This window comes from Vulpes vulpes, chromosome 8 (assembly GCF_048418805.1).
Source record: "Vulpes vulpes isolate BD-2025 chromosome 8, VulVul3, whole genome shotgun sequence".
Lineage (NCBI taxonomy): Eukaryota > Metazoa > Chordata > Mammalia > Carnivora > Canidae > Vulpes > Vulpes vulpes.
Window position 1 is genome coordinate 62176225 of NC_132787.1, and position 141295 is coordinate 62317519.

At 46.3% G+C, this 141295-nt stretch overlaps 6 protein-coding genes across 9 annotated transcripts; 3 read left to right on the plus strand and 3 right to left on the minus strand.

Annotated features, from left to right (window-relative positions):
* The first annotated feature begins 13541 nt into the window (after positions 1 to 13541).
* NOTO (notochord homeobox) lies at positions 13542 to 17968 on the plus strand. The gene is made up of 3 exons (XM_025994726.2): positions 13542 to 14013; positions 15228 to 15442; positions 17684 to 17968. Exons 1-3 carry the CDS (start codon positions 13671 to 13673, stop codon positions 17840 to 17842), a joined length of 717 nt encoding a protein of 238 aa, XP_025850511.2. The 5' UTR covers positions 13542 to 13670; the 3' UTR covers positions 17843 to 17968.
* Positions 17969 to 19741: 1773 nt separating this feature from the next.
* SMYD5 (SMYD family member 5) lies at positions 19742 to 31623 on the plus strand. Its single transcript, XM_025994545.2, has 13 exons — positions 19742 to 19940; positions 23656 to 23764; positions 24517 to 24656; positions 25113 to 25234; positions 25618 to 25687; positions 26302 to 26406; positions 27190 to 27252; positions 27476 to 27546; positions 27862 to 27968; positions 28355 to 28411; positions 29233 to 29327; positions 29982 to 30052; positions 30149 to 31623. Exons 1-13 carry the CDS (start codon positions 19845 to 19847, stop codon positions 30300 to 30302), a joined length of 1260 nt encoding a protein of 419 aa, XP_025850330.1. The 5' UTR covers positions 19742 to 19844; the 3' UTR covers positions 30303 to 31623.
* Positions 31624 to 32083: 460 nt separating this feature from the next.
* PRADC1 (protease associated domain containing 1) lies at positions 32084 to 36314 on the minus strand. The gene is made up of 5 exons (XM_025994546.2): positions 36147 to 36314; positions 33930 to 34030; positions 33313 to 33422; positions 32883 to 33050; positions 32084 to 32643 (listed from the first exon to the last, which is right to left on the minus strand). The coding sequence occupies exons 1-5, from the start codon at positions 36211 to 36213 to the stop codon at positions 32523 to 32525; spliced, it is 567 nt and encodes a 188-aa protein (XP_025850331.1). The 5' UTR covers positions 36214 to 36314; the 3' UTR covers positions 32084 to 32522.
* Positions 36315 to 37256: 942 nt separating this feature from the next.
* Positions 37257 to 55150, plus strand: CCT7 (chaperonin containing TCP1 subunit 7). Of its 2 annotated transcripts, XM_072766938.1 has the most exons (13): positions 37324 to 37453; positions 38649 to 38751; positions 43107 to 43260; positions 43891 to 43997; positions 45887 to 46012; positions 47004 to 47056; positions 47411 to 47582; positions 50603 to 50767; positions 51561 to 51749; positions 52421 to 52518; positions 53094 to 53226; positions 53698 to 53904; positions 54760 to 55150. In XM_072766938.1, exons 3-13 carry the CDS (start codon positions 43233 to 43235, stop codon positions 54979 to 54981), a joined length of 1500 nt encoding a protein of 499 aa, XP_072623039.1. In that variant the 5' UTR covers positions 37324 to 37453; positions 38649 to 38751; positions 43107 to 43232; the 3' UTR covers positions 54982 to 55150. The 2 variants fall into 2 exon arrangements, with proteins under 2 accessions (XP_025850329.2, XP_072623039.1); XM_025994544.2 differs by lacking the exon at positions 38649 to 38751 and having other exon boundaries at positions 37257 to 37453.
* A 1466-nt stretch (positions 55151 to 56616) lies between these two features.
* On the minus strand, positions 56617 to 84484 carry FBXO41 (F-box protein 41). 2 transcript variants are annotated; one of them, XM_072766936.1, is made up of 13 exons: positions 84248 to 84484; positions 69517 to 70544; positions 67533 to 67758; positions 67002 to 67075; positions 66371 to 66729; positions 65310 to 65551; positions 64986 to 65101; positions 64712 to 64864; positions 64448 to 64543; positions 62982 to 63100; positions 62645 to 62803; positions 61062 to 61177; positions 56617 to 60928 (listed from the first exon to the last, which is right to left on the minus strand). In XM_072766936.1, exons 2-13 carry the CDS (start codon positions 70404 to 70406, stop codon positions 60866 to 60868), a joined length of 2613 nt encoding a protein of 870 aa, XP_072623037.1. In that variant the 5' UTR covers positions 70407 to 70544; positions 84248 to 84484; the 3' UTR covers positions 56617 to 60865. The 2 variants fall into 2 exon arrangements, with proteins under 2 accessions (XP_072623037.1, XP_072623038.1); XM_072766937.1 differs by lacking the exon at positions 84248 to 84484 and adding an exon at positions 74467 to 74581.
* A 6760-nt stretch (positions 84485 to 91244) lies between these two features.
* EGR4 (early growth response 4) lies at positions 91245 to 94072 on the minus strand. 2 transcript variants are annotated; one of them, XM_025994539.2, is made up of 2 exons: positions 93515 to 94072; positions 91245 to 93115 (listed from the first exon to the last, which is right to left on the minus strand). In XM_025994539.2, the coding sequence occupies exons 1-2, from the start codon at positions 93957 to 93959 to the stop codon at positions 91791 to 91793; spliced, it is 1770 nt and encodes a 589-aa protein (XP_025850324.2). In that variant the 5' UTR covers positions 93960 to 94072; the 3' UTR covers positions 91245 to 91790. The 2 variants fall into 2 exon arrangements, with proteins under 2 accessions (XP_025850324.2, XP_025850325.2); XM_025994540.2 differs by having other exon boundaries at positions 91245 to 93112; positions 93515 to 94069.
* Positions 94073 to 141295: the final 47223 nt, after the last annotated feature.

A 141295-nucleotide genomic window follows, 5' to 3' on the forward strand; every position in this document is an offset into this window, starting at 1 on the left:
ATTGGTTTATGATTTTTGTCTTGTAAACCATCTTTTTCTGGTTTGAATATCAAACATACACTAGCCTTAAAAATGATTTGGGTTGGGGACACCTGGGTGATTCAGCAGTTGAGTGTCTGCCTTTGGCGCAGGGTGTGATCCTGGGGTCGGTGATTGAGTGCCATATCAGGCTCCTTGCTGGGAGCCTGCTTCTCCCTCTGCCTGTGTCTCTGCCTCTTTCTCTCTGTGTCTCTCATGAATAAATAAATAAATCTTAAAAAAAAATTATTTGGGTAGCTTTCCCTTTTTTCAACTCTGAAACAGGGTAAGATCAGGATTTCTTGTTTTATAAAATTATTGGAACTGGATTCTTTTTTGGGGAAGGGGGAAGTGGTTCATAAAATGTTAATTATCAATGAACAGTTAGTGGTATATTGTTTTCTATTACTCTGTCATCATTCCTTACAATTTTTATTATGTCTTTTCTCTTTTTACTCTTGATAAGTCTTGATAGTGGCTTGTTTATTCTATTATCTTTTCCAAAGAAGCATTTTGGATTTTGTTGATTTTTCTCAACTATACTTTTTCTATTAACTGTATCATTTTTTCTATTTAATTACTTTTTGTTCTTAAAATTTTTTTAATATATTTATTTATTTATGATAGTCACACAGAGAGAGAGAGAGAGAGAGAGGCGCAGAGATACAGGCAGAGGGAGAAGCAGGCTCCATGCACCGGGAGCCCGACGTGGGATTCGATCCCGGGTCTCCAGGATCGCGCCCTGGGCCAAAGGCAGGCGCCAAACCGCTGTGCCACCCAGGGATCCCTAATTACTTTTTGTTCTTATCTGCATTTTCCTTCTATTTTCTTTAACTTTTTCCCCTATCGGTTTTTTCCCCACCTACTTAAATTGAACACAATTCATTTATTGCTAGTCTTTTTTTTTTTTTTTTTTTTTAGATTTTATTTATTTATTCATGAGAGACAGAGAGAGAGAGAGGCAGAGACACGAGAAGCAGACTCCCTGCAAGGAGACTGATATGGGACTTGATCCCACAACCCGGGATCACGCCCTGAGCCAAAGACAGACGCTCAACCGCTGAGCCACCCAGGCGTCCCCACAAAAACATCTTTAAGAGCAAATTCAAGAACCAAGAAGTTAGGAAAGCTATCCTGGCCTGCCATCCCCTCCTGGTTTAGAAACACTCATCTCTTGGGATCCCTGGGTGGCGCAGCAGTTTGGCGCCTGCCTTTGGCCCAGGGCGCGATCCTGGAGATGCAGGATCGAATCCCACGTCGGGCTTCCGGTGCATGGAGCCTGCTTCTCCCTCAGCTATCATAAATAAATAAAAATTAAAAAAAAAAAAAAAAAGAAACACTCATCTCATTTAAACATTGGCTAAGGTTCTGTCTTCCGTGCTGTGTTAATGCTTTTTGATTTGGATTTTCTTCTCCTATTTCTTTGTATCTTGTTTACCATTCTTTTAAAAATGTGTTCATTTCCTTTATTGCCTTCTATAGGAGTGATAAAATTTTCCTTGTATACACTGCCCCCTTTTAAAATCCTTTGCTGGTTTTGGGGTGCCCCAATCGGTTAAGTGTCTGATTCTTGATTTGGGCTTGGGTTATGATCTCAGGGTTGTGAGATGGAGCCCTGCATCAGGCTCCACACCTTGCTTGGGATTCTCTTTCCCTCTCCTTCTACCTACCCCTCCCTGTCTTAAAAAAAAAAAAAAAATCCTTTGCTGGTTTGTATTTCTGTTCTTTCAGTATTTGTCCATAAATTTCTTAAAGGATTTTATTTTATGTAAGAGAGAGGGCTCTTGGCTGGCTCAGGTGGTTAAGCGTCTGCCTTCAGCTCAGGTCATGATCTCAGGGTCCTGGGATCAAGCCCTGTATTGGGCTCCTTGCTCAGTGGGGAGTCTGCTTCTCCCTCTCCTGCTCCCCCTACTTATGCAAATAACTTTCAAATAAATAAATGAAATCTTTATTTTTTTTATTTATTTATGATAGTCACACACACAGAGAGAGAGGCAGAGACATAGGCAGAGGAAGAAGCAGGCTCCATGCACCGGGAGCCTGACGTGGGATTCGATCCCCTGTCTCCAGGATCGCGCCCTGGGCCAAAGGCAGGCACTAAACCGCTGCGCCACCCAGGGATCCCTCTTTATTTTTTAAAAAAGTTTATTTATTTATTCATGAAAGACACAGAAAGAGAGGCAGAGACACAGGCAGACGAAGAAGCAGGCTCCATGCAGGGAGCCCGATGTGGGACTCGATCCCACGACCCCGGGATCACGACCTGAGCCAAAGGCATACGCTCAACCACTGAGCCACCCAGGCGTCCCTAAATGAAATCTTTAAAAGAGAGAGAGAGCATGAACAAGGAGAGGAGCAGAGGGACTGAGAGAAGCAGACTCCCCACTGAGCAGGAAGCCCCATGCAGAGCTCCATCCCAGGACCCTGAGATCATGACCTGAGCCAAAGGCAGAGGCTTAACCAACTGAGCCACCCAGGTGCCCCCATATATTTTTATTATCTTAACTATTATTTTGCCTACTAATAAATAAAATTAGTCATTCACCTTAACAGGCCATTGTTTAATATGCTCAATTTTATTACTGCTGTTGAAATTTTAGTTTTGTAATTAAAAAATTATATTCTTAATAATTGATAGTTGATGAAACTTTATTGACAAATTAATAGACCTTTATGCTTATATTTTTTGTGCCTCCTGAATTTTGTTTTTTCTTGCTAACCTACTCTTTAATATGTCTCTTATAAGGGATGGTCTTTGGGTAGCAAACTCTCTTAGTCTTTGTATGTCTGAAAATGTTTTATTTTTACTTCTCTCTTAAATGATAGTTTAATATACTAAATGATATAAAATTGTCATTTTATGTTTATATTTTATATTATGATATGTAATTATAATTAACCAAATTATTGGATATAAATTTCTAGATGGACAGTTAATTTCTCTCAATACATTGAAGAGATCTATCCATTGTCTTTTTTTTTTCACTTTTTTCTGTTGTGATAAAATATTCATAACAATTACCATCTTAGCCATGTTTAAATGTGAAGTTCAGTGGTAATAAATACATTCACATGGTTGTACAACCGTCATACCACCAATTCTCATGACTCTTCATCTTATAAAACTGAAAACTCCTTACCCATTAAATAATATCTCTCCATACTTCCCACATTGAGCTCCTGGCAACCACCATTATACTTTCTCTCATTATGATTTTAAGTAAGTATTTCATGTAAGTGGAATTATATGGCATTTGTCATTTTGTGACTGGCTTATTTCACTTAGTATTATGTCCTCAAGATTCACCCATATTGTAGTATATTTCAGAATTTCTTTCCTTTTTAAGGCTGAATAATATTCCATTGTGTATGTATACTACATTTTGCTAATCCATTCATCCTTTGATGGACACTTGGATTGCTTCCATGTTTTAGCAATTGTGAATAACGCTGTTGTGAACATGGGCATACAAATAGCTCTTCCAGACACTCCTGTCAATTCTTTTGGGCATAAACCCAGAAGTGGAATTGCTGGGTCATATGGTAATTCTATTTTTTTAATTTTTTGAGGAACTGCCATCAATAAGGCACAGGGTTCCAATGTCTCCACATCCTTGCCAGCACTTATTATTTTCCATTTTTTTGGTAGTAGCCACTCAACTGGGTATGAGGTGATATCTCATTGTAGTTTTGGTTTTTTTTTTTTTTAATAAATTAATTTTTATTGGTGTTCAATTTACCAACATACAGAATAACACCCTCATTGTAGTTTTGATTTGCTTTCCCTAATGTTTAGTGATGTTGGTAATTGGCCATTTGTACATCTATGGTGAAATGTCTATTCAGATTCTTTGCCTATTTTTTAATTTGGTTGTCTTTTTATTATTAAATTATAATAGTTCTTTATATATCCTAGCCATAATTGGCTTATCAGATATATGATTTGCAAATATTTTCTTCCATTCTGTGAGTTGTCTTTTTATTGTATTGATAGTGTCTTTCTTTAAGTTTTTATTTAAATTCCTGTTAGTTAACATGCAGTGTAATATTAGTTTCAGGTGTACAATATAGTGATATGGTCCATACAACATACAATAGGTGTTCGTCCTGACAAGTGGATGTTAATAGAGTCTTCTGATGCACAAAAAAGGTAAATTTTTATGAAGTCTAATTTGTCTGTTTTTCCTTTTGTTACCTGTACCTTTAGTGTTATCCAGGAAATCACTGCCAAATACAATATTGTGAAGCTTTTGAACCATGTTTTCTTGTAAGAGTTTTATTGTGTTAAGTCTTACATTTAATTCTTTGATCGATTTTTATAATTTTTGTATGTGGTGTTAGGTAAGGGTCTAACTTCATTCTTTTGCAGGTGGATATCCAGTATTCCTACTACCATTTGTTGAAAAGAAGACTGTTTTGAGGTGCCTGGGTGGATCAGTCTGTTAAGTGTCTGCCTTTGGCTCAGGTCATGATCCCAGGATCCTGGGATTGACCCCCACATCGGGCTCCCTGCTCAGCATGTAGTCTGTTTGTCCCTCTCTCTGACCCTCCCCCTGCTTGTGCGGGTTCTCTCTCTCTCATAAATAAGTACAATCTTGAAAAGACTGTCTTTTTCCCATTTAATGGTCTTGAAGTCCTTGTCAAAAATCATTTGACCATGTATGTGACAGTTTATTTCTGGGCTCTCTATTCTATTCTATTGGTCTATATGTCTACCTTAGCCAATAGCACTGTTTTCATTACTGTAGCTTTGAAGCACGAAGTGTGAGTTGTTCAGTTTTTTTTTTTTTCTTTTTCAAGATGGTTTTGGCTATGCAGGGTCACTTGAAATTCCATATGAATTTTAGGATGGGTTTTTCTATTTCTGTGAAAAATGCCACTGGGATTTTAATAAGGATTGCAATGAATCTATACATCACTTTGGGTAGCAGTGATATTTTAATAATAATGTCTTCCAATCTGTGAACATAGAATATGTTTCCATTTGTGTCTTCCCTACTTCTTTCAGCAATGTTTTGTAGTTTTCATTGTACAAGTCTTTCACCTCCTTGGTTAACTCCTAAGTATTTTTATTCCTTTTGATGCTTTTTTTTAAAAAATTTATTTTATTTATTTATTTATGATAGTCACAGAGAGAGAGAGGCAGAGACACAGGCGGAGGAAGAAGCAGGCTCCATGCACCGGGAGCCTGATGTGGGATTCGATCCGGGGTCTCCAGGATCGCGCCCTGGGCCAAAGGCAGGCGCCAAACCACTGCGCCACCCAGGGATCCCCTTTTGATGCTTTTGTAAACGGAATTGTTTTTGTAATTTCTTTTTAGATTGTTCATTATTTGTGTATAGAAATGCAAATTAGTGAAAAAAGAGAAATACAAATTATTTTTGTGTGTTGACTTTTTATACTGTTACTTTGCTAAATTCATGATTTATTTTAACAGGTTTTTGTGTGTGTGGAATCGTTAGTTTTCTACATATATGGTCATATCTGCATTTTACTTCTTTCTTTTCAATTTGGATGCCTTTTACTTTTTTTTTTTTTTTTTTTTTTTTTTAGTAATCTCTACACCCAGCGTAGGACTCGAACTCATGACCTTGAGACCAAGAGCCATATGCTCTTCTGACTGAACCAACCAGGTATCCCATGCCTTTTATTTTTTATTTTATTTATTTATTTTTTTTTTAAATTTTTTTATTTATTTATGATAGTCACAGAGAGAGAGAGAGAGAGGCACAGACATAGGCAGAGGGAGAAGCAGGCTCCATGCACCGGGAGCACGACGTGGGATTCGATCCCGGGTCTCCAGGATCGCGCCCTGGGCCAAAGGCAGGCGCTAAACCGCTGCGCCACCCAGGGATCCCCCATGCCTTTTATTTTTAAATTTTTAAAAAGATTTTAAGTATTCATGAAAGATCCAGAGAGAGAGGCAGAGACACAGGCAGAGAGAAGCAGGCTCCCTGCAGGGAGCCTGACACGGGACTCAATCCCTGCACTCGGGATCATGCCTCCAGCCAAAGGCAGACGCTCAACTGCTGAGCCACCCAGTCGTCCCCCCCATACCTTTTATTTCTTTTTCTTGCCTAATTACTCTAGCTTAAACTCCAGTCATAGTTTGAACAGAAGTGAAAGACTTATTCTTGATTTTAGAGTAAACACTTTCAATGTTTCATCATGTTTACTATGGGTTTTTATTCTATAGTTCTTACGATGTTGAGAAGTTTCTTTCTATTCCTAGTTTGTGTTTATTGTGAAAGCATGTTGAATTTTGTCAAATGCTTTTTTCTGTATTAATTGGGATGATAATGTGTTTTTTTCCCCTTCATTCTGTTGATGTGAATTATATTCATCAATTTTCATATGTTGAACCATCCTTACATCTCAGGAATAAATCTCACTTGATTGTGATCTATAATCCTTTTAATTCGTTACTGAATTCTGTTTGCTAGTATTTTGTTGAGGACTTTTGCATCTACATTCATTGGGAATATTAGTCTGTAGTTTTCTTGTAGTGTCTTCATCTGGCTATCTTGTATGAGGTAATGCTGACCTCACAAAAATTAGTTAATTGTTCCCTCCTCTTCAAGTCTCCCCTTCAATTTTTTGGAAAAATTTGAGAAGAATTGGTGTTAGTTCTTCTTTAAATGTTTGGTAGAATTCACCAGTGAAGACACCAGGTCCAGAGCTTTTCTTTTTTGGAAGATTTCTGATCACTGATTCAATCTTCTTACTAGTTTTGGTCTACTCCAATTTTCTATTTCTTTGTGATTTAGTCTTGGTAGTTTTTGTGTTTCTAGGAACTTGTCCATTTCATCTAGGTTATCCAACTTGTTGACATACAATTGTTCATAGTATTTTCTCATAATCCTTTTAATTTCTTTCTTTTTTTTAAAGGTTTTATTTATTTATTCATGAGAGACACAGAGAGAGAGAGAGGCAGAGACACAGGCAGAGGGAGAGGCAGGCTCCTTGTAGGGAGCCCAATGCGGGACTCGATCCCAGGACCCTGGGATCATGAGCTAAGCCCAAGGCAGGTGCTCAACCACTGAGCCACCCAGGTTCCCAAAGTGCAAGAATTTTATTTTTTTTAATTTTTTTTTATTTTTTTTTATTTTTTATTTTTTATTTTTGTAAATTTATTTTATTTTATTTTATTTACTTATGATAGTCACAGAGAGAGGGAGAGAGAGAGAGGCAGAGACACAGGCAGAGGGAGAAGCAGGCTCCATGCACCAGGAGCCCGACGTGGGATTCGATCCCGGGTCTCCAGGATTGCGCCCTGGGCCAAAGGCAGGTGCCAAACCACTGAGCCACCCGGGATCCCCCTCTTTTTTTATTTAAAATCTGTTTTGCCTGATATTAGTATATCCACACCTGGTCTCTTGATTACTATTTGCATGGAATATCTTTTTCCATTGTTTCACTTCTGATCTGTTTATGTCTTTGGATCTCCAGTGATTCTCTTAGTTTTCTTGTTTGTTTATTTTGTTTTTTTTTTAAGATTTTATTTATTTATTCATGAGAGACACAGAAAGAGAGAGGCAGAGACATAGGCAGAGGGAGAAGCAGGCTCCATGCAGGTAGCCCGATGTGGGACTCAATCCTGGAACTCCAGGATCACACCCTGAGCTGAAGGCAGATGCTTAACCGCTGAGCCACCCAGGCATCCCTGGATCATTTGTTTTTATCCATCTATAAACCTCTGCCCTTTTTTCCCCTACATATATTTTTATCTTTAGGTACCAGGCCAAAGTGACAGCAAAAGTGAAGAGGAGTTTGGCAAAAGAGTGTAGTTGCTTCTCTATTCCCCTACCCTTTGGGAGAACAAATATCAGAACCATCTCCTGATGGAGAGGAGAGAAGTTGCCTTCACCTCTACTTTCAGCAAATGGTACTTGTAGCTTCCGACTGCAGGAGTCAAATTCTATAATATTTAACTTTATTTTCTTTACAAATACAACAACAAATGTAAAACTAAATAATGAGGATATGGTATGTTAACCGAACCCAAATAGGAATTTCATCATTTGGTAAGTCTGACTGAAATAAATGTTCAGGACAGATAGTACAAACTAAGAAATGGGTTTGCCAGCAGTTCAGTGAAATGGATAATAATAATAGAACAGAACATTACATTTAAATATTTACACTGAAATCAAAGAACATCAAATTTATAAAGGGTACAGAGAATATGTAGATCTCACATCTACAAAGAAGTAAACTAAGATTCAAAAGATTAAGTGATGGAAATAGCTTAATGCAGAGAAAAGCTTGTGTCAAACTCTAATTTTGTCATTTACCAGCTGCATATCTTGGCTATTATTAACTTCTCAGAGTTTTAATTTCTTCTCCTGTATGAGATAAATGTATTATCTAATTTACAAAGTGGCTAATTAAGATTATGATAAAATACCCAGCTCAATTTCTCAAAGCCTAACAACTGTTCAATAATTATTACAATCTCTTCCAAAGTCACAACCTATTGGCAGAGCTGGTACTGGAACCCAGGTGTCCTGGCTGTTGCTTAATGTGCTGCCGTTTCCAAGGTTGCACTGTTTCAAAGCTTACATTTAAGTCATTTTATTTTTTTTAAGATTTATTTATTCATTTGAGAAAAAGAGAGAGAGCACTCTTGTGGTGGGGAAGGGTAAAGGGAGAGGGAGATAATCTCAAGCAGAATCTTCACCGTGTGTGTAGCCTGATGCTGGGCTTGATCTCACAACCATGAGATCACAAACTGAGCCAAAACCAAGAGTTGGTCGCTTGACCCATTGAGCCATCCAGGGTATACATATGGATGGACATATTCATATGACTTCAACTAAACCAAGGTCAAGTCTTGATCATTGTGAATGAATTGACTGGCCACATTTCATTCATCCCCATCTTTCGAAAGTCACATCCATGGCCTAGACTATGACTGAATCAAGTTTGATATTAAACCATTTATTAAGCCACTTCTACATAATTATTTCTCTTTAAGCCATTTCTGTTCTCTTTGGAGGACATAACTAGATTAATTTCAAAATTAATCTTTGATAATTAGTATTATGTTCATAAATGAAGTACAGCACATTAATAGATTATTATATCAAGGAGAATTTGTGAATCTCAAACAAGAAGTAAGGGAAATTTTAAGAAGAAATGCTCATGTTGGGATGCCTGGGTGGCTCAGTAGTTGAGCATCTGCCTTTGGCTCAGGGCATGATCCTGGGATTCTGGATCAAATCCCACATCGGGCTTCCTGCATGAAGCCTGCTTCTTCCTCTGCCTATGTCTCTGCCTCTCTCTCTCCCTCTGTGTCTCTCATGAATAAATAAATAAAATCTTTTTTTAAAAAAAAATGCTCATGTGGAGCTCTCCTCCCTATGTAGTACCCACCTTCCTGAAAAAAAAAAAATTGCTTTTGTCCAGTAGACCATATACAGTGAAGTATGTCTGACTACCCTTGGTAAGAAACAAAGACATTCTTTCTCATTGGATGGGATATAATCTCTCTCTTTTGATTGAAGAGCTTAATCCATTTACATTTATAGTAATTACCAAGAAGGAAGGATTTACTTCAGTCATTATGTTGTTTTCTACATGCCCTATAGCTCTTTTGTCCCTCATTTCCATCACTACTGTCTTATTTCGTGTTTGGGGTTTTTTCGTTAGTGAAATGTTTAAATTCATTTCTCATTTCCCCTTATGTATATTCTGTAACTATTTTCTTTATGGTTACCATGAGGATTACATTTAACATCCTAAAGTTAAAACACTCTAATTTGAATCTATAGCAGCTTAACTTCAATAATATAACAAAAATTCTGCTCCTTTACAATTTTGTCTCCATCTCTTTTAGTTGTTGATGTCAAAAATTACATCTTTATACATTGTGTGCCCCAAAACATAAATATTTTAAATGCATTAGTTTCTTAAATTATGTAGAAAACAAGATTTGGAGTTACAAACCAAAATCACAAAAATACTAGCTTTTACATAAAATCATTGTTTTTTTTCTTTAAATGTATTTATCTCTTAAATTATATAGAAAACAAAAAGTACAAACCATTGTTCAAACCATTGTTACAATTATTTTTTAATTTTTGTGTTTTTTTAATCAATCAATATTTTCCTTTATAGCTTCAGATTTTGACTCATGCTTTAAAAATCTTTTCCCTAACACCTACACAAAAATAAATTCCAGACCTAAATTTAAAAGCTAAAATAGCAAAGAATATACTATAATATAAGAATATAATATAAAGGAGATACTTCATGACTGGGTCAGGCAAAGGTGTCTTTTAAATGACACAAAAATAGATCATTAAAGTATTAAAATTAGTAATTTTTGTTCATTAAAAAACCCAACAATAAAAGAATGAAAAAAATTAAAAATAAATAATGAAAAGGCAGACCATAGGATGGGAGAAGATATTTGCTTCTCTGTATATTGCAACAAAGAACTTGATTCCAAAATATCTATCTATATGTAAACAGCTTACAAATTAATAAAGAAAAGATGGTTACCCAACACAAAAATAAGCAAACTACTTGAACAGGCACCTCACACAAAAGAGGATATCCAAGTGGTTGACAAGCTAATGAAAAGATGCTGAACATAAACAGTATTCAGGGAAATAAATGCACATTAAAATCACATGTTACTAAGCTCACAAAGCTGGAGGATTTGAACCTAGATAATCTATTAACCTCTCTTGCTCTATTTACTTATGTTTAAACTGGGAATATTAATGTCTGTCTGGGAATTTATAGTCTTAGGAAGAATAAGTGAATTAACAAAAAACAGATAACCATGTACTGAAATAGAGTGAATTGTGTACTAAAAATCCAGAGCTAGAGACACAGTGACTATATTCTTTATCCAAAAATCAGCACAGATAGATTTAAAATGTTTTTTTATTTTTAATTTTATTAGGGAGCCTGGGTGGCTCAGTAGGTTGAAGGTCGGCCTTCAGGTGAGTCACAGTCTCTAGATCCCAGGAGGAAGCCCTGCATCAGGCTTCCTGCTCAGCACAGAGTCTGCTTCTCTCTCTCACTCTCTCTCTCCTCTGCCCTTCCGCACTGCTCATTCTCTCTCTCTCAAATAAATACAATCTTTCTTTGAGAGTGTGTGCCCATGAGCATAAGAGGAGGAAGGGCAGACTCCCACTGAACAGGGAACTGGAACATGGGACTCAATCCAGGGACTCCAGGATCATGACCTGAGTCAAAGGCTCACATTTAACAGACTGAACCACCCAGGCACCCCAGATTAAAAATGTTAAGCCTTCCATTTTACAAGTTTTACCTTGTTCTTTGTCAATGCCCCCTAATTCCAGAGTGCATGCTGCTGCAAGATTAGCCCATTGAGAGTCTCAGAGCATAAAGTGACACAGACCAGATACTTTATCTTGGCCTTATAAATCTGTCCCCACCCTCTCACTAAATCCTTTTAAGAAGCTTAGCCCACCTCATCTACCAATATAAATCTCCTCTCTCCTCCCCATAATAGTTACCATTTAGCGAAAAACATCCTTTTATTTCATTCTTGTAACAATCCCATCAGGTGAGTATTATTTTCTCACCCAAGAGATCATTCCCATTTTACAAGAAATTGGAGGCTTGGAGTGAATAATCCACTTATCTGAAGTCACAGAAATGTTCAGTGACAAAGCTGAGATTTAAAGATAGGTTTTTTCCAACTCTAAAATCTACATTTTCTATCACTGTGCTCCACTAGCCCCCAACAGCATGAGCTGTTATTGTCTTTGTGGGTCTGAAGAGGTGGATGCCTGCGTCCCTATTCACAAGCATGCTGTTGGCACCTTGGCACTGCCATCTGGGCGGGGACTGTCCTGGGGGTGGCACAGGAAAGGAAAATCTCCTTAAACAGAGATATGTTGGGGCACCTGGTGGCTCAGTCAGTTAGGTGTCTGCCTTCAGCTGAAGTCATGGTCTTGGGGTCGTGGGATCCAGCCTGGAGTGGGGCTCCCTGCTCCTCAAGGAGTCTGCTTCTCCCTCTCCCTCTGCTCCTCCTCCTCCTCATGTTCTCTCTCTCTCTCTCTCTCTCTCACACACACACACACACACACACACACTGTCTTTCAAATAAGTGTGTCCCAAATAGCTGATGCCTATTGACAATGACATGGAACTGCCTTCAACCTGATTGAGTAGTTTCAATGTCAGCCATCAATCTGAGGAGGCAGGATGCAACAAGGATCCCTCTGAGTGTCACAAGCAAAGCACAGTGCTCACCATGTACCTGGCCAATTTCAAATGCTTTACATGGATTAACTCCTGTCATCTGCACAACAACTCCACCAGGTGGCTACTATTATCACCCATTTTACCGGTAAGAAAATACAAACCGTAACTTGTAATTTGCCCAAGCTAGTAAGTAGTGATTATTCACCTGTAAAACAGGAATACAAATGTTGGCCTTAAACCAACATAACTCAAGGAGTTTCATACACAACTCCTATGCATTGGTAATAAAGAGTTTTTCTTAAGCTGGAACCGTTACAGCTTTTCTCCTAACACCTTTTGGGATAGAGGAAAGATTTTTTTTTTCCAGTGGGGTTCAGGTAATGTGGGTGTAAAAAGTTCCTGGAATGATCCAAAAAAAATTGGTAACCGTGGCAGGGTCTCCAGGCAGGGCAGGCCAGGGTCTGGGGGTTTTTTTGTTTTTGTTTTTTATAGTTCAAAGATTGATATTTTTGTTTCTTTTTTCTTTTTCTTTTTCTTTTCTTTTTTTTTTTTTTCTTTTTCTTTTTTTTTTGCTTTTGTGAAGAAAAATAAGGTTATGTTTTTCGTTTGAAAGAAAACACGAGGAAGCCCCCCTCCCTGCTCTGCCTCTCCCCTGACCCAGCGGGGTACTGGGACCTCTGGTCTTGGGCAGGAGAGGGCACTGTGTTGAGGCTTCCTCAGAGCCACAGTGGAAAGGTGTTCGGGAATGGAGTTTGGCTTTGTTACGCAAAAAAATAAAATGAGAAAACTTGACACACATGCCCACTATACAAGTGGGGGGCCAAGAAGCAGCACCTCCAAGTTGGAATAATCTCTGGCAGTTCCACGCAGGGTCCTGGTGCGGACCCAGGGTCCTGGTGCCAGGGGGCTCCCCACACCCCGTGTTCTGGGGTGCCGGATGGGAAATTTTGTTTTCACCGTATTTATCAAGATATTTAAAATAAATAAATAAATTTATTTATTTATTTATTTTATTATTATTATTTTTTAAAGTGCTTAGTCGCAGGCGAATCTGGCTGGCGCTTCTGCTTCGAAGACGGCGCAAGGATAAGCCCAGGCCCGAAGGCGCCCGGTGGCCAGGCGGCGGCTCCCGCGCGCCCCAGCGAGCCCAGGCCCTCTCCCACCGCGCCGGGGTGCGCAGACTCAAACGCGGAGGAAGGGAGGCAGCGCCCAACTAGCCTGGGAGGCGTGCGCGGGCTCTGGGGGGTCTGCGCCCCGCAGCGCGCCGAGGCCCCGCCTGGGCGGCTGAAGAAGGGGCCGGCCCCCGCCCCGCCCCGCCCCGCCCCGCCCGCCCCATGTAGATCCTAGCCCTCGGCGGCGGCCTCCCTCCCAGGCCGGGTGCTCCCCTCGCCTCCCGCGCTCCCGCACGGCCGCCCACAGGCCCCGGCCCCTCTCCCAGCGTCCGCCCGGGCGGGGGCCGCGCCATGCCCAGCTCGGCGCCCGCTCCCCCCGGCGCTCGGGACCAGCCCCCGCGCTCAGGCGGCTCCCGCGCGCCCCGGCCGCCCGCGCTCCCGCGCCGCCCCCCAGGCCCAGGCACGCGCCGAGCTCCCGGGCGCCTCGACTCGTCCTTCTCCGTCGAGGCCATCCTGGCCAGGCCCGCCCGCCGCGCGCCCGCCGCCCCGCGGCCCGGCCCCGCGCCCTCCGGGTTTCCCGCGACGTGGCTGCCCGCCTACCTGAGCGCGGGTCTCCTCCAGCCTTGCCCCCAGCCGCCCCGGCCCGGGCTCCGCCTGGCTCCCTGCTGCGGCCTTCGGGGCCTCGGCGTCACAGGTACGGGGTGGCGGGGCGGCGGGCGCGTGGAAGCCGCGACGGTGGGCACACGGCAGGGGAGAAGTCCCTGAGTTTGAGAGCCACGCACGGGCGGGGCGGGGCGGGGCCCCGTGCCCCGTGGCCATGCGGTGCGGCCCGAGGCCCGCGAGAGGGACTGGCGGAGACCAGGTGACCACGCGCGCTGCTGAGGAGGGAGGCGCGGCGGGCGATGCGGTGCCGCGCGGGTGCAGAGCGGGCCTCGGAAGACGCGGCCACGGCCAGCCCTGGGCTGCAGAGCGGCCCTTCGAAGGGGTCGACCGTCTGGCTCCCTCCACGCCCTCGGATAACTTATGCTCGGTAGCGCACGCTCATCCCCAAAGCAGCTCTCTTCCCCGGAACGGACGGCCCCGTTTCATCTGGGCGAAGCGGCTGCTGCGGTGGTGAGGTTCAGCGAGGAGCTGGGAGGAGCGGACAAGTTCCCGGACCCCAGTGCCGCCCCCGCAGCTCACGGCCGGCCGGGGGGGGCTTAGGCTCCGCGCTGAACTGCTCGGAGCCTGCTGGCCTGTGGCGCTCTTAGAGGGGGACCTCAGGCGGTGCGGCGCAGGCACTTCAATCCAAATAAATAAATCCATCCATCCATCCATCCATCCCAAAGAGAATTGAACTGTTTCCCTAACGTTCTCTAGCGTTAACATCCACCTACAGGAGCCTTTGCCATTTTTGGCAATCTGATTCATGCTTTCCCACCTACCCCTGAGCAAAGTTAGTGCAAGCCTTGTCAACCCGTTACCAAGATCCATGTAACAGTTTTACCTGGTGCCTACTCCCCGGGCTCTCTCCATTCTGCGTTTCCCCCTTCAGCTGGGCGTTTTCCACCTCTCCCTCATTCTAGGCTCTCTACCCCATCCAAATTCATGCCACTGCATCTGAGCGAGGTGCGCATGGCTCCAAGCCACTTTTCCTTAACCTCCTCACACTGCGGAGCTCTGAATTGCAGTTTACCATCTTATGTTACAGTGATCTCATTTTCAAGTTCGTTTTTGCATAGTTATTACATTCATACAGCTCAAACTTCAAAATGTTTAAGTTAGAGAATTTCCCTTAACATTCCTGTTCCCCAGTCACCTGGTTAACCCCACCCCACAAGCAGCCAAGGATACCAATCTCTATGCTTCCAGAGGTATTTTATGCATATTGTTTGTGTGTGTCTGTGTGTGTGTACATATGCTCTTTAGGCTTAGAGCTGGCTCACTGCTCAGGCTTCTGGGGTACCCCAGACTGGGCTGCAGCAGAGGAACTTCAGGACACTGAGAGACCCCAAAAGAGGGTTCGGACTATGTTTAACTTGAAGCAGCTGGAAGAGTTGGAGAACGTCTTTACAAAGCAGCACAATCTTGTGGGGAAGAAGAGAGCTCAGCTAGCAGCCCGGCTCAACCTTACAGAGAATCAGGTGAGAGCAGGGGACTGCTGCAGGACCATGGCTGTACATGGAGGCAGACCAGAAGGCCCTGGGTGAGGTTGGGGGGAGACATGGACCCTCTGCCTCTGGGCCAGGCCACTGGGGGAGGCAAGCCATAATCTTTGGCACACTCCCTACATGAATGAGCAAAATAGTCCCATTTGAAACCACATTATGGGAATGACACACAATCTAGATATTAATCTAGAACTTTGTTTCCATGTTAAAAAAAAAGAAGCTGACAGTGAAATTAAGTATGTTCAAGGACAAAATATTAAAAATAGTAACAAACATTCCCTTGATCTCCATATTCTCCTCTAGCCACTACACCATTTTTCTGCTCTTTTCATAGGCAGACTTCCCAAGAACTTGTTATAGTCACTCTGTGTCCTCATTTCCCATCTGCTTAACTCATTCCAATATGAATTCTTTCCCCACTGTTCCATCGGAACTTCTCCTCCGGGTCCCTTAATGACCTCCAGGTTGCCAAACTCAGCAGATGCTGTCCTCCTCTTATTCAGTTGACTGCACCTTCTCTATTGACACACACTTCCCTTGGCTTCTGGATACCACATTCCTGGTTTACCAGCTCTCTGGCCACTTCTCTGTCATCTCTGTAGGGGTACTCTTCTTTTTGTGACCTCAAATTTGTCTCCCCAGCTGATCTCATATATTCCCACAGTTTTTTTTGTTTGTTTTTTGTTTTTTTTTAGATTTTATTTATTTATTCATGAGAGACACAGGCACAGGGAGAAGCAGGATCCTGGTGGGGAGCCCAATGTGAGACTCGATCCCAGGACCCCAGAATCATGCCCTGAGCCGAAGGCAGCCGCTCGACTGCTGAGCCACCCAGGCGTCCTTATCCCCACGGTTTTAAATACCATCTATAAGCCAACAACTCCCAGATTTATATCTCCACCCACTCCTTTTTTCTTTTTCTTTTTTTTTTTTTTTAAGATTTTATTTATCCATTCATGAGAGACATACAGAGAGAGACAGGGACACAGGCAGAAGCAGGCTCCCTCCAAGGAGCCCGATGCGGGATTCGATCCCCAACGGCCCCATGATCATGGCCTGAGCCAAAGGCAGATGCTCAACCACTGAGCATCCCAGGCGTCCCCACTCCTTTTTTTCTCACTTGTACATCTACCTACCTTCTTGAGATCTCCACTTGGATGTCTTCTGGGTAGGCATTTCAAACTTAACAAACCTAAACCTCAATTCTTGACCTTTTCCCTCTCCAGATCTGTTCCTCTCCCTAACTCATGGCTCCACCATCCATCCAATTGCTCAAAATACCAAGTCATCCTAGATTCCTCCTTCTCTCCTACCTCCAGTCCATCAGCAAGCCTTGTCACCTATACCTTCAAAATACAGGATCACTTCAGTTTTCTCCATTGCCCCTAGTTCATCCCAATCCCAGCTTCTTTCTGGATCACTGCAGTAGCCTCTCAGCCATCTTTCTTCATCTCCTTTTATATTCTTCACATAGCTTCCATGGTCCTAGGTGATCTGACCTCTGCTGACTCCTCTCATTTTCCCTTCCTTCACTTCCCCATCTCCGTCTCAGATACTTCAGCCGTGCTCTCCTCCTTTCTGGTCCTCAAGCACACCACACTTTCCTACATGTCGTCCCCTGTTCCAGCCTGCTTTTCTCTGTCCCCATTAAACCAGCCTCTTATCCTTCAACCTCAGCTTAAGTGCTGGTTCCTCAAGGAGGCTCAAACCCCCATTTGTGTTTATGTATTTCTTTGTTTCCATGTTTGTTATTTTCCTTTCTCTGGACTGTGAGTTCCATGAGGTCAGGGACCATAGCTCTATTGCTCCACCATGTATCACCATCACCTAGGATGGTACCTAGTACATAACAGGAGCTCAATAAATATTTGTTGAATGAACAAGTGGTGTCTGAAATTATAGGGAAAGGTGTTTGGGAGGAGATGCTTTGTTAGAAGAAAGAGCAGGGATGCCTGTGGAGCTCAGTGGTTGAGCATCTCCCTTCAGCTCAGGGTGTGATCCCGGGGTCCTGGGATCGAGTCCTGTATCAGACTCCCCGCAGGGAGCCTGCTTCTCCCTCTGCCTAGATCTCTGCCTCTCTAGAATACATACATATATAAAAGAGCGAATGTGGGCCCAAAGAGCAGTTGTCACTGTGTGTCGGGCGGGAGGGGGGTGGGGATCAGGGGAGCTGCTGGTCATATTCCAGCCTGTGACCATTGCCTCTGATTGTAGGTGAGGGTCTGGTTCCAAAACCGCAGGGTCAAGTATCAGAAGCAGCAAAGGCTGAAGCTGCCAGCTGTATCTGCCGTGGCTGCCCCCCAGGATGAGCCCTCCAGCAGCTCTGACAACAGCATACAGAGAGAAGACACTGAGTCAGGAGTGGACAGCTGAGGACTGGGACAGAGCCCAAGGCCATCTGGGCTAGTTCTTGGGGGAACTAACTGGAACTACTGAGGCCTTTTTCTTCATCTGTGTAATGGGTGCATTAACAACTTAGTCCTCCCAGAGCTGACAGGATGTCTGTAAAGCTGTTACAGTGTACCAGACTGGGTGCTAAGTGTTCAGTAACTGTTAAGGTTTCTAGATTTCCTTCACCTGGGGAAATCTGCGTTCCGGTGTGGTGCTTACACCAGAACTGGCCTCTCCAGGTATTTCATCTGTTACTGACCTGGCCTGGTTGAGAAGGGGCCTCCCTGAATCAGTGTCTGGGCCTAGAAGCCTCTTGCCCTCTGAAGGTGGTGGAGTTGGGAGCAAAGAGGGAAAGGTAAACTGTTTTGCCTACTTGCCTTCATGGAGTTTCCCAAAGTTTTCTTACTTTGTCTGAACTATTACCACTTTCAGTAGCTCAGCCCCAGCTGCCTGAGTAGAAGCAGGCATGCTACCCTGGCCACCATCTTTTCCCCTATAGTTATCCACCCTCATTCCTCTCCACCATTACATAAAATAGAGAAATTTGGCTCTACCTTTGCCAAGGCAGGCATTTTGTCACCAACTCTGCTTATTTCCAGGAGACAGTTATAACTTCTCCCCCTTCAAGATCTTAACTCATGATCTGCTTTCCTTCCCAGGAAGCTGCTAAGTTTTTCTATAAGAAACCTGCTGATAGTCTACCCATGTGAGGCCAGTCACCAGCAATTCCAGACCTGATTTTTCTAGCTTTCTTCATTCCTGGACAGGCCTCTGTTAAGGGTATTGACTTAGAACCTAGGATGGTTTCTCCATAGTGAGGTGAGCTGGTGAAAAGAGGCCTGCCCTGCCACCTCGTGGTGAGAGAAGGCATGGTCCCCACTGCTGTTGGCGAGGAAAGGCAGGGAGCAGAGGTCGCCCTGGAAAACCACATGCTTCCAAGGTAGTGGTAGACCAGCCTCTCCTAGACACTAGGTCACAGGCTTCAGAGAGGCCAGGGTCTAGCCCCAAGAACGCTTCTCTCTCCCAGTCTTAAGGGAAATCCTTCCTAATGCTGGACCCAAAGTCAACTCCCTCAATCAAAGGGATCCAGCTGCATCTACCTCTTCTAGCACCTGCCTCTTCAATTGACTTAACTTTTTAAAAATAAAAAATCAAGTTAACCTGTTCAGCAGTTACTGGGCTCTACCCAATCCCCCAGTGTCACCATGAGACCATAACAGAACAGACACACGTCCTTTTTCAAGGAGCACAGAATCAGTTGGAGGACAAAAAGGCATGGTGATCAGGCTTGGCTGTGGGAATAGATGCTTTAAGTCAGTGGTTTCAGCTTCTTGGGGTCCTGAATGAGAAAACAGGCCCCTCTTCGGTTTCCAGGACAATGTGCATATGACACTACTTATGCATACAATTTCAGGGGTCCTCAGACCTGAGGTCTACCATGTACCCTCTTCCACCACCCCTAGGCTGCAAGGTCCCTAAACCCCTTTAGGGGCTGAGAGAAGCACAATTCCAGCTTGATCTGCCGTAGAAGGCCTAAGGAAAAGGGAATTCTTGCACCCGACTGAGTAGGATGGATAGGTGCAGTAAGCTAGTCCTTCCTTTCAAGTAGATCCGAGACGGTAGAAATCGGCCGGCTGCTGTCCCACCCCTCGGCTGGGTCCGAAGAGCGCTGGACTCAGGCCGCTGGGTGGAGAGAGACAACAGGCACAAAAACACGAACTGTACACAGATACATCAAAACTACACACACACAGGTACGTACGGAGACACAGACGCAAAAGCGCACAGATGTAAAACACAAAGGCAGACCCAGCTACATCCAGCCAATCGACCTAAACATAGATTAAAGGGATCCAAATTCGGACTCCCTAGAGCGCAAACCCTCACGCCTTCTGAGACACACACGCCGGGGGCGGGGCCGGAGAGGGCGGGGCCTCCCGGGTCGAGGCGAGGTCAAGGGTCAGAAGGCGGAGGCGCGCCCAAGATGGCGGCCTCCATGGGCGACGTGTTCTCCTTCTGCGTGGGCGTGGCGGGCAAGGCCCGGGTCGCGGTGGAAGTCCGTTTCGTAAGCAGCGCTAAGGTAAGGCCAAGGCAGAGCCGCCGGGAGCCCCCACTCTGTCCGGCCATGGAGACAGCCACGTGGGATCCCAGGCCCGGAGCCTAGAAGCTCCTGTGCTGCTCGGACTCGGCGGCTCGCTCCCTACTCGCGGCCCGGGGGCTCCCTGTCTGTCCCCGCGCGAAGGCTTCCGGGGAGGTCACGCGGTGGATCGGGGGCTCCGAAGTCTCCGTTCGCTCCCCCTTTCCGCGGAACCCGGAGCGCCCGCCGGCGGCCCTACTCCCGCCGCTCCACGCAGGGCCGGGGGTAGGGGACGCGGGGCGCCGGGGCTTACGCGCCAGGCTGGGCCCCGGGGGTGGTGGGCGGGGACATGCTGAGCGGAGGGAACTGAGGTAGAAACAAGCCTGGGCCCTCAGGGATCTTTCTAAGTGAGATTTGGGGGTAGGGTGTGGAGGGAGACTAGGACCTTCCAGGAAAGGCCTTGGGATGCTAAGAAATTTGGACCAGAGCTCGAAGCCCCTGGGAGCATTTGAAGCGTTTAAATAGGAGCGTGATGTAATTTTGTCGTTAGATTATCGTGTTTTAAAAGTTATAGAAAAAAATACCGAAAATGCATGTAAGGAAAGAGAAAGTAAAAATCACTCAATCCTGTACTATGTACAAATATGTGAATATTAAAATTACAATTTTAGATCGCTGTTTGATGCAGCAGTAAATCACATCAATAAACCTATTTCTACGTTGTTGTTTTTTTAATTTTTTTAAATTTTTACGTATTTTTAAGAGCTGTTTCACGGGATGGACGCAGTTATTCAACCAACTACTTATTTGTGGACTTGTATGTTGTATTTTATTTTTTCATCTCTGAGGTCAGAGGTCTTGAAGCTCAATTTCTGTGCACACATCCTTTTGTTCCCTTCAGCAGAGTGTTTTCTCTCCCAGTTAACTTTGCCAAGTGATATGTGGAAAATGGTATCACTTTGATATACATTTCTTTGTTTACTGAGGAAGTTGAATAATTTATCATGAGTAATGGCTGTGTGTATTCCTGGACCCTGCCCAAGAGGTCAGCCTTCTAGTCATCTGCCTCCTGATCTCCCCAACCCAACCCACTATTGCCTTCTTCCCATTCCAAGACACATCTGGAGCATTCCTCTCCTTCCATGATAAAGCAGCTCCCCTATATCCTTGGTGTTCTCAGCTGCTCACATTTCCATATCCACCACAGGCCTCTGGGGTTCTTGACTAGGTCATAGTTTGATGGTGTCTGGGTTCTATCACTCCTAGCACACAAAGATAGTCACCTTTCCCTTCACTGCACCCCGTCTCAGCCCCTCCTCTCTTCCCTTCTTCCTCTCACTTCATCACATCAGCCATTCTGCTTGTCCACTTGACCTTTCCCAGCCCTCTATCAAACCCCACCCCTAGAAGAATAAGCTGGCCACCCTCTCCATGCCCACACCTGATCTGCAGCTGGAGAAAATCACACACCCACCCAGCCATGGTGACAAGATGGATTATGCCAAGCTTTTTACATCAATATTCATCAAGCGAGATTGATTTGTGAGGTTTTTCCTTTGTGCTATCTTCCTCAAATTACCACATCAGAGTTATACTTGTGTTTTGGTAAAATGGAGAAGCTTCCCATTTTTCTCTGTTACTGAATAGTTAAAATAGCATAAGAATTACTTATTCTTTGGCTTGAGAGAGGTGGGTCATAAACCATATGGACTAGGGGCCTCACATGGGAGTTGTTTTTTGCTATTTTCTCTATTGCTTTTCTGGATATTTGCCAGAGCAATCTTTTAAAGATTGACCAACTACTGTGCCAGGGACAGTACCAATCAGAACATGATAGTGTCTGACCAAAGATGATGGATGCCAACCAGAGTGCCGTACTGGTGCAGGTCAACCAGATAATCGGCACTGCTTCTTTGTCTAGGCTTTCTTCCTTTTGAATTCAGTTTTGGTGATTTATATTTTTCTAGAAAATTATCCATTTAGTAAAGCTTTTAAAATTTACTACATAGTCGTAGAATTTTGCACAATATTTTTTCTAAAATGTATTTTTTCAAATTGGAAATATCTTTGCAAATTTATGCCCTTTGCATTCAGGTTTACTTCTCTCCAAGCGTCTTGGTAATATAAATGAGAGCTGCTTTTCTTGAAACACTGTCTTATGTTTGGGGGGATGAGTGGTTTCATAAAGGAACCAGCTCTGATTCTGTTCCCTTTGTTTTGATGACTAAATATTTTCTGCATTCGGTCCTCCAGAAAGAGAGAGAAAGACATTGTTATTTACCCAATGTTGAGATTTGAGATTGTCAGCGATAATGTGGGTCCATGTTGATATCCCTTTGTCCCATTGAAGAAGGCCATCTTTTCATTTTGCTAGATTGGGTCTGGCGCTAAAAGGCACGGAGGTGGGGTTCCAAGAAGACAACCAAGGATACATCAATGGCTTTGGCAAGAGGTTTTGTCCAGCTGTCCTACTCTGCACTTAGAGCTCCCAGAGTATTCAGGGTTGAGATCTGTAGCTCATGGGTTGCTCCAGGCCATCCTGGTTTACACATTCCTGCTTCTCTGACTTTGGGAGGTTCTGCTATCTAGCCATAGTGCCAATGCTAGAAGGAAACTGGGAGCTACCTAAGAGGGCACATGATGGGACGTCTCACTGCTATGTCCCTCCCTCCCTCCCTTCCTTCCTTCCTTCCTTCCTTCCTTCCTTCCTTCCTTCCTTCCTTCCTTCTCTTTTTGTGACAACTCAGTGCTGTCAGGGGCACTTCCCCTCTTCTCTAAGTGTACCTCCAGAGTAAGTGCCCAGCAGGGCCAGTAACTGCCTGGGTTCTGGGGCTATCTCCTGAGCCCCTCTGCATCACCTTCATGTCTTACAGGCTGTATACAGTGCTTTAGACCACAGTGCCTCAGACTTTAACATGCATGTGCATCATCTGAGCATCTTGTTAAAATGCACATTCTGCTTCAGCAGGTCTCGGGTGGGGCCTGAGATTCTGCATTTCTAAGTCTTCCAGATGATGCCCTTGTTGCCCATCCATTACCTCATTTTGAGTAGTAAGAAGCTAAAGCTCATAAGGTGAGCTTGGGTTGAGGTGCATCCTGGAAACTACCATAGGTATTGTTATAATTTTCATATGCGAAACAGATGCAAAGAAGTGAAGCAATTGGCTCCAAGGTTCACAGCAAGTAGTATTAGGGTTGATGCTAGAATTTGTCATTCCTTTCAGTGTAACACTGAGAACTTGTGTCCTGTGAGTACCCCACTGACCAGGGGAATACAGCACATTCTCCCCCAACTAGGCTTCCGTCTACTGTGGCATAGGAGTCCTCTGCAACCCTTAGCAGCAGTATCATTGCCAGGATCCTGGAGGGGGGCACATGGGTGACTCCAAGAAGACCACCCTGTCATTACCACCTCCTGGTACAGGAGCCTCGGTACTCCTCTGGCCTTTCCAAAAATTCTCCTCCTCTGACTGACATGGCGGCTCCCTCTGCATCCCAGTTCCTCTGCTCTGAACAGGCTGACAGAAGTGTGGCTGAAAGTAGGTCAGAGGAGGCAGTTATGAGGGGATGCTGACCATGTTCTACACCCTCCCAAGGCAGAAGACTTTCCTGAGAGGGAGGTGAATGGGGGGTGATGCTGGGCAGCCCTCGGGGAATCCTTGGAGCAGTGTCCTCTTTCTCTCTTTATGGCCATCCTATTCCTTTTTCTCCCCGGTAGGGAAAGGGGCTGTTTGCCACACAACTGATCCGGAAGGGGGAGACCGTCTTTGTAGAACGGCCCCTGGTGGCTGCACAGTTTCTCTGGAATGCACTTTATCGCTACCGAGGTGAGCACATCTTGTCCACTTCTCATGGCTGCTGGGCCTAGCTGTCTTTGTGTCTCTGGGGTCTCTGGGAGTTCAGGCGTTGGGAGAAAAGTTCATCTTCCCTTGGAGAACTGTTCCTGAGAACCATGCTGCTGTCTAGTGTCAGGGCATTTGGGACTGCGAATGAGTGGTAGAGGGGCTCTTCCAGTCTGCTCCCTGGGGGAGGACTGTCACTCAGGTGGAACTCAGTCTGAGTCAGAGTACGGGGGATGTGTGTCATGCCAAAGGGCTCTGTGCCAAAGAGCAGCCCCTCCAAGAGAGGGCCACGGGCCCTGTGGTCAAAACAGGCTGAGTTAGGGGTCAGAAGCAAGTAGAATGCACTTAGTTTTTCCAGCCATATGCTTTTTTCACACTTAGGCTACAGACAAACATGAAAGGAGGTCACTTGGCTGCAGAATGTGAGGAAAGCACATTCTGAGGGGATAGGAGGAGAGCCCCACAGACTCAGTCCCATTGGGAAGGGGGGAGAGCCTGACAGGAGGGGTGGAACTCCAGAGAAGGAAGAAAACCGATCAGCGTTGGAATGCCTGTGAAATCATTCACTCATTCTGTTCTTTAACACGGTTGTTCATTCACTTCCCAAATGTCTGCTGAGCACCTACCATGTGCCAGCCACTATTTTTAGCCCTAGAGATGCTGCTGTGAAAAAGACAAAACATGGCTCCTGTCCTAAAGACACTACTTACATTGTCCTGTGTGGCTCTCTCCCTCAGCTTGTGACCACTGCCTTCGGGCACTGGAGAAGGCAGAGGAGAATGCCCAGAGGCTGACTGGGAAACCAGGCCAGGTTCTGCCTCACCCTGAGCTGTGTGCTGTGCGCAAGGACCTCCACCAGAACTGTCCCCACTGTCAGGTGAGCATCCCTGGGGAGTACACATGGAAGGGAGCTGGGGGAGAGGCCTTAGCTAAAGTCCTCTGTGAGTACCATGAGCAAGTCACGGCCCCTGAGAGCCATAATATAGGGGAAGACATTCAAAAGACTCAGTTACTGCTCCATTTGTGTCCTCCCTACCCCAGTCCCGCTGTCTAGAAAATAGGTCTGATGAGAACTTGCCCTCGTCCCAGGACGTTGGCAGGGGCTCTTCCCTCTACCTGAAAGCTCTCTCCTTCCCATAGTTTAACAAGCCTGGGTGTGCTTCTCACATGCTCCCAGGACACTATATGCTTTCTGCTCATGATGCCACAGAGCTACTGCTTAGGGGCTATTCATAGAAGGAACACAGTTAGTGCAGGTGAGTACCACTGAGGAATGTCTGTGCCTCATACCATGGCCAGATCCTAGGGTATTGACCTCCACCCACTCATCCAGGTGATGTACTGCAGTGCAGAATGTCGACTGGCAGCTGCCGAGCAATATCATCAGGTCCTGTGCCCAGGGCCCTCCCAGGATGACCCCCTGCATCCTCTCAATAAGCTGCAGGAGGCATGGAGGTAGGTAGCATTTCATCTCTTCCGTTTATCTTCCCTCTTTGCCTGCCTGCTTGAGATCAGCAGATGCAGTCATCTGTCTTAAACTGCCATCCCCCTGATTTTTCCTCCATTCTTAGGGTTTAACAGAAGTCACATCACCCAATCCCCTGCCTTCAATGTGAGCCACCAGTCCCGCCACCCTCAGTATTGTATACACTCCCAGGAAGAGCCCCATTGAGCCCCTAGGGATGTAAAGTCCTGCCCACATCCTTGCCAATGACTTCCTCTCTTTGGTTATAAATGGAGCTGGTAGGAAGGATTCTCCATAGCAATCAGACTGGGCTTCCCTGAATGCAGCTACTGGAAAGGGAATTTCTAGGCCAGATCTTTTTCTTTCACCCCAGGAGTGTTCACTACCCCCCTGAGACTGCAAGCATCATGTTGATGGCCCGGATGGTGGCCACAGTGAAGCAGGTGAGTCCACCCATCCCTCCCAGGGAAGCCAGTTCTGACCTCATTTGCCCCTTGGCCACAGTCTTCCCCCACTCATCTCAAAACCCTAACTTGGATGAAGAGCTCCCCCTGGGCTTCCCAGAGGAGAGCTATGCGCTATGTAAAATCAGGAGCAGCTAACCATAAGTCTGGCAGGAGACTCATCTTTCCTGCAGCCTCTAGTCTAAGACAGGGTGACCTATACAGCAGCAGGTCACGTACTCAGCTTATAGGTGCCACTTTTTCAGGATTGTGCCTCACATGTAAAGTGAGAGGAGCCACTCCAACACCTTCTATTAACATTGAAGCTCCACAGCCTCATCCTCCTGCTTTCCTAAGTGTTACACTGGCTAGCCTGGCCCCATTGGGGAGATGGCTGGGTGTGGGCAGGGAGGGGAGGAAGCTCCCAGGCCAAGGAAGGGTCTACCAAGAATCTCATATGTGCTGGTGTTTCCCTGATGGCAGGGGCTTTAGAATCACAGCCTACCCTCCCTCCGGGGCACAGGGGGCAGCGAGGAGGCAGGCGTCCCCAAGTCCATGTGTGCACATGCATGCATGTACGGGCATATGTGAACATGACTATTTGTTCACTGCAGGCTAAGGATAAAGATCGTTGGATCAGGCTCTTCTCCCAGTTCTGTAATAAAACAGCCAATGAGGAGGAGGAAATTGTCCACAAACTCCTGGGGGACAAATTCAAGGTTAGTCTTTGCCTGTGATCCCCCCACCCCCAATAGCCTTGAAGGTTCTGTGGCTGCCTGACGGGAGCTGCACATTTGGTCCATTCTCAGCCACAGGAAGAGGTTAGAGCCTAGGGCCTATATTCCTGCCACTATTTAACTTTGTGACCTAACATGGACCAAGGGTTGAGAAGTAGGATGATGACAGAGGAAGGAAGGATTGGGTGCCCTGACATAATAAAGCAGAATCTCAGGATAGCAGCGGGCAGGTCAGTCACAACGGAGAAAAACGGGCTGGGGGTCCCTAGGGTGAGGGAGCAGTGTGAAACAGAAGGATTTTAGCTGCCCGTGTGCTGAGTACCTACTCCCACCCAAGGAGGATAGCAGACTCCCAGGCATGAGCTGCCTGAAAGCACAGGCAGGGTTGAAAGGACAGCTGGGGTAGGCCTTCCTACATTCATTCTGGGGACAGGAGTAGGGAGTCAGGCTGGCCCGGAGGCCAGGTCAGGGGGCCTGGAAGATGGTGGTAGGGACAGACATTCCAGGCAAGGTTGCCTCAGCCCTCCTGGTACAAGCGCTGGAGAATAGGGAGGAGTTTGGCTTTGCCACCCTGGGTTGGAAACATCCACCAGACTGCCAAGGTTCTTTGGAAATAAGGACTCTGTGGCCTTCCTTTGCCTTCAGAGAAAGCTCATTCTACAGAGCTGGCCCTTTTCCTTCCCTTACCCGGTCTTCTGGGCCCTGCCTAGGTGCTAATGGCAAATCCCCAGGAACACAAGTCTCTCCCTGCTTCCCCCACACCAGGGCCAGCTGGAACTTCTACGGAGGCTCTTCACAGAGGCCCTTTATGAGGAGGCACTCAGCCAGGTGAGTGAGTGCCTGGGGAAGGTGGGACCAGTGGCCTCCTACCCGTTCCAGCTCCCCAGGAGCAACCAGGTCAGCATCTCCCACTTGAAGAGCTAAGCCCGAGCTGACTTGGTATGAAGTTGGGATGGGACTGACTCACAGAAGACTTCCTAAATGGAGAGTTGTATCAGGAAGAAAAGTGAGTGACTGTAGTCTGTGCACTTATTTTTCTTTCTCCCCACAGTGGTTCACACCAGATGGATTCCGGTCTCTCTTTGCTCTTGTTGGGACCAATGGCCAAGGAATTGGGACCAGGTTAGGAGGGAATGTTCCAAAGCTATTGAACTTGTCTCTCAGGGCTGAGGTGGGAGATTGACAGAGGAAGGTAGCCACATCTCCTTTCAAGATTAGGGTGGGATAAGGTATAATTCTGTGGCCCAAGCGCTGGACTGGATGCAGTGGTGGGAGTCAGAAAGGCTCAGGTGGTAAAATTTGCTCTTGGGAGCCTTGGTCTTTTGGGGAAGATGGGCCTCTGCCCCGGAGAAAGAAGTGGGCTTAACTTGCCTGGAGGTGGAGAGTCCTGTGAGCTGGGCCTCCTCTTCTCCAACCATGGATGCCTGGGACCCCCAGCTCCCTGAGCCAGTGGGTCCATGCCTGTGATGCTCTGGAACTGAAGCCTCAGGACCGAGAGCAGCTGGACGCCTTCATTGACCAGCTGTACAAGGACATCGAGGCAGGTTGGTGAGATGGAGCCTTGGTCTCACCCAACCTTGGATGCCCCCCATTCAGATACAGTCTTCCCCTGAGGGAGTTCTAAGCGAACAGTTGGGGAAGCTAATCCCTATGTGCCTATGAGAAACTGGAGATCTATCCACAGGACACAGAGATAAGCCATGACCCCAAGATCCATACAGAGGCTCAGTCCTGAGGGTTGGGGGGTCCTGGACAACTAAGGTGATACCATTTATGGGAAAGCAAGCTCGTGCCTCCAAGAAGCAAGGTCAGGTGAAATGGTAGTGACTAGTGGCAAGACAGTAGACCCAGTGCCTATCCTCATAACCCTTGTTTTCTTTTCCTCCCAGTAAAATGGATAGAATAACATCTGAATATTACTGTCTTACAGCAACTGGCGAGTTTCTTAACTGTGAAGGATCTGGCCTGTATGTGCTTCAGAGCTGCTGTGAGTCCCGGTATTAAGGAGGGGTAGCCTTACGGCCACAGGACATCTCTCCTACTTGGTCCCTTGTAGGCTGGTGGAGAGGACTCTAGGAGCAGGATTGAGTCTGAGCTTCTTTGGGGATTTTCTTATTCATTCATTTATTGGACTGTTCATGCCTTAATATATGTGTATATATCAGACCTTCCAGGGGGCCAGGCCCTGTGCTAAAGTATGACACAGACTCTGATTCTAGGCATATACCACCACTGCCCTGTCAGGTTCGGGAGGGGGCTGTTACAAGACCTTGGGAGAAGGGAGCTCAGGCGAGAAGGGGAGTCTCATAAGCACCTGACAGGGAGGAGCAGAGCCACTTCACACAGTTGTCTTTTGCAGACTCAGCCTCTCCCCCTCTGATTTCCTCACTGTAAGCCCCCCCTCCCAGGCTCTGGGACCATTCCGCCCCTCCCAAACTAGGCTCACAGAGAGCCTTGGCTCAGCTGTTACCAGACAGGACTGAGTTAAGTGGTCAGGCACGGGAGTTCTTTCATAGCCCTGCTCCTCCTCCTGTGGGACACTGGAGACACAAGCGAGACTCCAGCTGCCCAGTGCTGAGGACAGCAGGGGCAGTGATGGCAGGTGGGAGGGGGTAGGAAGTAAGTGCATGTGTGCCTGTGCTCTGTGGTCTTCAGGAAAGAGCCCCAGACAGGGAGTTGGGAAGCTTGGGTGCCAGGATCTGTGCAGCCCCAGCAGGGATCAGAGAACAGGGAAGGATGGGGAACCAGCGCTCTGCACCTTGAGGCTGTTATTTTTATTAGTCAACAGTCCTTATTTGCCTCTTTCAGGTAACCACAGCTGTGTCCCCAATGCAGAGACCACTTTCCCAGAAAACAACTTCCTTTTGCATGTCACCGCCTTGGAGGATATCAAGCCAGGAGAGGTGAAGGGGCTGGGAACTGGGGGTGGGGTTGGGGAGGGGGCAGTTGGCCCTGCAGATTTTCCCCAAAGGATAGCCAGGGTCCCCAGTTCAGGCTGTTTAGTTGAATCCCCACATGCCCCAGGACAGGAGTCTTTCTCCCCATGATTATGCTCTAAGCCCACCCCTCCCCCAGTTCTTCACAAAATAGCCAGAAAACCACAGAGCAGTGATTGAGGGGCAACTGTGTACCCACATTCTTCTTCCTAGCCACCTTTCGATCAACAAATAGACTTCTTCTAAGAAAGCAAGAGATGGCTCTTTGTGGCTTGGGCTGTGGATGAATGTGTGGGTTTGGGGTCCTGACTGGGCACAGTACACAGAGTCTGGATGCATCTTACAGGGGAAGTAGCATCATATCAAGATAACCTCTGACCCCAGCTATGACCTTGGCCATCAACTGCCTGTAACCATAACCTGAGGCTAACCACAGTTCCCTCTCTGTCTCAGACACAAGTTGTTGGAGCCTCTTTGTGGTCTGCTGAGGGCACAGAGAAATGGATGAGGGCCTAGCGCCTGGGAGATGGGGCAGTGGGTAGAGATGGGGCAGTGGGTGGGGAGGCTCCCATCTAAGAGAGAGCACAGACTGCCAGATGCCACATCTTCTCTGCCCTCCAGGAAATCTGTATCAGCTACTTAGACTGCTGTCAGCGGGAGCGCAGCCGCCACAGCCGCCACAAGATCCTCAGGTGCCAGCTGGGATGCGGTGGGTGGCTGGGCTCTGGGAGGCCCCATCCTAGTGGCCGCCTGACTTCACCCTCACCACCATCCCCCATCCCCTGCAGAGAGAACTATCTGTTTGTCTGTTCCTGCCCCAAATGCCTGGCAGAGGCGGATGAACCCAATGTGACCTCGGAGGAAGAGGAAGAGGAGGAAGAGGAGGAGGAGGAAGGAGAGCCAGAAGATGCAGAGCTGGGGGATGAGATGACTGACGTGTGATGTCACCCTGCCTGAAAGGGACCCTACCCCAGACCCTGCAGGAAAAGGGGGCCTTCCTCCCAAGAGAGGAAGCTTGGAAGGAACTCCCCATTCCCCTTGCCTGGTTTCCCCCCGATTCCAGCTCTGTTTCTGCCAGAAGGTAGGACAGAGGCTGGACCCTAGGCCCTAGGCACTCACCTCCCATCAGACCTCATGCCCTAGACACTGCTGCTGAGTGGCTCAGGCTCTATGCTGTCACTGAGCCTCTCAGAACTGCCCCCGCACAATACACACACACTCTCCAGGTGTGAGCAGCTGCAGCCAAGGTCAGGCCCTAACAGTGTTCTTCCCCTTGGCCCCATGGCCATGCTTACCTGTCCATCTGAGGCTTCCCCCTTCCAACCTGCTACAGAGGGGGTAACAACGTGGCAATCTGAGGATGGCCTGACTGCACTGAAGAAGAAAGGAAGGATGAGCTGCTTCTACTTTCTTCCTCACCTCCCACCCTTGTAGCTGCTAAGGCAACTGCCTGCTGCTAGCAGAGCGGGGAGAGGCAGGAAGGTGCAGCTAGGCCTCTAGAGCATCTTCCCTGAGGCTCTGTGCCAGGGACACTGAACCAGGGGGATACTTCTCCCCACCCCCCCCTATTTGGACATCTGGGGCAGTAGAGATTAACCCCATCCCCAGACTCTGAAATCTCTGTACCTTGTGCCTTGCCTACCAGGCCCTGGCACAGTGGCTGGCCACATGGGGTAAGCAAGAGGCCTCTGCCTCCCTCAAGAGGGGCATGTGGGGGATCATCACCCCTTCCTCACACTCTCCCACCGAGGACTCCAGCAGCATGGCTGACACTGGGGCATGACAGGCCTATGCTCCCTAATTTTGGATGCTCAAGAGGCTTCCCTGGGACCAGTTTAACATGGGTCTGTGAGGGGCTCTCTTGGCCTCAATTTCCATTTTTAGGGTCTTCAGAGAGGAACATTGAAGTCTTCCAGAAATCTAGAGGAGCTGGGCTAGATTTTCTGAGATAAGCCCTGACTGTATCACCCTCCCCTTGGTTAGCACCACCCCTCACTCTTGGGTTGGATGCTATGGGAATTATAGACCATCACTTGAGATTTCTTTGCCTGCCTTCCCTGGGGAGCCTGCCACACACCCCCTGCTGAGGGATCTCTGGGAGGGCAGGTGCCCACCCCGTAGGTTGTCCTAGATCATGAGCCAGTTAGTGCCCACCTGTCTGGTATATCGGGTTCTTAACTCCTTCACAGCAGCCAGCACCCCCCACCCCCCCTCTTGCCCCTGCCTGCCCACTGTTCTTAATAAAGTATGAGTGGTGACAGGCCTCTGCAGGAATGCTTCATGGAGAATGACTCAACAAGCTGTCTGGACACCCAGCAGTCACATAGGTGGTGCATAGGCACATGACTTTAGACCAGGTGATGGCAGGAGATGGGAGCTGCAGCTTAGTTTGGGCTCCTCTCTGCACTCTGCACCCACACTCTGCTGTGCAAATGTTTCTAAATGCCAAGAGCACAGGTCCTTTGAGTTCTAGTGTGGATCCCCAGGACCAGGCTACTGGAAGAGTCTTCTCAGGGGACTGAACTATGGCTTCCTGAGTTCTTGAGCAGGAAGCAGGCTGTTGGGATCCAAGATTAGCACCTAAGCACTGGTCCTAAAGGACCGTGGACAAGTCATTTACCCTCTGTGGGCATCAGTTTCTTCCCCCTCAAAATAGAAGCATGGGACCAGAGGAATATGAAAGCCCCTCCCACCCGTGTGCTCTTATTCTAGGACACGCTTGCAACCCTGATGAGAGGCTTTATTGCTAAAAAGACAGTGAGGGTTTATTCCTCAAACACCAGCTCCTTGAACCACTCCAGCAATTGCTGTGAAGTACACTGAGGAGACCTTGGGAGGGGGAGGCTGGAGCCAAGTGGGATGGGACAAGTCACAAGTGGCTCTCTGGCCACCTGCCTTTAGCCGCTTTTGTTCCAGATTCTAGCCAAGAAGCTCTGGGGCCTGACTCTTGCCTCATCCCAAGGCATGAGATGTTTGGGGGTTCCCTGAGGAAGGGAAGGCTAGCGGCATGGCTTCTCTTAGCATAGCCAAGGCCCAAGCCTTTTTCCTCTGCCCGGCTCCCCCTGTCCCCAAGTACTATCCCCAAAACCGAAAGAGCAGAATTCCTGGATTTTCCTTTCCCAGCTCAGAGTTGTCTAAGGCTGGTATGTGGGAACAACTCTTCTACCAGAAGGTCCAGGGCGGTTGCAGCAGCTCAAAGGTGGGGATGCTGGTGACATTAACTGGGATGGAAATGATGGCCCATGGCAGCCCATGCTGTTCCAGGGAGCGGCGGATCATGTAGCTGGGAGGGCATGAAGAGAGGTGGTGATGGTCACTTTCTCAGCACCCCATCATGCCCCACTGCCCCCATCACTCTGGGAGTTCTAGAGCCCAAGGACTTGGCCCTCCAACTTGTTTGGCCCAAGGACTCTTGGCCCTCCAACTGAGGCTGGCGGGAAAGGGACTGGTGATTGCCCCTGACCTCCCCAAATCGTGGCACCCAGCCTGGTGCTGATATAGCCAGAGACAAAGAGCCCTCACCCATCTCGGCCGAGCAGGAAGAGAGCAGGGATGTCAGCTGTGCGCTGGGTACTGTCCTGGATCATCTCCACGTAGAAGCTGTCATTGTCAACCGCATTGTCAGAGATGATCACTGCCCGCCCACCGTGCTCCTGCACCACTCGGGTCTTGGAGAGGAAGGAGCAGCCCCTGGAAGAGGTGGTGATAAGACCAAAGGAAAGGCAGGGTCCTAGCTAGCCCTCAGACTGTCACACTGGAAGGATGAAAGAAGGACCAGGGGGAATTTTTTTATAAAGCCTCATAAGTAAATGGTCAAAAATCATGGAGAACCTTAAGACATTTCTTAAAGACCATTAAAAACGTGAGTTATCTCAGAGCGCCACCACCAACACTGATCTCAGAATCCACCCTACACCTGCCCTCCTTTTATGCCTGTGCCTCTGCTCCTTACCCTCTCTCCACCAGAGCAATCTGGTCCTGGATGAAGAAACCGTTGCTGAGCTCCCCACAGGCCTCTGAAGGTTCTGCAGGGACAAGGTGAATCTGCTCATACCTTGTGTGCTGAAAGACATTTAGATAGGTCAGAGTGAGGAGACTTGCCAGTTTTAAGACCAGGCTGGTCTACTAGTTCCTCACAAAGTGTGAATAGTAGTTTCTGTATGCTGGGCACTGATTTTTACTAAATTCTCACCAAGGGTTATCTTAGTTGTCCTACTCCATCCTGCCTTTCCATGAACAACATAGGGGAGTTGGTATGGACCCACAAAGGGGAAGTAACTTGCCTTAAGTCACAGAGTGCAGACAGAGCTAGCAGAACCCTTGGTTCCTCATTATTTCGTGTCCCCGAAGACAACTTGTCCCTGTCTGGTGTCCAGGTCCTATTACACCCAGGAGGGCAGCTAACTGGAAGCCCTTTCTTCCTACACAGCAGTCCTGGGAGGACAGAGCTGGATTCTGCACCCTTCTCTGTCCCAGCACTCAAGTATTGGTTGAAGGGATGAGAGAATCACCTTACTTAGTGGGCTGGAGGTGGAGACAAGATCAGAGACAGGGTCTCCCTGAACTTACAAAGATACCACCAAAGTCCTTGGCAGGTGTGGCTGTGAAGATGTATCGAATGTCTCCAGGACTCAGCACTTGGAAGTACAAATAATCATGGATGCGTAAGCCTGGAAGATAAAGAGTACAGGTGAGATGCCTCCGGAGAACAAGCTGCTTCAAGTTCAGATCATGGACACCTTGTCTTCAACAGGGCTGGCTCTAGTCTGGGCTCAGGGACCCAACTTCAGCCAAGTGAGTCCTCCAGGTGGGTGAGACAGATGCTCTCTGCCCTGGGAAGGATAGAGCTGATGCAGAGAGAGTTAGTAACCCCAGAGAGATCAGCAGCTGCCACCACTGCTGCTATGCAGGGGAGCCAGGAAGAAGGAGAGCCCTTGTGTTCTCTCTCTCAGGATGAATCTATCTTTGCTCTGAAGTGGACCTGAGAGTTTCAGGGTGGAGCCATGGTAGCCTTAAAAGTGGACTCTGGTTCCATTGCCATCCCGCTAGTCTAGCCACTATCATTTCTTGTCCTCACAGGTCTAGCTTCTTAACCAGTCTATCTGCCTCCGTTTTTTCTCTCTACTGTCCATTCCCCCAAACAACAGTCAGGGGGCTTCTTAAAATATCTTTTAAAAGAATTATTTATTTATTTGAGAGAGAGGCAGAGACATAGGCAGAGGGAGAAACAGGCTCCCTGCAGGGAGCCCGATGTGGGGCTCCATCCCCAGACTGCGGGATCACACCCTGAGCTGAAGGGAGATGCTCAACTGCTGAGCCACCCAGGTGTCCTGCTTCTTAAAATATCTTAAAGCAAATATGATCAGGTCACTACTCCTATGGCTCCAGTACCCCTCAACAATTACCCTTTGCACTAAAAATAAAATCTAAGCTTTTAAGTGTGGTCCTGTTCCATCTGGCTCTTGGCTCCTACTACAACCTCACCGACTCCTTCCTGGCCTCCTTTCAGTTTCTTCACTTCTCTGAGTCTTCTTGCAACTGTTCCCTCTACGTGGGCGGCTTCCTCCCCTTACCCCACCCCAGTTCTTCCTCTTCACCTGGCTCACTCCTACTCATTGGTTAGGTCATAGCTTAAATGTCTCTAGAGAAACCTGCCCTATCACTGCTCTCCCCCATGCCCCTTCAAAATGAGCTTTTTCTCCATTGACATTTTCAACATAATTTGTAATTATATAGTATTTATAATTTTTTGTTTAATGTCTGTCTCCTCCACTAAGGCAAGAGCTATAGTTTTGTAACTTAGCTCAATGCTGTATCCACATTATGTAACAGCGGCTAGGATATGTGGGTGCTCAATAAAGGTTGTTGAAGGAGTGAACAACTATTTTCAGCTCCATTGCAATGAGGAAGAGAATTTTCAGAACAACCAGATTTTTCTGGCGTTTGAGACCTTCTCTTCAGCACCAAAGTGTAATCTTTTACCTAGACTCGAATCACTGGTTTCCTTAGCCCAGCAAGTGAGGAATGTGGAAGTGTGGAAGCTGCCGCCACAGGTCAAGTAGTCAGTCAACAAACCATCAAGCCACTATTGTGTGTCAGGGTTAGGACTGACTGTGGCTTTAGCTGCCCTTCTCCACTGCCCAAAACTCAGCCACTAGATCAAGTTTCACTGGCTTGGCATTGGTCTCTAAGCCTTTTTTTTTTCCCCGGGAATGGGGATTTCCCATCAGATACATTCCCAAGAAGCCTTAACACTGAACTCACTTTCCCACACACATCTTTTCCTGGCCGTTGCATCTGCTGATCTGTGTAAATCAAGTGTGGGTATACGTATGTGCTCGTGTGTATGGGTGTATACGTTTATGTGCTCCTTCAGGAGCAAACAGGTTGTGTGTGTACGTGCGTGCCTGTACCCGCGGGCCCACGTGTAAGAATGTGTGCTCCTGTATGCCCACGTGAGTGCTCACATACCTATTTCCAGCTTGTAATCTCTCTAGCTGTCCCTGGTTCCTTCTAGTCACCCCTTCAGCCATCTGGGTCGGCGCTACTGGGGGCGTGGAGAGGAGTCTTGCTTCGACGTGAGGAGCCGAGGACTCAGAGTCTTCGGGTCGCGCCTTCCTCATGTCCCTGGGGACTACCACCCACTCAGTCCATCGCCCATGCCCAGACCTGCCCTGTCCCGAATTCGCGGGGTCCCCAAGGTGACCCGGGACTCCCCGCCCGACACGCGAGCAAGCTAGAGGGCCAGCCCCGCCCCGCAGCGCAGCCCCGCCCGTTGCCGCTCACCGTGGGCCGCGACGCACGCGGGGAGCCAGAGCACGAGACACCACCAGCCCGCGGCGCCGGGGACCATCTCCAGGGCCCGGGCCGGCGCCGCGCTTCCTCCAGCCGCCCCACCGCGCTGGCTCGCTGGACTTCAGCCTGACAGCTGCTCCGGCCCCAGCCCCCAGGCCCGCTCTTACCGCGGGTTGGCGGACGGGAACGAGGCCCACGGCTGATTGGCTCCGATGCCTGCTCGTGTAGCTGCACGTTCCGCCTCTGCGCCTTAGCCCACTTCCTATTGGCCAAGAGAAGTGGGGCCGAGGCCTGATTGGTCTAAACTCTTAACAGCAACTGCCGCCTCCCCTCCCCCGGCGCCCCGGCACCTTAGTTTGGACTCGACTCCGGGACCGCGCGGGCCGGGGGGCGAGCCGGAGAGGGAGGCGAGCCGGAGTTGGGCGCCGCGTCTCGCTTCAGCCGCGGGAAGTCCGCGCGGTCAGCCGCTGCGGTCTCGGCCGGATCTTCCCTGCGGCCGCCTAGCAGGACGACGATTTGCTTCTCCCAAGTGTGCTTTCCTCCTGCTCACCCCTTCCGTGGGAAGGCGTTCGTCTGGCGTCCAGGTGGTCTCCCGCGACCGCCTCTCCGCTCGTCCTCTGCCGGGTTCCACCGGTGCCTGCTCTCCGTCGGTGGGCGCTGGGGACGCGGCTTGGTGATCCCCTCCCTTGGGGAGGCTGTGGCCCGCGCAGAGCCAGAAAACGGGCAGTGGGGCCGGCTGCCGGGTGCCCACGCTTGCTTGTTTGCCACAGTGTACGACTGTGACCTTGGACACCTTTCATAACCTTTCAGCCTCAGTCCCTTCATCTGTAAAATGGGCATAACAAAACCAATGCGATAGGATTGGAAGGGCTGCGAGATCTCTTACCAGGTTCTTATTTAATAAACCTGTCCTACAGGCAGCATCCAATAAATGTTTGTGTTTATTGTATTCCTTGGTCTGGCGGGGGGCGGGATGAGGGTTAGTGGGTAACTCGGGACGAGCGAGGATTCTACTTGCTCGAAGAGAAAAGCATGAGCAAAATCGGGCTACCCCTAGGCAACCAACATTTCTCGCAAGAGCGCCCTCGGACCTCCAGCCTTGGCCCTTCTAGCCGTACCGACTCTGTGGTAGCAAACTATAGAGTGGCGGAAGTGGCCCGTCCCCTTCCTCTCCCGAGCCAACGGCTGGGCGAAGCTTCTGGGGACTTCTCTGTCGCGGGGGATTGTGGGGTTGCTAGGCCGCCCGGACGCGGAGACTGGAGGAGTAGCGGGCCACCGAATAAGCTTCCAAAATGATGGTGAGTGGCGTTTCGCACATCGGCCGCCATCCGCTGCCATCCGGTCCGTGGGTGACGCCGCCCGGCCCAAGTCGGTCCGGTAGGGCCCTCCGCTCCCTGCTTATTGTGTCTTTACCCGGATCCCGTGTCTACCGGTGACCCCGGCCCGCCGCGGCCCGGCTCGGCCCCAGCATGGAACAGGGGCCCTGGGCGAGGGCTTTGTGGGGCTGGAGGGAAGGCTGTGGTCTGGCCGGCTGGGGACTACAAGTCCCAGGCTGCTTCGGGGCCGCGAGCCCGCCTAGGGGACCCGGTTTGGGGAGCCCCCCCACAATCGTAACCTATGTTAAACGAGTGCAACTTGAGTGTGCATGCATATGCGGTCGGCGGGCCGACTTGGAAGCCCTGGTGCCTTGAGTAATGTGGGGTGTAAAAACATGTGCTTCTAGAACGGGCGGAGGCAGCATGGGGACCTTAAATTGAGCTGAGCCTAAGGGTTCAACTAGGGTTGCTCGCCGGTTCCCCGGCTCGCCTGCTGCTGAATCAGTGGAAACAGACTTGGCTTGTACTTGAGCACTCACTCGTTCATTCCTAAACACGTTTTTAGTGCCTGCCGAACGTAGTGTAACGCTAGCTGATTGTTGGGGGGTGCAGCTCCTCCGCCGGGAGAAGGGACAGGGCACAAGGTGGACACTACATCATAGGTGGGAGGACCCGGGCTCTGACTCCGACTCTGTCTGCCCCTCCGATTTGGCATCAGACCAGGCTTTCCGAGTTGGCCATTCTAACTCGGTGTCGTTTTCTTGAATGACGGGGTGTTGATGAATCCCAGAGGCCCCCTGTAGCATACCCGCTTCCACATCTTCCCTTTCTGCCATTTCAGCTGTAGAGACCTTCCTTGGATCCCAAGCCTCCTGCTGTCTCTTGTGTTACTGTTGAGCGAGGCCAGCTTTTAGGGAGGTGTTTGAGGCAAGACCCTAAGATACTGCTCCCTGTGGTACACTTGGCCTTTTGTTCATTCATTTTGGTCTGCCCATCAGAGGAAGTCCTCTGTCCTCTTCTGGCCTGCTGCCGCTGCTTCCTGTCCTGGTTGATGCCTGTGAGATGTTGATTCTGTTACCAAATGCCGCGTGAATCCAATTGTACCCATGATAGAAGGAACCTAGGATTTATCTGTACTCTTTCACTCTCCGTACCTCTTAGTACTGTCCTTTTTCAGTTCCTCTTCCAGCATTACCTATTCTCGGGGTCGCCCTCATCTTCCATGTAGAGGCAGCAGAGCCCTCGAGAATAAGTGCTATGGAGCCACACGGAATGCCTAGGTTTGTAACTAAGCTGGGTCACCTACTAGGTGTGTGACTTTGAGCATGTTACTAAATTTCTGGCCCTCTGTGTATTCAGGAGATTCATTGAGCTAATACATAGAAAGTGTCCAGCATGTAGTAAGCACTCAGCAAATGTTAGCTATTCTACTGGGTGGTGATTTGCTTCCCTTCCTCTCTGTAATCTGTCCTGCTGACAAGGCTGCCATAAGAGTTTTGGTAGAACTGAGTATCACAACCGAGGCTCTTCTGTCTAGTGATGAAACTCTTCCCTGAGGGGCTCCACCACAGTTGGGTTTTTCTTTGACCCCTGCTCAGTTTCCTTGCTCTATTGGTTATTTATATTTCTCCTTTTGGAATGTGAAACTTCTATCAAGAATCCTCCTTGCTGTCATGCCCCTAGTATTCTAGAAGGCTTCTGTGATTGGAAGAGAGGTAGAAGGCACCTGTGGCTCAGTCAGAAGAGCATGCCACACTTAATCTTGGGTTGGGGGTGTAAGCCCCACATTGAGGATAGAGAATACTTAAATAAAACCTAAAAAAGAAAAAAAGGAAGAGAGGTAAAAGGGTGCCCTGAGGAACCTCAATCTTGTGACTTTTGGTACACTTGTACAGAATGTATGTCTTTGCCTTTGTGGTATTGTGCACTATATGCCTTGACATATGAACACCTGTTGTTTTACAGAACATCAAGCTTAATAATACTTAAATGTCTTGAGGATGAAGGTTAAGATCATTAAGCTGAAATTCCAGAGCCTACCATGATATCCTTGGCAGATTACTGGTTCCAGTATTGTTTCTTTACTTGAATAAGAATGAATGAGGTTGAAAAGTAACAGAAAAGAAGCTGGACTTTCCATAGCAGTGCATTATTAGCTCCCCAAGGGCATGCCCGACACGGGGCTCAATTCCAGGACCCTGAGATCATGACCTGAGCTGAAGGTAGATGCTCAACCAGGTCAACCACCCAGGTGCCCCTTGTGTACAACTGTTAAAACACCCGCCATCTAGATTTGGCCTCATATGAAGCAATATACATCAGCTTTTGTTGCTGAAAATTCAACTTTGTAAAAACTTGTGTTTGATGTAAGCCATGAATTAAGATAGCACTAGCTTCTAATTTTTGGAAAAGCAGTGGCAGTATGCTGACACTAAATCAATGGAGAAATCTTAAGTACAAAGCAAGTGTGGCTCAGAAGCAGCTAACCACATAGTCCCCACATTCCCTATGCTTTGTAGGCCTTATATAAATGGCAGGCTGGGTATAGGAGAGATCTAAGGGAAGGGAAAGGTGGCTGAGCTGGATTGAGCCAAGCCAGGTCAAACAGGATAAATCCCATGTCGGCCTCTCTGCTCATGGGGAGCCTGCTTCTATTTCTTACTCTCCCTCTGTTCTCTCTCTCTCTCTCTCTCTCTCTCTCTCTCATAAATCTTAAAAAGAAAAAAAAAAGTTGTACACAAAAGGAAGCAGAGGACATTATGGGATCCTTTGTTCAGGGTGCTCCTAATAGCTGCTGTTGAAAAAACATCTTGGAAGAATTGGGGCTTTGATGAGTTGTTGGCCTAGTGGTAAGAAAGTGCATTAAATTTTTTTTTAAAAATATCTTTATATATATAATCATTATTATTAAGTAAACTTTGCAGCCAACATAAGGCTCAAACTTATGACCTGGAGATCTAGAGACATCTGCTCTACTGACTAAGCCAGTGACGTACCCCAGGAAAGTGGTTTTGGTAGGAAGTGCCAGAATAAGGGTGCCTGGGAGGCTCAGCTGGGCATCTGACTCTTGATTTCAGCTCAGGTCATGATCTCAGGGTCTTGAGATCTAGTCCCACTCAGTACTGAGTCTCTTGTCCCTCCTCAGTGCCCTGCCCCCATGTGTGTATGTACACACACATACTCACAAATAAGTAAGAAATATTTTAAAAAGTGCAAGGGTAGCTCTTGTAAATAGAGGTACAATTTGGAGGTGGAGGTAAGAAAAAGTCTTCACAAGCATTATTATTATTATTTTTAAAGATTTTATTTATTTATTCATGAGAGACACACATAGAGAGAGAGAGAGAGAGAGAGAGAGAGGCAGAAGCACGGGCAGAGGGAGAAGCAGGCTCCACGCAGGGAGCCCGACGCGGGACTTGATCCTGGGTCCCCAGGATCACACCCTGCGTTGCAGGCGGCGCTAAACCGCTGTGCCACAGGGGCTGCCCCTTCACAAGCATTAAGTTATCCTGTTGGAGAAGTGAAAATTTGTGGAAGACCATCAGAAAAGTTTGAGATCCAAGTCAGTTTTTGATTTGAAATGTAAGACTATCCAGGATGAGGATGAACTGAAGAACCTTGGAGGCTGCTGTTATTTAGTAGGACAGGGTGAGGGTGGAGACTTTGGAAGGGACACCTTTTTCCTTAGAGGAGATTTAAGAGGCCTGAGAGAATGCTGGGAGTATAAAGAAGCCATTTCTTGTTGCCAGACCTGGGACACTTCTGTGAAAGGGAAGGAATTTTCCCTTCACCTTGTGCTTGCCCCCAGATTTAGGGGTTTATCTGACAGTTATTCTTAAAAAAAAAAAAAAAAAAGAAAAAAAAAGTAATGATATATGTTCATTGGGAAAAATTTGAAACAAAAAAGAAAATATACAATACAAAGAACCCTCTTTACTCCCACCCTCATACTCATTAGAGTGTGTTGTGCATCTTTCCAGCCCCTTCTATGTATTTACATATATTATCTTGCCTCCTACTTTTTCTCTTTTTGTGTTTTATGTAGATAAAATGTAAATCAAAACATGCCATTCCTCTGCTAAAAGTTTTTCCAGAGCTTCCTTTTGTAGGAATAAAATCTAAATTCCTTAGCATGGTCTGCAGTTGAGTATGTGATCTGGTTCTGGCATGCCTCTTCAGCCCTATCCCAGTCTTCCTCCTGCCTACTACCCTCCAGCTGGACTGGCCAAAGGAGTTGGACTTTTTCAGGAATTGCCCAGTGAATATGGAGTCAACCTCATGGGTCACTTGACTTTCTTGTGTGTTAATCCCTGACTCCTTATTGTTGGGTTGAGATATTCCTTGTGCTTTCCCATGGCTTTTCTGCTCAGACACCTGAAGTACCTATAGAGGTAGACATGGGCAGTGGCTTTCAAACTTCATATTGCAATCCATGGTAAAAAAATAAATTTAAGTCATTGCCTAACATACAGAATTCAGTCACAAGCACAGGAAGACTGAGTCTGGTTTATGAGCTCATCCGTGAAGATACAGGTTTTGATACAAACTCGGTTTGCTAGGATGAGGAATTACTGTCTGTGCTGATGGTCACTGAAGTAAAGGTCTCTAAACAAGCCTTTAAACTCTGTCTTCCCAGAGTTTCTAAGGCAGGTCTGCAAATAAAACTCTATAGGAATAGTGGCTGTTCTCAAGGCTAGCATGCAAAATAGAGAAAAATTTCTGTTGGGACATTTGATTGGAGATTGGTCGCTGGGAATCTGTAGAACCTACATGAGAGATGGACACACTGTAGTAGTTTCACTGAGTTAGATTTGTTGTCATTTTGTGAAACAGACAGACATGCTATTTGTTTCTCTGCCTGGTTCCTTCCCTATACTTCAGCTAAGCATGTTTTGGTAAAGCTGCTTGCCTGGGCATCTCCAGGACACCACCTGAAGATGCAGGCATCTCATGTTTTGCATCAGTGCCCCATCAACTTCTCTAGGATTAAGCTGTAATGCAGATAAATGGTTGTTTTGCTGGAGGGTGAACACTGAGCTGCTTCCTCTTGTGCTGTGACCTAATTCTTCAAGACAGGGAATGGTGTCAGAAGTTGAAAAGGCAAAAAAAAAAAAAAGAAGAAGAAGAAGAAGAAGTTGTTGAAAAGGCTATGCTTATTCCACTGAGCACTGGAGAACATAGTATTTGATCTGTTTTTTTAAGACTAAATTATGCTTCTCATACCATTTTCTAGCACACCTGTAGGATATGCTATAGTCTTAGCAGTATCCCTGAATGTAGGAGCTAGTTAAGGAGTCAGTGTGGTGGATAGTGGGAATAATGGTTTTAAAAAGCCTCCAGAGGGGCACCTGGGTGACTCAGTCCATTAAGTACTTGACTCTTGATTTCAGGTCATGATCTCAGGGTCATGAGGTCAAGCCTGGTATCAGACTCTGAGTTCAGCAGGGAGTCTGCTTCTCTCCCTCTGCTCCCCTTCCTTTGCATGTGTGTGTGTGCAAGCGTGCTCTCAGTTCTTTAAAAGTCCTCCATATATTTGTTATGGGAAAGATGGAAACATTTATCCTTTATGCTCCCTCCTTGTATTTCATTGTAATAGATGATTATTAAAAGCAGTCCATTGTTCTTTCTTCTCTAGCCCACACCAGTTATCCTGTTAAAAGAGGGGACCGATAGCTCCCAGGGCATCCCCCAGCTTGTAAGTAACATCAGTGCCTGCCAGGTGATTGCAGAGGCTGTAAGAACCACCCTAGGCCCTCGTGGCATGGACAAGCTGATTGTAGATGGCCGAGGTAAGTGTGCAGGGTTCCTCAGGCTGGGGTGCAGGAGAGGAGACTCCTGGGGAATGTTCTGGGTTAGCAGAGGTTGGCATCAGAAATGCTGCTACTTTTAACATCTCAGAGGGATTGGTCTCTATGAAATGATTCCATTTCAATACATTGTCCTGAATGCTGACCCTATGGGAATGTATGGGAGATATTGGGCTCAGGAGCCTGTTTCCTTGTAGAGAGAGGCAGACTGGAAACATGAAAGGGGACTATCTGAGTTGCTTGTGATCATTCCAATTGTATCATGTTACCAAGACAGAATTCTCCCTCCTGTTTTAGTGTATTAGCTGACGTGTGAGATAGGGTATCAACTGTGTCAAGAATATCTAAACGGTTTCTCATTCTCATTTAAAGTAATATTTTCTACATCCAGTTTGAAGTGTGCTAAGTGCTATTCAGAGAAAATCAGGTGCTCTTGGTCTTCAGAAGCTTGTGATTTTAAGTGGCCCTTTGTGCACACAGCTAAGTCTATAAAAAAATCAGTTCATTTATGCCATGATCTCCTCTGCCTCATACCAGTAAAGAGTACGCGGGCTCCAAGTCCAACTGGGAAAAGGGTCTTTAAATTTTTACTTTGTGTTTGTTCCTTTTAAGGCAAAGCAACAATTTCTAATGATGGGGCCACAATTCTGAAACTCCTTGATGTTGTCCATCCAGCAGCAAAGACTCTAGTGGACATTGCTAAATCCCAAGACGCTGAGGTGGGAAAATCAAGCATGTGTTTAAATAAACTTTGAAATACATGCCTGCTTGCTCCTTTGCTTTTCTTTTAAAATTTTTTGACTTTATATCTGAAATTATGATTTCACAAGTAATACATGCTTGTAAAATATTTAGATGGAATTGAGAATCTTTTAAAATTCATACTGTTTCATTGCATGTAGCTGAAATCTTAGGACTACGCTCATGTGCTGGCATTCATATCAGTGACCTGGTACATAATTTAATCTCTAATGTGTCACCTTATAAGATGGAGCTGGAAACTGTTTCCAGTTTACCTGTTTTTTATTGTGGGTTTATTTTTTAATTTTTTTAATTTAAATTCAATTTGCTGATATACAGTATAACACCCAGTGCTCATCTCATCATGGGGTTTTTTTAATGATAAAATATAGATAACATGAAATATACCACTTTAGCCATTTTTAAGTGTATAATATGATGGCATTAACTTGTCTGTCTTAAAACATTTCTAACACTGGAATCTTGATAATAAATATTGAGAGAAAAGGTTTGCATTATAGAGTATTACAGGTATATTTTGAAGTTTTATAAAAGGTTTATTGGGACCCAGTAGCCTATAAAAACAGTATGGCTTATATAAAATTAAAGTGAAAATAGTCTGGATTTGGCCTGTTACTATCTTTATTAAGGGACTAATTAATACCTTTCTGGCCAGGAATTTGGCAGCTTAAACCCTTTACCACAGCAACACTTTTTCCCCCTTGAAAATCCCTCACATTTAACAATGGACATAATTGAATTGAAGGTAAATTTCTGTGAAATCAGAGGTGACTGGTTTTAGCTCTTTCTCCCTCATTAAAGATAGGGTTTAGATCCTATTGTAGAAAATGACTATGTTAGACATTTAGCAGACTAGTGATCTGCCTGTTCCAACCAGTGTTCAAAGTGTAAAGGACTTTGGTCCTAGAGGGTTGTTTTATTTATTTTTAAAATTCTACTTCTGTTTTTTTTTTGTTTTGTTTTGTTTTGTTTTAAAGATTTTATTTATTTATTCATGAGAGACACAGGGAGAGAGAGGCAGAGACATAGGCAGAAGGAAAAGCAGGTTCCATGCAGGGAGCCCAACGTGGGACTCAATCTTGGGTCTCTAGGATCACACCCTGGGCCAAAGGCAGGCGCTAAACCGCTGAGCCACCCAGGGATCCCCTAGAGGATTGTTTTAATGGGATTTGGCTGGAAATTATCTTTTTGTAAACTCCTATAGTACTTTGTGCTTCTTTTAAAGAATATTTTCTGATGTTTCCTGCTACTGTGGTTACTTATGACACATAAGTATTATAAGTATGACTGGGAGTGTCTTGTTGTTCATCAATCCCATATATGTAATAAGTTCTTGGTTAATCTGCTTGTGTAATTTCGTATCCTGAGGAACTGGTTGTCCAAATCAGCCCTCTTTGGAGAATGGGCATGGCTGGTGAGTTAATTTTGTAGCCCAGAGCCATTTGATGGAATGGATACCTAACTGCTGTTATCACCTTCCTTGTACTTGTTGCCATCACCTGTGCTTCCAGAAAAAACATTTCACACCCATTTAAACAGTCCCCACTTTAAATGGGTAGGTTGCCTAAAAATGGAGTTTCAGGCTTTATCTCTAACCGTGAGAGAATATGGGGGCACCTGGGTGGCTCAGTTAAGTGTCTGCCATTAGCTCAGGTCATGATCCCAGGGTCCTAAGATTGAGCCCCATGTCCAGATCCCTGCTCAGTGAAGAGCCTGCTTCTCCCTCTCCCTGTCGCTCTCCCTGCTTGTGCATGTGTGCTCCTCTCTCTGTCACATAAATAAAATCTTTAAAAGAAAAAGAATAATAAACATGAGAAAATGTGAATTTCTTACTATCTTCTTCCAGGTCGGTGATGGTACCACCTCAGTGACTCTGCTGGCTGCAGAGTTTCTGAAGCAGGTGAAACCCTATGTGGAAGAAGGTTTGCACCCACAGATCATCATCCGAGCTTTCCGCACTGCCACCCAGTTGGTATGGGAATAACTGGCTGCCCTGGCCTTTGCCTGGGTACCTTCATGTTTTCCTTAGAATAATACCTTTAGTGGGGTGTAAAGAGACTGGTAACTGGGTTCCTTGGACATTTTCTGAATTTTCCCTACTAATCTCAGTTCTACCATTCAGTAGCTATTTGACTAGCTAATCTCTTTAAGCCTCTGGTTTCCTGGTGGACTCAGTAAGTGAGAGTGGGGTTTTTTAGTTTGTTTTTTATCAAGTTCCTCATGACACACGTCTTGGGACCTTGTTCTTATTAACCTTTGACCTTCATTCTGTGATCTTCGGCCAGTCAATCACTCCAGGCTTTATTTTCTTCCTTTACTCTCTGTTTCAGGAGTGCTTGGTGTCTCAGTCAAGTTATTTCAACTCAGGTCATTGATCTCAGGATCATGGGATCAAGCACTAGATCAGGCTCTGCTCTCTGTGGGGAGTTGGCTTGAGATTCTCTGCTCTCCCTCCACCCCTCAAAAAAATTATTTACTATCTGTCTTTCAGGGTGGTGACATTAAAACAAGATCATATATGAGAAGATACTTTTGAAAAGATACTAAGTTTAAAATACAGATATATTGCATAACACATCTAATTAACCTATAAAGTACTAGAAATCGTCATGGATATCTTTCATAAGCCAGAAGGTTTGACCCAATCTAGCATCCTAGCTTGTTTCTGCTTATTTGTTTTAGTGTGTTCCTTGCATATTCAGAGTTAAATCCTGGAAATACCCTGATGATTCTTCAGAACTATATCTATACTGGACCTATACCTGTTTGTCATGGGGAGTTTTCTAAACTGTAGAGATTTGTGTTTCCAGGCAGCTACAAGACTTGGAAATATTGTTTGAGCTACAGAGTGGGAATGTTTAAGATTTGGGAGTAAACAGATTGGAGAGTGGCAAGAGAGACTGGGATCACCTCTCCATTTTGCCCTTGGCACCAGAGACTCATTCGGCTTCTGTTGTTGGCAGGCAGTTAACAAGATCAAAGAGATCGCTGTGACCGTGAAGAAGGAAGATAAAGTGTAAGTTTCTGGTGGGCTTTGTCAGAACCTTGACTTTCCGTGGCCAAATTGGATGTAGAAGTGTATTGCCACCCTGTATGGGCCTGGGGCTATTTGGCTCTTGATAGACCCTTGGCTGTGCCCCAGCTCACACAGCACAAAAGAGGCTGTCCACTGTAGTTTTAAAGCTGTCACACATGAGGTCTCTGATTGCAATCACCATCTGCCAGTAATAATCTGTCCTAAAGATATAGCAGATGAAGTTGGTGTGGTCTGAGTTTAGGGACTAGAACAGAGACCCACTCCACATTGTAGTAGACTCAACACGAGGGGGTTTCCGGGCCTGACACAGGTCCCACCATCCTTGTGTCCCAGGGAACAGAGGAAGCTGCTGGAGAAGTGTGCCATGACCGCCCTGAGCTCTAAGCTGATTTCCCAGCAGAAAGCCTTCTTCGCTAAGATGGTGGTGGATGCAGTGATAATGCTCGATGAGTTGTTGCAGCTTAAAATGATTGGAATCAAGAAGGTGCAAGGTGGTGCTCTAGAGGTAAGCCTGTTACAGCCTCCCTAGGAGGCTCTTACTCTCACATGGACTCTTCAGACAAGTTGGTACACGAGGTGAACACATATTACAGGTGTTGTGAGAATGCATTTTGGGCTAGAAGTCGACTTGAGTTGTATTCCCCCACTCTGTCACTATAGCCTGTGACTGTAGATATATTTTGTAATATCTATGGAACTGTATTTACTTTTCAGCAGAAATCATAAACTCATTGATTTTTAGAATCTCAGTGTGATGTGGGAGGGGATAGCACCAGATCCATCTGATAATTACCTGTGACCCTGGGATCCCTGGGTGGCGCAGCGGTTTGGCGCCTGCCTTTGGCCCAGGGCGCGATCCTGGAGACCCGGGATCGAGTCCCACATCGGGCTCCCGGTGCATGGAGCCTGCTTCTCCCTCCGCCTGTGTCTCTGCCTCTCTCTCTCTCTCTGTGACTATCATAAATAAATAAAAAAAAATTAAAAAAAAAATTAAAAAAAAAAAATTACCTGTGACCCTCTCAGTTAATAAATCTGAGAACTTCTTAGTCCATTCTTTTCCAAGTGACATGCCCAGGCTCTCCCTTTTGCATCTGTAAGCACATATGTAAATACTGCTTTTCTAAACACAAGTATTCATTTATAATACATAATGTTGTAACTTGCTTTTGTCCATTTAACCACGTATTTTAGAATTTGATCTATATCAGCACTTGGGGCTTTTAATCCAGTTCTGCACGATAGAGCTTTCTCTGATGGTAGGACTGTTACATGTCTGTGTTGTCCATTTTATGGTAGTTGTTAGCCATGTGTAGCTACCACAGCACATTAAATGTAGTTAGTACAACTAAGGAACCAAGCTTTTAATTTTTATTTAAAGTAGTAACATGCAGTTCATGGCTACTGCATTGCCTAGCATAACTAACTTGTTCTTTTTTTAACACAGTGGTATCTAGAAGCATCTTTTGATGTTGGCATCTCCATGCCACTTTGGTCCTTCTCCCCTCTGACCTGCCCTACTTCTTTACTCAATCGTGGTGACCCAACCTGAGGTGATTTGGATACAAGACCTGCTTGAAATATTAAAGCCTGGCCCAGCCCTTCACTTTTTGTTCTTTGACTTTTATCTTTCCAGATTATATTCCCACTCTGTGCTCCTTCCTCCCCTTCCTCCTGTCATGGCACCTGTCAGTGGACTGGGGTTCTCTTTTCTCAAATAAAGCTGTGAGGAATCTGTAGGGCATCTGAGCAACCCCCCTGTCTTTGGTCCCCGTACCCCTCCTTTCTCAGCCCATCCATCATGGCTTACTGACTTTGTTTTTACCACTGCTTTGGTAGCAGCAGTCATCTCCTGGGCCTTCCTGTTTCCCCAGACTCTTGAGATTAGATTGGCATTCACTCAACTAGGGAGCAAAAGTGATCGTTTTGTGTGGTCAGAAAGCCAGGGGCTCCGACCCACTTCTTAGGCTGTCCAACATTCCTTAAGCTCATATAAAACCTTTAACACAAAACCTGACTCACAGAATTCAGTAAATGGTGGTAGTGGTTATTGACTTATTCTCAGGATTAATGGAGAACTTCCTGATCTGTATCTTTAGTCCTTACCTCCCCCTTGAACCTCAGGCTCCTGTATCTGCTACTGAATTCATCATCCAGTCCTCCGAACCTGTAGCACTTTCTGTGTTCTTTGATATGGTTGGTATCATCACCATCGACTTAGTCCCTCACGCCAGAAATGCAGGGTCATCTTTAAAAATCTTTATAACTTCTCACAACCTATCAATTACCATTGTCTCATTTTGCCCACCAATTTACTATTTACTTCTTAAAGCTATCTCTTTTACTTATTCTCAAGACCACTGTCCCGGCCGTGGTCACCCTTCCTCCAGTCTTACATCCCCTTAATCAGCTCTATTTTCTGTTGTAAGGTGAGCTTCCACAGTTTACTACCCTGTGTATAAAGCCTTTGGGGGTTCCACATTGCATATAGGATAAGAGGCAGGCCTTAGCAGAGCCTATATAATATTCTCCTAAACTGGCCCCTGCCCTCTGCTTATATTCCTGCAACTATAAATGGCTTTGCATTCTCTGATACCAACACACTGCTTCTTCAGAACATCTTTTCCTTTTTCTGTTTGATAATTCTGCCTATCCATGTTGATGTAGCTCAGGCATTGCCCCCTTTAGGATGCTGTGGATTTGAGTAATGCACGAATGTGTTCACTGATAAAACTACCATATTCTAGATTAGGACTATAGATTAGCACTGGCAGAAAACATAGAGGTCACTGAGCTCAATATACACTTTTTTTTCGAGTGGAAATGACTTGATCATTTACTAAGAAAGAGATCTGAGATTTGAAATGCCGAAGTCAGTCCCAGGTACAATGTGCTTACTCCTCCCTGCTATTAAATCCAACCCATGGGGAGCTCATGTTCTGAGGGACTGACACGGATGAAGCCACAATTGTACCTAGAGAACTGTACAAGGAATTTCTGACACTTAGGACCATCTGGCCTCATCAAGAAGCACCTAGGCTACTGCACACAGGTAGAGTATGTGTGTGCGTGTGCACAGGGCAGGTACAGGGGGGGTATGTAGAGGTGTGTCCAATAGCTGCAGACTGGGGTTTGAGTTGGGATTGAAGGGGTGAGGCATCAGGACTATACCTTACTCACAAATGCCCGGCCCCTTGCCTAGTACCATAGGATATGTTCAGCATTATCCCTTGGCACCTGCTTTGGATGTCAGTCTTAGAGGATAGTGCAAACAGACCTTTACTGTGCTGAGTCTCTGCAAGCTGAATGATTGGTTTTCTTCATACTGAAGGGACACCCAAAATCTGTTTTGTATTTTCCCCAGATTTTATGAAAATGAAAAGGCTTTGTTGTAACAGTGAAATAAAGACATGGTTAATTCCATCAGGTTCAGGGGAATGGACACACATTAATGTAGCATACCTGATTTCATTTCAGGCCAATACTGAACTGTTTACTGTTTTTTTGTGTTTTTTTTTTTTTTGACAGGAGTCCCAGCTGGTAGCTGGTGTTGCATTCAAGAAGACTTTCTCTTATGCTGGGTTTGAAATGCAACCCAAAAAGTACAACAATCCAATGATTGCCCTTTTAAATGTTGAACTTGAGCTGAAAGCTGAGAAAGATAATGCTGAAATCAGAGTCCACACGGTGGAGGTAGGCCCCACCAGCTGGCAGTTGCATGGAAACAGCTTTCTGGGCCAATGTCTTGGGTCTTTGTGGCCATCTTGGGACCAGCTCTGTTTCTCAGTCTCCTTAAGTACCCACTTCTGGCCCCTGAATATATTGCTGTCCAAATACCAGGCCTACTTCTTTTCTCAGTGAAAAGTTGGTGACCTAGACCTGAGGAGGTTTGAATAGAGAAGACCTGCTGAAGTATTATCCTCTCGCCCCATTAAGGGCTGGCAGGGGCCCTCCTCCCTTACATCGAGCCCAGTATTTTGAGTCTTCTCACTTGAGCAGATGAAAGGTCTCCTCCTGTACCTGGTTCTACACTGTAGGGACAGGTGTACTCCCATCACTGATTATACCAAGGCTGTATCTGGAAGTAGCTGTGCCACCCAACCATAAGCAGGTGGTATTGGGTAATGTGTCCCCAACACAGAATGGCCTCTGGGGGAAGAGGTCTTGTCATTGGGAACTCCATGGGTCTAGCTTCTCAGAGGAATGTAGAACACTCAGGCTAAACTATTTCTCACACCTTGCATGTCAGCTCTGGAGTAACTCCTAGTCCTGGGGTTACTTTCTGCTTTTGTGTTTGAAAGCTTTAAGTGGTTGCTAAGTTACTGTATAGGGTCCTTGTTTAGTTGGACTAAGGAGAGGCTATTCTGTTTACACTTGTTAATTCCCAGATAAATCAGCATATTTTATTTTAAGGGGTATATCTTAGCCTACCATGTTTCCTCATCTTCCCCCAAAAGCATCCTCTTCTTTTTCTGGGTCTTTTCAGGATTATCAGGCAATTGTTGATGCTGAGTGGAACATTCTCTATGACAAGTTAGAGAGGATCCATCATTCTGGAGCCAAAGTCATCTTGTCCAAACTCCCCATTGGGGATGTGGCCACCCAGTACTTTGCCGACAGGGACATGTTCTGTGCTGGCCGGGTGCCGGAGGAGGATCTGAAGAGGACAATGATGGTAACCAAATATTCCCATGCTGCTCCTTAGTGTTCGTGGCCTTGAAGGGGTTTTCATTTACTCCTGGTGTACTAGAGTGCAGTTAAGGTGGGCGTGTGACCCTAGGCTTGTCTTCAGTGTTTTTTGTTTGTTTGTTTGTTTGTTTTGTTTTGTTTTTTTTGTTTTTTTTTGTTTTTTGTTTTTTTTTGGCTTTGAAGTATTCCAGTCACCATGTTCATGTGCTCTGCACAGGCAATACTCAAGTCAGGAAATCTGATTTGTGAGAGCACCTAGTAGTAATGCTATGATAAACTCAAGTTTGGTGTTTTCAGCCAAGTTTACTCCTTTTCTTTTTGAGCATCTCACCAAAGACATGTTGGGTCTAAAGCACCTATCTTAACTAGTTGTTGGGCCCAGGACAAACTAGGTGGGGGAGTGGGTACTGGTGAAGTAAAGGGTCCCCATCTTCTTTGAACTAGGCCTGCTTGCCTGTCACATTTTTTTGTTCTGTTTTATTTTCTCCTCTTCCAGGAGGGTAAGGGTGACAGTGGGTTATCCAGTGGGACTCTCCTGGGGCACTGTAGCAGAGTTTAGCATGGGAATTAGCTTTTGAGACTGGGTGGCGGGACGTTGTCTTTGGGCTTCATGTGAGCCTTTACTGCCAGGTGATCTTACCTTCTTGGACCTTTCAGGCCTGCGGAGGCTCCATCCAAACCAGTGTGAATGCTCTGTCAGCTGATGTGCTAGGCCGCTGCCAGGTCTTTGAAGAGACGCAGATTGGAGGCGAGAGGTGAGCCATGGCCCTGGGCTGCCTGTTGGCTGAGTTCATAGGATCTGCCTGGGTCTGGTCTTCTCCCATCTTTTGGGTGTGGTATGCAGCACGTGCTACTCTTTTGGAGGTCTCACCTTTCGGGGCTTCAAGGACTCCAATATAAACTGTTCTGAAGGGGAGGAAGATCAAGTTGAAGCTAAAGTCTGACTCTACAATATTTTATGCCTCAGGGATACAGCCCCAGCCCTTTCCCCAAGCAGGTCTCCAAGAGTGAGATTGAAAAACCTAGTGAGAGGGATCCCTGGGTGGCGCAGCGGTTTGGCGCCTGCCTTTGGCCCAGGGCGCAATCCTGGAGACCCGGGATCGAATCCCATGTCGGGCTCCCGGTACATGGGGCCTGCTTCTCCCTCTGCCTATGTCTCTGCCTCTCTCTCTGTGTGTGACTATCATAAATAAAAATTTAAAAAAAAAACAAAAAAACCTAGCGAGGAACAAAAGAGCAGCTGCTGAGTGTTGGGAGGAGGTGGTGAGGTCGCATGCAGCAGCTGGGCAGCAGAAAGAAGTTCACATGTATGATTTGATCATGGGTGCAGGTACAATTTCTTCACTGGCTGCCCCAAGGCCAAGACCTGCACTATCATCCTTCGTGGTGGTGCTGAGCAGTTTATGGAGGAGACAGAGCGATCTCTGCATGACGCCATCATGATCGTCAGGAGGGCCATCAAGGTACTAGGCTGGGGTTTCCTGCCCACATAGCCCACTCTGCCTCCCCAGCTGATAAGACCCTGGATTTGTGTGCTGATTTCTTCCCTGTATAAGCTGTCCTTCCCTAGATGGCCTATTGGCCCTGAGTTGCCTCACAAATCCTAGAGAAATAGCCTCAGTCTCTAAAAATAAGTCACATTGCTTTTAAGGCTATGATTTGTGAGCAAGCAGTGAAGCTGCTATTGTCAGCCATTCCAGTGATTGTATCAATGCCCTCAAACTACCAGGTGACCTTAAAGACGGTCAGAAACCATACGTTCACCAGATCAAAGTTGGGATGGGCTAGATCTGGGCTTCCTGTGGTTTGGGATGGGGAGGAATGAGGCCCCCTTCTGTCCTAGAGGGCCTATTGACTGGCTGATCTAGCTCGGCTGTGGCTGGTGCTTGGATCAGGGGCCTGTTAGCATTGAAAGGTGGGTCTTGTCTCTGCAGAATGATTCAGTGGTAGCTGGTGGCGGGGCCATTGAGATGGAGCTTTCCAAGTATCTGCGGGATTACTCAAGGACCATTCCAGGAAAACAGCAGCTGTTGATCGGGGCATATGCCAAGGCCTTGGAAATTATCCCACGTCAGCTGTGTGACAATGCTGGCTTTGATGCCACAAACATCCTCAACAAGTTGCGGGCTCGGCATGCCCAGGTGGGTCCTTCTCCTTGGGGTCCAGGGTCTGGGTGCATGGAGCTAAATTTTGAGTGTGTGTTGGGCCCCAGTGACAGGGCTAGAACTAAACCCTGTACTAGCCAGCTGTGCCTCTGAGGGCAGAGAGAAAGCCGCAGTGCCAGGGCTGGAGGTTCCAGGGTTTATTTAGTGCTGGGAAGAGTATGATGGCTCCTTGTGGTGCCATCAGAGGAATCAGGGGGACCTTGCAGCCTCCTCCCTAGAGGCACACGCTGACCATGTGTAGTGGGCTTCCCAAGGTGGTGGTGAAGTGTGCCAGAGCCCTGCTGAAGAGTGGCCTGGCCACAGCCCTACCGCCTCTAAGTTGTGGTCTCTCTCAGAATCTAATTTGTTCATTTGCTGTTTAACAAATATTTGTTTAGAAATATTTGTGACAGCAGCATTTGGTGAGTGGCCTTGTTTCTGACTTGTGTGAGGGCTTGAAGCAAATCATTCACTTCTCCATTTCCTCATCTGAAATGGAGACTAATGGAAGCAGTAAGCTAAGGGATTAGAAAGTGTTCCTCCCGAGAAATAGACAGTCCTCAGGTGACCTGAGGCCAGAGCCTCCCAAAACACAGCATGTTGACTGGAAGAGGGCCCAGAACTCTTGAGTGAACAGCATATCTAGGGTTTGAAGAGGGTGATTGCTAGGGGCACAGGCGAGATGTGTACATCCAGGTTCCTGGTGTGAGGCCAGGCAGACACCATCCTCCTTGGAGAAATGCAGGCAAGTTCAGAGAGCATGAGTTTCCTAACACCCGGAGTCTTTGGAGGATAGGCAAGAAGCTATTTGAGAGCAATTCCCTCTCACTTCCCCTTTTTCTGCTTTTTTAGGGGGGCATGTGGTATGGAGTGGATGTCAACAATGAGGACATTGCTGACAACTTTGAGGCGTTTGTGTGGGAGCCAGCCATGGTGCGCATCAATGCCCTGACCGCAGCCTCTGAGGCTGCCTGCCTTATCGTGTCAGTGGATGAGACCATCAAAAACCCTCGCTCAACAGTAGACGCTCCCCCAGCTGCGGGCCGAGGACGGGGCCGGGGCCGCCCACACTGAGAGGCACCTTGTCCCTCACAAGAGTGGCTGGCAGGCTGGCTGCAGGGTATGCTTACTCTGTCTTGGTTAATGGGTATTATGAGGAAGGGGTAGTAATTGGCTTGCTCAGCTCTCACTGGAGGTTATTTAAATAAACTTAAAGACTTAAATAAACTTAATAGACTTAAAATTCACTTGGCAAATTATTTAGACTGGGAGTTTTACTTAGAAATGTCTTGACTCCAGGTCAGGATTTTACTTTTGTATGTGCTCACCCACAGATAGAAAAATGTTCTTCTTTTCTGTTGGGCTGAGTCCTCAACAGCCTCTGGTTATTACAGGAGAGTGTGGGTCCACTCTGCCGGCAGGGAGCTCCACTAGAGGGTCCTCTATCCAGAAGATTCACTTTAGTGGTTTTCTTAGTCCCAGAAGTGGCTGGGAGCTGTGGAGTCCCTTTTCTTCTCATGTCTTCTTGTTTAGCCCTGGCCTCGCCAGGCACTGCTCTCAGGGTTTGTCTGGTTTTGAGTAAATGTGTTACATTACCTTATTCGCTCCTTCTACCTCCATACTCTTTTGGCTCAGTCTTTGGTCTCTCTTAAGCAAGATCTCCTGGTTGAGGACTCTTGGAGGAATGTTCTAGAGGCCACATTCTCTTTAAATTCTGTAGTGATTCCTTACAAGTCCATTGAGGTGGCTGAAGGAACACCCACCTCGTCTTCTTAGTTCAACCACTGATGGTCTTGGGAGTTCCTTTTGCTTTTTCCTGACCAGTGGAGGTTTGGAATGGCCAAAATGAAATGGAAATCAGGAGGGTCTGGCCACCTTCTTGTTTATACTAGTCCCGAGAGCTGCCCTGTAGTTAGCTATAGTTTGTAATAGTTGAAGCTACAGATGAATAACTGTCACCTTGAGCCACGGAAACTTTTGCTGCCTGACACTAGGAGGGGATTAAAAAGAAAATCTCTTGAGTCTGGGCCACTCTGGTTAGATGGACTCAAAAGCAAAATGGGGTGGTGGGCAGGTGCAGACTGTAGAGTCTAGCATCCCTCCTAACTTGATAATCTCTGGCTAAACTAATTTTTCTGAGCCTCAGCTGCCCTCACCTGTGTAATGAACATAATAGCTCTCTCAAGAGTTGTAGGGATAAATGTTCATCTACTTGTTTGATGCTAGAGCCACACACAATTTACGCCTAAGCACCTGGTCTTTTTTCTGATTTTATAGATTTTAAGACTTGAGTAATCAAATCTGTGAGGCAGCCTCATTCTGCAGAATGGGGGAGTTGAGACCAGAAAGTGATGGGTAATTTGGTCTCTCCCCTGATTGGCTGGCTAGAGCTTCCTAACAGGTGGCTGAGCACCAAGGGCCTGGCTCGTGCCTGCTGCTCCTACTGTATTTGTGCTAGGGTTGTCTTTAAAGATGGCCTCCCCCCAGCTGAGGGGGAAAAATGACACCCCAAGGTTTTTGTCTGCGTGAAGACCTGGAAGAGTGAGCTGTGGCAGGGACAGTGAGCCTGCATGGCTTGGCTTTCAGCAATGTTTGCAGCCCTGACACAAATCTTCCCAATGTTTTATTCACTGTTGCTGCCATCAGGTCACCCACCCACTTCCTGCAGAAAAGCTTGGTGACAGACGGACAAATAACGGCCACCTGCCATTTACTTCCCTGGCATAGTCCAGTTTCACCATCTTTTATTAGATACAAAGTCATAAATTCTCTGATGCCCATGTGAGTCCTTTTAAATACACTCAGGTATATTCAGTAGAGGGCACCTAATGGATGACATGGAGCAAAGTGCTGGGATGGTGACACCTAGGTGGGGCAGAGAAGTGGGGCCAGGGAAGGCCCCCTGGGGGCTGGAGGTACAGGCACCACTTCAGAAACAAAACCAAAAAATGCTCTCCACCCCTCCACCTCATGTGCTTGGGGTAGGGGAAGCTACCCTCACGGCTCAGGCCTGTTGCAGCCTGGCTGTGCAGGGAAGGCAGGCCTGGGGGCCAGTTGTGGGGGTCCCCGCTAGTAGTGCCCACGAGAGCCAAGCCTACTGGTACCAGTTGTGAGGCAAGCCTAGGTCACCTCAAGCCTCTGCACTTGGATGCAAGACCCTGCCAGGGCAGAGCTGAAGCCTGGGGGCCCAAGGCCAAGCCCCTCCCCCACTGGAACCTTGCCAGCAACAGCAAAGGTTTGGGCTCATGGTGGGAAGCCTGCCTGATTGTCAGGGCAGTCTTGGGACTGGCTGGGGTCCCGGGGGTGTTGGGGAAGGAATAGGAGCTGGTTGCCTCAGTCGGCCCTGGTATTCCAGTCCTCACCCAATTCTAAACCTTATCCTCAGGCAAAGGCTGCAGATAGAATACACTTGTCTAGGAATAAATACGTACACACGATACACAGCAGTATATACAGAAATGCAGGCCTGGAACAAGGCTGGGTGAGAAAGCATGATCACCAGGGTTAAAGAGAAGTGCCAGGCCCCTGGGAGGAGGGAATTCTCCTTGGGGACGGATGGGCTGGACAGGTGACATGAATTTGAGTTAACTCCTCTGGGCAGGTAGGCCCTGCCCCCACTCACGGTCTCTGCTGTCTTCACCCCAAGTCCACCAGGAATTGGGTCTTTGGCACCAGTAGTCACACTGGGAAGGTCTTCAGCCTAGCGTCTTAGACAACTAGGGCCTGGGCAGCTTCCCACCCGTGGCCCAAAGGACCAGGGGAACAAGGCAGCACCCAAAGGCAAAGGATGGAGCCAAACTTTGGAGAAGCAGGCCTTGGGAGGGAGGTGGCTTTTTGTTTGCTTTTGAAGCACTTCTTGAGGGGCTGGCTCAGACCACTCACAGGACCAGGAAATCCTGGGCGGTCTTGGTCCTTAGGGGGTTTCTTGGCCAGTGAAAAGCCACAGTTCTGAGTAGCATACCTCCTACCCCCAGGGGTCAGATACACACACCATCTCCTTTGTTCTCTGCTAGGGCCAGAGGGCGACAGCCCAAAGCCTGATGAAGTACTCAACTAAATGTGCCAAGCCTCCCAGATGCCAGGTCCAGGCCATAGGACAGGGACACCCAAGTGCTGGAGCCCACGGGACCTCTACTCATGCCTGGGACCCCTGGAGCAGCCCTGCCTTGATTTGTTCAGACATTCCTCTTGCATCTTACTAGGTGGGAGATATGAGGGGGGAGGAGGATTCTCCTTTGAGTGAGTGAAGGATAAGGTGCTTCAGTGGCTAGACCCTCCATCCTTGTTCCCTATCCTCATCCATGCTCTGGTTGCCAAAGTGAACAAATGGCACATCCCTGCAAACAAGCTCCCCATACAGCAGCAGGGCTCATCCCCCTGAGAGTCAAAAGATTAGCTTTGAGCTGGGGTACACGGGGCCTGCAATTTGCCAGTTCTCAGCATGCATGGTCTGTGAGCCCGTGGAGATGGGGGGAAGGCAGCTGTGTAGTGGAATACACTGTAACCCATCATTCCCTTCGGCAAGAGCCTGGGCCTGTGTGGTATGTACTCCTACACATCCTTCACACACTTGGCTGGGAGATAGAAGGTGGGGACTTGCTGGCCAAACTTCCTACCAGCCACCGGGGAGGGGGGCTCTTCACTCTTCTGCTCTCAGTGCTGGTGGTGCTCAGGGCTGTTACACAAATGAATGAATCACCGGGTGAATGAACCTGCTCCTACAATCAGCACTTTTAGCACAGCCTTTCTCTCCCACTGTAGCTCACTGCCCGTGCACCCTGACCTCTTTTTCCAGAACTGATGCCAGGCATTCCAGTGGGTACCCACCCAGGGAGAAATTGCCCAGTCTTGTATTCAGGGATGGAAGCTTCCTGGGGCAGAAAAAAATCCCTCAGTAAGGCAGGCTCAGGCCAAGTGGAGCATCCCTTTGTGCTTTGTCCAGGAGATGGGGAGGGCAGCACCTCTGGTCCTAGGGTCTCGAGCAGGAGGTATAGAGGGTGCAGTTGGCAAGGCAAGAGAGATGCACCCAGGGCACCCCCATATCCCTTCCAGGCCCCTGGAGGACAGAGAAAAGTTGTGCTTCTTTCTGCAACTCCTGGGGACAGGGACAGGGAGGTGGGAGCCAGCTGCTCTGGAGTGGGGGATGCCACACAGCCAAGGCTTCATGCAGGACTGGGTAGGGAGTTGCCAACATGACAGCCTTGGTATCTGGGGTCTTCAAGGGCAAGGCCAGAATAAGCCACGGGAGGAAAAGTCATCAGGAGCTGGGACAGAGCTGGGTGTAGAGCCAGGGGAGCTGGATGCCGAGCCTTTGGGCTCGGTGTGAAGGTGTGAAGGACCCCTTACAGGGTAACCTGGGGTTGGGTCTTGATGTCCCAAGCCAGGCTATAGCAGAAAGTTAGGTCCCTAGAAAGGGCTGAGAAACTAGAGAAGCCCAGCTCCAACCAGGACCAGTAACCTAATGGTTAGGGCAGAGCTGGCCCTGTGGAGGAGAAAAGGAAACCCTAAGATGGATTGAGGTTAATGTCTGAAAGAACTTTCCAAGTGAATGTTGGCAGGACCTAAGGCCTCTATTACCACTATGGGAGTTCTGAGAGGAAGTAGGAAGACCTGAGTCTTGGAGCCTTAATGCCAGAACCTGTTCTTGCCGGACCTGTGCAAGAGTCCATGAAAAACCCTCACTTGTATTCTGTGGCTTCTAAGCCAAGTGGCTCTGGCTCAGGCCTCAGCACTGCCCCTAAGCAGAAGCACTCCAGCATTGCCCATGGCCCATGGGGCCACTGAAGACAGGAGAGGGAGGCAAGTCTGAGGAGGGTGCTCTTCCTTATCCTTGGCCTCAGGGGTCTGGTTCCCTACCAAGGCCACCCCTTCAAGCAAGCTAGCCAGACAAGGAAGCAAAACAAACCACCCTTCACCTGGTCTCCTTCAGGCCCTAGCACAGAAGGCAGCCCAATGACTCCCTCCCACCCACAGCACTGGGGACCCAGAGGCCATGAGATTGCTGCCCAAGCACCTGGATTAGAGAGACATTTCCTAAGGACAGGAATTGCTTCTCACTGCTGATAAGGTTTCCCAGAGCTGGGACCTTGCCCCTTCAGAGGCTTGGGGTTGGTGGAAGTATAGAAACATGCACCTTTTAGCTCGGAATTTAGCTCTGATGTGTCGTGAGGGTATGTGGTGGCTGGAAGGAGGGGTCTCATCATTTCTACAGCAATAAAAACTAAGTTCTCTCTACGTGGCAATTTACCCCCTTTGGAAGTGGTGGTGTCAATATCCTGGGGAAAAGTTCTAGATGAGTGTTTTGCCATTCCAAGCCCATTCCTGATACCTCGCTGCACCCCTGCCCCTCACTTTTGGCTGACCACATTCCCAGACCCATAGGCCTATCTGTGTTATCCCCGGGGAATGTGGACCCACCGCCTAGGCAGGATATCTGAAGGGGATGCCCCCAGAGGGCTGGGACAGGGCAGGAGGAGGAAAAGAGCCCTCCTTGCCAAGTCTGAGCTGCTGTGGGGACACCCCTGTGGCTGGGCCCTAGCAGAGGCCCCTGACCCGGAGGCCAGTCAGGAAGGGGAGGCCTGCCCCCATAGCCTGAGCATTGGAGGAGCCACTCAGGGATTACTGCCGGTCCTTAGGGCGATGACACCAGGTGCTGGTGGTGACTCAGCTCCTTGCTGGCTGTGCCCAGAAGGATGCTCCAGTTGGGGGTGAGTAGGGGTCGGAGGGCAGCTTCTGTCCAAGCCCCTGCCCTGAAGAGGCAGTGCCCAGGGTCAGGCCTATTGCTCTGTGGTCCCAGGAGGCGGACAGGAAACTGTCAACCCCTCCCTGGAAACCAGGGATAACACTATGCCTCCAAAGGTCTAGTCCAAAGGTCTAGTCCAAATCGGGGTCCCTCTGGAGGTCCACAGAGAGTGGCCTGGTGTGGGGCTGGCGGGGGCCCTGCCGCCCCCCGCCCGGGTTAGCAGCCGCCGTCCACCTTGATATGCAGGATCTTAGAGAAGCCGGGCCTCCGTCGTAGGGCCTGCAGACAGAACCCTGGGTTAGTTCCCCTCAGAGTCAGGCATGTGGGGCCCTCCCATTACACACCCAGGTCACCAACCCTAGCCTAGGGATGTCATCCAGGGTCTTGGGGGGCCCAAGAGCCAACTCCTCACCTGGAGTTTTGTCACCATGTCCTCAAACAGCTTCTGGGCCTCGGGACTGCTGGGTTCTTTGAAATAATCACCAATCCCAATCTGGACCACAATGGACTTGAGGTTCCGGCAAATGCCTAGGAAAAGGTGGGTAATATGGGGATGGCTCATGTTTGGCCTGGACAATGGGACTGCTGCTTCTCCAATCACTACTTAATGAAACCAGAACTGTCTGAGAAGATGGTCATGTGTCAGGCACTGGATGCCACATAGAGAGCAGACCAGTGGCACTCAGAAGATCAACCAGACAGGGACTGGGGGGTGGAGGGCAAGGTCATACAGCAGAGGCTGCAGTGGACTCTGGGAGGAGGAATGGGCAACAGCCAATTGTGCAGGAGCTCTAGGAACTTCCCTAGCAGAAGGGACAGTTGTGCCATGGCCTGGGCATCTGGGAATGAATTCAAGAACAGAGTGGCTGAGGTGAGGCTAATAGAGCATGGAAGAGGGGAGGCAGGAAGCAAACAGGTTGGGAGCAGAGGGCTTAAGGGACTAGATGTTGCCATGAAATTGATGGAGGAGGAGGAAGAAAGTCAGGAGGCTGAGAAGGTTCTGGAGCTCATGATTTTAGAGGCCGAACAATTAGTTCTAGTGATCAGTCCAGGGCTAGGCCATGAAGGTGAAGGGGAAGGAGGAAGTGGATCCTGGAAATAATGAGAAAGTCAAGGAACCTTCAGTGCTCAGGGCCTAGGTGTGACCAGGGCCTCAGGAAGGGGAGGCCTTCCCCAGGAGCCTGAGCATTGGAGGAGCCACTCAGAGGTTACTGTCAGTCCTTAGGGCAATGACACTAGGTCTTGATGGTGACTCAGCTCCTTGCTGGCTGTACCCAGAAGGATGCTCCAGTTGGGGGTGGAACAGGGATGAGAAGGCAGCTTCTGTCCAAGCCCCTGCCCTGAAGGACTATGGGCAGCCTCAGCTGGGCACCCATGTCCTCAGTGAAGGTGGAGGAATGGTCAAAAGTGGAGGAGGTGGCTAGAGGAAGCTGGGCTCAGAGGACGCATGCTGGAGTCTACGGTAGAAAAGAGGAGTCTTCACCCTGAGAATGGTCCAAGTGGGGCTCACATACGTTGTCTCATTTAATCCTCTCATTCATTCCAGAAGGTCAGCTTAAAAAATGGAGATAGAGAACCCAGAGAAGTATAGTAATTGGCCAGTCACACAGCTAATGAGCAGGAGGGCCAAAATTGAGACCTAGGTCAGTCCAGCTCTAGAACCTATGTTCATACCCTAACTGTCCTGCCTTTACCCTTCGCTAGAGGCTCATGTGGGGCAGACAGCATTGTACAGCTCATGTCTCCATGTGGATAGAGCGCAGTGCAATAAATGTCGACTGAACTGAACCGTTGGGACCAGATGCTGGCAGGCCTTGGCCGCCACACTGGCTTCAGAAGACACTGGTGGCAAGGCCAGGACTGGCATCCCGGTCAGTCTGTCCCCAGTGCTGGCGCTTGCTGCCTAGGAGCGACAAGGAGTTGGATATGCTACTTGCTGACAAGGCATGGTAAGAAGGGACAGTGGTACCTGTCCCCTACATTTCCATTACTCACTGTTGAAATGCAGCAGGGCCTTGGGGGTGACAGGGGTGGCTGTGAGCACCAACATCTCCAGGCCCTTCAGGCCTTCCCGGCAGACTTCAGCTGCCACCTCTTGGGTGATCTCTGACACGTGGTCCAGCTCCAGGACCTGTAGCCGCATGCAGTTTCTTGCTAGGAAGAGGAGGAAGAGGGGAGGTCCTGCTGACAAAGTCCCCAGGTCGCCTCTGGCCCAGTGCCCTCGTGCTCCTGCTACCACCTAGGCTGTAGCCCCAAGCCCTTCTGGGATTTCGGTGTCACACCCATGCCTGCTTCCCACCACCCTCCACCCCAGCCACAAGGAAAGACTTACCAAGTGATGCCAGGCCCTGTACCCCACAGCCAGCGCCCCCAACCCCCAGGGCCCGAAGGTGTGGCCAACAGCGACCAATCATCTGCAGGCAGCGGTTACTGAAGCGCGTGGGCTGCTGGCTGGAGATGGGGCAGAGAGAGGGCTGTTAAGGAAGCTTCTGGCTGCACAGCACCCCAAGCCTGCTCTTCTTTCATGCCCCCCAACCCCACTTAGGCTGGGGCCCCACCAACCACTCAGCTGTTCAAGTTAGAAACCTGGGATCATCCCTGACTCTTCTTCCTCCACCTCCTGCCGAGACCTACAGATCCTGACTCCTGAATAACTCTTCAATGCACAGTTCAGACCACCATGCATATTCCTCTGGATTCATCTAGTCTCTCAGCCAATTCATCCGGCACCTGCTGACAGCAAGCCATTTGTTCCTATATCCTCTCACTCAGTCACTCAACAAAAGCGCCTCAAGCATCTACCATAGCCAAGAACAACCGAGCTAGGCCCTGGGGATACAGTGGTGACAGTACAGACTTGGTCCCTGCCCCCAAGGAGGGGTGTGGGCACAGAACATAACCAGTCTGGTGTGATCCTGTGTTCATGATCAGAAACACTGCAAAGGCTTCCCAAGGTCTTCCTAGGTAAAATGCAAAAATCTAACCCCCTTAGGCAAGACCTTGCCCCCACCTTCCTCTCCACACTCACTGCTCTGCCCCGCCAGCCACAAGGCCACTCATGCCAAATCGGCCGTTTCCCTGAACACTTCATTCCCCAACATTCACCTAGGCAGTAGATTCCCTGGCGTCTGCCACACACTTGATAGCAGGGATATAGAAATGGACATTCACAGCCCCGACCCTGAGAACTGTAAGCATAGTGGACACCCAAACAGAGAGAGATGATTGCAAAACAAACTACAGCAGGAGTGGAGAGGAGGCGCAACAGGAATGGGGGGGTGGGGAGCAGCAGTCGTGTGCAGAGAAGGCTTGGAGGACAAAGTACAGGGACAAATGAACCTGGTGTGAGGAACTCCAAGTAGAGTGGTGGATGATATGGATTCTCCCAACAACCAGCTGTTGTGTACTCTACACTGACCTCCCAGAACAGCCCTTCATGTGCCAAACAAACGCAGCTATTTCTAGCCGGTGTTGACTGAATACTTTCTATGGGCTCTGCAGGCTTTATATACACATCAATTTGAGGCAGCTACAGTCCTACTAAGGCTGTAAGGTCTCTAAGATCACCCTTACTTTGCAGTTGAGAAACTAAGGCATGACTGGATTGCCCTAAATCACAGTGCCAGTAAGCCAGGACATCACTCCATGTCTGATTTTGAAGCCCTGCTCCTAACACATAAATACAGACTGATGAATGTGAATCTGTCTCCCCAACCAGTTTTTGGAATGGCCTGGAATCCGTCCTCAGCCCCAGCGCCAGCCCAACCCCGTCCCCTCCGGACCCCAGCTGGGGCTCACCAAGGGTGAAGTGGCGCCACCTGGAGGGAGACAATCTCTCTGCAGCCTGCGCCCAGGGCCCAAATGACCTCATGGCCCACGGGGTCGGTGGCACTCCTGTTGAAAACACAGAGCTGGGACCTCCCATCCCAGTGGCCTTTGCTCCCTCCCCCTTGGACCAGAGAACTCTTGGGTCCCTTTGCCTGAGCACTGGGGGAAGAATATGCAGATCCCAGGGATCCCTTTGGCCTGGGCCAAGTCTTGAGTCTGGTGGTATGGACCTACCTGTAGGTGACAGCCTGCAGGGCACGGCAGTAGCAGCTGGCCAACCAGAGCGAGCGGTCAGTGAGGATGTTGGGACAGTGGGAGATGCGCAGGATCAGCAGATTCCCCCCAGCGGCCTTCAACAGGGACTCCAGCCCTGCTTCCAGGCAGCCCCTGGGGATGGCCAAGAGGTCAGGGCACTGCTTGTGGTCACTTCCTCCAGAGGAACTATCCCCTGGATAATCCTGGGTCCACAGCCCAGTAACACCCAACCACCCGCCCAGCACGGCCTCACCGGGTGCTCCGCGCATACTCTTCTTTGCTCTCCTTCTTGCCCCGCTGCCGAGGCTTCAGGTTCTGCAGTGTCAGCGAGTGAGCCTGCGTGCACCACTGAGCCAGCATTGCCAGGAACTGAAGGGATAGAAGGGTTACCAGGGGATGGAGGGGTCCAAGCTTGGCTGGCTGGAGGGAGACCAGCCCCAGATCAGGAGGCCCCAGGAGAGCACTGTGGGGGAGGGAGGCTAAAGCTGAGGGTTGCAAGGGCCAGACCTTGAGGGCCCAGGTTTTCTGCTGGGAGAATGGCAGATTCCCAGCAGGGGTGGCAGACAGGGACAGGTACCTTGGAACAGACACGGGCATTCTCAAGCAGCACCCGTGTCCACACTGCGGGGTGGCGAGCCACAAAACGCCAGTCTCGGCAGACCTCAGCAGCATGCAGCAGCGTGCGTGTATCCAGGTAGGTGAAGATGCAGAACAGGGCGGCTCGCATCTTGAGGATCTCGGGGCTGATGACCTCGTTGGAACGTGAGGGGCTGCCCCTCTCGGCTCGCCGACCCCGCCCACTGCCTCCCTCGGGGCGAGCTGCACAGTACCAGAGGGTCAAAGGTCAGTACAGAGGGTCAAAGGCCAATGTGGAGGTGTGGGTGGGGTGGTAGGGTGGGGTAGAACTACATACAGAAGGGAGGGGCATGAGAGATCCATGCTGGGGGGCCACTGACGTGGGAAGGACAAGGGGCCTCTGCTTCCCCCTCCACTGCATACCCCACCTCTAATTATACAAATTAGAAAAAGATGGCCCTTCCTTAAATAAACTGTCTCTTTAAGATCACGTATCATCACATTGTCCAAATCATCCCCCAGATGCAGCCACTGAGTCAAGTCTAAGAAAGGGTACAGATGGGGGGTGTGAAGGTACAGATGGATAGAAACCCGTCCTCTATGAACAGAAGGTCAGGGCAAGGCTGCCCAGAACAGTCACTTGAGAGCAGCCATGCACCTGACCTGAGCCCTCTAACCTCCCGACCCTGACCCTGACCACCCACATATGCACATGACCTTCTGCGTACATAAAAGGGGGCTCTCCCTGCTGTTCCGGGGACTTCAGTAACACTCAGCTACACTACTATGAATGTCAACGAGCCTACCATGTGAATGGACCCCCTAAGATGTGGCATCTTTGTGCAATACCCGACATGAGCACCCCTGTGCTGCAGCACTGCTCTGTCACATGAGTTCCTTGCCCAGGGCACTTGTAGGAGAGTTTGTCGTTATGAGAATTCTTGGACATGGGGAAAACAGGTATAGGAGCCCAAGAGATTCAGTGCCTCAGCCCTGTGTCCCCTGAGAGGACCCAGCACCAAAGAAAGTCTGGCCCCTCTGGCCTACCGTTCCAGGACTCACCTGAGAGCCGGCAGCTGCTCAGTGGCCCAGCCATAGCAGGCCCAGAGCGAGGGGCATCTGAGGGGCCCTCAGCCTCTGACTCCGTGGTTCGGGAGCCCACGTCTGAGACATCACCCTCTTCCCCCTCCGTGCTGTGTCGGCGGGGTCTGCGCTGCCAGTTCTGGATGGCCTGGCGCCGCAGGCCTGAGCTGCGAGGGGCCTGGGTGCGCTCTGAGCCACTGTTGGCAGCCTGGGCCCGTGTGCCCAAGCCCCCAGGGCCACTGTCCTCGGGGACCCCCTCTTCTGGCCGGGGTAGCTCCAGACTGTCACTGTCATAGCAGCCTGAACTCTGGGATGCAGCAGGGACACGGCTGGAGGCCCTGGGGTGGGGTGGACCAGACGGTGAGGAGCGAGGGGCATCAGGTCTGCCCAAACTCCCCGTGCCACCCCTACCACCAGCCAAGGGCAACCCACCCACCCTACTTTCCAAGAACCCCCTTCCAAGAGAGTGGAAAGGCAGACAGAGGTGACCCGAGGAGTATGGGGAAAGGAGAAGGAGCCAAAGCCCCAGATGGGCCAGCCATCCAGGGGGCCAGGGGATCTTTCCAGGGTGAGGGTGGGCTGCGTGGGACGGGCCAGGCCCGAGGCTTACCCTGTGCTGGGAGAGGAGCCATGCCTCGACACGGCGTATGTGCTAGGCATGGCCGGGCCTGCGTGGTGTTCTCGCTGTGGGCCCCCAGAGCGGGAGGGAAAGGTTGGGGGGGCAGAGGAGGCAAGAGGATGAGAAGGAGCAGGAGAAGCAGGGCATAAGATGGAGAGAAGAAAGGAGGGAGAGGAGAGAGAAGGAAAAAGGTTGGGAAAGATGGACAAATAGACAGACAGACAGCCCAGAAAGGCAGGCTCACCAGCCCCTCCCCACACCCATCCAGCACCCCAGACCCCAGCTTGTGGCTCCTGGGCTCTCATTTTGGCAGAGATGGGCCCCTAAGAACCAAGGCGGCTGGATCACAGCCTCGGGGGCTGGCACTTCTGCCCAATCAGAGAGGCAACCCCTGTGTCCGGACCCCTACTTCAGGCCTGGAGTCTGCTCCCGGGGAAGAGCCGAAGCAGGGAAGCATGGAGCATCTCCGGGGGAGGCCAGGCCATGTGTGACATGGGACTCTCGGGGCAGGCGGGCACTCACCATTCTGCCTGGACCCCGGGTACCAGGCCCGGCGCCACCTCCCCCGCCTCCACGGCCCAGGCTGGCGCTTGGGGTGCTGCCACAGCTGCTGCTGATGACCTGCAGCTGCCGCTCGGCACGGTCCGCCCGCTCCAGCAGCTCCTCGATGAACTGCTGCAGCCGCAGCTTGGCACTCGCCTCCCGCGCCGCCGTCTCCTTCAGGAACTGGTCGATCTGCACCACCTCCCTGGGCCCGGAGCAGTCTCTTACCCCAGGGCCTCAGCCTGGCTGCCCGCCCACCCACCCTCTGGAGGAGACCCTGAGCAGTAGGGAGAGACACGGGCACAGCTGCCCGTGGTGCCTACTCACGCTTGCACAGGTGCATGCAGAACAGGTGCATGCAGAACAGGCCCGGGCACGAGGCCCTGCACCACGGCACACACAGAAATGCAAACATATACCCCAAGTCACACACACCCCACTGACCCAGCCCCAACGCACCTGCCGGACACCCTACTCCCCACGGAAATATCCTGTCCCACTCAGAGCCACCTCCTCCCTCTGGAAACACTCACGGGCATACAGCCACACGTGCACTCAGGCATACGTGCTCACATCATGTTCACTTGCAGGCATAGACGCAGCCTGAGGCAGGCACAGTCCCACTCACACATTCAAACACATGTACACATACATACATTTTCAGAAACATTCTCAGATGTAGAAGCCTCTGGGAAGTGCATGGACACACAGCACACTTCAGAGTCACTTGAGCATTTACTCCCAAATGTATTTACAGATGTTCATGCATCCACTCAACATTTACTGAGCAGCTTTTAGGTGTCAGGCGCTGTTCTAGGTATGTAGGGATATGGCAGTGGACAAACCTGAGAAAAGCTCTTGCCCCATGGAGCTTCTGTCACAATGGGAGTAGATAAATAATATCCGTATTTTCCACAATTCTACATTTAAAGATCAGAGAAATAAGGAGGAGCCAGCAAAGAAAGCTAAAAAGGAACAGACAAAAAGATAGAAGGACATCCCAGGAGAGTGTCCTAGAAGCCAAGTGAAGGAAGTGTTTCAAGGATCAGCTGTGTCAAATGCTGCTGATAGGCTGAGGTGATGATGAATGGGCCTTGGCAACATGAAGGTTGTTGGTGATATGGAAGACCGTGGTGGAGGTGGACAGCTATCTGCTCAGAGTGGGTTCGAGAGAGAAAGTGGGAAAAGACCTTGGAGACAAAGAGTATAAACAATACTTTCAAGGAGTTGTTCTACAAGGAGAGAAAAGGGACGGTAGCCTAATAGGGCAGAGGGGTTATGGCAGATGGGAGAAACGACCCCATGCTTAGATGCTTTCAGGAATGATACAGTTGACAAGGGAAATCTGATGATGGCAAAGGAAGAGAGCAGAACCGTGTCATGTCTTTGAGTAGGCAAAAGGGAAAAGGATCTGGTGTCACAAGGCAGGGGCTGGCCTTGGCTAGAGTCATAGGAAAACAAGAGGATGGGATGCCTGGGTGGCTCAGCAGTTGAGCATCTGCCTTTGGCTCAGGGCATGACCCCAGCATCCAGGACTGAGTCCCACTTTGGACTCCTGGCATGGAGCCTGCTTCTCCCTCTGCCTGTGTCTCTGCCTCTCTCTCTCTCTGTCTCATGAATAAATAAATAAATAAAATCTTAAAAAAGAAAGAAAGAAAGAAAGAAAGAAAGAAAGAAAGAAAGAAAGAAAGAAAGAAAAGCAAGAGGAGCAGTTTTCACAGCCAGGCATGCAGTCACACTCGCATGTACTCACAGTCCTAACACACACGGTCCCGGCACTCTTGGCCTCCCACACACCACCATTACATGCTTGGGCCACCGACACCATAGGACAAAGCCAGGGCCACACACACGGCCACTCTCAGGCCCACTCACGGTGGTGGCAATGGCAGTGACACACTCGGTCACCCAATCAGGAACATTCATGGGCACACCCGCCCACAGGGCCCCGTGGGCCACTCACTGCTGCTTGCGGCTCAGCTCCTGTTCCTTGTGCACCAGGTCCTGCTTGAGCGAGGCCAGCAGCTCCACACTCACGTCCACCTGGCGCGAGAGCTCGGACGCGCGCTCCTCCAGCTCCTCCTTCTCGCGCCCCAGCCGCGCGCTCTCCTGCCGGGCCGTCTCCAGCTCGGCCGCCTTGCGCTCCAGCTCGGCCTGCAGCCGCCCCACCTGGCCGGCGATCTTCTGCTCCACCTCCTCGCTCAGCCGCTCCAGCCGCCGGTCCACCTCCAGCTTCTCCAGCGCGCGGATCTTGAGGCGCGCCAGGCCCTCCTCGTAGGCCACATCGGCGGGCGAGGGGGACGCAGGCGAGGCGGAGGCGGGCCCGGGGCCCGGCCCGGGGGGCGGCGTCGAGCAGGCCGAGGAGGCCACGGACTTGCGGGCAAACAGCTCCCCCAGCGGGATCTCGATCTCGCGCAGCGCGTAGCGCGCGGCGGCGGCGGGCACGAGGCCCGGCTCGGCCAGCTCTTCGCAGGGCAGGCTGGCGGGTACCAGGTCGCCGGCGAAGTGGGCGAGGGGCGCGTGGTGGTGATGGTGGTGCAGCAGGTGCGGCGCTGCGGGCGACGGCCCGGCCGCCTGCTCCTTGCCCTGGAAGGACGTGCTCTCGAAGACCTCCCGCCGGGCGCCGGGCACGGCCAGCAGGGCGGCGGGCTCGGGCGTCAGCGGGAAGCCCGAGGCGGCGGCGGCGGCGGCGGCGGCCGCGGTGCCATCGCAGATGCTGTTGGTCTTGGAGAGGATGTAGAGCGTCTCGTACGTGTGGCTGTACTCGAGGTGCGCGCGCAGCGACGACAGGCTCCGGAAGCGCTTGTGCTCCCCGCAGCGGGGGCAGCGGTACGGTAGGTCTAGCGAGGCCATGGCCCCGCCGCGCCCGCCACGCCCCGGCTCCACCGCGGCCGCCCCGCGGGTCAGCCGGGCGCGCTCATGGGGGGCCGCGGGCGAGCCCCCCTGCGGGGTCAGTAAGGCTCAGGGCGCCCACGGCCAGGCGCGAGGAGGCTAGAAGAGAGGGAGCAAGCCTTAGGAGCGTGGTCTACAACCCCCGTAAGAACACTGACTTCCCCAGGAAACACGCGCCCTACCGGAGGGGCGAGGGCACACCAGTGGCTTGCCCTCCCGGAGGGGGCTGGCCAGCTCTGGTGCCTGCAGGAGGCCTGTCCGTGTACGAGAGTGAGAAAGAATGAGAATTCTTTAAGGGGGAACAAGGGGGCATCCATTATGCTTAGAGTTACAACCTGTATCCCATCCTAGACATAACCCAAGTGCCCATCACCAGTAAAATGAATAAACTGTGATCTATTCCCAATGCAATTTTAGCCAGCAATAAGAAAAGGAAGCACTGATACACATAATGACATAGATGAATCCACTGGATATTCTATTGCATGAAAGAAGCAGAGCAGAGTGCATACTGTAGGATTCCACACATACGGAGTTCAAGAACAGACGAAATTGATTATGACAGAAGTCAGAATAGAGGTTACCCCCAGGGAGACTATATACCGAGAAGGGGCAGGAGGAAACTTTATGTGATGCTCAAAATGTCTAGATCTTGATGCGAGTAGTTATACATGTGAATATATACATAAATAATCAAGCTGTATATTAAGGTTAGTGTACTACATGTATTTCACGGTATGTATCTTATATCTTAAAAAAAAATTCCTTAAAAGATGATGCTTATTTCCATGTTATGCCAACCATACCCATCAGACAGGCTGGACTCTTGGTACCATGTTGCAGTGACCAAATTGTCACCTCACCTGATGATACCTGTTGTGTGTCACTATTCCTGTCCTGCTTCTGTACTGCACCCTCCCATCGCTCCCACTCTAGGCACGTATGTGCTTTTTTAGAGTGCTTTGCTAGGTGGTTCTCCATTAAGTGCCCTGCCCTGCCCTCCTCTTTGCTCCAAGGGCCACCATATTTGTCCTCTCCAGGCCCCTTCTAGCACAAGCTACCATCCTTCCTGACATCCTACCCCTGGTCACCGTCAATTCCCACTGTCCCTCCTCCCTCATCTCTGGCGTCTGCTCACATCTCCTCTGCCTCATGGAATCTCTACCTCATTCATCACAGCCCTTCTCTTCCTAACTGCCTGTAACTAGGCTTCAATCACCCTCTGCTGTCACTGTGCTCCTCTGGGTCACAGACCACCTGCTTATCAATCGAGTCATCAACAAGGATCTTTACCCACTCGTTCCTTAGCTGATACTACTGACCACTCCATCTTCACAGGCTGCCGTGAAGCTGCCCGCTCTGGATCTCCAACCTCCTCTTCTCATTGCCTTCTGAATCTTCCTGCCTCCTGACCTTCACACCCTCTTAGCATCTGCCCTCTCCCTGGCAGTCTAGTTTGTTCCTACATGTTCACTCCCAGCTTGAAGCCATTGACTCTCAGCTCTGCGTCTCCATCATGACCTGCTCTCAAGTTCCCTTTACCTTCAGGCATTTCCACATGGATGTATGGTGAATGTTTATTCCCTTTACCAGCCCAGCACCCAGTCCTTCTCCTGGTAAAATCACTCTGCTGTGACCTTGGAGAACCATTCTTCCTTCCCCAGTTTCTCAGTTCACATGGTCTGAGTGGAGGTTGATGGTCCACCCCAGCTCCAGGGGTCAGAAAGTGATAGAAACCTGGCCAAACAGAGTCCTGGGATGGGCAGAGATCCCCCAAGCTGTCAGGAAGTCATTCCTCCAGGACTTATCTAGAACTACTGAGGAAAAGCACCCTCGTTGGTCTCAGGTTTCTAAACTGATAGGGAAGGCCAGAGCCACAAGGGCTACCTTTGTCTCTCTGGGGAGAAACTTCCTGCGAATGAGCCAACACAGAGAAGCAGAACTGAAATGGAGAAAGAGATTTCTCACACTGTTTGAGATCCTGGTCTGTTCAGTCGGGTAAGCCAATCAGCTCACTTGTTGCTTAAGCCATTTGGAGTCAGGTCTGTGGTAGACTAGAAAGAAGTCTTAGCCCACAAATTGGAATGAGAAATGGAATATTTTTAAAGGAACAGACCCTAAGGAGGAATTAGCTGAATTAAGAGGGGAAGTAAGATAGTACCAATTCCCCCCTCAGAAGCTGTCAACCCCTGCTACACAGCAGCAAAGCAGCTGACCAAACTCTCCCACTGTCTCTGGAGCTCAGATGATGTTCCTACCTGGAACATTAGGGAACTTGTGGAAAAATGTCACCATGTTGGGATATGGCCTTTCCCACAGCCTCAGTAAGGTCCAGCAAGAAAGAGACACACTCTGGCTGAGAGGGGCACATCTGAAAGCAGAGAGGAAGAAAATGCTGCTTTGCCTAGAGAGGCGTTTTCTGCCTGAGGCCAGTAATCCAATAAGGCTGAGAGTCAGATAATTAAGAGCCAGTTCTCTGCTTCTAGCTAAAGTCAGCTCAAGCAAAGACAGGGAGGCTGGAAACACAGAGGCAAACCTGGGCACTGATAGGCTTTTGACTCCTCAGGCCCTCCAAGAACCCCTCCTGCTGTGCCCTCCCAGATCCACAGAGGCAACGATGGCTTTCATCAAAACAGGCTTCCGCTGAGATGCAGCTTGAGTAGGAAGGGGCAAAGGAACTCTGCTTCCCATGCTAGACTAGGGGTTTGCATTGCCCCATGGCAGAGGCCTAGCTAGAAGCCGCAGAACCACGAGCTCCTGGGATGGGCAGAGCACCAAGGGCTATTGCTAAGAGACAACCCTGCTCCTCCCCCAACACTATCACCAGGGACTTGATTCAAGAATTACAACTTCCAATGAGGTCTCTAGTTTGGTTAATGGCTCTGGGGACAACTGAATGCAAATTGACTGGAAGCTTCCTAATGATTAAGCGGATTGTATTGCCAGAAAAACCCACAAACCTGGAAAACAAAGGCCAGGGATTACTCAGCTCCCAATGTTTCCCACCCCTTAAACTTGCATCAGTGGGAGGTGATGCCCCCCTCATGCTGCTTTTTTGGGGGGCACAGAGCAAGAAGGACAAGGAAGGCTCTTCGAGATGGCAGAACCAAAGCAGCCAAAACACGAGTCTGGGACCCTTACCCTCTCTAACTGGTCAAGCCTGTGGACCATGCTATGGGTCTGTGACTAGGGAGTGTTTTTCCTCGTCTCCCCTCTTCAGCTGCATGGGTTTTGTTTTTTTTTAGCTATCTGATCTTTCCTCCATCACAGTCTGGCCATAAGTTGAAAGACAAGGGCCTAGCTCAGTAACTATCCCAAGGAGACAGCCCATCACCAAGATCTTTGAATTGGGGCTGGACATGCTAAGTGGGTGAGAGCTTGGAACATCTCCTTTCTGGAGATGGGACAAGTGTATTTTAAGTTTTGTGAGGGATAGTTGTGTTATGATAAACAGGAACATTTTAAAAATTGTACAAGTAGGGGGATCTGTGTAGCTGTTGTTCAGAGGTGGGATGCCATGGACATTTATTGTTTTTGCTGTTCAGCTCCAGTCCCCCTTTGTGACTAGACTTCCAGTTTTCCCTTGGAGAACCATTCCCCTCATTTTGGGTTGGGCTCGGAGGGAAGCACATATGACCTTAGCCTGTTCATCAGTCACAGTGATTATTCATCCTGGGCACATTTCCCACTCCAGGTCCATACAGCCCCTCCAGGACCTGTGCCCAGCTGGTAGGATGTGAGCCCTGAGCTCCTTGTCCCATTTCTATCTTCCTTGGGCAAGAAGAACAAAAAGACTCCTGATGACTTACTTCCCTTGAGCATCCAGATCCAGAGGTGCCTGAAATTGTAATCCAGGACTTGTCAATTGTGTGAGGCAGCAAATTCTTTTTGCAAAAGCCTAAATCGTTTGACTCAGTTGCCAGTCCCTAGTAATGAACCTCTAGACTAAAAATGACACCCCCCAGTGTCAAAAAGCAAACCTTGGGGGACACCTGGGTGGCTCAGTTGGGTAAGTGCCTACCTTCAGCTCAGGCCGTGATCCCAGGGTCCTGGGATCAAGCCCTGTGTCAGGCTCCCTGCTCCTTGGAGAGCCTGATTCTCCCTTTCCCTCTGCCTGCAGCTCCCTCTGCTGTGCCCTGTGTCAAATAAATAATAAAATCGTAAAAAAAAAAAAAAAAAGCAAACCTTGGACTTCTCCTCACCCACTCCCCAGGATCCATCCCTATCTTCTTTAGCAGTGCCACTATCCTCCCAGTCACACCATACCACTGACCATCTTGACTGTGCTCTTTGCTCACCATCAAGACCTGTTGACTTTTTCCTTCAACAGTTCTCTTCTGCTGCTCTGTGCCTTCCTCACACTCAGACTGTTGGCTGGGGCTTCAGTTCAGGGCTCTATTCTGTTCCCTATCAGGTATCAGATTCCGCTGTCTACAGATGACTCCCACTCATGCTCTTTCAACAGCTCCCAGCATCTACCAACTGCAACCAGACTCAGCTTCACCTTTGGCCTCACTGTCCTCTTGCCAATTTGAGAGTGAAAGTGGCCTGGCTGTCAACTGGGTGGCTCAGTGGTTCGGCGTCTGCCTTTGGCTCAGATCGTGATCCCAGGGTCCTAGGATCCATTCCCACATTGGGCTCCCCACAGGGAGCCTGCTTCTCCCTCTGCCTATGTCTCTGCCTCTCTCCGTATATCTCTCATGAATACATAAATAAAATCTTTGAGAGGAAGGAAGGAAGGAAGGAAGGAAGGAAGGAAGGAAGGAAGGAAGGAAGGAAGGAAAGTGGCCTGGCTGTTTTACTTGCATTGCTCTGATTACTCTAGCTGGATATTTTTTTCACACACTTAACAGTCATTTATATTTCTTCAGTGATTTGCCTATGCACTACTTTGCTCATTTTCATACTGAACATTCATATTTTCTTATTGATTTCCAAAGGCTTTTTCTAATATTGATCCCTTGTCATTTATATACTACAATTGTTTTTCTCCAGTGGGTTGACTGTTTACAATCTTTATTGATATAATAATGCTGATAGTTTGTTTCAGTAAAAATCTTTAGGATTTCTGATTTTGTTATCATGCTTCATTTAAGTCCAGCCCCACTAGAAGACTATATAAACAGTCATATATGTTTTGTTTTTGTAGTTTAGGATTACCTTTTTTAAAAGTCTAGAACAATTTTTAAAAATTAAGGGCCTTAAACAAATAACCATAGTACCATAAATTGACAGTGACTTGGTAGCATGCAAATACTTCAGGCTGTATGGTTTCCTTTTATGCAATGGAGTTTTATTTTATTTTTTAAAGATTTTATTTACTTATTCATAAGAGACACAGAGAAAGGCAGAGAGAGGGGCAGAGACAGGAGAAGCAGGCTCCATGCAAGGAGCCTGATATGGGACTTGATCCTGGGACTCCAAGATCATGCCCTGAGCAGAAGGCAGACGCTCAACTGCTGAGCCACCCAGGCGTCCCTATGCAATGGAGTTTTAAAATTCAACTAGAAATAGCATGCATGGTGAGACAAGGATTTTAAAAAACCATAACTTGTTATGGACATTTTCACACATATTCAAAAATACAACATGATCCTAAACTCCTATTTACCCATCACCCAACTTCAACACTGATTAGGTTACAACAATTCTGTTTCAACTGTATACTTGCTCCCCTGCCTTGCACTTCCCCCACCCCTACCACTGGATAATTTTGAGCAAAACTATTATATTATTTTACCCAAAAAGTACTTTAGTATCTATAAGACAAGGATTTAAATTTCTTTTTAAGAAATACTTAGTCACTGTTCTAACATCAGCATCATTAGGTATATTAAAACCAAAAAGTAGCCTCAAGAGCTAAATCCAAAAGATAGTTCTCTGAAAAGACCAACAAAACAAAAAGCAATCTACTGGTAAATCTATTCAAAGGGAAGAAGGAAAGGAAAGGAAAGGAAAGGAAAGGAAAGGAAAGGAAAGGAAAGGAAAGGAAAGGAAAGGAAAGGAAAGGAAAGGAAAGGAAAGGAAAAGAAAGGAAAGGAAAAGAAAGGAAAGGAAAAGAAAGGAAAGGAAAGAAAAGAAAACAAAAGAAAAGAAAGAAAAAAGAAAAAAGAAAAGAAAGAAAGAAAGAAAATAACACTATGAATGAGAAAAGGGATATGACCACTCACAGATATATTTTTTTTAATTACTAAAATGCTACCAGGTAGAACTCTTGGCCCAAATTTTTGAGAATCTGGATGAACTGAATATTTTTCTAGGAAAATATAAATTATCAAAATTGATTCAAGAAGAAATAGAAAACCTGACTAGATTAATAACTATAGATAAAATTGAAGAAATTGGCAAAGCAACCAAAGATGTTATAATTAGAATTCAGCTCACATACATACAACTGTTCTGGAACACGGTTTTCCATAATGTATGGTCAGCCTGGTATCAGGGCAACTGTATGTACCTGCCCATCCCAACTAAGTGCTGGTCCCTTTTGTGGGGGCACTTTCAGGGCATCAGAACTGGTCAGCCTTCTCCCTCCCCTCTCCACATACTTTTGAAGCATCCTTTTCCGGCACAGCACCCTGCTAGCCAGGCTCTGAGAAAGGGGAAAGTCTGAGGGTGCAGGCCTGAATGTAGATGTGCAAAGCAGAAGGAAGGGACCTCTCGGGTCCAGGTGGCTCTTCACCTGAGGCCAGCCTGCCCCCTAGTTTCCCTCCACAGGCTGGAGCAGAGGAATGACTATGAATCATTCTTAGGAATATTTTTGCCTAAGATGTATACACTTACTCAGCATGAGCATAAGCTTTGCCCGAATGCAGGCAAGAAGGTGATGGAGGGAGGGGGAGGCAAAGAGGAAGCAAACGAAAAATAGAAGTGTTGCCTGTTCAAATTCTATCACAGTCCTGTATTATTAGTATCATGACAGAACAGTTGGAGATTTTCCTTTGCATTCTAGTCTCCCAAATCAGCAACATCTGCAGCCCTAAGACCTGCCTCCTTTTTGAGCCTGGCCCTGCCCCTCACCATCCCCAGGGCCCTGTTATGTCCCTTCTCCCTTCTGAAATGCCTATCTCAAGTCTACTTTCTTCCAAAGCCAGCTGAAGGTTTTCATTGGGTAGAAGGATTCTCCAGGCTGAACCAGAGGTATTGTCTTTTTTTGTTGTTTTTAAGGCTTTTCAGATGTGTGTCTCATCTCTTCAAACAAGGCCGACCATCTCAAGATGTGTGTCTTCTCCAGCTCCTGTTTACTGTCACATTCTCATTGACTCTGCCAGAATTCCTGTAGTGGACATTTGTATTTTTATCTACTCGGCAATTCTTCTCCACCTTCTGGTAATACAACATCTCATTCTTTCTTTGGTGAGCTGCTCCTCTCCACTCCCTGTAGTTCTGACAGGGCTGCATGACCCAGGCCTGTGCAGTCATGGTGCTCCTATCTCTTTGGCCACAATGAATGACCCAGGAATGGGCACATTCCTCAAGCTGAACCAATAGAGTCCTTCACTGGGAATGTCAATGAAAGATTGAGGAGTTTCTTCATCCTCTGGGATCATATGCTAGAATGATGAAGCTGTTTTGGCCTTCTATAAACTCCACCTACCACATGGAGAAAGCCCATGCGTGATGGGAAAAAAATTATAACAACAGAGTAAAGCTGAGCCAAGAGCTAGAAAGAGTCCTCACCACATTTTTGAGAACCCAGGTGCAGTTATGTCCCAAACCCACTCATCCCCCTTCCTTCTAGTTATCTGAGTTGGTACATATCCCTTTTTGCATAAAATAATTTGAGTTGGATTTCTGTCCCTTGTAATTAAAAGTCCTAATATTCTTGCAAATCTGTATTTTTAGCCTCGAATTCTGTCCTGAGCTTTATTAAAACATGAATTCATTCATTGTACATTTACTGAGTACCTGCTCTGTGCCATGAACTGTATCAGGGCGCTGTGCTAGGTATGCTGAGGACACTCAGACCAGCAAGATCCAGATCTTGTCTTCAAACAGCTTGTGGTCTCCTCCAACAGACTGAGGTATTAGATGATACAGTCATGAAATTAATGCTATGTAAGAACAGGATCCTACACTCAACTTAGCTTGAGGAATTGGGCAACTGGGGTACCCCCAGAGATGGTAGCATCTAAGATGACTCTGGAAGAGTAAAGAAGAGTCAGGTGAGGAAGTATAATTATGAGGTTGTGGGGAGGGGAAGGAAGGCATTCTGAGCACCAAAAATGGGATCCATAAAGACAAAAAAGTATGCCTCCCCCTGGGAACCAAAATGTAAGCTCTGTCTCAATTACTGCTACTTCCCCAGCACTTCGAACACTGCACGGCATGGGGTAGTTGCTCGGGTGTTTGTGGGATGAATGGCCCATCTAATCAGATGTACAACTGAGAGAATGGACTACCACGGAACAGGGTCAGGAAAAAGGCTATTGGAAGTAGAAATTGTTAGCCAAGGTAGCAGGAGCAGCAGAGGAAGGGAAGTCGAGAAGACTTGGTGACAGAATGATTGTGGCTGGTACTAAAGTGAGGAGTGGGGCAGCCCAGGTGGCTCAGCGGTTTAGCGCCACCTTCAGTCCAGGGCCTGATCCTGGAGACCCGGGATCGAGTCCCATGTCGGGCTCCCTGCATGGAGCCTGCTTCTTCCTCTGCCTGTGTCTCTGCCTCTCTCTCTCTCTCCGCCCCTCCCCCTGGTCTCATGAATAAATAAATAAAATCTTTAAAAAAAAATAAAGGGAGGGGTGAAGGATCAAACTCAGGTTTGGGTTTTGAGCATCTAAGTAGATGGGGCTGTGGTTCAGTTCAGAGGGAAAGTGAAGCAAGGCGGGTTTGGGGGAGACATCAGTTTAGTTGTAAGTTCCATGAGTTTGAGGTTCCAATGAGCCTTGGAAGTAGAGATAGATCATCGGTACATAGTTAACAACGTGGAGCAAAAAATAGTTTTGGCAACATAAGCGTAAATGTAAATGAGTCGGACCAGGCAGAGGGTGCAGAGAGAAGAGAGCTGGGGAAAGGTGGATCCTCAGAGAGGTAGAGGAGGGAAAGGAACCAATAAGTTCCTAAGAACCAGCAGAAGCCATGAAAATTCGGTGGGAAACCTTTCAGAAGAGAGGGCGTCAAGGAGGGAAGGAGTGGGCAGTAGGGTAAATGATAATGTAAACAGCAGAAGTTGATGACACAAGTAAGAGCAGAGGTGCAAAGGGCCCACAGCAGACTTCAGGGAGCACTGCTTTGATGAGCCTGGTTGATGGGGTTGAGGGGAGAGTGAGGTAGAGACAGTGAGTGGACACAGGAAGCTCAATTGTGAAGGGGAAGAAGCTGCATGGGAGATTCCAGAAAGGGTTTTTGTTTTTGTTTTTGTTTTAGTAGAAGGGGTTTTTAAGATGAGAGACACCTGAACATATTCAAATACTTCTTAGAGATAACCTAATTCTAATCTATACCATCCCTTCCGTGAGCCCGAGGTACACATAGCCCAATGCCTTAGACCTAATATTTATAGCGATTCTTTTTTTTTTTTAAGTGCTCCTTACAAGAAGCCTATAGAGAGAGAGAGGATGAAAAGGATATTTTAATAGGTGGCTCAGAGCTTAATATGGCTAGTAACATCACCATACCACGATATTCACCTTCAAGCCTCCTTCTTTCTCCTATTTCCCATCTTGACCAATGTCTTCATTATCTGCTCCACACCTTGATGCAACCCCTGAGGCATCTCTGAATTTTCAAAGTCCCCCTCAGACCTCATCAATCACCAGTTTTTTTGTTTTTGTTTTTCTTTTCAATCACCAGTTTAAAGATTTTATTTATTTTTATTTTTTTTAATTTTTATTTTTTTATGATAGTCACACACACAGAGAGAGAGAGAGAGAGGCAGAGACACAGGCAGAGGGAAAAGCAGGCTCCATGCACCGGGAGCCTGACGTGGGATTCGATCCCAGGTCTCCAGGATCGCGCCCTGGGCCAAAGGCAGGCGCCAAACCGCTGCGCCACCCAGGGATCCCTCAATCACCAGTTTTTGTAATACTACCTTCTAAATATTTGACTCTATTTCCTCTAGCCCCTGCCCCAGACCCTAATTATCCCCCTCTATCTGGTCCATTGATACTATTGCTAACTGCAGTCTCTAACTCCTCCAGCTTTAAATTTTTATGTTTTCTGCAAATACAGATTCAGTCATGTCACTCTTCTAAAATAAATCTCTGAGGGCAAGCCATTTTCTGGGATGTAAAGTCCACAGTGCTTTGACTGCCCTCAAGGCAGGTTGGGACCCAACCACCACTCAGCCTTGCCAGCCTTGCTTTTGTGTCTGCTCCCCATTTGCATCCTTAATGAGCCCTGTGGGGCTTAGCTACACTGAGAAATACCATGTGCTGTCACACCCTCAAGTCTTGGCTCATGCTGGTCCCTCTTCCTTGGACTTCTCCAAAACAGTGGATTCTACAGGCCCGGCTCAAATGCTACCCATTCCAGAAGCCTTCCTTGACTCTCTCCTTCAGCTCAAATCACATCACAGCACAAATCACTCCTTACCATAGCTCTTCACACATGGTATCAGGTGTCACATGCTGGATGGTCATGGACTTGTTTGCACATCAGATCCCACCCTACACATATACTGGAGGGCAAGGGCAATGCAAATGATTTACTGTCACACCTTCCTCCCACACAGTAGACATCAGTATATCATTCTTAGAGGAATCACACTGAATAATGGATGAACTGATTGATTTCATGTAGCCAAAGTGATTTCTACCACTCATTATCATAGAACTGGATGAATCTGGTTAGAATTAAGTCAATCTAAGAATCACCTGGAATAACAAGTGCTTCCCTGGCTCTGCTTACTTCCACCCACTGGGAAGTAAGAACTTGCTGTGTCTCCTTAACTCTGTAACTATAGGGACACCTGGGTGGCTCAGGGGTTAAGTATCTGCCTTTGGCTCAGGTCGTGATCCCTGGGTCCTGGGATCAAGTCCCAAATCAGGCTCCCTGCATGGAGCCTGCTTCTCCCCCTGCCTGTGTCTTTGCCTCTCTCTCTGGGTCTCTCATGAATAAATAAATACAATCTTAAAAAAAAAAAAAAAAAAAAAAAACAAAAAACCTCTGTCACTATAGCAGAGTTCCAAGCTTCCCTGCTTCATTTATTTTATCCACTCAATGAAGAGATGTCAAACACAAGGGCCATGCCTGCCACTGAAGACACAAAGATGAATCAGACAGCCAGGCCCTCAAGATGCTTACAATCTGATCATCTAAACAGTGAACGTTTACCAACTAATTATTCTGGTCAGGTACCATACTTCATTTAATCCTCATGAGTGCTGCCAAGTTGGTGGTACTGCCTCTATTTTAGAAGGAGGAAAGTGAGGCTCAGAGTGGCCAAATCACTTGCCCAAGGCCAGGAAGTGACAGGAGAAGACGTTGCTTTCATGGACCCCCTGGAACCATGCCTCCCAGGATTCTTGTCCTTATGTGGTCCCCTCCCATATTGACTCAAAGCTTGGCTATGTGACTTGCTTTGGCCAATGGGACATTAGCAAGCCTGACACAGGCAGAGCCTTGACAAGTAGTTGGGCTTATCCTCTTGGAGTACTTCCATTTGGGATCCAGCTGCCATATAAAAAACTTGGACTAAATTACTGACTAATTAGATGCTACCTGTAGAGAGACCCTGGAGGATGAAACGCCAATTTGATGTTCCTTCCCAGCCAGTCCCTCAACTGAATGCTGCTAAGAGGTGCCACGTCAGCCCACAGCTATGGCCACAGTCATGGCCAACCCACAGACCATGAAAAATAATAAATCACTATTGTCTTAAGCCCCTAAATTCTGGGGTGGTTTGTTACACACCAGTGAATGAGTGACAAGCTAGGATTTGAACCAAGCACTACCTGAATCACTTCAAAACCCACACTCTTAGGGGATCCCTGGGTGGCTCGGCGGTTTAGTGCCTGCCTTTAGCCTAGGGCGCGATCCTGGAGGCCCCGATCGAGCGGATCCAGTCCCGCGATATCGAGTCCCGTGTAGGGCTCCCAGCATGGAGCCTGCTTCTCCCTCCTCCTGTGTCTCTGCCTCTCTATCTCTCTCATGAATTAATTAATTAGTTAAAAAAAAAAAACCCCACACTCTTAGTTTCAACATGTGTTACTTTTGACTGGGAGTAGAATGTCACGCCAAGTCTACAATATTTGTCGGCTGGCCCAAGATGGCACTCAACGAATATCTGTTGAATGAATGAATAAAGGGAGTGGTGGGCTTACAGAGAGGCAGGAAAGCCCAGGGAATTCAAAGGTAGATGGCAATTATCTTTTAACAACCATCACCCCCTTCCAGCTACAAATATTCCAAAAACAAAAATATGCTAGGCATCCCTAAATCTAGAAACAAGCATGTGGATATCACCAAACTTCCTCTCTGTATCTTTCTCTGTTAAATTCAGATCAGGCAAAATTGAGAAGTTAGCAGAGTTTGGGTTTTGATGGTCATGCTCCCTGCCGCCAAATCTCCCACCATGCTTCAGCCATCTCCTCTACCTCTCACTAGGCCTTCTGAGCCCAGGAGCTCTTTCTACCTCTTTCCATAAAAATGAACGTGCAGGAAAGGAGCAGAGAAGGTGGAACTCACAGAAATGGGTAAAGAAGATTTGGATGTTAATAGATGGCTTTAGAGGCCTAAGAAATGAAGCTCTAAGCTCAGTGCTTTCAGGAAACATCTGCCAGCAGGTGGAGAAGGTGTTCTAAGGATGGAGAGGCAGCTGGAAGTGTCCCTGTGGATGGAGAATAAAGGAATGCCCCCTGACTCTCCAAATCCCCCCCAAGAGGGAGGGGGTTCTGGCTCTCCACATCTGGGGCTGTGGTCCGCACAAGTGTACCTCCCAGAGCAGTCACTATAGCCTAATGAAGACCCACAGGGGTCAATGCATCCAGTCCCCTGCTTCCTGGCAGCCCTGACACTGTCTTTTCTGTCCTAAGCCCCCCCCCCCCCCCCCCCCCCCCCCCCGCACTCTTGTGCTCCTGCAAACATGCACACACCTCCCAAGGTCACACATACATGGCTCCAGCACCTGGATCCCACACCCAGAAAGCCATCTGGGCCTCTCCTCACTGCACGGCCGACCTAAGAAGAGAGCAGGCCCCACTCCCCATCACAGGCACACCATGGCAAGTGCACACAGGCGCCGTGCCACACACTCACATGCAAAGCAATGCAGTGGGGAGCACACACATCCAGATCACTGTGGGCAGTCACCAACGGAGGCACGGGATATGAGGAGGCAGAAACATGCGTGCACACACATGCACACCTCCAGATCATCCAGACTGTCACATGTGCACACCGACACGCACACAGATACCTGGAGCCTCCCACAGACTCCCGCACAGGTGCCCAGCCAGGCCTCAACACCAAGCCCCTCCCCCACCCCTTTTCAGAAGCAGGTGGAGAGGGCTGGGTTTGAGGGCGCTCCCCTTCCTCCCTCCCTCTGGCCCCGCTCTCCAACATCCAGAGTCCCAGTGGGGGCTGGAGCCCGCCCTCGCCCCCGCCCCCCAACCGGGCTCCGGGAGCTACTGGCTAGAATGGGGGATGGGAAGCCTGGTCTCAAAACGTTCTGATTTTAATTTCTTAAATTAACCCCTTCCTTGCCTCTGGCCTGGCCTGCCCAGAATCCCTCCCGGTCCGGCAGCCTCGCGGGCCTCCCGAGGGCTGTGGGGGAGAAGGAAGGGGAGGAGGAGGCAGCGGCTGGTGTCCTCCCTGCCTTCCCTCTCCAGGAGCGGTCCCGCAGCGCGCCCATGACTCGCCCTTACCTCCTCCACCCCGCGGCGAGGCCAGGCCCCGCGGCCCTCGGCTGGGGGTGCACAGGCAGCCCCCGCGTGCCGTGTCCAGATGCAGGGCCGCCCCGGGGCCTCGGATCTCGTTCCCCTCCGCAGCCTCGGGTGGCCGCCGCGGCTGGCGCCCCCGCCTCCTTCTCGGGGCGGGGGCGGCCGAGCCTCCCAGCCAGTCGCAGCGGGAGGGGCACACAAACCGGGTGGGGGAAGGTTGGAGGAGGAGGAGGGAGGAGGAGGGGGCTCGCGGCCGGAGGAAAGGAAGAGAAGGGGGAGGGAGGCAGCGAGGAGGTGGGGCGGAGCCGGCCCCTCCTTCGGGGCGGGCTCTCCCGCGAGCTGGGGAGCGGCAGATGCCGCCAGAAGCGGCTGCGCTGGGACCCCACGTTTTGGGCTGAAGGTGCCATCGATGGGGGAGGGGCCTGCGGCGCCGCCCTGGGGGTGCAGGGATCCCGGGCCGCGCTTTTCCCGGGTCCTGGTCTTCCAGGCTCCCGGCACCGCCCAGTGCACTCTCCCTGCCCCCAGGCACCTCTTCTGCCCACCTTACTTCAAACCTCTCTGCCCTAGCCCTGCCACCCTGGCTGGGCCTGCTCCCACTTGGGGGGAGATCCCGGGGGGTGGGGAGGCGGTTCCGTGGGTCAGGAAAAAGGGCGGGTGTGCTGCACTGCTCCTGGGACATGCGCCACGGCCACTAAGCCTCGTGGGCCGCGCGCTAGATTGTACACTCGGCGACCTCGGGCCAGATGCTCGGTCTCCGCAGCGAGGGCTTGAGTCAGTCCCCTCCGGGCATCCCTAGGGAACCGGGAAAGCTGCGAGTGGTTGCTCTCCCAGGAGCCAATTTTGCCCTTGAGGATACCATCGAGGAGAACTTGTCCCCATCACAAATCCCATCCCGGACCTAGAGGAGAAGAAAAGAGGCAGAGACTGACCTGTGGCTTTAGTTCCTTCCTACCCACGCCACCTCCATCACACTCCGAATCCCACCTCTCAACCTCCACCCCCCACCACGCCCTGAACTTGGTTAGGAGAGAAGCCCAGCTCCCTAGGACTTGAGCATCTAGAGGGCCCTTGGCTTAAGGCCTATCCAGCCACCGAAGCAGGAACAATCTGGCTGTTCTAGGCTTGAAGGAAGTCCACAGGACTGCAGTGGGGCCTGAGAAATCAGACATGGTGTTGAGGCTATCAAGCGCAGGGCTGAGCTGGACGTGGGTAAGGAAAAGGGGAGATGAACTCTAGGCTAGAGACAGTACTTGGGCAAAGGCACAGAGATGAGCTTGGGCAGGGTTGAGTGCCAAGATTATGAGGGGCAGTGTGGCTGCAGCAGCACAGAAATCCAGCATAGCCCGAAGATCCTCCAGTAAATGAGGCTGACAGGGACTCTTCTTGGCCCCATCCTACTCCTGTTAAGGCAAGGCACTGAACATTTAATATCAGTAAAGATAATTTGTAGATTTGTCTGGTGGCTCTTGAGGACAGGCAAATTTAATAAGGACTGAGGCTGAACAGTGGCCAGTCAGGTCAAATTACCCTTCGCCCAACATTTTCTCTTCCATCCCTAGTTTTTCAATTTTTTCCACCTCCAGAAAGTCTTCTTAGATCGATTGACTGAGAAATCACTTCCTCTAAGACCTAAATTATAACAGCTTCTATTGGCCAAGTGTCAAGCATCCTACTAATCATTTTTATGCATATCATTCAATTATCCTAATAAATCTATCATGTACATATTATTATTATTCCTACTTTACAGATGGGGAAGCTAAGTTTCAGAGCCCAGTGAATGGCACAGTTAGGATTTGAACTCGTTAATAAACTCCAAAGTCTGCACTTAAACACAGTGCCCTCCTGCAACCCTTTTGCTTTATTAAGCCTACTGCACCCTCTCTGCCAAAGTACAGATTCCCTAAATCCACCTACTTTTGCAGAGAACCAAAAATTCCATATATTGTCTTGATTCTATCTTTGTTCTGGTGATGTTTATCTGTCTTCATGCTATACTTCCTATGAATATGCAAAAACAATACATGGCATGCCTGTGTAGTATGCATGTGCTTTTGTGCATATGTGTATGCATGCAGGTATATATCTGTGCATATGCACATATGTGTATGTGCATAGGTGAATGCATGCATATGTACACATGTTGGTGTACACTGTGCATGCATGTGTCTATTAGTGAATATACATGTGTATGTATGTGGGTGTGCATGCATTTGTGTGTGTGGAATGTACCCATGTATGTACACGTGCGCATATGTGTGTGTGTATGCATGTGTGCATTGCGCATGTGTGCTCATGTTACATTTCACAGACAACAGTTCCTGCTTGGTTGTTATGGGAACCACAGTTCTAAAAATGTTAAACTGAATCCCACTCCATGTGGGCCAGAGAAACCAAAAGAGAGAGAATTGAGTGGCAGACACATCTGGGAGCCCAGAGCTGAGGTACAGAATCATGGGCTTAGCAAGAACTGGATAGGCACAGGCGCCCCGGAAGTCTGGTCCCACTCATGAGACTGCTGTGGATTGGATCAGGACCCCAGTCCTGCTTCTGCCTATCTCTCCCTTCTCATCTTTTCTCAGCTTCATGCTCTCCAAACACTTTCCTTCCTTCCTCTTTCCTCCTTCTCTTTTTTCCTTTCTCCTTTTAGCAAGTTAGGCCTTTACCTAACCAATCCACACAATAATTAAGCACTTAAGTGTGCTGGGCAGTAGCATGATGATATGGAGCTCACACATATGAATCAGACATAGTCTCTGCTCTTGAAGGAGATCAAGAGTGGTAGGATTTGGATAATACACAAGGGGAGAGGAGACAGCAAAGGGAGAAAAGACAGAGGAGTATGGAAGATGAATCTGGATCAGGTATGGAAGGCTTTCATTGTAGTGTATATTGTTTTGTAGGAAGGTAGAAGCTGTGGACAGTTCAGGATAAAACACCATGAATAATGTTTTAGGGAAATTATATCAGTAGTGATGTGCAATGTGGAATGGAGGGAGAGGGAACACAGGAAGCAGTTTGGTACAGTGCAGGCTTGTCTCAAATAGGGCATAGGGGTTGGGAGGATGAGGGAAGAAATAGCAGGCATTCTGCGTTGCTTTGTCAAACTCTTCCCTGTATCCTACTCCATCAAGATTCTTATGACCCTGTATCTCCATGGTGAAAGTTAGGATGAGAGTGACCTTTGTCACTGAAGTATGTGTTGAATTCTTCAAGTATTCTAGAAAAGAAGTAAGTTGGAAACCACTAGCCTGGCATATGGTGGGTGCTCATTAATACTTGTAGAACGAGGGGATCCCTGGGTAGCTCAGCAGTTTAGCGCCTGCCTTCCGCCCAGGGTGTGGTCCTGGAGTCCCCGGATCGAGTCCCCGGATCGAGTACCACATCGGGCTGCCTGCATGGAGCCTGCTTCTCCCTCTGCCTGTGTCTTTGCCTCTCTTTCTCTCTCTTTCTCTGTCTCTCTGTCTCTCATGAATAAATAAATAAAATCTTTTTAAAAAATACTTGTAGAACGAGTAGATAAAGGGATATACACTTATTTTGGAACTGGAAGGCCTAAGTTCAAGGCCTACTTCCATCTCTCACCATCTGTGTGCCCTTAAAAAAATCCCCAAATCTCTTGGGCCTCAGTTTCTTTCCCTGTACATTGAGGGGTCAGAAAGGATGTTCTTATAAATTCCTTCCAACTACATGTTATGTGATTCTATTTGACTGTCATAGCCACGGTGTTTGTGTATGTGCAGGAAGTGGCAGGGACTGAGGCGCTGGCAATAGGCACAGAGAAAATAAACACAGGAAATATTTTAATATTTTTAACATGTTCTGGCTCTAGTTTTAATCAATATTGTGGAATAGATAAACCAAAGACCCTCCTGCTGCAGAATATGTGGACTGACTCACAAAATATAACAGACCTCTGAGAAGCTCAACCAAAATTGCAATTAAGGAAAGAAAATCTATCCGGATCAGAATTGGGGATAGAGCTGGGAGACCAAGAAATGTAAGCATGGGATGTTCTGTGACTAACCCCAGGAGGTATGGGGAGGGAGGCTTATTGCTTGTCTGTGCTGCCCTGGCTGAAGAAGTGGCCTATGAGAATGTATAACTATCTGAGTTAGAGTTTAACTCACAACTCCTGTGTGATACAGGAAGCCCACGCTAAATTAACATAAAGACTGATCTCCATTAGTTGGTACTCTTGGGAGGCATGGCACAAGAAAACACAAAACTGCTCTGGAAAAACATATTCTCTCTCTCTCTCTCTCTCTCTCTCTCTTTTTGGAAAAACATATTCTCAACCCAGGCCACAGAGTATTATTGCCCAGGTAAATCCCCACTGGAGATGAGCTCACAAGCTAAACACTACAATGCATAAAAGGGAACAATGTACCATACATGAGAGTAGATAAGACCCTGAAGAACTTCATAAGATCCAACAGGTCTGAGTGACAGCCTGGATATAGGAGGAAGAGGGGCCAAACATGAATCCCATAGAACTGTAAATTATTTACGTGAGTCTAAGGACCCACCCAAACAGGTGATAGTCACCATTAGCAGAAAATTGGATATATAAAAGAATGATATGATTTTCGATAGTCTTTTAAATGACAGTGGGAACCCATATGGAAGTGTTCATTAATATGACCAAGGGGCTACAGCTAGGGTAGAGACCAGGGCTGGTTGGCTTAGAAGTCATTTATGCAGCAGTGATAGCTAAAGGCCTGGAAATTAATGTGCTTTCCAAAAAGAGTATTAAAATAAGGATGGTGAGAGCTAGGAACTACGTCTGGGAAAACACCCACATTTTGAAGGCCAGATGAAAAAGAGGAGCAAATAAGGAAAGAGCTCTCTGTTTGTTCTTGATTCTTTTTTTTTTTTTTTTAAGATTTTATTTACTCATGAGAGACACGGAGAGAAAAAGAGGCAGAGACACAGGCAGAGGGAGGAGCAGGCTCCATGTAGGGAGCCCGATGCGTGACTCGATCCCAGGACTCCAGATCACGTCCTGGGCTGAAGGCAGGCGCTAAACCGCTGAGCCACCCAGGGATCCCCTGTCCTTGATTCTTTATGGTTCTTGGGTTTGGGTAGATTTTCTGATTATTTGATTTAAATTTTTTCCATCTCTGGCCTAACATTATTTCCCTCACAATCCAACAAATGGAGCCATTTCCCTTGGGAGTACTAGGAAGGACTTTTTATCTCGGAATTCTAGAACTAGGCTGGGCTCTGGCATCAGCAGCACTACTAAGTCACTTCTGTGGGGTTCAATATTCTCATCTGTGATATTTAGGTTTAAGTGTGTGTGAGGACAAGATGGGGCATGATGATAGTGCTGACAGTACTTGATAGAATGATTTAAAGGGGGTAAGGGTGGGGTGGTCAGACACCACCCACCCACAGCCTGTCTGCCCTTCTTTCTTTGCTTAGGTTGTATGATTTGCAATCAGTTGCTTGAAATCTGGGCCTTTCTGCTCTTCCATACCCTACTCTGCACGGAAAGTGAAGTCAGGTGGTCCATGCCTGTGAGTGAAAGGTGTGGTCACTTAAATAGTGAAATATATTAGTGAAATATAATAGTGAAAATAATGAAAATCATTATTATCTTGTGTCTCTGTGAATCCACCTCTTATCTATTATAATGCCGGATGGTCCATCATTTGAGCCTCTCTACAGGGTTAAAGCATTGCCCGCTGCAGGCTACTCTTAAAATGTTAACTCTTCTAGAAGAGGTAATGCAGGGTCCTTTACCACAAATTGGTCTATTAGATACAAGATTCTCAATCACGTGAAAGTACTTAATACTTGGGGAGAGAAATGGGTGGAATTCTCTGACTTGATAATTTTGTCTCTGGTCAGTTGGACTGTGGGGTGGAGGGTGAGCATGTCTGACCCTGAAGGAAAAGCCAGGTTGATCTGATATCATAGAGCTATAAGCCACTCTGAACTCAAGAATAGCTCAGCTCGAAAGAGAAAAGACTGAAACCTGCACACAAGCCCTATCCTTTCCTTGGCAGAGAGAAGTTACTGGGGAGGAGAGATAGGGTGGCACAGCAGCATTTTTAATGCTCAAGGTGGCCAGAAAGAGTATAAAAGCTTTTGAGTTGGGAGTTCAGCTTTCCTCCCATCTAGCTCCAAATTCCCTCCCCAAACTACCAAGGGTTCACCTGGAAGGAGAGCTAGGGAAAAGCAACTATGGCAGGTGCGTGGCTGGATGGTAAATGGGCTGCCACCACCTGAAAAAATATCCTTTTGTGAGCAACTAACATCATGAATTCACGTGAGAATCTGGCAACCACTTTGCTGAGCTTGGCTCTGCCCATCCATGGTCTAGCTGAATGCCGAGTCCCCTTTGGCCATGACAGCATGTGCTTCTCAAACAGAACGCATGGGCACTAGCTGGAGCCTCTGTGATGCCCAGTACTCTGGGTGTTCACAAACAGCACTGCCATACTGCAGTCTTCTTTTGCCGTCACTACTGCCTGGGGCTCCCTCTAGTTGCCGAACCTATTTCACTTCTTGATAGGAAGCCTTTTCCAAACAGTGCTATTAAGCGGAGTTGCCACCATTTGGGGGTTAGTAAAAAAGTATTGGCTTTGTAGCCAGACAGATCTGAGTTTGAGCCTGTCTGTTCCTAGTTGGGTTACCCAGCAAGTTACCTATTTTTTCCATTTCATCTCTGAAATGGAATACATGCCTGCTGCACTCAGGATTGTGAGGATTACGGATAATATCTGCCCAATGTTCAACACCTAGGCATCACAATCACTCTCAAGTTTCAGAAACACTTTGAGCTCTTAGGTCAGTTGTGACTAGATGCATTTGTTATTTCAGCACATATTTATTGAATGCCTACTATGTGCCGCAGCCCGACAGTAGCTGCGTAATGATTCCTTTGGCGTGAGTATCTCCTTTCTCTTCTGGCACATATTCTCCTGGGGTAGTGACTGGGGGAAAGGGTCAGAAGCCTGGATGGCAGATTCAGTAAGCTTTTAGCACAATAATTTTAATTGCAAAAATAAACAGTTTTGTCAACTGCTCGAGAGTAGCGTCTGCTTTACAAAAATCAACAACAACAAAAGGAAATAACCCCAAAGCAAAACGTTACATCCAATGGCTGCTGGAAACGACATTGCTGTACAAAAGCCCGCGCGAGACCGGCTCGGCGCTGCCCCAGCCCGCCTCTGGGGGGTCTAATGAGGGGCGCGGGGCGTGCGCCAAGCCAGTTACAAAAGACCGTCGTGAGTCCCAAGGCAGCGCCTACCCAGGGGGTGGCCCGAGAGGACTCCCCTCAAGGCCCGGCTGGCGCGCGAGTCAGCGCCGGGCCCGCGGGAGCTGTCCACGGAGCTGGTGCTGAGCGAGGCGCGAACGGCGGGCACTTGAAGGGAGCGGGAAGCCGGACCGGAGGCCCGCCCCGGGACGGGCCGGGGAGGGGAGGGGAGGGAGGGGAGGGGAGGGGAGGGGGGCTGGGCCAGGTCGCCTCTTCCGTGCCGGGCGGTGGCGCGCCTCCGTCCACAAACCCACTGCCCCGTCACAGGGCGGCGAAAGAGAGGCCCAAGGAGTACAAGCCGAGGCCCTTGAGCCGCTCTTCGGCGCGAGCCTTCTGCTTGAGGTGCACCTTGCTGTGCCTTTTCTTCTCATCACTGCGCGCGAAGCGGCGGCCGCACACGTCGCAGGCAAAGGGCTTCTCCCCGGTGTGCGTGCGCACGTGCGTGGTAAGGTGGTCGCTTCGGCTGAAGTTGCGGAGGCAGATGCGGCACTGGAAGGGCTTGTGGCCCGTGTGAATGCGCAGGTGGCGGTTGAGCTCGTCGGAGCGCGCGAAGCTGCGCACACAGCTCTCCACCGGGCAAGCGAAGGCCTTGGCGTGCGGCCGCGGGCAGAAGCAGCGGGCGCTGCACTTGCCGCCCCTGCGCCCCTTGCGCCGCGCCTTGGCAGCGGGGAACGCGGCGGGCGGCGGCGGCGGCGGCCCGGGAGGCTCCGGCACGCCGCCGCTCCCAGGGCCGTCCGCCACCAGGGCCTTCGGGAAGTCCGCCGCGGCGCCGCGGAGGCCCAGGGGGGAAACCTGAGCCTGAGGGCCCGCCAGAAACTCTCCGCCGTCGCCGCGGCTCACCCCGTCCGCACTCGGAGGGGCCAGGAGACCCGGGAGGCCCTCCGCCACCTCCCCTAAGTCACCCGGGGCCAGCGGGAAGGCGTCGTAAGACCCCGTGGGGTAGAGTCTGCTGGCGGGACCGGCCGGCAGCTCCGCCGGGCAGCTGATGGACAGCAGGTCTTCAATCTTGGCCCCCACCGAGGGGAAACGGGCGTCGGGGGCGGCCTGGTAGCCTCCCTGTGGCCCACAGCTCCCGGGGACTCCAGCTGGGAGTAGTTCCCAGGGAGCGTAGGGGCCCTTGAAGGCCGAGGCAGTGTCCAGCGCGGGGGAGGCCGGAGGCGCCCGGAGACCTGGCTTGACGTCAGGCGGGGAGAGCTGCGGCTCGTACAGGCACTGTGAGGGGGCGCCTGCCGCGGGCGAGACCTCCCAGAACGCATCTGGGAAGGTGGCAGCGCCCATATCCGGGGAGTAAAGGTCCGCTGGACCCGGCAGCAAGGCGTCGGGGCCTGCGGGGAAAGAGGCGTCCAGCGGAGACCGGGAGGCTGCAGCCTCAGGGCTGGGGAAAGGCGCCAGACCTAGGATGCCGGACATGAGGTTGAAGAGAGCCTCCGGGTCGTGCGGGTGTTCGGGTACTGCTTGGATGAAGAAGCTACCGCTGTAGCTGAGGCCAGGAGGGGGCGTGGGTGCAGGCCCCTCCAGGAGGCAGGAATCGGCTAAGTCCCCCCCAGCGCCGCAGCTGCTCAAAGCCCAGCTCAAGAAGTCGCCTGCTGAGGAGGGAGCAGTAATCAGCTCCGGGCACATCAAAGGGCGCGCCTCGGAGTCCGCAAGCCCTTCCCCGCGAAACCCTGGGGGCGCGCTGATGCATGAAAGGTGCCTTTTGCACGCTGTGATCCGGCCAGGGCCCGCATACGCCCCAGGACGCACACACAAACATGCACACGCAAAACACACGTGCACAGGCAAGAGGTCGCCCTGATAAACCCACAGGTTCCTGCGGAGGCCTTGGCTGCACAGAGGGGCTGGGAATGGGGGTGCGCGCCTAGGATCCCCGAGCCTCCTACCACCCCTACCCCCACAGCTCTCTCGTCCCAGTCCCTGCAGGTTCTCAGGCACCATGCGCCCCCGCGCTGCGCAGCCGTCTGAGCACCCTCTGCCGCTCTCCTTACCTCCGGGGTAGCCGGCAGTCGCTGGCGCGTCCCTACCGGGCAGCCGGGACAATTCCGTGCTGGGTTCCGCGCAACAGCCCTCGGTGGACATGACCAAGAGCGCGTCGGGGCTGGAAAACTCGCTAAGGTGGAGCATGGCGCGGCGGCGGCTGCTGGGCGCCGGGGGCCTCGCCCGCTGGGCTTGGCGGCGCGTGGGTGACGGGGAGGCCAGCAGTTGGGGTGCCCTGCGCCTCACAGACCCAAGCACCTGGGCTGTTGGCTCCAGGTGCTCACCTCTGGGAAAGGGGTCGGGGGCCCGAGGCGCCCTTGCTCGCCGGGACCGGCCTCGGGAGGCGGCTCCTCGCTTCTCCAAAGCGCAGCCGGGCTCCCCAGATCCGCGGCCCCCCCACTTATATAGCAGCGGCCGCGCGGGCTCCGGGCTTCCGACTCCCCGGGCCACTGCCATTTCGGGAGGCCCCGGCCCTGCCGCCGTGACGTAAATGCCCAAACATGGACACAGGATGTGTGCCGGGGACTCCCGAAAAGGAAAGCTCGGGCTGTGACGTCGCCTCCGCCGCGGCCGGGCCCGCGCCGCTGCGTGCGCGCTCGCTCCCCGAGCGTGGAGCCCCGTGCGCGCCGGGGCCGCGGGTGCGCCGGGTTGGGGCGCTGCGCTGCGTGGAGCCAGGCGTTCGGTTAGAGCCCCTCCCCCTTGCAGGCAGAAGCCCGCCGTCCGCGAGGCAGAACGCCCCGGGCGCTGGAATTCCACAGTTAGGGATTCGAATCCCCTCCCTGCCACCTACTACCTGGGTCATTTAATCTCCCTGAATGTCAGTTTCCTCACCTGTGAAATGAAGCTACGTATGTCTACTTCATACATTTACTGTAAAGAGTGATTGGGTCAGAGCACGTTAAATTCTATGCATGAACACACAGTAAAGTACAGAGGTTCTTGCCATTATTCACTATTTGCTCCCATTTGTGTGTGTGTGTGTGTGTGTGTGTGTGTGTGTCATTTTCTTAGTAGCTTTTTTCCCCCTCGTTTGTTCTAGAAAAAAATAATTCAATTAAAAAGGACCGTAGCGCTTGCTACTGATGAGAGAAAAAGTCAATTAGTACAGAAGGGTTTATCCTAAACCGAAAAGTAAAAGTCTCTTTTTCCCACCCATCTACGTCTTGAGGTAGCAACATCTATAATTCCTTGTGTATGCTTCCAGAAAAAAATTATGCATATGCAAGCATACACTCTGTCTTGCACTATAATTTTTCCCATTTTTTAAAAAAAGATTTTATTTATTATTCACTCACAAGAGACAGGGAGAAAGGCAGAGACACAGAGGGAGAAGCAGGCTCCTCGCAGGAAGCAGGATAGGGGAGTCAATCCCCAAACCAGGATTATACCCTGAGCCAAAGGCAGATGCTCAACCGCTGAGCCACCCAGGAGTCCCTTTTCCATTTATAATAGCTGAGAGATTGCCCCATGCCTGAACCTAAAGAGCTGGACCACTCTTTTCTAAGGCTGCATAGTACTCCATTGTGAGGGAGGCCAGTTTGTCCCCTATCCATGAGCATGTACGAAGTTTCCAATCTTTGCTTTTTTACCAACGTTGTAGCCAAGTTCTTAACTATATAAATGTGAATATATCTGTGGGATAAATTCCAGTCAGTGTAATTCTGGGTCAAGGGTATATAAAATTTTGATAGAAGTAGGGCCAAATCGTGCTCCTTCCTCCCTCATCTACAGGCTATGAGATGCTTCTGTAGACTTTTTCCCCCCTGCCTTTATATAGATGACTTTTACTCTAAGGATGTTATTCCCAGCAACACACAGAGAATCCACAGGATATATTTCCCTGGAATCAGCACCTGGAATAATTGGGCTTCCTATGGGGGGAAAAAAAACCCTAATCTTAAGGAGGCTGTGAATCTTGGCTGCAGCAGGTCAGTCAGTTCCAGCAAAGAAGCCTGCCTGCTCTCCTGATTTCATTTTTCTTCTGCTGTGGTTTCGCTCTGTCTTACCTTCTCATTCTCTTAAAAAAAATTTTTTTTTGTTTTATTTTGTGTTCTAGCTCATTTACCTCCTTTCTGAGACCAAATTAGGGGATTAAATAAAAACATGGGATAGCATGGTTTTCTTTACAAAGAACATCAATTCTTGGGAGTCTGGGAGCTGGGAAGTGGGGAGGGCAGAGCTGGGCTTTCCTCCTTTCTCTTTCTTAGGAATGGGATCAAAGCCATTCAGGAGTAGTGGGCTATAGTATGATTTGCCATGTATCTCCCAGCCTCTCTTGCCCACTGTTACTCTTCTTTTAGAAAGAGTTCCAAGAATGCCCCAACCCCACCAAATTCTCAGGCCTTTTGCCCTATGTCCATTGTCCAGAAATTCATTCATTCATTTTCTCAGTGTTCATTCATACAGTATTCATTCCTTAAATGCTTACTAAGGACCAGAAGGTAGATTTTGGCTTTGAGTCTACCAGGACCCTAAGACCCATCTCCACCCCAGCTGCTCCAACCCCACCCTACAGTGACCCTTTTAAGTGTGTTCACAGAACATGTCATCACCTAATCCCTGCAAAACCTGGGTTCATCTTCTCCCCATGTCTGGAAATCATACAAAGGCTTTTCAAGAGCCATACATGTGCACTAAAAAGTGCTACAGATATAATTCTAGGTTAGCTACACGTGTGTTTGCATGTAGGAAATGAAAAAATCCAGCACATGTCTATTAGGATTAAACACACAGAGCACTATTTCCATTATACTCTATTTCAGACCTGGGGGATTGATTGTAATCCAAATGCATCGCCAAAGCCAGGTGAGCCCACACCAGACACGCAGGGCACACATGTCTCAAATCCATTCTGGCATCTTGCTGCCTGGGAGGGAGGAGGAGTGGAGGGGTTTGGCTAGGCCAGTGTCCAGGGCTCCCCAGGTTGCCCCGTCGGGCCAGATTGGCCAGCCCCAGGTTCCCCATCCCTTCTGCTGTTCTTCCCTCTGCCACAGCATTCCTCCTCCTTAGTCATAGATAATTCCCCTACTCCTTTGGCAACTTCCCAGGCCTTTACTGCTCTCTGCCAAGGGCTACTGGGCTAGCTCTATGTTAAGACAAGAGTCCAAATCACCCCAACTTCTTATTACAGGCCAGGCCTGGGGACAGAGCTGCAGAAGGAAGAATGAATAGGAGAGGAAATGAGGAACACAGTTTGTGCTCTGGGTATCGGCTGGCCCACATCCCCATCTCTGAGCCACTCAGCTTCAGTGGACACACATACACACACTCTCCTATGTGGAGTGGTTACCTCTGGAGGGTAATTGCATCTGCATTTGGTTCCTTGAGGAGGAAAAGGGAATATAAAGCCCTTTTGTAGCCCTTCCCAACTCACCCCTTTATCCCTAAATTTTAACAGCCCTAAAAAAGATTCTAGGCCCAGATAGGATAAAGGTCTTTGGAAAGGGCTGGAAGAAAAAGGAGCTTAGACCTATGAGTTCTACTTTAATTCATGCTTTAAATATAAAAACAGGAACCAGAAGGGAAAAAAGGAAAATCACACACTTTGAGCACTTTACAAACGTATCATTTAATCATCCCAAAGCTCTATGGAATAAGGAAGTAGGGACCTATTTCACAGATGAAGAAACAGACTAGATAAGGTTAAATAACTTGCTCAAGACCACACTTCTATTCAGTGATGGGACTGAGAGTCAAGCCCAGGCTAGTCTATTCCCAAAGATAATTTAGGAAAAGATTATTCATTTTACAAAAGGATTCACTCTAGGATGGCCTATATGGATGATCTCCCTCTAGCTTTTCAAGTAGGATATGAAGTATAAATTCAATCTGGCTGATGTCCTTCCCTGCAAGGATTCCCTGGAATGACTGCCATGAATAGGAGCATCGTGGATCATATCAGACATGTGCCGAGGAGGAGCACATGCAAGGTCCTTGGGAACTTGTGGAAGTTAGTGGTGGTGGGAGTGTGTGTGTGTGCCCCACGTGCACCCATGCATGCTCATGACCTTGGGGAGGGTGAGAGGAAATTTCTGATTTCCAGGGGAAAAGGCTGGGGAAAGAGAGTTTACCTTCTGGACAAGCACAGAACAGACAATTACTGAATGAATTAATGAATGAAAAAATTCATTCATCAAATGTTCATTGAGCACAGCCCTGTGCCAGGCACTGCGCAGGCCCTTGGGACACTGATGCTGATGCTGCAGTGGGTAAGACTGGAAGCTCTGGATCCAGGGCGGGAGGAGGGAGGAGAGGGGGATGGGGAGGAGTGAGCCTCCCTTTCTCTTTTCTGGGAAGGGCCCAGCCCCTGTCATCATTTTGGTAATGCTACGGCCCCCTCTTCCACCCCCCCACCTTGATCTTTCTGCTCTAAATATCATTGTGTTCAAATAATAGTGTATATATTTAAAAAGACTCCAAGAAGACAGCTGCCTCAGAGTATTAATCATGAAGAGGCCAGCACTCAGTCTCCATGGCGACTCCTGACAGAGCTGAGAAGCAGCTACGCGTCCCACTTCCTGGGGCCATGGAGATGCAGGGACAGAGCATTTCTCACCCTTCTCTTTCCTCTCAGCCTCTCCTCTCTCTCTCTCTCCTTCTTCCCCTTTCTTCTTTCCCCACCCTCCCCCTCCACTAACTCTCCTTTTCTCTTCCTAAAAAATGTATTTAAATGCAAGGACTGAGGAAGGATCCAACCATCAGACTAACAAGGAATGAGGCCAGTGAAGCTGCAGCAGAGGTGAACTTGGCCTCCAACTAACACCTCTGTAGAACACAACTCCCCTCCTCAAGATCCCTGTAGCGCCTTTAGGCTACACTGACCACTAGGACAGGAGGAGTCTAAGCATCTGTCCCTGAGGCAAGGGACCCACTGTCAGGGCCCTTCTCTGTCCTTTCCCTCTTCCCTGCCCAAGGCCAGTCATTGGTTTATGGTTTTTGTCTTTATTATTTTCTTAATGCCCATAAATTAACATAGTAGGCTCGTTAGAAAAAGATAAACATATATCTCCCAATTCTATACCCAGATATATACATTTAAATAGTGTCAAGTTGATTCCTATGGATTTTTCTTATGCATAATTCATTTAACATTAATCTATTCATCTATTCAGCACTACCATCATCACCATTTATACCAATGGTGTCACACTATACATATTCTTGTAATTAACATTATACCTCCAATGGTTTTTCTTTTCCCATCATGATATGGATTAATCTATAGTGTTGGGGTATTTTTTTAAGATTATTTATTTATTTATTCATGAGAGACACAGTGAGAGAGAGAGAGAGAGGCAGAGACACAGGCAGAGGGAGAAGCAGGCTTCCTGCAGGGAGCCTGATGTGGGAATTGATTCCAGGACCCAGATCACAACCTGAGCCAAAGACAGGTGCTCAACCGCTGAGCCACCCAGGTGCCCCAAATCTATAGTGTTGTTAACAACTGCTCTAGGGTATCCCATTATGTACACGCACTTAAGTTTTTTACTCTATAGTTTCCTGTTTTTCATTATGATATAAAAATCTGGCTGTGCATAGTCTTTTATTTGTACTTGGGGCACCAATGTGGGGGTAATAAGTATGCTAGTTAACATTTGTATATCACTTTCTATGGGCACTATTCACCAGGTATTGAACATTTTACATAGTCACCATTTAAGCCTCACAACTTGATGAGTACTATTATTATCTCTATTTCTTAGATAGGGAAATTGAGGACCCCATGCTTAACCCCAAGGTTAAGAAACTTGCCCAAGCTTACAAGGTTAGTAAATGATGGTGCCAGCATCTGAACCTACAGTAAAACCATAGGCTAGATTCCAAAAACTGGAATTCCTAGGTCAAAGGTACAAAGATTCAAAATTATATAATGTTAAATTTTCCTCTAAGAAAATTGTTCTGATTTTGGACCCAGACAGAAGCAAATGAGAATCAAATGGTAAGCACAAAGAGGTATTGCAGTGATATCTTAATTCGCATTGTAAATTTAATTTGCATTGTAAAGATTATTGGAATCTTTCTACAGGACCTTGGTATTTCCTTTTCTGTGATCCAGCGGAACCTTCCTAATGCTCTTCACATCCTCACAATAGGCACTGGAGATGAGGCTGTTCTGGCATTGACTAGAGTGAGGTCTGAGGTATGGGGGCTTCTGTGCCCTCCTTCCTTTTTTCTTTCTAGTTTGGGTCATGAGGGAGATAGAGAAGAAGAGAGCTAGGTGGCTGTGAACCATTTAGGGTAAGCTTCCTAACTCTTCCAAGGCAGCTTCTAGCTGTTTTCTCACAAGAGAGAGGGAGGTTATCCCTTCTCCTGTCTTCCATTCTACATCCTTCCTTGGGCGAAGTCAACACTGGACATTTCTGAGAGGTAGATGATCACAGAAGAGGTGTGACTGGGATGGGTTCCAGGAGGGTCAGAGGCAGGGGAATGGACTCAGTGACTCCTCCACATTGCTCTCCACCCTGGGATTTGAAATCATCATCCTTCCACTACCCCTCTTATAGAAGTCTAGATCCATTTTTGTGGGCAATGATGGCCACGAACCTTGATATATGTTTAAATTTCATTAGGTAATGGTGTTCAGAGCATTGACTTTCTTTCTTTTTTTTTTTTTTTTTAAGATTTTATTTATTTATTCATGAGAGACAGAGAGACAGAGACATAGGAAGAGGGAGAAGCAGGATCCCTGTGGGGAGTCCGATGCAAGACTCCATCCCAGGCCCCCAGGATCACGCCCTGAGCCAAAGGCAAATGCTCAACCACCTAGGCATCCCCAGAGCACTGATTTTCAATTCATGAGTTGAGAAGGTGAAAAAGAGGCTGCCAGAGTGGACTGAGAGGCTGTAGCTCTAGAACAGAATTAGAATGGAAAACAAGCCTGCTACATCTCCCCAGTGTATTTCTTTCCTCCCTGGCCTCTCCTGCTTCCTCTCACCTGACTTCATTTCACTGTTGTGTATCCTCTCTCCTCCCCCATCTCACAATAGTTCTCTTTAAGCTGCTTTAAAGTAGATTGGTCAATGTATTGGGATCTCACAGCAAAACTCCAAAAAACCCAGGCAGTTTAGCCATAGATGGGCCATTGAGCCATGGCCTGAGCCTTCTGTATGTCCCCAAACCTTGACAACCACCAGTAGGCCAGCCTTCTTGTTGCAAGTGACAGGAATGCACTCTGAATTATTTAGGCCAAATAAATAAATTAACTGCAACCCCCTCCCAAATGGAATTGATCAGCAGAATCCAAAGGAGTGTCAACCAATCAACCAACTGACAAGGGGGTAGAGATACAGCCGCATGTCATGAGCTAGTGGAATCAGGAGCTAAGTATTTTTCAAATGCTCTCAGCTCTTCTTTTCTCTCACTGATGACTGAAAACCTGGCCACTAGCAAACTTGATACGGTGTTCTCCATGTCAGCCTGCTGTGATAAATGGATTCTTGTTCTCAGTGCCAGGTAAAAAAAAATCCCAGGAAAGACCCCTGCTATCCTCCCTAGAAAAATTATCGGGGTAGGGGGCAGGATAATACACAGATAAGACTACAATGGGCTTGTGCTTGTGTTCTGAGGGCCTTTCCCAAAGAAGAGGAAACTGCTGGGAGCCAGAAAGCCTTCCAAGAGGCCTCTGCCTCAGGCCCTGAGGGGCGGAGCTAGGCAGCAATGGGCTCGGGCCTATTCTCCTAACAGGGGCAGAAATGGATAGATCCCTCTGTTTAACAGTGCCCCTGGAGCAAGTCGCCTACTCCATCTGTCTGCCAGCTCCAAGGAACACTGCCCAAAATAAAAATCCCTAATTAGCAATTCCTGCAATCCAGAGCAAAACAATGTATTTATTTCCTAGAATAATCTGGAGCCATATTCGGCTTGGCAACCAGTGGGTCCCACACATTCATGCGGTGTGCCATGTGAAGACTCCAGCAGGGGCCTATACTCAGTCAGGGCATGAGGGGGAGGGCTGCAGGGGTCCCCTGCCCAGATAGCAGCTACCAGGGGCCCAGAACAGAACTGCTTTTGTCAATGAGATACAGCAGGTTTCTGGTACAGGGTAGGTAGGGAATGAAAGGACCTTCAATGGGATTTCTTAACACCAGTTCCCATAAAGGCCAGACTGGGGACACATGACCTGCAAGGTCACAGAGAATCCTGTCATGGAGTAGTGATCTCGAGCCTAGGGGACTGGAGAACCGATTCCAACCCAGCTCTGTTGTTAGCTTGTTCTATGATATGGAACAAATTATCAATGCTTTCTGTGCTTGCATTTTCTCACCTGTGAAATGGGGGTATGTTATTTGCTTACCTATAGTCTGAGGATTAAGAGCTAGAATCAACAAATTAGGCAGTTGAAGGACAAGCACTTACTACAAAATTGAAAGATGATATGAGATGTAATATATCCAGTTAAGAAATAGTGGATAGCCCTGCCCACCTCAAATGTGCTCCCTGTTTTCTGGATACCTCCTCATATGGGGGTGGGATTGGTCATCATTACCAGAATTTTTGTGACTATCTTTTTCTTCCCAATCCTTGCTATCATTCATTCACTTATTTGTTCATCTAAATATTTATTGAGGAATAATATATCAGCCACTTCAAGAAATTATTGCAGAAAGGTGTGATACACATGACAGGGGGAAGGACAGGATGGTTTGAGATCATAAAATGAGGCAGTGGATAGTTACCTAGTCAAGAATTTCAGGGGACAGGACAGCTGGGTGGTTCAGCTGATTAAGCATCTGACTCTTGATTTTGGCTTAGGTCACGATCTCAGCATCATAGGATGGGGCCCCACTTTGGCTTCATGCTCAGCAGAGTCTGCTTGTTCCTCTCCCTCCATTCCTCCCTCGGCTTGTGCATGTGCCCCCCCCATCCCCTCTCTCTTTCAAAATAATAAATGAATAAAATCTCAAAACAAAACAAAACAAAAAAAACAACCAACAGAATTTCAGGGGAAGCTTTCCTTGAGGAAACAGTATTTCATTTGAGACCAGGAGGTTGAGTAAAATTTAGCCATGAAGAAAGGACAGGTTGAATGGGGAGAATATGCTAGGCAATGGCCAGAGAGAGGGAGAAAAAGTGTGTGTGTGTGTGGGGGGGGTTTGGGGAAGAGAGAGGATTTAGGGAACTGCAGGAAATCCATGATGGCTGCCTAAGGAGTAAAAGATGCTAGAATGGAAGGAGAAGTGGGGCCAGACCGGTGAGAAGGTAAGTTCAGGTCATGGAGGACCAGTTAAAGCATGTTGAGGTATCTGGACTATATCCTTAGGGCAATAAGATGTCTTTGAAGAGGCTTAAGCTGTGTAGGACATGCAGTTTTTAATTTAGGAAGACCTATCTGCCTGCTGTATGGAAGGTGACCTGAAGGGAAGATCAGTTAGGAGGATACTGCTGCAAATCAGATGAAAGAAGGTCCTTAGGCCCGAGCCCTGGTGCTAGTAACAGGAAAGGAGAAGCTTTCAGAATCAACAGCCATTTAGGAGCTAGTATATATACATGCATGGGGCTATGCATGGGGCAGAAGGGAGAGTAAGGAATCTGGGTTGACTCTCAGATTCTGGGTTTGACATTGGGGTAGTCATTTATTTAGGTGGAGAACCAGCAGGAAAAGCAGAGTCCTCCAACCAAACACACTGTGTTTTATTTATGGAGCTATAATTTACATACAGTAAAAGGAGCAAAATTTAAGTGTACAGTTTGATGACTTTTTACCCAAGTTGAGATATAGAACATATACATCTCCCAGAAAGTTCCCTTGTGCCATTTCCAATCCACAGACACTCCTTTGAAGTAACTACTTTTCTTTTTTAAATCAATTAATTAGTTAACTAGAGAGACAGAGAGTGAGCAGGGGGAGGAGCAAAGGGGAGGGAGAAGGGGGAGAGAATCCCAAGCAGATTCCACACTGAGCAGGAAGCCCCAAGGGGGTGGGATCTCACAATCCTGAGGTCATGACCTGAGTGGAAACCAAGAGTAGGACACTCAACCAAATGAGATACCCGGGTGCCCCGAGTTACCACTTTTTTCAGTGTTATCCCTATTGATTAGTTTTGCCTGTTTTTGAACTTCAAATACATGGAATAATTCAGTATGTACTTCTCATGTCTGGCTTCTTTGGCTCAACACAAAGTCTATAAGTTTATCCACTCCATATTTTGCATGTATCAGTAGTTTGTTCTTTTTTTTAAAAATCACTGATTAATATTCCATTGTTTGAATATACCACAGTTTATTTATTCACTCTCCTAATGGTAGAAATATGTTTTTGATGTTGTTTGCCTTTACGTTTGTTTGTTTTGAGGAAGCCAAAAGAAAAATGATTTAGAGGCATGTGGGTGGTGCAGTCGTTTAGGCATCGGACTCTCAGTTTTGGCTCAGGTCATGGTCTCAGGGTTGTGAGATCCAGCCCTGCTTCAGGTTCCATGCTCAGTGCAGTCTGCTTAAGATTCTCTTCTCCCTCTGCCCCTTTCCCCCACTCTCTCTCACTCTCTTTCTAAAGATAAATAAATAAACCTTAAAAAAAAGAAGAAAAGAAAAATGACTTAGAAATGGATGATAATTAAAGATATAATTAAACCCTTGTGACCTACTATAAAACTTTAAAATATATATATATAAAGAGTATGAATAAGAGATCTCATTTACTCAAGCAAAAAAACAAACTTTAAAAAACTTAGTAATAAACTGAAGAACGTGCAAGATGAATAAGAAGAAAACTATAAAATTTTCCTGAAGAACATTGAAAAATATGACTAAGTGAGGAGATATGTTTTCTTGGATGGAAAGGCTTAGTATTATAAATATATCAATGTTTCAGTGTCAGTGGCTTCTCTGTGAAGCAGACATTGAAATAGAGTCAGGGGTTCAAGGAGCTTATTTGGGAATGATACATGTAAGAGATAAAGGCAGGATTGGGCAGGAAAGTCTCAGCCTGCAATGCACATCTGACAAAGTCTCAGGCAACCCAATGATGAATATCAGAACAAAAATTGCCCATTAAAAAATCTTGCACTGAGAAGAAATGGCCTGTCCCATAGTACCCCCTCTGTACTCAGTCATTGGTGAGGTCCTTCCTAGAAAAAGCATGGCCTTGGCTTGAAAGCTGAGGTGAGCCTGAAAGGTGCTAACAGCTGGAGGCTCCACTATAACTGCATGTTTTAGCAGCTGGACAGCACATCCTTTCTTGAAGGGGGACTCCACAGCTGCTAGTCAGTTCTCTCCAATTAATCTGTAATTTTAATGTAATTCCAACAAAAATGCACAGATGATATGATTATGTATAGGGAAAAATCTAAAGGAAGAAACAGATTAATTATGAGAAATCATAAGAGAGTTTGTGAAATTCTTTTTAAAGATTTTATTTATTTATTCATGAGAGACACACAGAGAGAGAGAGGCAGAGACAAAGGCAGAGGGAGAAGCAGGCTCTCTGTGGGGAGCCCTATGTGGGACTTAATTAGGGGACCCCAGGATCATGACCTGAGCCAAAGGCAGACACTCAACCACTGAGCCACCCAGGCATCCCAGAAAGTTTCTTGATGCAAAGTCAACATATAAAAATCTATTTTTTCTATATATCAGTAACAATGAGTCAGAAAATGAAATGTAAAAGAAAAAGAAAACAAAAAAGAATTTCTAAAATTCTATCATTTTGGAGCACCTGAGTGGCTCAGTCAGTTAAGCATCCAATTCTTGATTTTGGCTCAGGTCATGATCTCAAGGTCAGGAGATCCAGCCCCCCTGGGCTGCACACTCACTGAGGAATCTGCTTGGGATTCTCTCCCTCCCCCTCCCGCCCCTCCTGCTGCTCGGAAGCACACATGGGTGCTCTCTCGCTTTCTCTCTCTCTCAAATAAGTAAATAAATAAAATCTTTAAAAGATCTACAAGTTTGTTTATGTGAAACATTTTTATGTTTTTTATTTTATTTTATTTATTTATTTGACAGAGAGAGAGAGAGAGCACAAGTAGGGAGAGCAGCAGAGGGAGAGGGAGAAGCAGGTTCCCTGATGAGCAGGGAGCCCTACAATGCGGTGCTGGATCTCAGGACCCCGGGATCATGACCTTAGCCAAAGGCAGACACTTAACCAACTGAGCCACCCATACACCTCTTAAATGTTGTTTGACAAAAGCCATAATAAAATTTAAAGCAAAGTACAATTTTGGAAAATAGCCAGAAGGTATGACAGGCAGCTTAAAGAAAGAAAAATACGAATGATAAAAAGATAAAAAGATGTTCAACCTCATTGCTAATAAAAATAAATGCAAGTCAAACAACAAGATGTAAGAGAAAAAGATTTTTACCCTGCAGGTAAGCAAAAGTTTAAAAGGTTAATAATATTCAGCACTGGTAGCAAAAAAAGAATAAGGTATATCTAAACAGAAAGAGTTGTTTAGGATAATGTTTATTATTACACATTTTGTTTTATTATACTGTTAGGTTCAAAAGTGACACAGAACAATAAACATAAAATGATCCCATTTTTTGAGAAACAATTATGTTTATGTGTGTTTGTCTATGTATAGATGAAGACCTTGAAGGACATACATTAAACTGTTAAGTTTTTAACTCTGGGGAAATATATATGGTGGAATTTATGTATTTCACTTTATATAATCCTTTGTTTGAGTTTTTAAACAATAAGAATGCATTTAAACATAAAGAAAAACAATAGGAATTCCCTTTAATTCAGCAGCTATACTTCCAGAATCTATTCCAAACAAAACTTCCCACAATGTAGATGTGAATGAAGATTCTTGATAGCATTGATTATAACAGAAAAACATTTGAAAGAAAGTATATATCAATCAGGAGAAGATTGGTTAAGTAATTACAGTAATTCTTGCCATTGAAAAATTTGTAGCTGTTAAAAATGAGTTAGGATATCTCATATATATACCATTATATATAATACATATCTCATATATACTTTTATTTATTTATTTTAAAAGATTTTATTTATTTATTCATGAGAGACACAGAGAGAGAGAGGCAGAGACACAGGCAGAGGGAGAAGCAGGCTCCATGCAGGGAGCACAATGTGGGACCCGATCCTGGGACTCCAGGATCATGCCCTTGGCTGAAGGCAGGTGCTAAACTGCTGAGCCACCCAGGGATCCCCCATATATACTTTTAGAAAGATGTTTTGATACATTATAACATAACAAAAATTGCAGAACATTATCGATGTCCAGCCCATTAAATTTTTTGTGAGTATAAAAATATTGATGTTATTAATTAGGAGAGGCCAGATGGGTCCTGCATGTGCACCTGGGTGTAAAGGGCTCTTATCATCCCTGCATGGAGGACACATTCTCCTCAGTGTGACCATTATTACATCATTATTTCTGTTAGCCAACATAAAAACAAATCATGAAGACCAAGGTAATAAAGATGGAGAAGAGAAGAAAAGGAGATGAAAATGAAATAAAAAGTTTGAGAAGATAAACGTTGATGTCATCAATTGGACAGGTGGTAGATGTGGCTACTTTGGGCTAATTCTTCAATTTCTGCTTCACCTTGCTTCTGAGGGCTTCCCTTTATTACAGAGGCTAGGAAGCTGAAAACTACAGTTCTCAGACTCCTTTGCAGCTAGAATTCAGAATGCAAATTAGGTAATGTCAAGTTGTGTTGTGAGATATGGAAGGTGCGTGTGGGGCAGAAGACATCTTCCTGCCTCTTTGAGTTGTTCTTCTGTTGTCAAGTCACGTCAAGGAGACACAAGGTTTTCCCACAACAGTGCTCCAGGGTCCACTCCCTGGTTTCTTAGGTGTTGAAAGGGGGTTGTGTTGGCCAGTAGACACTTTCTACTTCCTTTCTGGATTCTGTCTATTGAGCTCAATAATTTACATTCTGAGGTTCATTCCAGCCCTTCTCAACTTTTTGTAAATACTCAATATCCTCTAGTAAATCTTTTCCTCTTTACAATACCTAAGGTAGTTTCTATTTCTCTGCTTTGGTTATTTTATTCCCATATAAAAAAACACCCAAAACTTAATTTTTTAAAAGATTTTATTTATCTATTAGAGAGAGAGGGAGAGCACAAGCAGGGAGAGAGGCAGAAGGAGAAGCAGACTCTCTGCTGAGCAGGGAGCCCGATGTAGGGCTCAATCCCAGGATTCTGGAATCATGGACCTGAGCAGAAGGCAGACACTTAACTGAATGAGCCACCCAGGCACCCCAAACTTAGTGAAGATGGCAACAATAATTTATTTTGCTCACAAATCTGTGATCTGGGCAGGGCTATTGGCAGGGAAGGCTCATCTCTGTTCCATACCTTAATTTGAGGGGCTCTCCTGAAGACTGGATGTCTATCTCCAGGAGGGCAAGGTGGTGCTGGCTGCCAGCTGAGTTGCTTGCTTCCTAGACACGTGAGCCTCTCACTGCATAGTGGCTAAGTTCTGAGGCCGAGTTTGTGTGTGTGTGTGTGTGTGTGTGTGTGTGTGTGTGTGTGATCATCTTTATTACTTACCTTCAGAAGTCCCATAACATCACTTCTACCATACTCTAATAGTTGAGACAGTCACAAAGACTCATCCAGGTTCAAGGCAAGGGGATTAGATGCCTCTTCTTGATGGAAGAGCAGCAAAGTTCTGGAAGAGCATGTGGGATGAAAATATTGTGGCCTTTTTTAGGAAGTACAATCTGCCACATTCCTGCTCTGAAACATAATTGATATAGTTAATAATAGCTTTAAAAAAAAAAACAAAACCTTAAGAATAAAACATTGAGCTAAAACTAAATGCAATAGAAAGTATTAAATCTGTAAATATCTAAACAAGCAATGTTTTAAAGGAATACACACACACACACACACACACACAAAGGCAGATTTTTAAAAGATTTAAAAGGTTCAATACAATAGGGGCACCTGGGTGGCTCAGGCGGTTGAGCATCTGCCTTCAGCTTAGGTCATGATCCCAGGGACCTGGGCCCGAGCCCCACATCGGGCTCTCTGCTCAGCAGGAAGCCCGCTTCTGCCTCTCCTACTGCCTGCCGCTCTGCCTGCTTGTGCTCGCTCTCTGTCAAATAAATAAATAAAATCTTTTAAAAAAAGCTACAATATAGAAGCAAGTAGTTTTCTAAAGAATAAAGTTTAATACCTCGGATGTGAAGGTAAGGGAAAGTAATAGAAGATAGAATGAGAAGACTAAAAATTAGAAAAAGAAGCAATAAGGATAAGGATAGAAAAAGAAGAATTAAAATAGCTCACATCAAGACAACAAAATATGTTTAAATAGCACTGATACAAATGTCTATTAAATCAAATATATCTTTGTTAAAATGAGAAGAAAACAAAGTGACTGGAGGTCAGTTCAAGGTAGGTTCTGGACCTAGACAGAAGCAGTCTCTCTTCAAAGGTCCTGTGTGACCAGGATTACCTTTCAGGGGTGGCACTGATAACCCTGCCACATTCTGGCTTTTAAGGTCCCATCTCTTTGGCCAATCTCTCCCTTTCTCTTGATAAGAGAAAACCATTTCTTCTCCATGCTAATTTTAGACTTCTGTCAGAGCAAATCTTTTTGGATTTGGATGCCTGTATCCAGATCTTTCCTGGTTGCTGTGGCCATCACAACTGGGTCATCGTCCTGGAGAGGAGAGAACAGAGCCCCATTGAGGTACTTCCTGTGGAAGCCATCTTGCCATCATGCAGATTAAAGTAGGAGGTGTTCTGGGAATTGATGTGCAAGTTTTCATGAGGACCCAGGAGCCCACTGTATCTTCATGAATGCATCCTGTCAGTACATAGATTCATTAATTTATCTTGTTTAATCTGCCATTTCTCTTATGATTGCTTTGTTTTAATGACAGTGATTAAGAGAAGAACCAGTCATTGTTCCAAGTGCACATTTTCCATTTCCCAGTGGCATAATCTAGGCCTATTCGCTCCCCTGGACAGTGCCTTTGTGCTGTCTCCTTCTACTCTTATGTCCCTGTCTCCACTAGGTGGCTTTTTTTTTTTTTTTTTCACCACCAAAGTCCTGTTGTTGAGCCCGCAACCCCCATCCCCTGTAAAAGACCCGGGTTTCTAACTGGGCTGTTTGGGAAACACATGTGAGCAGAATTCACCCAGCTATTGGACACCAGCAGCAAATCCTCCAAAGCAGCCCCACACAGAGCAGGAGTTGGGCTGGGGGTGGAGGTGTGAGAGGTGAGCCTGGCAGGCTTCAATTACGTTGCTAAGTTCTGAGTTGCTCGTTTCCTGAACGGCTGTGTCAGCTCACCCTGGAAACAGTCATTTTCCTGGCAGCTCCATATTTAGGCTGTGGGCTGCCTGCTGCCGGCACCTTTGCCTCCAAGCTCCTGAGCTGCCTGGTAGCTCTGTTGCCTTCAAGAAGAGCCTCATGACTCTTCTGTTATCAGAGGTTGAGCCTTTCTCCAGACCAGTAGGAGTGTCAAGTTCCTTCTTTGTGGTGTCAGCTTTCAGGGAGGGGCTGAAGGAGATGGGGAGGTGGGTGGGAAGAAGAGGGGCTAAAACCCGTGATTGAAAATATTTCCTCTCTCCCTATCTTAGAGAATTAAAAAATGGTGGGAATAAAAAAAAAAAAAAGAATGGTGGGAGTGGTGGGGTCCAAAGTGATTTTCAAAGGAGAGATAAGGTCACTGCTCACTCCTGCTTTGCTACAGGACCCCTCGTGAGGAAGAGCACCTGCTTTCCCATGGCTGACTGCATCCTCCCACCAGGATGGGGTCTGTGCTGGGTGTGCTTCCTCTTGGTGTACAAGTAAGAAGCATTAATGGATCCATAGAGAGAGACTGAGCCCTAGCCCACTGGACTCAGTAGTACCACGTTTTGGCCAATTCAATGAATTCGCCCTGAATTAAAGAATGAATTTTTGAAAAAAATCAGTAAGAATAGAGAAGATAGGGTGGGCACTCATGTCAAATGACTAGAGAATAATTCTAGCTAATATCGATGACTGCTAATGACGTGCTGTTTTTTATACTTATACTTATCAACTCATTCTCATTCATTCTCAACTCATTCAGCTTTAAGAGATGGGTGATTTTTTTTTAAAGACTTTATTTATTTATTCATAGAGACACAGAGAGAGAGAGAGAGAGAGAGAGAGAGAGAGAGAAGCAGGCACTATGCAAAGAGCCTGACATGGGACTCAATCCAGGATCTCCAGGATCACGCCCTGGGCTGCAGGCGGTGCTAAACCGCTGCGCCACCGGGGCTGCCCGAGATGGGTGATTTTATCACGCACATTTTACAGATGAGCAATCTGAGGAACAAAGTTTATATGTTTTTTAAAAAATTTTTTAAGTATTTATTTATTTATTTGTTTGTTTGTTTGTTTATTTATTTCAGAGAGAGTGAGAGAGTCCAGGGGGAGGGGCAGAAGGAGAGAGAAAGAGAGAATCCCAAGCAGATTCCATGCCTAGCACAGAGCCAGAGGTAGGTCTAGATCCTACACCCTGAGAGATCAGATCCCAGAATCAGACCCTGAGACTGGACCAAGCCAAAATCTGAGAACCCGCAGCCCAACTGAACCACCCAGGTGCCCCACGTGTTTATGTTTTAATCCAAGATTAAGGAACTAGGAAGTGGGAAATTTGACACATGAATGCAGAAGTTGGGTTCCAGGGGCACCTGGATGGCTCAGTTGGTTTAGTGTCTGCCTTCAGCTCAGGTCATGATTTCAGAGTCCTGGGATTGAGCCCTGCATCCAGCTCCTTGCTCAGTGGGGAGTCTGCTTCTCCCTCTCCCTCTGCCCCTCCTTTCTGCTCCTGTGCTCTCTCACAACACTCTCTCTTTCAAGTAAATAAATAAAATCTTAAAAAAAAAAAAAAGATGGGTTCCAGACTTTTGTCCCTAACCACAGCACTCTACTGTGTATACTTCCTCATGTGCCATGCTTCTCCTTCCTATCAGTATCCTGACCCAGCCCCCAATGGGGTTCTCCAACTAGGGAGCCTCCCACCTTACATCAGACCTGCCTCTCCAGACATAGCCTTCCCAGGTGGCAGGTGGCAGGTGGCAGGTGGCAGGGCTGCTGAAGCCCTTCCTCTTCTCAGGAACATTCAATCTAGCATCTGTGCCCAGCCTTTCTATCACTTTGGCCACATGAGCCTCATTCTTCTGTAAAGCCCAAGAGTGTGACTCAGATGTAGAGTCTGCCCTTCCTCCTGCCCCTTGTCCTTGCTTCTTCTCACCCACCCTCTCTAAGCCATCACATATACAGCATCCCTGTCTCTGCTCTAAGCCTGGCTTCACTTCGCAACGTGTCCAGTGATGCTCTGCCTGGCTCTTCCTCCAGGCCCCAGCACAAGGTGACGCAAATTCTCAGACTATTCAAATCTTTCCTTTCTTACTCAATATTCTTGGCTTGTCCCTTTCCCCTGCCTTCTATGAAATCTAAGTCAGATGTTGTGTTTTTGTATAAAAGAGCTATTGGCATAGAGGCCTATATCCGGTAGGAGACTCCAACTCCTTGAGGTCAGGCACTGGCTCTTACTGGTTGTATAAGCACTTTCAGCACTCATCCTGGGGCTTGGGGCTTGGGGACCAGTGCACACAGATGGACCAACGCATTGTGTGTCTGTCTGCACCACCTGCCAGCAGGGCGCAGATTACATCCGGCCCCACAGTGTACTCACCACCCATTAAATGTCCTTCACCTTTTTCTTTCTCTTTTCTTTTCATTCCTCCTTCCTCCCCTTCCTTCCTTCCTTCTTTCTTTATTTCACTTGAACCAAATGAAAATGACCTTCTTTACATCTGTGTATTTATATAATTACTGGTGTTGCAGTCTTTCTTAATCATTCCTAGATTGCAAGCTCATGGAAGTTCCGATTCTGGACCTATTCACTTTGATCATCACTTAAACTCATATCATGGTAAGTCTATATCTGTAAACACTTCTGAAGATTTTATTTTTTTATTTTTGTTTACTTTTGAAGATTTTTAAAGGGTGGGCGCCTGGCTGGCTCAGTTGGCAGAATGTGTGACTCTTGATCTTGAGGCTGTGGGTTTGAGCTCCATGTTGGGTTGTAGAGATTATTTAAAAATAAAATCTCTAGGGGCACCTGGGTAGCTTAGTGATTAAGCATCTGCCTTCAGCTCAGGTCATGATCCCAGGGTCCTGGGATTGAATCCTGCATTGGGCTCCCCACAGGGAGCCTGCTTCTCCCTCTGCCTATGTCTCTGCCTCTCTTTCTGTGTCTCTCATGAATAAATAAATAAAATCTGTAAAGTAAAATAAAATAGAATCTTTAAAAAGAGAGACATTTTAAAGGGATATTTTTACCAAGCAGATTAGCAGAGTTGAGGAGGGTGAAGATTTGCCTATTATGTTGCCATTTTATGTGTTAGGAAGTGCCTGCCTCAAACCTACTGAGAAGTCTGAGACTTGTAGGGGTGGGGGAAAGACATTTATAATCTCCATATCCCAAACACAATAGTGTTGTAGGAAAGACGTTAGGGTACGAAGCCAATGGCCAAGAAAGAATTCTTGAGACATCTTTGGTACAAAAAAGTAGTTTTATTAAAGCACAGGGACAGGATCCATGGGCAGAAAATGCTGCACAGGCCCATACTTTCAAGGTGGGAGGAGATTGGGGAGAGATCAAGTCTCCAAGGAATTTTGGAAGCAAGGTTTCCAGGACCTTGAGGGGGCTAGCTATTGTTAGGAAAAGGTCATTTATTCCTGTTTAATAAAACCTTAGCCATGAGACCCTTCAGATGTACATCTGAGCCATACACTTGGGGGATGATTGCCAAACATGTATCTTGGGGAAGTAGAGGTAAAGTAAGTTTCCAAAGGAATTTTTGTATGGTAAAGTAGACATGCAGGATTCTGGGGGTCGGGCTTAGGTTGCCTGTTGCCCATAGCAAAGTATTAACATCGAGGCAGGTGAGTCCTTAAAGGAATGTCACTCGGCATGTAAGTAAATTTAATTTAAGTAAGTAAGGAAATTTAATAATTTTTCTTCTGTCTTTATTTCCTACAACGATAAGATTATGAAGATATTTACTCTTTTGTGAGTCTAGCATTTTCTAAGCATTAAAAAAAATCCCCACTTAAAAGATAGGAATGTGGAGCTGCTGAGGACTTAGTCTGTCCCACTCCTCATCCTCATTTATAACTTTTATTTAGTTGCTTTTAATAAGGTAATAGCACCCACGAACTCACCACTCAAAACGAGGCCCTGGGCAATAATTCACATCTAATTGTGTGGCTCCCTCATGTCATCCCTTCATCTTGCCCCACCCAAGGTGACTTTCCATGCTGTACCCAAATTGGGTTTGGAGTCAGAAGCCTGTCCTGTTATACCACTTTCTCATCTGCCCTCATCGTCACTGATAGGGCAAATCTGCTTTGGCGGGCTTAGCATTTAAAAAACATCCTTAAATGGCCTCACTTGGCAGAGACTAAAGCTCAGATTAAATGCTATTTCTCACAGCATAATTTTCTATGTTTAAGAGGAGCTCAAATATAGCTGAGATATTATTCATCTTGAAGCCATCACCCACCAATTTGGATATAACTTCCTTTGTCACATTTCAGAAATTCTTTCTTCTAGGATAGGATCAGGGTGGCTGACTCAGAGATCCCCACCCCACACTCCCTCCCCACCTCCTCTCCAATACTGATTAGTGTTTTTCCCTCAGCCTCTGCCATGGAGCAGAATGGCTGGTGAGTGACATTCTCCTTCTAGGCTCATAATTTAGAGGCTGCTGCGTGGAGTGACACATGCTGTCATTAGTCACTCCTCCCAGTGGAGTTGGTATCTGTGTTTCCCAGTTCCAGATAGCAAGTAGGAGTCATAAGACACTCACCCAGACCTGGAGATAAAAAGCAATATGTACTGTAGAAACCCCTTGGTTCATCTTCACCCTTGTTGGGGAGAGGGTCCCTAGAATAAAAAATGAATTGTGGGAGGTGATTTGAATTAGCAGAACAAAGGTCTGTCTTATAAATGTTTTACTCTAAAAAAATAAATAAATAAATAAAAATAAATGTTTTACTCTGAAGAATCTGCAAGATCTATAGTTATTTAGACTTCAGGTACTAGAAGACGTCTCCACCTGCTACCAAGACAATGTAGTCTCTAAGACACTGACCACCAGGGCCTCTGTCAGAATGGAATCTGGAGTCTGAAGCCTGGGGTAGGGTGAAGGCATGGATGAGGTGGGTAGGTGTGAGCAGAAGAATACAAAAGAGGAGGAGGGAGCCAGGGGAAGGAGAACTTGGAACATCTTACCTAAGGCTGATTTGGTTTAGAGGAGGAGACCTGGTCCAGGTTGGGCCAGTTATATCCTGTCTTCTAGGAGGACCTAGAATATGGAACCAAAAGACACATAGACTAGAGCCGTTAGAATGGAGTCTTATTAATGTTGATGTTCTAGAGGGAAGGGGACCCTCCAGGCTCAGTCAGGCTTTTGGGTCAACATCTTGACTTCATTAGGCTTTCACTAGAGCCAGAAGTGCCCACTTAAGCTGAATTCCTGACCCATAGAAACTGTATGAGATAAATGTGGGGTTTTGTTGTTTTAAGTTGCTAAGGATGCTGTATTAGTTTCCTAGGGCTGCCATAACAAAGTGCCCCAAACTGGGAGGCTCAGAACAACAGAAATTTATTGTCTCAGTTCTGGAAGCCAGAGTGTGAAATCGAGGTGTCAACAGGGCCGTACTCCCTCTGAAGGAAGTAGGGAAGGATCTGTCCAGGCCTTTCTCCTAGCTTCTGGTAGCCTCAGGCAGGTGAGGCTATATATTCCCTGTGTTCTCTTATATTGTCTTACTTCCATGCATGTGTCTGGTTCTATGTCCAAATTTTCCCTTTTTATAAGGGCAACAGTCAGATTGGATTAGAGCTCACCCTGAGGACCTGATAGTCAAGAGCTAAGTATTTGTACCTGCTTTCCAGATGAGAAATTGACTCTTAGAGAAGTCAAGGATTTGAGGTCCCCTGGCTGGTGAGTTAGGAGCAGAGGTGGGCAAGAATCCAGGGCACCTCACTTCCAGCCAAGGGTTATTTATTTAGAAATGGAGAGGGTTCTGGAGGAGAGAATAGTGTGGCTCAACGAGAGAAACAGAATATAGAAGGAAGGACTCTTGAAGTGAGACTCAAAGGAGAGAGGAGGTGGTTTCCCTGCTGGCTCTTATTCACTGCCCAACCAGAAAATGTGTTTCTTTCAATCGCATCCTTTTTGCTGTCGAAGCCACATGGGCTTATCATAAATTAATCAGAACAGATGGATAGGGAGTAACCTGAAAAACCCCTGCTCTGGCCCATCTCAAGAACTCTCAGAATGTCTTGAGTATCTAGACTAGTGTGGCAATCCTTTCTGTAGTCCATGGCAGGGGTCATGTACTCTTAAGATGATCGAAAGGGTAGCAAGGTCTAATCCCCATATCCCCTATTTCAATTTGGGGTGGGATTTTGGTTTCTGAATTATAGTATGTGTTCCTTATGTATTCTGAGGCTCCCTAAGCTATACATAGAAGTGGGAATACAGCATCATATTATTAATAGTGCACAAGTAGAGGTCACCTGCCAAAATAGGGCTTCTCTGGGCTGAAGCATGAGGCTTAGTTCTGAAAGTCTAGGAGGTGCTTCCTATGTCAACCCTTCTGAACTGAGAATAATTGAGCCTGCAGAATCTACACACTCCCCTCCCTCTCACAGGTCCAGGCAGGGAAGAGAGAACAGAGGAGTTGACCAGTAGGAGAGCCAAGCCTACTCTACTCACCGCATGGAGGCAGGGAATAAAAGAACAGAGTCAAACTCCCACCTGTTACAAGTTACAGTGGTTCTACCCACCAGTGAAACACAGTTCAGGAATGTCCTAGGCTTTGAGCAACTCCTCCTCTCAGAAAGGACCAATAATGTGGTATCCTCTCTTTAGGGAGACAAATAGACATATGAGTAAAGTAGTAGAAACATCCCTGCCTTACATATAACTGAAGTGTCCCCAGTTGAAGTCACACCTTTTATTTGGGGGCCCAGTCCTTCCAACAACTCCACTAAAACATACAAATACCGTTTGAGCAGAATGTATTAATACCTACTGAGTTAGGGATTTGGGAGTCAAAGATGACAAACCTGTAGTCCCTGCTCTCAGGGAGCTTACCATTCAGATGGCAGAGAGACACCCAAGAGTTGAAACAAAGTTCTATTAGATTAACAACAACAAGGGTACCTGAGTGGCTCAGTGGTTGAGCAGCTGCCTTTGGCTCAAGCTGTGATCCTGGGGTCCTGGGATCACGTCTTGCATCAGGCTCCCCACGGTGAGCCTGCTTCTTCCTCTGCCTGTGTCTTTGCCTCTCTGTGTCTCTCATGAATAAATAAATAAAATCTTAAAAAAAAATAGTAGCTAAATGTCTACGGAACAAAGACTAAGTACAGGTGTTATGCTGACCATGTGAGTGCTTTACTTTGTTTCATCCTCCCAACTTTAGTACTCTGTTTTCAGATGAGGGAGCTGAGGCTTAGAGAGTTTCAGTGCCTGGCCTGAGGTCATACAGAACAAGAGAAAGAGCCCAGAGCTGCACGAGTCTGCCTGAAGAGCCTCCATGTGGGACCATGACGTTCTATTCCTGCGGCGGGGAGGTGGGGGGGGTAGCATGGGGTGCCATGGAAGTCTAGAAAAGGGCAGCCACCCAGACCACACAGGTCAGGGCAGGATCACAAAGAAGATCACACATCCCTGTGCCAGTGCTGAGCACATATCAGGGGCCAGCCAGGTAAATGGGGGAAGAAAGAGGGAGCATTAGTAGGTCAGGTCCTCACAGGACACCTCAGTGGGAGAGGGAGGGAGGGGAGGCTGCTGAAAGAGATAAGGGGAGCTTGAAAAAGAGACATGAAGTCTGTTCCTTATGAGTGTGTGCGACTGAGCTCATTCACCTCCAGGTTAACATGGAAATGTTCAATAATGACCACTCTTGATGCTGCTTGACATAAAAATATTTAACTCTGAAGAGAACACAAATGAAAATATCTAAGAGTGAAGGGAGGGGAAGACATCAGGTCATCAGGAGCCGGAATCTCAACCATCTGGAATCCTACTGAGATTTGGCGGCCCATTCCTGAGTCTCAGGTATCTTGCCAAAATATTTTTTAAAGGAGAAAAAACAATAATGTTGCCTGCTATAATAATGCACCAGAAATTCCTCACATTGACATTTACAGATTTCCTGCCAATGGCCCGGAGAGCACGTAATGGCCTGATAGCAAAGGCAGCTGGGGGTGGGGCGGAAAAGCAACTGAGTGATTGAGCTGTGCCTCCTTGGGTTTTTATTATCATTGCTGCCTTTAGCCATATGCTTTTCAAAGGCACTTGACAAGCCTGGACCAATTTCAAAGGAATTCCTAAACCCAGATTTCAAAATCGTCATTACATCTCCGGATTGTCAGTTCTCTGTACAGGAAACACAAATTTATGGAAGTTCCTAAATGTTTTTCCATAAATGTTGATCAACCTCTCCTGCCGTTACATGAGATGCCTGGGATGTTAAAATAGATGCTAATAAATTGCCAATCCAGCTTATTGCCAAGTAATGAAAAGCATTTCTCTTCCTTGGAATAGGATGTCTTACCACTTGAGTGGGTTCCAGAAACTGCATAAAAAAGGGAATAAGATGATTTCTTTTTTAGTCTGTTTGCTTGTTCTTTACCACCCCCACCCCCATTGACACTTTTTAAAACTGAATATAAACAGATTCAATCTGCTGGGAATGCTGGGTTTTACAGCGTGGACCCTGGTTGTGCTGCACCTGTCATCCAAGACTTTTGTCATTCTTTGACACCATTGGATGTCCCATACTCATATGACTCTCCACCCATTCCAGGTCTTTCCCTAACCTTTTTGTTGGCCTTGTCCACAAAACAACCTTGTTCAGTTTTGCAAACACAGAAAATAAACCAGAGGCTGGTAAGTCAGGTGGCTGATGAATCAGGAACAGAGCCTTGGGAGCCCCCACAACCAAATGGGGCTCTGGAACCCTGCAGTGTCCCTGACTCCATCTCCATTCCAAAGGACAGCATGCTGCTTTGCAAGAATGATGGCATCGTACCAAAGGCTCTGGAGAACTAAAAGCTACAAGTACACAGGGTACTTTGTGAAGTTTCCTGTGAAGGGAGCAAAGCAAAGAGATAATCCTGAGAAATACAGGAGCCTTCCACTTTAAAGAAGTTAGCGGTTGCATGGAGTGTGAAAAGATCTGGGGTATGTTGGGATCCTCCATTCAAAATGAAAGGCAAGGGACAACTGGTTGGCACAGCGGTTCAGCATCTGCCTTCCACTCAGGGCGGGATCCCAGGATCCAGGATGGAGTCCCTATGGGGCTCCTTGTGGGAGCTTGCTTCTCCCTCTGCCTGTGTCTCTAGCTCTCTCTCTCTGTATCTCATGAATAATAATAATAATAATAATAATAATAATAAAAGAATGAAAGGCAAGTTGTTTCACCTTTTGCCTCATCACTAAGAAGAAAATCAATGTTTCAAGGCCACCTTTGAATGTTGGAGGCAGTCTAATATATTTAAAGGTCTGCTCCATACTGGTAAACACGAAATGCTTCCCAGGAACCAATACACAGTCATGTTCAGCACTTTGAGATAAAAGCATGGGACCATTAATTTTTTTCTTGAGCACATACTGTGTGGCAGGCATTTTTCTAAGTACCTTAGATTTATTAACTCTTTTTTTAAGGAGCGCTTATTTATTCATAAATAAATAGAGAGGCAGAGACAGAGGCAGGCTCCATGCGGGGAGCCTGATACAGGACTCATCCCAGGACCCCAGGATCACAGCCAGAAGAGGCTCAACCATTGAACCACTCAGGTGTCCCTATTAACTCTTTTAATCCGCACTGGGGTGCACAGGTTGTATGGCAGAGCCTGCATTTGAACCTGAGCTTGTGGCTTTCCTGGTCCATTGTTCTTAATGACCATGCTTTACTGTTTGCATTTTAGGATTGTTAGTTAATCCTGGAGATGGCAATTTCCAGGTGGTGCCCATTCCTCATCTAGTCTATCATAATTCCAGTATTCTTCGACCTATGGAGTGAATGATGAATTTAACTACCACCTACACACCCACTTGTAATGTGAGAGGTGGGAATGAGTAAGAGGAAGAACTTTGCCATAACTAGTATTTTAAAGAAAAGTAAAAGGAGAAGGTAATTATTCAATCTCCAAATATCCCAGAAGCAGTACAGAAAGATGCAACTAATTAAGAATATGGTAATCCACACAAATGAATTTTGTGCCTATTTCTTCACTACCACAATTGGAGAAGTATATTAGCTCCAGGATTTGGGGAGGATTCCAATTACCAATAATTTTTAAAACAATATTTTTTCAGCATTTCCTTTCAGGATCAAAACTCAGATGAAGCAATCCTTGTTCATAGCTCACACAGACTCGAGTACTTTATTTTTATTTATTTTTTTTGATTTATGATAGTCACAGAGAGAGAGGGAGGCAGAGAGAGAAGCAAAGCAGGCTCCATGCACCGGGAGCCCGACGTGGGATTCAATCCTGAGTCTCCAGGATCATGCCCTGGGCCAAAGGCAGGCGCCAAACCACTGCACCACCCAGGGATCCCTGACTTGAGTACTTTAAAGTTCTGGTATGATCTTCCTTTGGCTACACTTAATACACCACTCAGAAAACACCTTGCTTCCAGCTCTGAGCTACCTCCTCAAGCTCTCCTTTTACTCTTCAGTAAATGGAGGGTCTCTAAGTTTAGTTTTTCAGGGCTTATGTTGTGGAACTCCCAAATGTGCTATAAGAAAATTTTGCTATTATGAAAAAAAAAAGGTTATTATCTTAATCTCCCAATGTCCTGTAAGGATGGTAGGGTCTTTTGTCTGCCAAGTTCAGTTGAAGACATCGTCCTTAGTATAATAACCTTCTATATTCTTGAGGATAGAATTTAAATGCTAGGGTGGGGGTATAGAAAAGCAATTTTAGACACGGAAGCTAGAAGAGAGCAAAATTACTGTGTTTAAGGAATAAGTAACTATAATATAGAGATAATAATACCTTAAAGACAGGGTTGTTTTGAGAGCTAAATGAGATAACTGAAAGTATCTGGGCATAGTTCTCAGCACATAGTGAGGGCTGAACCAATGTTAAAATGTTTGCACTGCTATCATTCTTGTTGCTGTTGTTATATAAACCTTTCTTGAAAATAATATTTTAGGGATCCCTGGGTGGCTCAGCGGTTTAGCGCCCGGCTTTGGCCCAGGGCGTGATCCTGGAGCCCCGGGATCGAGTCCCACCTCAGGCTCCCGGCATGGAGCCTGCTTCTCCCTCCTCTTGTGTCTCTGCCTCTCTCTATCATAAATGAATAAATAAATCTTTAAAAAAGAAAATAATATTTTAATGATAGAAATAGAATCAAGAGAATCAAAATAAAGAACTAGAAGTGATGTTTGGAAGTGTTATTTGCAATGCCAATTCAAACGTACAGCTAGGAATAATGCTGAGGAAATTAACATTGTAGAATGAAATTCTATGTTACAAATCTTCCCAAAGGAAAATAAAATAGCATCCACTAAAAGTCAGGGGAAGGGAGGGAATGTAAGAGTGCTCATTTGTTTTGGGTATGTCTCTAAACTATCACATACAGTTGGCTTTTGCTTTGTGAGCCAATCTAAAGTCTTTTTGTCTTAAAATCTAAATCTTGCTCATTTACATTAATGAATATGAGGTTTTGGGCTCTATTTTGTTTTTTAGTGTTTTTAGCTTTATAACATTTTTGCACTGTTTGCTTTGTTGTCTTTTTCATTGAAATTTTAATTGAATAATTATAGACACATGCATTTGTAAGAAAGAATAGGAAGAAATCTTGCATACCCTTTACCTAGTTTCCCTGAATAGTAACATTTTGCAGAACTCTAGTACAATGTGACAACCAGGATATTGTCATTGATACAACCATCAATCTTATGCAGATTTCTCCAGCTGTTTGTTTTGTTTTGAGTGTGAGTTTCTTCTAATAATTCGGAAATTTTAAATTTGTATTCTAGTTTTTAGCTTTGTAATTTTATGCAACTATCTTTTTTAAAAATGAGATACAAAAGGGCACCTGGGTAGCTCAGCAGTTGAACATCTGCCTTTGGCTCAGGTCGTGATCCTGGGATCCTGGGATCGAGTCCTGCATCAGGCTTTCTGCGGGAAGTCTGCTTCTCCCTCTGCCTATGTCTCTGCCTCTCTCTCTGTGTCTCTCATGAATAAATAAATAAAATCTTTTTAAAAATGAGATAAAATGACATATAATATTGTATTAGTTTTAGGTGCACAATGTAACTTGATATATGCATATATTGCTAAATGATTATTAGAATAAGTTCAGTTAACATCCTCACCACACATAACATTTTTTTAAAGATTATTTATTTGAGAGAGAGAGAGAGCATGAACAAGCATGGGGGGAGGAGCTAAGGGAGAGAGAGTCTTAAGCAGACTCCTTGCTGAGCACGGAGCCCAACAGGAGGCTGGATCTCATGACCCTGGGATCACAACCTGAGCCAAAACCAAGAAGAATCTGATGCTCAACAACTGGACCGCCCAGGTGCCACCATCACTATACATAATTACACATTTTTTTTCTTGTGATGATACCTTTTAAGACCTACTGTCCCAGTAACTTTCAAATATACAATATTGTTAACTATAGTCACCATACTGTGCATTATATCCCGGGACTTTTATCTTATAACTGGAAATTTATTTTTTAAATTTTTTATTATTTTTTTAAAAAAGATTTTATTTATTTATTCATAGACACACAGAGAGAGAGGCAGAGATTCCAGGTCTCCAGGATCACACCCCAGGCTGCAGACGGCGCCAAACCGCTGCGCCACCGGGGCTGCCCATAACTGGAAATTTATACCTTTTGACCATCATTACCCATTTTGTGCCCCCCTCCCCTCTGGCAACCACCAATTTGTTCTCTGTATCTAGGAATTTCGTTTTTTAAGATTCCACATGTAATTGAGATCATATGGTATTTGTCCTCTGTCTGGCTTGCTTTATTTAGCATAATGCCCTCAAAGTCCATCCATATTATTGTAAGTGGCAAGATTTCTTATTTTTTATGACTAAATAATATTCCATCACACACACACACACACACACACACACACACACGCCACCTTTTCTTTATCCATTCCTGCATTAATGGACACTTAGGTTGTTTCTATATTTTATCTATTGTAAATAATGCTGCAATGAACATAGGGGTACAAATATCTTTCTGAGATAGTCATCTCATTTCCTTTGGATAAATACCCAGAAGTGGAATAGCTGGATCATATGGTAGTCCTATTTTTAGTTGTTTGAGGAATCTTCATACTGTTTTCCATAATGATTGTACCAATTTACATTGCCACCAACAGCGCCAGTTTCCTTTTTTTCCGCATTCTCACACTTGTTATTTCTTGTCTTTTGGATATTTATGTGACTATCTTAATAGTCACATAAATTAAAACAATTTTATTTATTTGTCTGACAGAGAGAGAGAATGAACACAAGCAGAGGGAGCAGTAGGCAGAAGGAGAGGGAGAAGCATACTCCCTGCTGTGCAGGGAGCCTGATGCAGGGGTCCATCCGAGGACCCTGAGATCATGACCTGAGCCAAAGGCAGTTGCTTAACCAGGGGAGCCACCCAGGTGCCCCTTAATCTTGTTTTTTCTTTAGGTAGAGTCTTTAATTCCCCACTATAAGCAATGATAAAATTAGAATATTTCTACTTGGGGATCCCTGGGTGGCTCAGCGGTTTGGCGCCTGCCTTTGGCCCAGGGCACGATCCTGGAGTCCCGGGATCGAGTCCCACGTCAGGCTCCCGGCATGGAGTCTGCTTCTCCCTCCTCCTGAATCTCTGCCTCTCTTTCTCTCTATGCCTATTATAAATAAATAAATAAATCTTTAAAAAAAAAAAGAATATTTCTACTTCCTTCCCCTTTCCTTTACCCCCACTTAATTTTAATTGATACTTTTATTTTCTTAAACTTTGCATTATTAAATATACTTCTCTCATTTGATTTGGCAGCTCTATAGTCTAAGCTATTAAAGATGATGAAGAAACACATTTATGCCACAACATGTGTATACCTTATCCTATCTTTGTGCCTTTTTTCCCTTTGAATTTTTCCCTTTGAATTTTTGTTGGTTATATCATCTCTAGATCATTCCTAATCTGTTCTCCCACCATAGTCACTACATGTGTTCTGTCTTGGTCTGCAGAAATGTACATCCAACGCTCTCTGCCAGTTCTTTTATTGTAGCTTCTCCAGTCATCTTCAGGTAGGCCTAAATTTATCTTTAATAGAATCCTCCCTTTGAACTCATAGGAATTCTCAGAATTCTTTGTGTTCAATGCTCCCTATCTGTTGCCTATGTATTTGAATGACAGTATGGCTTGGAATAAAGTGTCATGCTTATTTTCCTTGAGGGTTTTTTTTTTTTTTTAAGATTTATTTATTTATTCATTCAGAGAGAGCGAGAGAGAGGCAGAGACACAGGCAGAGGAAGAAGCAGGCTCCATGCAGGGAGCCCGATGTGGGACTCGATTCCGGGTCTCCAGGATCACACCCCGGGCTGCAGGCGGCGCTAAACCGCTGCGCCACCAGGGCTGCCCTTCCTTGAGGTTTTTGTGATTCTTTCTTCAGCATCTTACAGCATTTATAAAGTTGCAGTGACTATTTTTAATGGCAATAAAAATATTTCCAAGGAGAGAGGGAAAAGAGATGAAGAAAGAAAAACTGAGAGAAATGGAACAGATTATTACTATGAATAAAGAAAAAGGATTCATTAAAAAGAATACAATGGAAAAGCTATTAAAAACATACTTGAAATAACAAATGAGATATAATATAGAGTTGAATTTTATTTATTTATTTATTTATTTATTTATTTATTTATTTATTTATAAAAATAGATGGGAGAAATAGCAGCATGGATTCACCCAAAGAACAAATTAGTGAGTCAGAAGATCACATTAAAGACTTTTTCCCAGTAGGTAGCAGAAAATATAATATAAAATGCAAGCTAAGAGATATGAAGCATTGAAGTAGAAATGTTAACATCCAGATAGCAGGAGTCCCAGTATAAGAGAATAAAAAAATTATTTGGTAAATTATGTTCAAAATAATAATGATGATAAAGTTTCCAGAATTGAAAAGTTTTGTTGTACTTCAAGCCAAGTAGATGAGAAAAAAATCACATTTATACACAAAGAATCTCTAGAGTAAACAAACTACAAAGGAACAAGAATAATATTGACATCATCTTTTCCCACAGAAAAAGTGGATCCATGTCAGTGGCGTAATATTAAAGAAAAAGAACTATTATATGTTATAATATAAATGTGAGACTGTATTAAAGATATTCTCAGGGATCCCTGGGTGGCTCAGCGGTTTAGTGCTGCCTTCGACCCAGGGCATGATACTGGAGTCCCGGAATTGAGTCCCACATCAGGCTTCCTGCATGGAGCCTGCTTCTCCCTCTGCGTGTGTCTCTACCTATGTGTGTGTGTCTCTGATGAATAAATAGATAAAATCTTTTTAAAAAAAGATTTATTTAAAAAAATAAAAATAAAGATATTCTCTGGCACGAAAGGCCTGAAATACTACACATAAAGAAAACTGGAAATGCTCTCAGGGAAAGTGTTCAAGTAAGAGGAGAAATAAACCAGGAGGATGCTGCCAGATATATGGGATGTACGCGTACAATTAAATAACTTAGCAAGTGTTTAAATTTCATTGTCTGAAATCTAAATGACCAAAGGGAAAAAGAGAAAAAGTATATGTATAACAACCCAGAATGAATTTTTCTAGACAATATCAAATTAACCATGGTCCTAGGGACATAAAAGTATGTTAAAGTTACCGCTTTGTTTGGAGGATAATATGTTGATAAATTAAATAAATTAATTGGAGTAAATAAATGTAAATGTCAAACTTAAGGGTAATCATGTAACATAAAAAGCATTAAATTTTATTTCTCCAGTAGAAAACAGGAAAGTATAAAAATGTAGTGCATAGAAAATATAAGTCTCAGGGGTGCCTGGGTGGCTCAGTCAGTTAAGATCTGCCTTTGGGGGATCCCTGGGTGGCGCAGCGGTTTGGCGCCTGCCTTTGGCCCAGGGCGCGATCCTGGAGACCCGGGATCGAATCCCACGTCGGGCTCCCGGTGCATGGAGCCTGCTTCTCCCTCTGCCTGTGTCTCTGTCTCTGTCTCTCTCTCTCTCTCTCTCTCTCTGTGACTATCATAAATAAATAAAAAAATTAATAAAAAAATAAAAAAAAAAAGATCTGCCTTTGGCTCAGTTTATGATCTTGGGGTCTTGGAGTAGAGCCCCATGTCAGGCTCCATGCTCAGTGGGGAGTCTGCTTTTCCCTTCCCTTTGCCCTTCCTATTGCTCCTAGTCTGTCTTTCAAATAAATAAATAAAAATCTTTTTTGAAAAAAAGAAGATATAAGTCCCAGAAAGTTCAATAAATGCAAATGAGCAATATTCATCAGTTAAAATCTAGAAGCTCTCAGTTAGGATAAAAAATAAAATAAAACAAGATTCAACAATGTGCTATGTACCTGAGACACACCGAGGGTTAAGTAAAATGATAGGTTGAAATTATAGAATAGAAAAAGATACAAAAAAAAAAAAGAAAAGAAAGTTGGGTAGCAATCTTTCTAGCTGATGAAATAGATTCCTTGACAAAAATAATAAGAAGAAACAAAGATGGTCATTATATGTTGAGAAAAGGAATCACAGAACAACATGCAGCCATCATGAACATATATCCAGTGACATCAGCTCAAACTTTATAAAATAACAACTGACAGAATGCTGAGAGACATAATCAATCATCATCAGAGATTTTTTTTTAAGGATTTTATTTATGAGAGACACACAGAGAGAGAGGCAGACTCCATGCAGGGATCCTGATGTGGGACTGGATCCCGGGACTTCAGGATCACGCCCTGGGGCTGAAGGCAGATGCTCAACCACTGAGCCACCCAGGCGTCCCATCATCAGAGATTTTAACTACAAGTTGATAAAACAGCAAACAAAAATATGCAGAAATATGGAAAATCTGAATACCATTAATGACATTCAGCTGCTAAATATATATTGAACTCTACACTAAACAGAATGTATTCTCTTTTTAGTATCCATGTAATATTTACAAAAATTTATCATATATTAGACAACAAAGGAGCCCCAAAATTCCATAGAATCAATTTCATACAGACTATTTTCTGTAAAGGACCAATTGGTAAGCATTTTTGACTTTGCAGGCCAGATGCTATCTGCCCTTACTGCTACAGGTCTTCAGTTGTATCACCAAAGCAGTTGTAGACAATACATAAATGAATAGATGTGTTCCAGGAACTTTATTTGAAAAAAAAAAGTGGCTGGACAAATTTGAAGCATGGACTGTAGTTTGATGGCCTAAGGTGTAGATTAATATGGACTTTCTAGAGAGCGTAGATCTTCCTTGACTTGCAATGGGTTTATATCCCAACAAATCCACCCCAAGTTGAAAATATCCTAAGTCGAAAAATGCACCTAACCCACTGAATATCATAGCTCAGCCTAGCCTACCCTCAAAGGGCTCAGAATCCTTACATTAGGCTACATCTGGGCAAAATCATCTGACACAAAGCCCATTTTATAATAACGCGCTGCACATCTCATGTAACTTACTGAATACTGTGCCAAAAGTGAAAAACAGAATGGTTGTATGGGTACAGAATGGTGGTAAGCATATAGGTTGTTTACCTTCATGAAAGCATAGTTGACAGGAGCTGCGGCTGCCACTGCCTCGCATCACAAAAGAGTATCATAATGCATATCACTAACCTGGAAAAACATCCGAATTCAAAATACGAAGTGCGATTTCTACTGAATGTATATCATTTTTGCACCATCGTAAAGTAAAAAAATCATAAGTTGAACCATCAAATGTTAGGGACCATCTGTAATAGTATAATTTGTGGCTCAATACTACAACTCTGCGTATATATCACAAAGAACTCACACAGACCCTTGGTTGAGATGGGGGCATATCAGGAGATTTTAATGCTCTTTGCAGGGATTTGGGGACAATCTGTGTGTTGATCTCTGAGGATTGTATAGTAAAATGCACTGGATAAACCCCAAGAAGACCATGTAGCATGTAGAAGCAAGAGACTCGATGTGCCCAAGCAATATGAATGTATATTAATTATCTATGTGTTAAGTCAAAAACATGAGAAATAGAATAAGGTCTAAAACATAATAGTAATAATTTTTAAAACATACACAAAGCAAGGATAATATGCTTTGTGAGACATATATATGAATATGTTATATATGTTAAACACATGTATGTGTTGCATATATACATGTTATACATATATGTATATCTCTGTGTGTATAAAGGATATTCTATAAATTCATTAGAATAATTGCCTCTTTGTGTGTGGGGAGGTGGGTGGGAATGGTGTGGAGGGGTAGATAGGCTTTGGGGAATGACAATTTCCATTTGGTGGTTATGGTTAACTCTGCATCTGAGGTCTAGGATATTACAGATCAGTTCCTGTAGAGTGTTTTCAACTACTTATACTCATTTCTTTCTGAGGGCATTGATATTTCACTCTGCCCATTCAGCAATTATAGTTTGACAAGTGCAGTTTAAATAATGTATAATATTGTGATTTATCTTTTGGTAATGTTTTGGTATAGCTAGTTTTGCAAAAGCATTTTTTGTCTATTTTGACTGGTATCTGGGTAGAACTACATAATCAATTGATCTAATTGAATGGCTTCTCATGTTATATTCAATTAAGAAAACAGGGGATCCCTGGGTGGCGCAGCGGTTTGGCGCCTGCCTTTGGCCCAGGGCGCCATTCTGGAGACCCGGGATCGAATTCCACGTCGGGCTCCCGGTGCATGGATCTTGCTTCTCCCTTTGCCTGTGTCTCTGCCTCTCTCTCTCTCTCTGTGACTATCATAAATAAATAAAATTAAAAAAAAAGAAAAGAAAACATTGCCCACATATTCATAATCCAATGAACAATATGAAACAAAAATTTCCAAATTTTAAAAATTGGGTCTATACGTTAAATATGTTAAAATTTTGTCAAATATACGTCAGTAGGGCTGAAAAAGAAACAGTAAAGTCTTAACATCAATCTTAAATTCTATTCTTAATTTTAAAAAATATTTTATGTATTTATTTGACAGAGAGCACAAGCGGGGGGAGTGGCAGGCAGAGGGAGAGAGAGAAGCAAGCTCCCCACTGAGCAGAGAGCCCGCCCACCGCAGGGCTTGATCCCAGGACTCTGGGATCATGACTTGAGCTGAAGGCAGATGCTTAACCAACTGAACCACCGGGCACCACTATTCTCGAGAATTCTTTAAAAATAAAGTTGATGGGGATACCTGGGTGGCTCAGGGGTTGAGCGTCTGCCTTTGGCTCAGGTTGTGATCCCGGGAGCCTGGAATCGAGTCTGCATCAGGCTCCCCACAGGGAACCTGTTTCTCCCTCTGCCTATGTCTCTCCTTTCTCTCTGTGTCTCTCACGAATAAGTAAATAAAACCTTAAAAAAAATTGGTTTGAGAGTTGAACTTACTAGCTATCCCAGCCTTAGGGAAGGGATATCAGTTTTATAGAGGAAATACCATAAGGCAGGTACTATATACATGTTGTTTCTTCTTTTTATGTTATTTCTTTTTTTAAAAGTTTTAATTTTAATTCCAGTTAACATACAGTGTTATATGAATTTCAGGTGTACAATATAGTGATTCAACAATTTTATACATCACCCAGTGCTCAAATATATGTTATTTCAAATTATTCTTATAAGAATTTTTTAAAAGACTTATGTTTATTTTTTATTTAAAAGATTTTATTTATTTATTCATGATAGACAGAGAGAGAAAGAGAGAGAGAGGCAGAGACACAGGCAGAGGGAGAAGCAGGCTCCATGCAGGGAACCCGACGCGGGACTGGATCCCGAGACTCCAGGATCGCGTCCTGGGCCAAAGGCAGGGGCCAAACCGCTGAGCCACCCATGGAATTCCCCTTTTCTGTTTATTTTATTTATTATTTTTTTAAGATTTTATTTATTTATTCATGAGAGACACAGAGAGAATGGTAGAGACACAGGCAGAGAGAGAAGCAGGCTCCATGCAGGGAGCCCGACGTGGGACTCGATCCAGGGTCTCCAGGATCATGCCCTGGTCTAAAGGCTGCGCTAAACCACTGTGCCACCAGGGCTGCCCTTATCTGTTTATTTTAAAAAGAAACATATGTGCATGAGCCAGAGAGAGGGGCAGAGAGAAAGCATCTCAAAGCAGACCCGCAGCCAAGCGTGGAGCCTGAGGTGGGGCTGGATCTCAGAACCCTGAGATCATGACCTGAGCCAAAATCCAGAGTCAGACATTCAACTGACTGAGCCACCCAGGAGCCCCCTTACAAGTCTTTAAAGTAGGCAGTATAATTCCATTTTACATATGGAGAAGTTAAAGTTCAGATAAACCAAGTAATTTGCCCAAGGTCTCATAGCTAGTAAGTGGTGATGTTAGAATCTAATAAGTTACTCCATGTGTATATGTCCAGGATAGGCAAATCCACAGAGACAGAAAGAAGATTTATGGTTTCTGGAAGCTAGAGGCAGAGGGAAATGGATAGTGACTGCTAATGGGTATTAGATTTCTCTTTGGAGTGATGAAAATGTTCTAAAATTAGATAGTGGTGGTGATTGCACGATTCTGTCAAAATACTAAAAATGACAATTTGTACCCTTTGAAAGAATAAATTGTATGGCTTGTGAATTATATCTTCGTAAAACTGTTATGAAAACCTGCATATATGCATACAAATGTGTCTAGAATGATGTTCACCATTACTGGATTTAAAAATTAGGAACATTATTTTTTTTGGTGTGAATAAATCATTGAGGGGCACCTCAGTGGCTCAATCAGTTAAGCATCAACTCTTGATTGAGGATCAGGTCATGATTTCTGGGTCATGAGATCAAGCCCCAGGTCCAGCTCTGCATTCAGTATGGAGTCTGCTTGAGAGTCTCTCTTTCCCTCTCCCTCTGCCCCTCCCACTTGTGCTCTCTTTCAGATAAATAAATTTTTAAAAAAAAAATAAATAAATCATTGCTTTCAAAGGAATAATGGGACAAATGAATTCAGACTGTAGTGATCTCAGAAATAATGAAAGTTCAGTGGTAAGAGAAGCACATTTTAGAGAGAAAATCTTGTTTTTCCATGGCTCTTACCTGCTGTGCCTATGCTTGCTGAAGAAATGAAAACTTCCTTAGTGTGATTACAATCACAACTTCATTTTTAGGTTCTCTTAAGCTGAGTAATTTAAAAAAAAAAACTTGTGATGCAATTTTACTGAATTTACAAGAGAATCTCTTGGGACAGATAATTTAGGGACAGAAAAGCCACTTTCAAAGAGGCAAGTACAGAAATACCTCCTTTTCATGATGTGCCTGATTTAAGCATGGAAAAGTGTGCCTACAAGCATTATCTCAGCAGGTCAATCCATAATTAGAGCTCTAATTTTCCTCCAGGCGCTTTCTCTTGAGTTGTCCAAGGGACCCAACAAGAGGTGCCTATGAAACCGTGATAATGGTTCTAAACATTTTCAGCGCCAGCACTATTACAGAGCTGATGCATGGGAAGTTGCATTATGCTATAGTAGAAAAGCAACTGCATGATCGTAGGCTTGCATCCAAAGTCTCCCCTCTCACAAAGGTTAGCTAGGAAGACCCACAGATCTCCCATAAATATTTTCTTTGAAGAAATTTCCCTTTGAAGCACCCATCCTAGAGAACATTTGTTTTAGTACCTAGAGTAGCAGTAAAGATATTGATAATCAGAAATATTAAACATGACCTGAGCAGACTTTGGGAACTTTCCTTTGCTACAAGAATGATAAAAGCTAGTGACCAATGACAGGTCAAAGTACAAATGTCTAAATACCAGTCACCATTGGCTTCTGGGCATCTCTGATATATTGATTCCCAGCACTCCTTTCTTTGACTGCCACCTCTTATCCTTAAAGTGTGCTTGTCTAGTAACCCATTCCAGCAATGCTTAACCACACTGATACCTGAATCCATTGATTCTCACTATTGATCAACTGCTTCATGATCTCACTGTAGTTCTTACCCAGCTTGTAAGCATTTAAGATACAAGGAAGTGATGAATCTAGATGTTTATTTATTTTTAGTTGATTCCTTACAATTCACCTACTTTCAAAACCAGTTTGAGATGGATCAAAATAGCGAAAAACTTATGGCAGAACAGAGTGCAGATTTAGAAAAGGAAATAAAAATTATTTAAAATGTCAATCAAGAAGAAATCGGCTATGCAATTTGAAGATGAAACATCCTTTCTCACCCTCTCTTTCACTGTCAGAGAGAGGGAAGATAGACCTTGGCTAATAATTTGTTTTGGTTGAAGGTTAAGACAAAGGGCAAGTCCAAAGACTGTTCTTTGTGTAGCTAAGCAGTGGTTAGGAAGAAGCATAGAGTTCAATAATAGGCCCTAATCTTGGGCCCGGGACACTAGTGGTTGGCAGAGAGTGAGGAAAGGTTGATGGAAGAAGATGAATAAGGGGCACTCACACTGTTCTGTATAATTTCAGGTACTCTAGAACAAAGGGCTGTCATTCAATGTATATGGCGCTAAGAAAATTGTTTTTTCTTCTGCATAAATTTATAAATTTAACCTGTGCTATCTCCAAGAAATTAACATTTGTCTTTGGTAAATATATGTGGTTGTATGTGTGTTTGACCAATAGTTATCTGTTGGACATCAGGAAGACAAAAAGGAATAGCTACAACCCACTCCATGTGGTAGACAGACTCTAAGGTGGCTCCAGCAATTTCCACCTCCTGGCAGAACTGTCCTGGCTTTCCTCTGCCCTATCTGAATGAGTTCAGCACCCCTAAAATATCCCTTCTCATTCTGGCCATGAAGGGAAGGGCTGCCATTATGTGCTAAAAAACCCATACAGCTGTGATCTATTGTACCAATTCCTTAGGTGGATGGTTTTCAAAGTGTGGTCCTGGACCAGCTACCTCAGGATCAGCTGGGAATTTATTAAAATGTAAATCACTGGGTTCCACCTCAGACTACTGAATCAGAAACTGTGACAATGGAGGTCAGGAAACTGTGATTTAACAAGTTCTCCAGATGCTTCTGATGCAAGCTGAAGTTTGAGAACCATTACCATAGGCCTCTGACTTCTAGCTTTCCACTCTCAGTTAAAGTAACCAGTTAATACATGGTTGCCATAGGAGGTAACTCATATTTGGATGGCTCTGACACCATGCCTAAATGTTTAGGCAAAACCTTGAACATTTTCTGGCACCTACCGGTCAGCATCTTAAATGGCTCTGGTACTCTGGATGATAGCCTGATGCAGTCATCCAAACTGACATCTCAGTCCTCACTACCTGCTAAATGCTTCCTCTGGGGCAACCCAGAGGAAGGGGAAGTTGGGGCCTGGCTTGGAAGTTCAAGGCAGAGTTTCTGTCCAGTCAAGAAGTGGGCACTCTTACCAGAAGAGAGGCCTTTAATGTGGAGTGGGGCCACCAGTGCTGAAGACAACTAGAGACTTCTGGAGATTCCAAATTCTCTTGATAATTCATTCTCTGTCTTAATAGCAGATTTTCAAAGGAAAGGACTGTCAGGTGCTAAAGATTTGTACAGGCAAGGTGCTCACTATAACTCTCTATCTTGGACAGTTTTAGGGGTCCACCCTTCTCCGTGGTCTTTACCTTTTTGGATCTTGGCTTTGCCCCTACTAACCAGGTGACCTTGGCCAAGTTGCTTAATATTTTTGAGCTTCAGTTTCTTCATCTGTAAAACAGATATAAACCTACTTCTTAGGATTGTGAGAATTCATTTTGGTTCAGCATTCAACACTGTATGTGACAAATAGTAGGCACTTCATACATGAGGTCTAATATGATCATTACTTTTTAAAAAATAGTCCACGTACCCTGGTTTATGTCTGGGGATTTTGTTGGCTGTGTCTCTTATAGAAAAAAGGCAAAAATCCAAACATGGAGAAAATATACAGAGAAATAGAACACTTTAATTATTTTATTTTATTTTATTTTTTTAAAAGATTTTTTATTTATTCATGAGAGACACACAGAGAGAGACAGGCAGAGAACACAAGCAGTGAGAGAAGCAGGCTCCATGCAGGGAGCCCGGGGACTCGATCCCAAGTCTCCAGGATCACACCCTGGGCCAAAGGCAGGTGCTAAACTTGCCGAGCCACCCAGGGATCCCCTAGAACAATTTTAAATCCAAGTTTCATGGGCAGCTCTGGTGGCTCAGCGGTTTAGCGCCTCCTTCAGCCCAGGGCATGATCCTGGAGACCCGGGATCAAGTCCCTGCATGGAGCCTGCTTCTTCCTCTGCCTGTGTCTGCCTCTCTCTCTGTGTCTCTCATGAATAAATAAATAAATAAAATCTTTAAAAAAAAATCCAAGTTCCAGCAGGACATCGGGAAGAGAATATTGAGGTCAGAAATATTAGGTGGGAGAAACAAGATCACACAACAGGAAGGTTCTAACTGAAGCCATTTGAGATTTTTAGTTCAATGTTTTACATAGCAGATTGATTTTGCCATTGTGCCTGATTCAGATATCATGGGGAGAATAAAAGATTACTTTGATAGAGTTGGTGAATATACAAAGGAATATTTAATGGAATGCAAGCAAAACTCTGAATAGATTTTTCTTCTTTAAAAAACACTTTAAAATCATTAATAGAACATTAATGATTAGTTGAACATTGTAGAAAAGTCAAAGAATTCAACAAGTTAAAACAAATCTGTAATTACACTACTCAGAGACAACTATTATTAATATCTTGGAGTGAGGGTCACCTGGGTGGCTCAGTAGGGTAAGCATCTGCCTTTGGCTCAGGTCATAATCCTGGAGTTCTGGTTCTGCCAGTCCTGCCTCTGGCTCCCTGCTCTGTGGGGAGCCTATTTCTCCCTCTCCTCCCTGCTTGTGCTCTCTCTCACTATCTCTGTCATGATCTGTCTCTTTCTCTTTCAGATAAATAAAATCTTTAAAAATGTATTTTGGAGTGAATCCTTCTAGGATTTAGTTTATTTGAGTGTACATACACACACACACACACACACACACCCCAGAGACACATACATGTACGTTTTTTTAAACAAATGGATATTCAGTACTGAATATACTTTTTTGTAACTTGCTTTTTCCACATAGCAAAATGTTCTGAAAGTTTTCCATAGCTACTATTTTAAACCACAACAAAGTCTTTTATTTTATGGATGTACCCCAATTTATTTAACTGTTGAATCTGATAACATTATGGACAATGCAATAATGAACGTTGTTGTACATATATTTTTCATTAAGAAGATTGTAATTGAGGTAAAACATACATATAAAATGCAGAAACTATAAATGTATAGCTTGATAAACCATCAAAAAATAAATATACCCATGAAATACCTTCAAACTCAAGAAATAGAACAATAGCATCCCTGAAGCCCCCTTTTGTCCCTCCAATCACCACAACTTTATCCCTCTTCCCCAGTCTTAATGGCTGTTCTGATATCTAGCACCATGATTATCATTGTGTGTGATTGTACTTTTTTTTTTTTTAAGATTTTATTTATTCATGAGAGAGAGAGAGAGAGGCAGAGACACAGGCAGAGAGAAGAGAAGCAGGCTCCATGTAGGAAGCCTGATGTGGGACTCCATCCCAGGACTTCAGGACCATGCCCCCAGCCAAAGGCAGGCGCTCAACCGCTGAGCCACCCAGGTATCCCTGTTTGTGCTTTGTATTCATGGAGTCTTACAATGTGTATTTTGTGGATGATTTCTTTCATTCAACATTATGAGATTAATTCATGTTCTTGTAGCATTGGTTTGTTCATATTAATTGCTGTGTACTATTTCATTACATGACTATACCATAAAATTTGTTGATTTTATTAATGGACAGTTATTTCCATTCTTGTCTATTAAAAAACATTGTTCATGAACATTCTTTGACATGTTTTTTGGATCATAGATGTATACATTTCTGGAATATAGGCATAGGAGTAAAATTGCTGAGTCATGATATATTTTCAACTTACAATTTATTTTCACTTTCAAAGGGATTGTATCAATTTATATGTGTCAGAGTTCTCATTGATCCATATTCTAACACTATATTGTCAGATATTTTAATTTTATCTGTGTTAGTGGGTATGAGGTAATATCTCGTTGTTATATTTGCATGAAGTTATGCCCTTTTTAATATTTGAATATTTTTGAATATTTTTTACTATCTGGATTTTTTTTTTACAGATTTTATTTATTCATGAGAGATACAGAGACAGAGAGGCAGAGACATAGGCAGAGGGAGAAGCAGGCTCTATGCAGGGAGCCCAACATGGGACTTGATCCCAAGTCTCCAGGATCACGCCCTGGGATGAAGGCAGTGCTAAACCACTGAGCCACCCAGGCTGTCCTATCTAGATATTTTTTACTGTGAAGGGCTTATTTAAGTCTTGTGATCAATTTCCCACTGAGTTGCTATCTTTTTCATTCGAAGAATCCTTTCTGTAAGGATAAGAGTCCTCTCTGTCAGTTTTACATGTGTTATGATCTGAATGTTTGTGTCCTCCCCAAATTTATATGTTGAAATTCTAACCCTGAACATGATGGTGGAGCCTCTGGAGGTGATTAGGTCATGAGGAGGGAGCTGTCATGAATAAAATTAGAGTACTTATTAAAGAATCGCCAGAAAACTCTCTCTCCCACTTGTGAGACACAGCAAGAAGATATGCAGTCCCTCACCAGACAGCAAATCTGCAGGTATTTTGATTTTGGACTACCCACTCTCCAGAACTGTGAGAAATAAATGTTTATTGTTTAAGCCATCAAGTCTTTGGTATTTTTCTTACTGCAGTCTGAACTAAGACAATATGTTACAAATAACTTTGCCAGTATGTGCTTTATACTACTGTATTTTTTTATTGTGTCTTTCAGTGAACAACAATCCCTAATTTTAATGGAATCAAATTTATTAATATTTTCCTTCTTAGCTAAAGTGGTTTTTTGTGGTGTGTCCTCTTTAAGAATTTGCCCAAGGTCATGAAGATATTCTCCCTTTGCGTTCTTCTCAATCTTTATTGTCTCACCTTTCACGTGTACCTCGGCAAGCTACCTGGAAATGATTCTTGTGTATGGTGTGAGGTGGGGTCAAGTTTCTTTTCCTGGGTAGATATATTCAACTGACTCAATATCATCTACTGAAAAGACTATCTCTTTTCTACAGCTCTTCAATGTTACCTTCATCATTAATTCAGTGTTTTTAATGTAATTGTGGGACAGTTTCTAGACTCTCTATTCTTCTCATTGGTTTATTTATCTATCTTTTCACCCAGACCACACTGTCTCATCACCATAGTTTTATAATAAATGCTTATATCTAATTGTGTAGATCCTCCCACTTTGTCTTTGTTCTTCAACAGATGTTGATGAGACTATGGAGCAAAAGGAATTCTTACATACTGTTAGTAAGAGTGTGAATTGGTACATGCACTTTGAAAAATTATTTGGCAGTGCATATCGAAGGTTCATTTGTGCTGTGACACAGCAATTCCACTCCTACATATGTATTCAACAGAAATGCGAGTATATGTTCATTAAGAAGCATGTCTGAGAATATTCTTAGCAACATTATTTATGAAAATAAAAGTTTGCAAATAAATAATGCATTGTGGTCTAGTCATCTACACAGCTATACAAAAGAATGGACCCAGTGTGAATGACTATATCCTCCGACAACAATAGCTCCTGTCGGATGGCTCCTCCACAGCTCCAGCTCTTGCTGGGCTCCAGTAAACATTTATTCTTCTTGTTTTTCAGGTTGGTGTAGTGGGGTAAGAGCTTTTCGTTGTTGTTGTAAGTCTGTGCCTTGCCCACACCTGTGTATCACTCCTTCGTTAAATCTCTTTACTATATCACATATGGTAAATTCTTTTTCATGCCAGTATTCTAAACAACACACACACACACACACATTTTTCATATGGATGCATAACTGAGAGCATATAATATACACAGCTGTTAGAAGGTTTATACAATTAAATTGTTCAAATACAATTTCTGCTTTTTAATTTATATTATCAGGCTCTGGAACTCAAAGGGATTTTAAAAATCGCCCTGTCCAATCCTGATTTTTGCTAAGCAAACTGTTTTCACCATATAACATATAGACTAGCGCCTATGGTCCAGAGAGTTTAGAACACTTGCTCCATCCACACCAGTGTTTTGGGGGCTATGTGGAGACCAGAATCCAGGCCCCTGGTACTGAGCACAGTGAAATGCCAGTCCTCTTGCACACTGGTTTTCAAACTTGGCTACATTTTAGAATCATCAAGGAGCTTTAAAATATACTGATGCCTGGGTCCCACCTCTAGAGAACTTGTTTTAATTGGTCTGAGGTGTGATTGGTGTATAAGAAATTTTTTTTTTATGTATAAGAAATTTTTAATGCATGTTTTTATTGTAAAATAAAACATCATTGCAGAACAAAACACAAAACACATAACTTAATGAATTATTTAAAAGTGAACACCATCGGGATCCCTGGGTGGCTCAGAGGTTTAGCGCCTGCCTTTGGCCCAGGGCGTGATCCTGGAGTCTCGGGATTGAGTCCCTCATCGGGCTCCTGGCATGGAGTCTGCTTCTCCCTCTGCCTGTGTCTCTGCCTCTCTCTCTCTCTCCCTCTATGTCTATCATGAATAAATAAAATCTTTAAAAAAAAAAGAAAAAGTGAACACCATCCAGCTTAAAAAAAAAAAAAAATAGAGCTTTTCCAGTCATTCTAGAAGCCCCTTCCAATCACATATGCCCTTCTCTCCCAAGTAACCACTTGTTAGGCCTGAATTTTATAGTGACCCCTTCCTTGCGTTTTTCTTTTTTATAGTTTTATTATTCAGATGTGCATTCCTAGACACTGTAGTTTACTCTTGCCCATTTAAACATATATCATGTTTTTATTTATTTTTATTTTTTAAGATTTTATTTATTTATTTATTTATTTATTTATTTATTTATTTATTTATTTATGATAGACACAGAGAGAGAGAGAGAGGCAGAGACACAGGCAGAAGGAGAAGCAGGGTCCATGCAAGGAGCCTGACGTGGTACTCAATCCCGGGTCTCCAGGATCAGGCCCTGGGATGAAGGTGGCGCTAAACCACTGAGCCACCCGGGGTGCCCTCATTGTATCTTTTAATCTGTAGGCTCCTTCTCTTCCATCCTTTCTTTTGCTTATAGGACTTTTGACGCACAGGCTGGATTTTGTTACTTATATATTATTGGTGCAGTTCAGTGTGTTTTCTGTTTTCTATAGTTCTTGCAAATAGACAACTAATCCAGGTGATGGATCAAACAACAGGTATAATCTCTTTGGCAAAATGCTAAATATTATTTGGCAAAAAAATAGGAAGTACACATTGTCTGGTTGTCATAATGACTATATCTATTATTCACTGGGGAGTTGCCAAATGTCGATATTCTACCATGATATTATTGTATTATTTCTATTTCATTTTCTGTGAGAATACTTTAATAAAAACACATTTTTCCTCATCCACTGTTTTGTTATACAGCAGTGAAGTTCATATGCAAGGCAGGGTGAATGTTATATTAATTCCTTTTATTTATTAATTTCAAGATAATAAATTGGCTTCCTATCATCCTCTGAAGGTGACCGATTCTTGACTTTAAAAGTATCATTATGGGGGATTCCTGGGTGGCTCAGCGGTTTAGCACCGCCTTCAGCCCAGGGCGTGATCCTGGAGTCCTGGGATGGTGTCCCACGTAGGGCTCCCTGCATGGAACCTGCTTCTCCCTCTGCCTGTGTCTCTGCCCCCCTCTCTCTCTCTCTTTCTCCCTCTCTCTCTATCTCTCATGAATAAATAAATAAATAAAATATTTAAAAATAAATAAATTAAATAAAGTATCATTATGAACTCCTACATTTAGACATATTTGATGAATTTCAAATTGCTGCAGTTTCTATCATTATTGAAGCTCATATAGTCCTATAACCAGTGGGGGCCTCCTCGAGTTAGTTCTTGAGTTCTTTTGACATCATCCTAGTAGTCTTTAGTAGCTTCCTTGCAATCTCATTTTATAAGATGCTCTAGGTTCATCTTGAACTTTTCTTGCCCAGACTTGGGATCAGCCATTTTGTCAAAAATACTGTTTTTGTTTTTTTTTTTTAGCGAGAAAGGAGAAAGGGTACTTCAAGACCAAATCTGGGGGCTAAGGGATACTCATTGCTACATAGTTGGTCATTGTCTTTAGTTTTTTTCAGTGGCTAGAGCTAAATAATTAATGAGTTCATATTAATATTTATAACTCTAATCCAGGACTATAGAACATTTCCTTAACCTCTTCTCTATTATGACTGCCTTCTTTATATAATGTTAGAGAATCTGTTTTTCAAGGATACAGGGGATGAAAATTACTCATTTGTTTTATCCTATATTATACAGCAAGAGAGTTGGAATAATAAGTCTAATACTACCACCAATATGATTGCTGAAAACATGTAAAAATTTGCCCATGCTTTCTCTGTTCTCTCTCACTATCTAAAAAAATAGTTGTACTGCCAGGACAACTGGATACTCACAGGCAAAAGAATGAGGTTGGACCTTGACTTTACTATAGATAAAAATGAACTGAACATGAATCAAAGATCAAAGTGTAAAAGTTAAATAGTAAAACTCTTGGAAGAAAATATAGGTACAAATCTTTGTGACGGAGAATTGGGTAACAGTTTCTTAGATATGACATCTTAGATGATATGATGTCATATAAGATAATGTCTTAGATTCTTAGATATGTTATCATATCTAAGATAACACCTTAGATTCTTAGATATGATATCAAGAGTATAAGCAACAAAAAAATATATAAACTGGACATCATAAAAATTGAAAACTTTTGTGTTTCAAAGAATACCATCAAAAAAGTGAAAAGACAATCCACATGATGGAAGAAAATATATGCAAATCATATATTTGATAAGGGACTTGAATCTAGAATATGTAAAGAACAATTACAACTCAATGCTAGGAAGACAAAGAATCCAATTTAAAAATAGACAAAAGATATGAGTAGACGTATCTTCAAAGAAGATCTATAAATGGAGAATAAGCACCTGAAAGATGTTCAACATCATCAGACATCAGATAAATGTAAATGAAATTTATAGTGAGCTATCACTTCACACCTACTAGGATGGTTATTCTCAAAGATGATGTGGACAAATCAGAACTCTCATATATTGCTGATGGGATCACATACTGTATAATTCCATTTATAAGAAATACAGAATAGGCAAATCTATAGTCAGAAAGCAGATCAGTGTATACCTAGGGCTGGGAGTGGGAAGATTGGAAATGACAGATTAAAGGTATGGAATTTCATTTGGGAGTAATGAAAATGTTCTAAAATTGAATGTGGTGATAGATGCATGTTTCTGTAAACATACTAAAAGCCACTGAATTGTACACTTTAATGGGTAAACTATATGGCCTGTGAACTATATGTCAACAAAACTGTTTTTAAAAAGTAAAAAATAAAAAATAGGTAAACAAAAAATACAGTAAAAGTAAAGAAGATAATTGTCAGAGTACATATATCTGTCAGAGTACATAGCTGATATATGTAACATTCTCTTAGCTCTCATTTATTCATAATTTGATAGGTAATTATATATTGAATACTTAACACCTGTCCTTATATCAACATCTTTCTAGTG

Bases quoted from the DNA above. Each gene is read 5' to 3' on its own strand.
- NOTO (XM_025994726.2), top strand. From the start codon at position 13,671: ATGCCCAGCTCGGCGCCCGCTCCCCCCGGCGCTCGGGACCAGCCCCCG. The intron at 14,014-15,227 runs GTACGGGGTGGC...TATGCTCTTTAG, and splicing joins TCGGGGCCTCGGCGTCACAG to GCTTAGAGCTGGCTCACTGC. The intron at 15,443-17,683 runs GTGAGAGCAGGG...CTCTGATTGTAG, and splicing joins TCAACCTTACAGAGAATCAG to GTGAGGGTCTGGTTCCAAAA.
- SMYD5 (XM_025994545.2), top strand. From the start codon at position 19,845: ATGGCGGCCTCCATGGGCGACGTGTTCTCCTTCTGCGTGGGCGTGGCG. The intron at 28,412-29,232 runs GTGAGTCCCGGT...TGCCTCTTTCAG, and splicing joins GTATGTGCTTCAGAGCTGCT to GTAACCACAGCTGTGTCCCC. The intron at 30,053-30,148 runs GTGCCAGCTGGG...CATCCCCTGCAG, and splicing joins AGCCGCCACAAGATCCTCAG to AGAGAACTATCTGTTTGTCT.
- PRADC1 (XM_025994546.2), bottom strand. From the start codon at position 36,213: ATGGTCCCCGGCGCCGCGGGCTGGTGGTGTCTCGTGCTCTGGCTCCCC. The intron at 33,423-33,929 runs GTAAGTTCAGGG...AATGTCTTTCAG, and splicing joins AGGACTTTGGTGGTATCTTT to CACACAAGGTATGAGCAGAT. The intron at 33,051-33,312 runs GTAAGGAGCAGA...CACCTCTTCCAG, and splicing joins ATTGCTCTGGTGGAGAGAGG to GGGCTGCTCCTTCCTCTCCA.
- CCT7 (XM_025994544.2), top strand. The intron at 50,768-51,560 runs GTAGGCCCCACC...GGGTCTTTTCAG, and splicing joins TCAGAGTCCACACGGTGGAG to GATTATCAGGCAATTGTTGA. The intron at 52,519-53,093 runs GTGAGCCATGGC...TCATGGGTGCAG, and splicing joins ACGCAGATTGGAGGCGAGAG to GTACAATTTCTTCACTGGCT.
- FBXO41 (XM_072766936.1), bottom strand. From the start codon at position 70,406: ATGGCCTCGCTAGACCTACCGTACCGCTGCCCCCGCTGCGGGGAGCAC. The intron at 66,730-67,001 runs GTAAGCCTCGGG...ACCCCACCCCAG, and splicing joins GGCTCCTCTCCCAGCACAGG to GGCCTCCAGCCGTGTCCCTG. The intron at 60,929-61,061 runs GTGAGGAGTTGG...TTCTGTCTGCAG, and splicing joins ACATGGTGACAAAACTCCAG to GCCCTACGACGGAGGCCCGG.
- EGR4 (XM_025994539.2), bottom strand. From the start codon at position 93,959: ATGGCAGTGGCCCGGGGAGTCGGAAGCCCGGAGCCCGCGCGGCCGCTG. The intron at 93,116-93,514 runs GTAAGGAGAGCG...CTCCCTCCTCAG, and splicing joins GACTGCCGGCTACCCCGGAG to CAGGCGACTTCTTGAGCTGG.